Source organism: Podarcis filfolensis, assembly GCF_964270895.1.
Source record: "Podarcis filfolensis genome assembly, chromosome: 12".
In the NCBI taxonomy this organism is placed as follows: Eukaryota; Metazoa; Chordata; class Lepidosauria; order Squamata; family Lacertidae; genus Podarcis; species Podarcis filfolensis.
In genome coordinates this window covers 30285380-30429558 of record NC_139614.1, presented here as the reverse complement: position 1 = coordinate 30429558, position 144179 = coordinate 30285380, and the positions used below count along the sequence as shown (strand labels likewise).

At 45.7% G+C, this 144179-nt stretch overlaps 2 protein-coding genes and 1 long non-coding RNA gene across 5 annotated transcripts; 1 reads left to right on the top strand and 2 right to left on the bottom strand.

The window, feature by feature from the left end:
* Positions 1 to 31369: 31369 nt before the first annotated feature.
* On the bottom strand, positions 31370 to 101160 carry LOC310745844. Of its 3 annotated transcripts, none has more exons than XR_014540369.1 (3): positions 101036 to 101160; positions 42392 to 42608; positions 31370 to 32003 (listed from the first exon to the last, which is right to left on the bottom strand). It is a non-coding gene; the product is annotated as an uncharacterized lncRNA (long non-coding RNA). The 3 variants fall into 3 exon arrangements; XR_014540370.1 differs by lacking the exon at positions 101036 to 101160 and adding an exon at positions 97937 to 98134; XR_014540371.1 differs by lacking the exon at positions 101036 to 101160 and adding an exon at positions 88308 to 88520.
* Positions 90141 to 96277, top strand: DLX6 (distal-less homeobox 6). The gene is made up of 3 exons (XM_083578839.1): positions 90141 to 91230; positions 93169 to 93362; positions 95543 to 96277. The coding sequence occupies exons 1-3, from the start codon at positions 90642 to 90644 to the stop codon at positions 95792 to 95794; spliced, it is 1035 nt and encodes a 344-aa protein (XP_083434965.1). The 5' UTR covers positions 90141 to 90641; the 3' UTR covers positions 95795 to 96277.
* A 6807-nt stretch (positions 101161 to 107967) lies between the features above and the next one.
* DLX5 (distal-less homeobox 5) lies at positions 107968 to 113043 on the bottom strand. The gene is made up of 3 exons (XM_083578882.1): positions 112547 to 113043; positions 110535 to 110719; positions 107968 to 108865 (listed from the first exon to the last, which is right to left on the bottom strand). The coding sequence occupies exons 1-3, from the start codon at positions 112905 to 112907 to the stop codon at positions 108539 to 108541; spliced, it is 873 nt and encodes a 290-aa protein (XP_083435008.1). The 5' UTR covers positions 112908 to 113043; the 3' UTR covers positions 107968 to 108538.
* Between the last annotated feature and the right edge of the window lie 31136 nt (positions 113044 to 144179).

Sequence of the window (144179 nt, the reverse complement as noted above, 5' to 3'; positions counted from 1 at the left end):
ATTCTACATATGGTCAAGTGATGCTAGGCAGCCAGTATATTACCTTAGACCACCCAAAAAGTTGAAGACTACACAAAAATATGAAAATAGGGCCTACATCTAATCTGTCTAGTACAGTGGTTACCAAACTCTCTCCCTGCTCCAGGAACAACTTGCAAGTTGCTGAGGATCTTGTTAAACCACTTAATTGTTTATCTTACTGCAGCAGCAATTGTGCTGTGCTGTGCTAGATGCTGTCTGATTTTAATTGTGCTATAGGGAAGGAAAGAAGCAATAACATACAGCTAAAACCAATACGTATATTTAAAGCAATCAGTGTGCTGCTGTCTTCCGTCTTCAGCCCAAAATCCACAGGCCCACCATGGACCACTTGAAAGAAGCTTGTGGAACATTAGTGATCTGCAGACCACGGTTTGGAACCTCCGATCTAGCAAATGCCACTGTTTTCCAGCCCTTACTATGTATGCAAATAAAGGTTCTGCTAACTAACCTCAAGGTTTTCAATGCACAAAGCGAAAGCTTGTGGTAATTGTTTGGGTTACGCAAGTCATTTTATTAAGTGCTAGGGAAGTAAAAGACATGAATTACCCTGTTGTTTATGGAACATCTTGATATCAAAAATTAATGGTGTCTCCTCCGTTTCCCACAATGCCACCCTGACCCTATCTCAATCGCATTCCCATATATACATATGCGAACATTTTGCTTGGGAGGACGCTGCAAATAACTAAAACATTTGTAACCAGTATGTACATATATTCAAAGACAAAGAGCATTCGGTAATAGCAGCTCTCTCTTTTTCTTTTGTTTGAACCCCTTAATTATTTTAGGCCTAGGGCAAGATAATATAATAATTTATATCTCTTGGTGGCAGCTTTTTAAAAAATAAAATCAAACCAAGAACTTTCTTCCTCTCACCCATTTCCCTCCCCTCCAGTTTTCTATTCCTTTATTTTGAGCAGAGATATGAAATGTTAGCCTAGTTAATTTTTCCCCGTCTGATTGCCAGACCTCTCAAAGCCTTTGTTTTTCCCCAACATGTGTGCAATTTTCACTATTTTTGTCCAGCAGTGACCTTTGGAATTCCAGAATAATTTTCCCTCCCCTTCCTGGTGCCCTCACGTGACCCAGGAAAACAAACATCTGAGAGACCTCTGGGCATCTCCTCACATCTGCTGGGGGATATGATGAAGGCCATTGTGTGATGTGTTTTGAACAGCAGGTGTTGGGCTGGGGAAAGGGTGGGTTGGTTTTGGAGGGGTTGGGCTGGATCTGTACTTAATTCTTAGTTCCCAGGCTATTTAGGAAACGTCTTAAAACACACTTAATCTGTTTGTACAAATTTAACATGGCAAAACCCACAATCAGGAATGGCTGAGCGAATGCCCAGCCATATTCAGTTTCCAAGTGGCTAAATTTTGAATTGTTTGCTGTCCGCAAATAGAGTAAAAATGCAACTCCACATTTAAATCTGAACCTTGTCCCCAAGAAATAGCACTGACTGGTTAGTTTAAGACCCTTGATTTTCATTTTGGCATAGTTTTCAACCAGAACAAAAGCGGAATAGTTTTCTTACTTGCCTAGTGACACAATTGTAAACATGGTTGTTTGCAAGATGAACATTTATTATATAATTACTGTTTGTGAATTTACTTATACTTCTAACTTTCCAGGGACAGCTCTGATTTTCTGGTACCCATCCTTGATAAATCTCTATCTCCATTTTGTCTCTTGCAGAGATTTCTGAGATGCCTTTCAAACTGTTTATTATATATTGTGAATTCCTAGAGGTGCCATTCTTCAGCTTTCAGCCCTCCCTCTGCCCCCTCAATGTACCACATAGTTTGCCACTTATCTCCTGGGATGGAGGCTTGTTGGATGGAAGGGCCCTAGCTCATTGTAGAGCACTTGTTTTGCATGAAAAGGCCTGATTTTTTAAAGGATTATCTCCCAAACTTTTAGTTTGGTACTAAAAGACTTAGGCAGGAACACAGACATTTCCTGGACCATGTTATTACATCTGGGTTGTGGCTATGAATGTGAAAATGGTACAAGAATGGTTACTTCTGGAGGTGCTTCCGGTCAGCCATTGAATGTGCAGGGAGGCTGGTCCTCTTCTTTACCCGACCTTGTTGCAAGGTAGCTTTTCTCCTAGCACTTCCACTTCAGTTCGGGGAGGCCTCAGGGTAGAGGCTCCGCCAGGGAGGACTCCAAGAGGGAGGCCAATGTCTCAGAGTTGCAGTGCCTGGTGGCTGCCAAGCAGCAACAAGCCCGCCTCACCACCCATGGTCACAACTTCACGGAGTTCTGCTGGGAAAAACGTGTTGAGAAGCCAGGTTCCAAGCTGGACTCCAGAACAGAAACTTGTCTCACCAACTGCATCAACTGCTTCATAGACACAACACTGTCCATCACCACCAATTGCCTTGCACAGATAGTACAGAAAGGAGGCCATTGATTACCACATGGAGGAGGTCCACTTTGGTCAATGGACTGAACAATACTCAGGTCTTTCACTGGGCCCCTACTCTGTTGGTTGTTCTACCTCAGTGCAGAAATGCTTGAAGAGCCATTTGTGCAAGATTGTTTGGGCCTAAGTAGCATTAGCCTGGGTCATGCAGAATAGAATCTTGGCTGCTTATAAGCTTATAAGACAATCAAGACTTGTCTCAAGAAGTTGACTAAAAAAAAAAGAAAGGATGGTTACTTCTCTCTCTCTCTCTCCCTCGTGTGTGTGTGAAAAAGCATAATACTTTAGAATGGACCTTTATTTTATTTTGCACTAGTAGTAGGTATAAAGCTGCAGTGTTTTTCCATAAATATCATTGAAATCCTATTTCTATAGAATCTTTCTATTTCCTATCAAATTTTGTCAGGCAAGTACAGAGCGTTGCTGGGTGTTCACACTTATCTGCCAGACATAAATGCTATAAATGGATGATTACTTTAAATACATCTACTTTAAGAAGAGAGTTATGGGACTGCACAAAAGCATCATGCTGTGTCTACTTGCGGCGAAGCACCTGGAAATAAATAAGTTGATGTAATAGTTGTTAGCAAACCCACAAAATACTCATTACCTCTTTAGCCAGATATGTTACCTCTCCTTGAACTGAGTTCAAATTGCATTTCCTTTGGTTGTCACAAGAGGTGGGTCACACTTATGAGAGGCAGAAGGATGCATGAAATGGTGCATTTGGATTGTTGCCATGCGTATCTTTCCTCCAAAACCTCCTCTTGATACACATTTTCTGGAAAACATGGGGGGGAGGCACTGACAGTGAATCCCTCAAAAACCTCAGTGATCTCGCAGGGGTATAAGGGATTAGGTGGTCCTTGAGGTATCCTGGACCCAAACTGTTAAGGGCCTTGTAAATTGACTGTCAGTGACTCTCCAGGGTCTCAGATAGGGGACTCTCTTCCAGTTGTACCTGAAGTTGCTGAAGATTGAAGCTGAAGCAGATTCTATGGCCCTTCATTTAACAATTCCACCCAGTATAGATCTGATGGTTTCACACATATCTAAATTCTTTTGTTCCATAATGTTGTGCCTGCCGGCGTGGTTGCTCAAGAGCGAACAGACAAGATCCCCACTGGTCTTTTCAAAGGCTTTATTATTGGTGCAAAAACATTTACAGTGTGGAAAGTCCCAATTCCATGTCTTGCTCAGTCACTAGCAGCATCTGAGAGTGGGCGGTCCTTAAACTTTCCCCAGCAGAGTAGTCTCTTGGCCCCCATTCGACGCCTCCCCTCTCTGCACATAAACCTACAGCGCAGAGAGGGCGTGGCTAAAGGGGGACCTGCCTCCCCCCCGCTTTGCTCATGCACGGTGTCTTGGCTCTCTCTTGCATCCTCTGAGCCCTGTATACCTTCCCCATTAGAGGTGGGGCTTCCCTCCTCCATGGAGGAAGTGCTGCTTCTCACGATCTTGGGAGGCTCCCTGTAACCCAGCTGGCCTTCCACCTCTCGCCTCTGAGCTGATGGCAGTTCCCTGACACATAATGTGCCAGTTCTTCCACCTTAAAAGTAATACACACTTTGGGGAAAACGTTAATGCTTGCCAAAAAACAGCACTGGCTTTTTTGTGGGAGACGGAGAACAAAACAAATTTTTGCAGCAGCTGCTAGTTCCCTTCTTCTCGTCAGACAAAACTCCAGAGTGTTATTGTTGTGGTTTTCTCAGTACCCACTTGTGGAAAGTCGCAGAAGTGGATGGGCTAAATATTCCTACCCACCCATGGATTGTAAATAGAACAGCAGCTGCAAAGAACCTGTTAATAGGTTTCCTATTGCTGAATATTCCCGCTGTCACCTTGAAATGGAAAATTACAACCTGAAACTGGAACCGATGCTATGAAAAGACAAGCCAATCCTCTTATTTGCTTTGAACATTTTTGCCACTCTTTATTAGTATAATGAGATCCATTCGACACATTAACAATCATATGTCTCCTTAATAAAGACCGAGGAGTGTGGGCTCTCTCTTCTTGAGTATCACATTCATTTAAAATCAAGTAGGAAACTCAAAGGTTAAGAGGCTTAATAGTCCCGAACTCTACAATTGAAGCTCTGTATGGTCCACTTTATTGTTATTAATTATTCAGGAGGCTGATGGGCTCCATTAGAAACTTCACATAGTTGGAAGAAAATCCCAAACACCTTTTTTTTGCCTGCTTCGCAATGCAACTGTTTAATATTGATGCGTGCAACCCAGTCTCCCAAGGGGGAGAGATTTCAGGGAAGCCTGCACCTTTCAACAGCTCAGTTTCCTTGGAATGGAGTGTGTGGGTGTATGGTGGTTGGTTGGTTCTTAACACATACGGTATATACAACATGAGCACAGGATGAAGGGGCTCATAGCATTAACCCTCCAGCAGATCTTGCTTCCCCATTAGGTTTCCAGGGAAGCTCCAAGACACAACTTTGGGACAAGCACAGAGCAAGACAAGTCTCTGCATCTTCAGTTTCCAGCATCAGCCCCAACGCTCTCTCACACCAAACCCCCATTGAAGCATTGTTCTCCATCCTAGCATGACATGGCATCCAGCCAGGTGAGATAGTAAAAGATCCACCCATTTGTCTTTATGACGGCCCCACAGTTATTGCTCATTTGTTTCGTTTCTGTGCAAACCAATATTTTTAGTGTTGCGGCGCCAGTTCTTTGGAACACTGTTCCTTCTGAAATCAGCCAGTTGCCTACCATTTTGATGTTTCATCACCTAGTGATATTGTTTCTGTTTCACCAAGCATATTTAGAGAATTAATTTGACACAGTGTTGGTCATTTGTTCAGTATGTAATTATTTGCTCTTGCATCACCTTTTTATTTATTTTTTAATGAGTTGGCGGTTTAAAACTCTTCTTATAAGTAAATACAATAAATACAGTGGCACCTCTGGTTACGAACTTAATTCATTCCGGAGGTCCATTTCTAACCCAAAACCGCTCGTAACATGAGGCACACTTTCGCTAATGGGGTCTCCCGCTGCTGTCGCACTGCTGGCACGTGACTTCCACTTGCATCCTGGGGCAAGGTTTGCAACAAGGGGCATCTACTTCCAGGTTAGAGTCAGTGTGGTGTAGTGGTTAAGAGCGGTAGCCTTGTAATCTGGGGAACCGGATTCGCTTCCCTGCTCCTCCACATGCAGCTGCTGGGTGACCTTGGGCTAGTCACACTTCTCTGAAGTCTCTCAGCCCCACTCACCTCACAGAGTGCTTGTTGTGGGGGAGGAAAGGAAAGGAGAATGTTAGCCGCTTTGAGACTCCTTCGGGTAGTGATAAAGTGGGATATCAAATCCAAACTCTTCAAACTCTTCTTTGTAACCCACAGCATTCGCAAGGAGGACGGTACGTAACAGAAGGTTCCACTGTAAATCAGAAGCAAAGAAAATCAGTAGGTACAGACTTAGTCCCTGGAAGTCCTCCAAGGCAAAAAGAAAAAAGAAAAAGTGGGGGAGCTGTAGAAATAATGTGGTTGGTCAAGGGAGCCGTGGACTCAAAAAGGTTGAAAACCTCTGCTCTGACTACTCTGATTGAGATGAGGTCAACACCCACCAAAGAACTGCCAAGGGATGGCAAAGACCATTTTTAAGGATGTTGCTAATACAGACATTAAATACAAATATGCTGCAACTGAAAGCAGGTGCAGAGAATGGGGTAGTGATAATGATTTGGTGAGAAGGATGCTCACAACCCCTTACTATTGTTTTGAGTTATCAATGTTTTGTGGTATCTGATGTGCAGAGGATTTTGCCTCAGCTCATAGGTGGCTCTGAAAGAAGATGTTCAAGTCTCTCCAGTCCGCGACATTCTTATGTTTAGAAAGAAAGCCCCAATTAATTGTAGTTAATAATCTCAACTCTCCTGCTGCCACTATAGGACCTAATTGGCTCTTGTGCGTCTCTCTGTGTGTGCTGAGATTACTGCAGTAATTCATTTCAAAATGATTCATTAATTCATTATTACAACAGAATTAGTTGACACTCTGAGAATCTAATTAATTTCCAGTTTGAAAGTGCATTATGTGCTCATCTCTGCCTTATTATCTTCCCTTTCTTCCCTTCTCTCTCTCTCCCCCCCATCCCCCCAACTCCCCTTTCTTCCAGAAGTATTTTGTTTTACCTCTTCTGGACAGGATTTGAATGTTGCAAGAGGATGTTGGGGGCCAACATTTCAAAACTAAGGGGCACGGCAGAGACGTGGCCTCTTATCTTGTAGCACTCCATGAAGCTGTAATGTTTCCAAACATTACACCAGCCTTTGCCAACCTGGTGCCCACCAGATGTTTTGGACTGCAACTCCGGTTAGCTGCAGCCCAGAGCTGATGGAAGTGGTATTGCTAAACATCTAGAGGGTGCCAGGTTGTCCTAAGCTGCATTACTGCTTCATGATACATTGGAGTAAGAATCAGTGCGATGTATTTTCCCTCCTGGCTGCATAACCTTCCCACTTGCTGGTTTCAACTTCTCAATAACACCTCAAGTAGCATGCCAAAGACAGCCCTTTCCCCCTGCTGCACCTTCTTCTTAGGCTGTGGCAGCAGCAGTGGCAGCAGTGGCAGCAAGGATGCTCTCCTCCCTTTCATGCCTTCATCCTCCAGGGATGAATTAATGATGCTGCTCCTGCCCTGGAAAGGGAGGCAGATGTGCGATGCTGAAGGAGAAAGGGTCAAAGTGGAGCCATGACTCCCTGTTGAGGGCTGGCTGAAGAGAAGGACAAAGGAGCAGAAAAATTGGCCCAGCACCAGTCTCCTCCTATACAGTCTCGCTGCCTAGCCATACAATATACACGCTGACCTAGGGTGCTTTGCAGTGACTTCCAGAAGGTCCAAGATGGTTGCTTAATCCAGTCTTAGGAGAACTTCTCTCCTTCTGCATGAAGAAAACAAACCACTTTGTGTTTCTCCAAGGTTTCCCATTCCCATTGTCAGTGAAAAGTACCACAAAGAGGCTACCCAGAGGACACATAGCAATAACATTTTATGCAAAACAGTTTGAGAGAAGCAAGCTGCTGATTGTAATTCGAAATTGAAAGTCAGAAGGGGTGTAGCCTTGTTCATGAGCTCATTAGAGAGGCCTGAAAGACCACATTCAGGTCCCAGGCCTGAGGTTCCACACCCCTGGCTTTTCTTATCTTCCTATATACATAAAAAGGTAAGGTTGTCATCGCTCAGACCCCACTGGAGGATTTGTAGTGCCACGTCACTGGATTTGCATGATGTCTGTGGGGGAGGGGAGCATAAGAGAAGGAAAAGGAGGCTCTACAATAGGAGTGAGAATCAGACATGGAAATGGAGGGTGGTCTGTTTGCAAGGGAGAGATGAGAAAAGTAAAGAGGAGGGTGGAGAGGGAAAGGGAGTGAAGGTGAAAATTGGAGAGCCAGTGTGGTGTAGTGGTTAAGAGCGGTAGTCTTGTAATCTGGGGAACCGGGTTCGCGTCTCCGCTCCTCCACATGCAGCTGCTGGGTGACCTTGGGCCAGTCACACTTCTCTGAAGTCTCTCAGCCCCACTCACCTCACAGAGTGTTTGTTGTGGGGAAGGAAGGGAAAGGAGAATGTTAGCCGCTTTGAGACTCCTGAAGGGGAGTGAAAGGCGGGATATCAAATCCAAACTCTTCTTCTTCTTGGAGTGCAAAGGGGGTTGCAAAAAAGGAGGGAGTAGGAGGCATGGGATTTTGACCAAATTGCGGAAGGCAGTGGAAGACAGAAGTGCCTGGCGTGCTCTGGTCCATGGGGTCACGAAGAGTCAGACATGACTAAACGACTAAACAACAACAAGGAGGCATGGGATTGGGTTTGAAGATGAAAGCAGAGGAATGAAAGGATTTGAAGAATTGGAGGGGAAAGTGGCTTTGTTACTGGGCAGAAGATGAAAAGGGTGCTTAGTAGAGCCAACGTTGGGGGAGGGGCAAGATTCAGGAAGTTTGTGTGCATGGGGGCATTCCACCGAAGGAGTGAGAGAGGCAAGGCCATGGGAGTGAAGGTGAAAACAGGGGTCTAAAGACTCTAGTGCCATAATATTTGCATTAGTCTTGAAGGTGCTACTAGCCTCTTCCTTGCTTCTACAAAGCAACAAGAGTTGGCTGGAAATTATCACAGATGACGAGATCCTAAAGCAGGAATACTGGTTTGCTTAAAGCCACCCTGGTATTCAAAAAGTGCAAATATGTAGTTTGTTCTTCAAAAGCAAAATAAAATTTCTCCTCCATCCCTACCAATAGATTGTGCCTTTTAGCTACTATCTAATGCAGGCTTCACCTCTGTACTGTTTTTCTGTGAAACCAGCGACCGTTCAGCAAAGGGTTAATTATATGCTCCCACTTTTACTTTCTTCTCCTCCATTTCTTACAGTGCCTGGCAACAACCTTCTGCAAAGGCGGTGGCTGTGAAAGCCCCACCCATCATCTTCCTAGTCCTTTCCCTTTTCTCAGAAGCACAGCCGCACCAGAGTGTCTCCAGAGAGACTGCTGTGCATAACATTGTGCCCCAGAGGAGTAATTTATATAAAGCTCTAAATGATATTTAGTCAAGTTCCCACAACGTTTTAAGAGCAATTTGGCCTTCATAGATGGTGGCACAGAAGAGGTTAGACTCAAGTCCAAAACACACCAACCTAACCACTTGGTGAGGCACTCAAAGCAAATGATCATGAGATTAAAATTCTGCTGTGAAATGGTGGGAAGTCACCAGGATGGTCAAAAGTATAGTGCCAATAGCTAGAAAATGTGTACTAGGTACGCCTGTTGGATGCTGTCACCCCCCTGGTTTAAAGACCAGCCTTGACTCCTGCTGTTACTTCAGGCAACCTATTTACTGAGCATTCATTCTGATCTGCTTGCACAACGCTTATGTGGAGATTACGGTATATTATGTCCTGTTTTTACTGAACATTTGTTTTAATTTGTTTTCAGGGTGGTTATACAACAACAAGCATTCAACCTACACTCATCCTGATTTGCTTGAAGGATGTTTATATCTCTTCCCATTAATCATTCATTAAGCCCACATTTTTCAATGCATTTCCCAGTCACTTTCCGAAGGTTGTTTTTTTTAAAAGGCCACCCCCATTTCTTCTTAGAATGGATTTGTTGTGCTAGGGTGGCAGAGTAGACAGCTTTAATCCACTTTGATTTAAAGTTCTGGTTTGCCCTTGAATCCCTCTTGCAAAACAGTCCGAAGGCTTCCCTGGCCTAACTCAGCCTTGGTGATAGTCAGTGGGTAATTTTATGCATGTCTATATGTTGACTGGTTCAGAAATGGGCAAGGGCTCTTTTCTGGGGGGGGGAGGGGGCGCAGCCCTCCTCCCATGAATGTAAACATTTAGGCTCTGTAGCCCAATGAGTTGCTTATTATATATAGTATGGGGGGGGGACAACGACATTGGGGGTGGGGAGTGGAATTGTGAATGTAAATAGATGTATGTATTCACTCCTAAGAAGCTACCTTGTGCCAGGCAATTTAGCCAGCTGACTTACCATTGCATACTCTGGCCACAAAGGACCTGATCAAAAGTCTTCTCCATCGCTAACTGCTTGGTCCTTTAAACTGGATCCACTAAGGGTTGGCCCTGAGGCCTTCTCTCTGCAGAGTTCTCCATCTCTCCTTTACCATCCCTTCGGGAGGAAAGACGAAATATGCATTTAATTAATAAATAACAGTGAGGATTTTTGTGAGCTAGTGACTTTTTGGAGCATTTTTAGAAGGCTGACTTAAACGCTTCATCCTTTAATTCTGCTGCACCAATGAAAAATTGAGTCCTATGTATCTGCATATGCACATATATATATATATATATATAGTCATCGATCTTGGGCAGCAGGTGGGCCCTAAGAGACAGATCGACAGATTGGGACATCCCTTGTTTGAATCTCACTCCCATCATAGTAAATGCAGGAAGTTCTCTCCTGTATAACACAATTGTCGATTGGGTATATAAAGGGTGAGTCTCCTTCTTTGGAGGTCTTTAAGCAGAAGCTTGACAACCATATGTCAGGAGTGCTCTGATGGTGTTTCCTGCTTGGCAGGGGGTTGGACTCGATGGCCCTTGTGGTCTCTTCCAACTCTATGATTCTATGAACAGTCTTTAATGAGCTATATACAAGCTAAATGTGCATTACACGCTAAGCATTGGATGGTGTTTGCTTGTTATTTACGGTAAGTTTCATTGTTTTCAGCATGCCTTATTCCCAGGTAAGTGTTCATAGGGTCTCTGTCATCCTGTTTCAAAAAAGCCATCATGATTCATCTTAGTTTAGTCCCTGGGTAAAATTCAGATGAGCCTACAATTAAATTTATGTACTGAGTTGTGTTGGATACTGATTACATTTATTTATATGTGGTATGTATAACAGATAATAGCATGCTATTATGTCTTTGCTGTATGTATGTTGTGGATTATGCACATTTCATCATGAAGAGAGACTCCAATTTATGTGTAAACAAATGGAGGAACAGTAAAGATTTATAGTTAATATACTTCATCACGCTTTTAACAAGTTACACATTGCTTAGTGCTGCAGCAGATGTGATATTGTGAGGCTTTCCGTCATATGCAGACTGGAGCCGTTTGGGGTTATTCGGCTTCAGTCACCAAAGTGTCTTGCCAAATGGTGAGGCAAATGTGACCTCATCCCTGCTCGCCCCACATTTCCGTTTGGTTGCAAAAGCGTGGTATGAATCGCTTTGCTGTAGGACTGGATGCTGCAGATTACCAGCTCTTTGAGTCATTACATCTGTCCCACAGTGAGTTTGTAAGCAGCTCCCTTCTGGTAAATTCCCCTTTTGTATGTGAGTCCTGGGGCAGCTGCTCCCCTTCTTTAAAAGTACTGAATCTTAGTCCATGCCCTTATGTAACTCCCGTCCCTTTCAATATGGCTCAAGTACGGTGAGTGCCTGCAAAACTGGGGCCAAGATGTCCACTGGCTTTGCTATCAACACAGACAAAGTTTTCTCCAAAACAAACGAAAGAAAATCCCCACAACACTGACAGGTTCACACAGTCCATGCTTAAAGCATGGAAGGGAAAAGCAGGCTAACTATCCCCATCTCCACTAACCCCCCAGGCCTATCACCCACTATTTCAACCCGCAGCACAAAACTTCCAGATAAAAATATGGCACGCCCAAGGCCTACAGTGTCGAAAAGACTTCTGCAAAAACAACAAACCCATACCAACACATGAAATCCAAGACAAACTAGGGGACACCCAAATACCTTGGCTAACATACCATCAACAACATGCCTTCTTAAACAATCCAGCAGTAAAATCAGCAGCCACTAGGCCCTTGACCACCTTCGAAAACCTTCTCCTGACAGCAGAGCAACATGGCAAAGGGATAATATCCACAACATACAAAATACTGCTCCAAAATCCCACAGAGCCCCTTGACGCAATCAAGGAACAATGGGAGCATGACATAGGCTATGAAATTAACCCCACCCAATGGACTAGAATGTGGTCTAAACCTCCCTTTAAGTCCATATCTTCCAAAAGAAGGGAACTCACACTGAAACTCACCTACAGGTGGTACTTAACACCACAGAAACTGGCACTGATATGCCCAGGAACCTCACCAAGATGTTGGAGAGGCTGCACCTTCACAGGCACATATCTCCACATGTGGTGGGAATGCCCTAAAATCCAACCCTTCTGGACAGCAGTCCTACAAGAGATAGGAAAAATAACTAAACAGGTATTAGAACTCATCCCAGAACTGGCCCTACTGAACATCTTCCAAGTTCATAATGACCACTCACATTATTCAGAGTTTATAACCCACCTACTCTCAGCAGCCAGAAGCTTCATAGCTAGACACTGGAGAGACCTGTCAGGAGTAGACATGGACCAATGGTATCCAATTGTATGGGAAACGGCCTTACTAGAAAAGCTAACCAATAAACTGAAACTGAAACGGGGACAATTAGAAGAGGACGCCTTCACCCCAGTATGGCGCCCCTTTATCACATACACAGCCCAACAGGACAACAACAAGAATCCACCGACAGCATACAAATCAATCTGGTTTACCTCACCCAACAAGCTCTCCCCACAACAAATGCAAACAAACCCCACTGCAGCCAACCAACCACACCCTGCCCTTCATTACCTCTCACTGCCAAGGCAATGTAATAAATGAATAGAAATGGTTGACCTACCCAGTCGACGCTGACACAAAACCCCACACAAAAGAATATAAGGCTCACCAGCCCAACCCTTCCTCTCCCCTCTCTTCTTTCCCCAACCATATACTATACTCAACACTAATGTCTCACAACAAATGCAACTGATTTGTAAGGAAGACTGTACAGCCTGAAAAAAGAGACATGGCATGTACTTTTGTAAACCAAGAAAATCTTTATTTTTATTTTTTTAAAAACCCATAGACCCAGTTTTGCTGAGCTCTGCATTCTGGCCGTGTTCTATCAAATGAGAATTTCCAGAACAGCTCTACCCATCCTGTTCCAACTCCCTTAGGGAATATTACATGCTTGAAGGATGTTCTTAGAGGAAACACCCTTCGAGATTTATAATTATAACATACATTAACTCTTTTTACAAGGCAGAAATATGCAGCAAAGCGGGGAGGGGGGAATAGAGGTGGAGGTATAGAAGTAACGCTGCAATCCATCCATGGAGATATTGTTCTGGATGTCATAAAGCTTAGTAGGAGAGAATAAAATTTACAAATGGCCAGGGTTGCTGATCCTTGCCTCAGCTGTCCTTGTTAAGGCCGCAAGCAGGTTGCAGCCTGCGAGAACACGTGGGTGCGAACTTCCAAAAAGCTTTAAACAAAGTACCTCACCAAAGACTTCCAAGTAGGCTTAAAAAGGTAAAGTTACCCCTGCCCGTACGGGCCAGTCATGTCCGACTCTAGGGTTGTGCGCCCATCTCACTTAAGAGGCCGGGGGCCAGCGCTGTCCGGAGACACTTCCAGGTCACGTGGCCAGCGTGACGAAGCTGCTCTGGCGAGCCAGCACCAGCGCAGCACACGGAAACCCCGTTTACCTTCCCGCTATAAAGCAGTACCTATTTATCTACTTGCACTTAGGCGTGCTTTTGAACTGCTAGGTGGGCAGGAGCTGGGACCGAAAGACGGGAGCTCACCCCACCGCGGGGATTTGAACCGCTGACCATGCGACCAGCAAGTCCTAGGCACTGAGGTTTTACCCACAGCGCCACCCGCGTCCCCCAAGTAGGAACTGGTTAAGTAACAGGAAGCAGAGAGCTGGAATAAATGGAACATTTTCCCAGTTGACAGATTTGTCCATCCCAGGTCTTGTCAAGAAGAATTCACAACAGTTTTCCACAGCAAGCATCCACAACATACATTTGGAGGGTATGGATACCATAGACATAGAAGGTCAAAAGGTAGTCAAATCTGATCTGTTGAGAACTTAAATGAGCATCAGATAATCGTTCTCCATGTGGTGGATGAAAACAACAGCGTCTTTTATAGGGTTTTATTTTTTATTTTTTACCAATTATGCGATCTCTAAGATATTAAGACTGGAATACTTCATCCTTGCCTCAGTAACAGGGACATGAAGACATTTTCACAGAACATTGTATCTTACAAATGCACATTGACAAGTAAGGCTAGACTATCCTCGGCCAGGAACAGCTGTAGCGGGTGACTCATATGCAGTGCAAACAACCAATCTATCATTTATTATATGGACATTGACCTGTTAACGCGATGCAACCCTTTCTCATTCATTCACCTGAGTCTTACTCAAGGGGACGGTGCCAATAACATAATATGCGCTATTACACATGCATGCAGATAAGATCTACTTTTCTATCATCTTGTGAGTTGTTTTAAACTGTTTTCAATATTGTAATATCTATAATTTCAATATTAAATATGTTTTAATATTGTTTTAATGTTTCATCCCACCCTGGGACCTTTGTGTGAAGGGCAAGCTATAACTAAATTAATAATACTCGTCTGTCTATGGGTGCAGCATTGCAAGTAGAGCTTCCTCGCCTTTCTTGAGAGTAGTTGGGTGCATTGTCCTTTTGACTCTAGGTAGGGCTGGGAAGGACTCCTGCCTGAACCCGTGCACAGCCACTGCCAGTCAGTGTAGACAATGCAGACCTAGATGGACCAATAGCCTGGTTCTGTTTAAGTCAGCTTCCTATTTTACTTTGGCTTAGTGGTGAAGAAGCTGAGGCCTATTTAGCACTTATGGCCCTCCAGGCCTCTCCATTGGGACTCTCCAAAGCTCCTTCTTCTCGCCACTGAGCCTTCCTCACTCAAGAGCTTTCGCCTTGTTGGAATGTGCCCTGGAACTGGGATAGTGTCTCTTGTATGCCTGGCATGAGGAGGGGGGCAAGGGTGTGTAAACCCCCCTGACTGAATTCTAGCCTCTTTACAAAAGTGAGAGGCACATCCATTGCTTCTCCCACTTTTTTTGCTTCTGGTCCACCATCAGAATGCGCCACACACACACTGGAAAAGTTGTCGATGTGGGAATGTGGTTGGCAAAGGTTTCCCTGCTCCTGCTATAGCTGGAACAAGAGGAGCGAGTGAACATGTGATTTGTGCATCCACATACAGTCATGCAAAACGCTTGAAGATGCCCTGAGTCTTGCTTAGCATAATCAGCTGTGGTCAAAGAAAAGGCAACCTGAGTGGTAGTGACATATGAACAGTGGCGTAGCTAGGTGCTCGGGTGCCTGGTGCAGGGGCGTGTCCTGCAGCCGGGGGTGGAGCGATCTGCCCATGGGGGTGGGGCAAGTCTCTCCAATGTTTGGAGCTTTTCCACCGCCTCCCCCTCAGCTGTAGGGCGGCTGAGGGAGAGGCAGTAGGCAGACGCAAGTCCCATGCTGCCATTTTAGGCAGCGCAGAACCTGCAGGTGCCTAAGCCACCACGTCACCCCTAAAAAGTTTTGTGAGCCCCTTTTATTAAAGAAAATAAAACTCATTTTGCCAACCCCCCCCCCAGTTATGACACCCAGGGCGGTATCCCCCTTCCTCCATCACTGCATACGCAGAAGTTCTCAGCCATGCTCTTGGACTGAGGGCAGCAACAAACATTTTGCTGAAAGACCACGAACCAGCCCACCTTTTGCATCAGTTCCATTCAGCAGACAAAAGGGAGAGAGGCAAGCAAGGAACTGTGATACCAGCCACGCACAAAATGTTCTAGACTTTTAACTGTGCAGTTGGCGCACAAAACAGGCTTGCAACATTTTCACTGCCTGAGTGACTAGAATAGGATTGGCTTGGCTGGGTATCTTGCCTTTGAAGTGCAGTGAAATCCTACGGCTTTTATTTTCTTGGCGAACACATGTAAGGACTCTCCTATTTTTGACCCCATATGGAGTCCTATAATCTAGTCTCGCCTGGGGCACCAGAACCTTTTAGGCCATCACTGCTGAAATTGGTCCTGGAAGGGAAAATAACATCTCTTGGAAGAGTCAGAAGAGACTACGAGGAAATTCTCCGAGGGGAATGTTATAAAAGAAAAGGGGAGGCTAGTTTCCTCTCTTTTTTATTCCCTTTCTGAGTTTAACTCTTTCCCATTTATAGTAATGCAATCAGTTTAGTTTTGACTACAATTTTGCCTAAATTGAATCGCTGTCGGTGCTGCATACAGCTACGCGTTCACCGGAAAATAAATTCTAAGTCACTTTTAGAGTGCCTGAAATAGAAACGAGCTTTTGTACAAAAGTCTGATAGAACTAGGAGAGGCAATTGGTTGGTTTGGGGTGACCTGGAAACTGATGTTCTTCTTCTGTGATCGTTTAAGCGATTTAGTTTTAATTCATTTCTGCATTTAGAGCCTTTAATGAATTTGGCACTGATGGTGCAAGGAATGGCAAGGAGATAGAACAGTGACTTTCATTTATGTACCTCTACTCAATTATCTCTTTACTCCATTCAGATTCTGCTGATAGGAATGGAGGCTTCATTCATTCATGCTGATAGAAATGGTGGCTTCATCAGGGTTTGGGCAATCTTACCTGAAATGGGGATTAACCTGTGATTTCTAACTTACTTTTGTGTTTGCTTTTAGACAAGAGCATTCATGGGCATACTTTCCCTAAAATCAGAAAAGCATGCCCTAGTTTTATTTCATGTTTAGCATTACACTCTTGCAACATCTGATCTTGCAACGGTAATGTGGGAGTTGACCTTTCTGGGGAAGAGTAATATTTCTGCAATGGGAAATCCATGCTTCGGCTTGCAATTTTTTCTTTCTTTCTTTTCAACTAAATATAGGACATGGTGAGTTCTCTTTGTTGATTTTGCAGTTATGGAAGATAAGTTACAGAAACCTAGCATTCTTATAGGGTTTTGTGTACTTATCTCTGAGTTGTTACCAAACCTGTAAAGTAGAACAGCATTGTTATTATTCCCATATTGCAGATGGGGAAGTTGAGGCTGAAAGAGAGAGTGACTTGCATAAGGATTTCTGGTAAGTTCAACTCTGAGGAGGTGGCGTTTGGACCTCTGGGTTCCTAGCTAACATTCTTAGCCATTCACTGGGTTCAGAGTTATGGATAGGAGGCTTTCAACAATAGAATGGAATACCTCATAAAGTGGTTGACTTCACTGGAGGTTTTTAAACAGACGTTGGATGACCATCTCTCAGGGATTCTTTAGCTGTGATTCCTACATTGTAGGGGGTTGGACTAGGTGAACCTTGGAGTTCCTTACAACTCTGTGATTCTATGACTCAAAAGGTGTAAATTGTCGTATCTATAGCTGTATCTGGAGATTTGTTTGCCCTGTGAAAGAGAAAAATAATGATTGCATCTCAGTTTCTCAGTTCTTGTATTTTTAATAATTATGCAAGTCTGCATGCATGCAACACTACCTAAGATACTGTCCCCCAGGAATTTATTCTGCCCAAGAAAAGTGTTTTTTCATGCAAATGTAGCTGGTATATTACAATGATTGTTAGGGAAGATTTCAGTTCTAGCCATTGTTGCTCTGATAGTCCAAATCCTGTGTAAAACTATGCATGAATTTTAGCAAGAAGACAGAGAGGCAGAAAAGTGGCTTCCTTCAGCATTTTGCTATTTATTCTGGGCCTTTACTGCTTCAAAAAAAGGGGTCAGAGTGACCTTTTACTCATCAAAAAGGCATGTACAGTGCTCTCTGAATTTTTTTTTTCAAAGCCACTGCCTCATTTGACCCAACAGTGTGGTCTGTGAGGGACATACAGAGGCGATCCTGTAGTCTCTGCTATGCTGATCACATTCCCCAAGCTTAGGAGAAGAGACTGAAATTCCACAACTGGATGCTCTTCTTTCAAAGAATCACAGTTATCACACACACACACACACACACACACACCATGCTGAATACATGTACCCCGTGATTGAAATTAAGAGTTATCTCAGCTTGTTCACACATTTCCAATATAGCAAAAAATTAGACTTAAGATTGGGGTGCAGTGATATCATCCAGTCCAGCTTCTGCCAATATGACACTTTACAAAACTACAGTAGAACCTCTGATAAACCAGACATCACTTTAAGTCTCCCTCCCCACTCTGGAACTAGTACCATTGTCTGGTAGACAAAAGCAATGGCAAAGGGTTCCGTCATCATGATCCAGCAATAATCATGGATGATGGGATGTTGTGTGTGATGATCATCACATGAGGAACAGCTACTTGCAGTGACATTAGTCAAAGTTTATAGGCACATTCTCTCAGCTGTGGGATAAACTCACTAACATCTGTGTCACTGTATTGTACTTGTTGGGTGTACATGAAAATGGCCATGTGCATGGTAATCTGCATGCGTATTTACGCCAGTGGATAGGCACCCACATCAATGCACAGGTGTCTGTTGTCCTATCCTCATATAGCAGCAATCAAGGCTCTCCTACACACATGTAAGGTGGGTCTTTGAATGTGACTTCACTCTGTCTAACGGTAGGGCTGGCCTTGCTTTCATTGTATTGGCTTGCTTAAGAATGCTTTCTAAAATAAATCGGTGTTTCAATATGGAGTTAAATGCCCAGTATAATATAGTAGTACAAATAATCAGAAGCAAAATATAAGTGGACAGCCATCTGTAATGGAAGGTTTAAAATTAAGAGCATTGGAACATAAGAGCTCTTACAGATCAGACCAGTCCAGCATCCCATTCTCACAGAGGCAAGCAGGAGTGCTTCCAAACGCACTGTTTTGAGGGTGAGATTCAGTCACATGCCAGCAAATTAAGTTATTTTTCATTCGGCTAAAAAAAAATGATAGTTTTTCCAGATAACTGAAGATTGTTGGATCCCTTGTGTTAAGTATATTTTCCACTTTCATCTCTGCTAAGCAAATTTTGCAGACTTTCATGTTTCAAAAACTTACAAAGCCTACTTGACCTAAACAGCAAGGTAAATAAAAATGTTAGACTATACAGTACACCGTTAGGTGTGGCTTCTGTCCAAAATATTCACCTCTTAAAAAGCAATTGCCTGTCTCTAACCTTCATCTTTGGCACAAATCCACTATCCTGAGGGACTAGTAGCTTGCTTTTGTGAAAGCTGGGAAAGTGAAAGTTGGAATTGTTAGGGCACTGCTAAGTGACTGGGAGTCGCACAGAAGCGGCTCAATACCTTGCCTACCTCAGGACTTCTAAATCACTGCCTCTCTCATTTAGTTCAGTGAGCATTTTGTCTCTGCGAAGGACCGAGTGCCAGTTCCTATATAAGCCCTTAGTAGTCATTTATGTGCAGATTCCCACCAGGAGTACTCAAAAGCCTAAGGGTTTGTGAGAGCGAGCCAGAAAAAAGACTTGCAAGATTTAGCCTTCCTGTCGTTTTTCCAATAAAAATATATGTAGAGAAATCTAGAATTATATGTAAGTCCATTTACTTTTTGATATTACCACATCATTTCCACTTCTGGCAAAGGGGACTTTGCTGAGGTTAGTTTTGGGCACGGCCTCCCCGAGCACATTGGCACCCTTCTGCAATTTCGATAGAGGCCTCATTCACGGGAATCGCCATGGCGACCTCACTGCCCTCCCGTTCTTCTCACAGAGTTATTTGTTGAGTCTCTCACGCCGCTGTCTGAGGACATAAACATGTTACACAGGCGGCGCATTAGATGGAGGTGAAATACAGATGATGATATTTAAGGGCTTACAATAGTCATTAAGAGCTCTTTAACCACAGGGCCAGGCTGGGCAGAAGCCAGGGCCCTGACTGCATGTTTTGGCTACTTTCTTCTTCAGATTTATCTGCTTCTTTCTACCACTGAAACCTGGCCAATTATGTCAGCCCGGTGGCAACGAGAGCAGGGAGGTGCAGAGGAGGACCCAACGAAAACATCCAACCCCTGTTAATAGGATTATAAGATTTGAGGACTATAATATTGTTGCAGCTGATTTATTTTGAAAGTTGGTTTTGTTTTAGCGAAAAACAAGCCCTGACTGACACCCATGGGAGTTAGAGCCACGTTGCCAAATACAATCATTTCTGGTTTGAAAGATGTGATTGCTTTTTAATGTGGAAATTTCACAAGGTTACGTTGGGGTGGGGGGAAGGTGAGACTAAACGCCTTTTTTATAACAAAGTCACTTTGAGATATGCACTACAACACCCTGACAGTGTCCAGATACTGCATGGCAACTTTTTTCCTTTCCTTTCCTTTTTTTTTTTTTGGTATCAAAACAGATGGGAAGCACAAACTTCACTACTTCTGAAATGCAACTTCTGTTATGGTTCTTTTTTAAAGGGAGGGAGGGAGAAAGGAGGTGTGTGAAAGGAGGGGGATTAAGCGCGTGATTTAAAAAGAAAGAAGGAAAGAAAAATAAATAAAAAGAGACTTCAACTGCAAGCCACACACACAAATACACCCAAAGGGGCAGCGAAAAGGGGATATAGGAGAGAAGAATGCAGTCAATCCAATCAAGCAATCGGGACAAAATAATCTCGCTCATTCTCTTTGATAGCTCCGGCAGCCAAACTTGACAGCCCACAATTTGGCATATTCAAAAGGAGTTTGGTTTTTGAGGCTACAAGACATCCTTCTTCAAATTGGTCAGGAAAATAAGCGATATTAATAATAACCATAATAAAGAGGCCTGTCATTTTAAAAAGCAATCTTCCTAAGGACATAAAGAGGATGCAAGAAAGGGTAGAGAAGCCCTCTTTCATTCTCCTTTTAACAAATGTCTGCTCCCGGCTCTGGGGGGAAAAACCCTCCACAGTAGACCTAACTATTATTGGCAGAGAGGGAAAGTTCAGCATTTGTCAGATTTCTTCATCTTCTTCTTTAGCACGGACCTATTTTTCATGGATGAAATCCGGTACAGTCACAAAACGCTCGTTGCTTAATATGACCTCAAGAGATTGAGTTTTTAAATTTCATTTCTACAAGGGTAAGAGGGACTCACAACTTCCATGGTAATTTTCTCGCCCCCAATATTGCTTGCTTACAGAGGACACCCCCCTGTGTATTATATATATCTGAACTTTTATCTAAGTCTGTAGGAAGCTGTCTCGTATCAGGTCAAAACCATTCACCCATCTACAGCTCCTCAGGTAGATGTCTTTCCCATCCTAACCAGAGACCAAAACTTCTTTGTGCATAGTTCTGCCGCCGACGCACTGTATCCACTAAAGAAGCTCCAGTTGGGGCCTTGGGCAAGGATAGGACAGGTTATCACATACTCTTGGCAGGGTCAGGGTGCCAGGAAGTCTTTGCAGATAGTTAAGAAGTGCATTCTGGCATGACTGCATCTTTGGTATTTCTTCTTGAAAGGAAAAATGGGGTGGACTCAGTGCTGGATTTACGAATAAGCTAAACAAGCTGTAGCTTAGGGCCCCACTCTCTTGGGGCCCCCAAAAAAATTTAAAGGAAAAAACCTGGATGTACATTTCCAAAATATAAGTTAAAAAAGCAAATAAAATAAAACCTACATACAGCAACAGTGTTTTATGTTGTGTAGGCTCCTATGATGTAAGTGATGGCCCCCGCCTGCTAGCCTGCTCCCTAAAATATCACATATAAAGGGCCCCATTACCTTCAGTAGCTTGGGGCCTCATCAAACCTAAATCCGGCCCTGGGTGGACTAGTTAGGCCACTGGGCTGGAGGTTCCCCACCACTGCACAGAAAGCAAGGCTGGGGAGAAGTCATAGGGTGGCTCTGCAATAGCTAGCCTAGGTGTGTCAAGATGCCGGGCTTGTGTCAAGTATGGGAGTTCCCCTCTCCCTTCAGGTGGCTCACCGATAAGGATTAATGCGCATCTGGCAGATTTACAGTCCTTTTATTCCAGCATTATGTTACAAGCACACACACACAGGCAACTCTCCACAAGGATATCAGTTGCCTACTCTGACACCTCCCCACTTCCGTAGCCAAGAAGTGCACCAACAGGAAGTTTCTCCCCCCTGCATCTCCTTTGTTTCCTGACATGCCCCCCCCCCGAATTATGTATCACCCAGCTGCTCCCTCCCTTCTGGTTGCCTAGCTACTATCTCATAGCTGAGTAGCTCCTCTCTCAACTGTGCATCTTCTGTGTCTGCCCATCTCTCTGCTTCTGGAAACGCTGGACTGGAGGGGGGCGCACAAATATTCCCCCTCCTCTTCTGTTAGGAGCTGATCTCCCTGCGACTGCATTCCCCAATCGTCCAATCCGGACCAGCCCCTGACAGCTGGAGGCAGCCTGGAAACAAAACTGGGTCAACATCAGAGGTTGGCCTCACCGGGCATTTGCCAAAGTCCACACCTCAGCAGGGGACCCACAATTGCCCACAAGTTGCTGATTCTGCTCCTCATGCTCACCCCCTCTTGCCCTTACCAACTGTTTGCCATTACTGACTGCTTGATGCTGACCTCAGGTCCTTTTATGGTGCATTCATGTCGATTTGTGCTCATGATGGTATTGGCTTGGTAAACATAATTCCACTTTCATGACTGTTTGCTCCTGCAGAAATTTCAGGGCTGGCATACTGCTTCGTTTCCAATCAGTGCATGTCCCAACCCTTCTTGCTGTAACTTTTTATACCAGGGCATTCTGGTTTATTTATTGTCCCTCTTTTATTGTGCTACAGTGTATGAGCACTCATCAAGATGGCAATAATGTGGTAGCACTGGGGAAGCATCCCAGAATAAAGGGGAATGATATACAGACAGCCCAGTATAAATCCACCACAAATGCACTATTATTGTATCAATGGTTTGTGGTGGAATGCACACACACACACACACACACACACACACACACCCTCACACCAGTCCAGAGGGGTTGCTTGCTTCTCTTTTATCCCTAGTGGCTATTTTCTGGGGCAGAGCACAAGTAGGTGAGCCTGGGGAAGAATGAATGGGCCCTGAGTGGGGACCCACCATGGACATCTGGCTTGAGGCCTCACAGAACTGGCACTGTAGGTAGAGAACAGAAGGTACAAAGTCCCTGGGACCACGACCAGAGAGGCAGGCAGGGAAAGATGCACCAGGGATAACAGACCCAAGCAAGCTCAAGGCTAACAGTTGCTAATGCAAAGTTCATTCCTGAGCTGGAATCTTTTATAGTCCTTCCAGGTCAAGGGAAACCAGGATGGTAGGTAGATTCATCCTGGAGGCTGGGCTGAGAGAGGCCATCATACTCCTACAAGCTTTTCCATCCACAGCTGCCCATAATCACTCCCTACGAGCAGCATCAGAGTTCAGTTCCACACGGTTCCTGATTCTCACTGTGCTGGTTCCTGACAACAAAACAGTAGCGCACAAGGAATGTTTGCCAAAGTTGCAAATGCTTTTGATTCCTGGTTTTGTTTTGCCTCTCTATTTTGTTGTGAGATGTTTTATTGCATTGTGATTTTTTTTAATGTACATTGTCCTGCAACCCTTGGTCATCTTAATAATTAAATAAATAACATTGTGTGGACTAGATTTTTATTGTTTATTTACAAATGGGACTGAGAGGGTTTCTTACCTCTCACTAATTCAGCTACTTGGACTGAAGAATAAGGATGAAACAAAAAATACTGAACCGTCAGGCTTTTACACTGAATGATGGCTCCCCAGACACAGTCCCAGGTTTGAAACCCTGGCAATAACTATATTGTACTTAAAAACCATCTGTGTGTGTGTGTGTTTTAAAAATTATTTATATAGTGGGAAGTGTCTTAAAGGTTTGTTTAAAATAATTTGATTGGTAGCATACCTGAATTCCAGGTTCTGCCTTTCATCAGTATACAAACTTAAAGGAATCACACTGTAAAATAATATTTAGAGGGGTTACCTAATACTCTGAGGATTAAAGAGGAAATCCTACATTTACTCAGATGTATGTCCCTTTATGTTCAACGGAGCTTATTCTCAAGCAGGTGTGCATGGGATTGCAGCCTAAGTACCACTCTGGGGAATTGTTGAGGAATACATGGTCAGCTTCGTACATTGATGCATACATGATGGAAGGGATGCCTTAAAATCAAGTCTTGATGAAAAGGTGTGTTGAAAATAAAATATATAACCATCCATCAGCCTTATAAAGCTCCCACTGTTTTACACCTAGAGAATGTTAGGTTAACTGTAAAGAAAAGGAGTGAATATATTGTTTACTAATTGCAATCTTGTTTCACTATTTTTACTGTATGCCTAGATCCTTGCCTTCAGTTACTTTTTGGATCAGTAGTGTCAGATTTCTGTAGAACTGATTTCAAACTTTTATCAAACACTGAAAGCATACCGCAAAAGATTAGCTTTTAAAAAATATGGGTGTCTTTTAGTAGATAGTTCAACAACAACAACAACAACAAAAACAACAACAGGATTTGTGTTGCCCATTGTGGATATGCTTTTGGAGAAATGGCTTGCCATTCTGTCCATTATTGCAAAAATGAAGGAAATGATGGTGACTATTCCTCCCCCCCCCCAATTTAAATAAAGCCTAGTGGCTGTGTCAATGAATATGAGTTTATTTAAAACACACACAGAGAGGACCTTTTGCTTTTTTTGTGTAAGTCAAAAGTGGTCCAATTCCAAATGTGTTTAGGGTTCTTTGCAATTTATGCCATGCCTCGGGCATCTGACTTGCATCCATAGGAGCTACAAATAGGGTTGGAGGTGATGGCATCACTTATAGTGCGGGGTTTCTGTGGCTCATCCTGTGTGACCTATAGCATATACTATTATACTACTGTATCTGTAGCTAACAGCCCACAGGGGAGACACAATCTTATGACCTACCATATTTGCTCATAGGCATCAGGGTGGAGCTGGATTCACATCTAGGATGAGCATGAGAACTGCTCTTGAATGACTTCAGAACTGGAAACTCTGGCTTTCAGAAATGTCCCTTCAGTTAGTGGTTGGCAAGCATCCTCTGCATCTAGCACAGCGTCTCTGCACCACGTGATGCTGCTTGCCAAGAATTTCATGAAAGATCAGCATGTATGTTGCATACTTTCCAATATCTGGCAGCCCCAAACTGGGATGCTTACTTTTGGGTCTGGGGCTCTGCACAAGCCAGCTGATTCCCACCAGAGCACTGGACCAAAAGATGGGACATTCCAGGATCCAATCAGAAGCTGGGATGGCTTCTTTAATTCCAGAATATCCAACTTAAATTGGGGCAGTTGATATTGGTGAAGGGCCCTGAGGCTCCTGCCACCTGTTAGGAGCAGATTAAATAAGTTTGCCCCAATACAGAGTGACAAAATGACACATTGCATGGTCAGGAAGAAGAGAAGGACAGAGGAATTTGAACCCGTAGAATCATAAGAGACCCCAAGGGCCATACACATGTGGTCTCCCATCCAATTTGAAACCATCCCAGACCCTGCTTAGCTTTGCAAATGTGCTAGCAGTTTTATTGCTGCACCACTAGGAATGGTTCCGAAAGCTATCCATACTTCTCGCATTCACTCTTAATCTGGTAGAAAATAATATTAGCCCTGTGGGTGAAATGTGCATACACAGAATAATTGCACCTGGTACCTGCTTTTCATGTCCTTCCATCAGAGGTTCTCCTACCGACCTGCTGTGCCAAACTGGTCATCTCAAAGGGAGGCACAAGAGGAACACAAATGATGCCGCTCAAACGCTTCCTTGTCTGAGTGGATTGAAATAACACGGATGCCATGGAACCTTTTACTTTCCCATGTAATCATTGCTATCATTACACTGGTATGGTGCATTCGGAATGCATGTCAGCCTGTTCTCTTTTTAACTCAGAGGAGAGGAGAAGGTGCTGTTATTGCAGGGTGCCTTGTGAAAAGCTCAGCAGACGGTGTTATTATTATATCTGCTGGGCGCAGCACAGAGAGCACACAATAATGCATGCTTATTAAGAGGCAGAGGAAGCATGGAGGAAATGCATTCGGCTGTTGTCAGGGAAGCCGGGGGCCTGGAGGCACCGGAGGAGAGTTTAGTACTGTAAAAAAAGAAAGAGGAAAGAGAGGATGGATTCACTTTTTCCAGCTAACACCACCCAGTGGTACCATTGGAAATGGTGCAGTGGAAGGCAGGGAGGCCGGCAGTACATAGAGACAGTGCCAATAGCAGCTGGAGCCAACTAATTCTAGTCTTGTTCCCATCGACCTCCCTGCTGAGTTTGACAAGGGGCAACACTGAGACTAAGAAGAAGGAAGGTGACAGGCAGAGCTACCTCCTGCAATGGATGTAAGGTAAAGTAAAAAGGTAAAGGACCCCTGGACTGTTAAGTCCAGTCAAAGGCAACCATGGAGTTGTGGCATTCATCTCACTTTCAGGCCGAGGGAGCCGGTGTTTGTCCAGAGACAGCTTTCTGGGTCATGTGGCCAGCATGACTAAACCGCTTCAGGTGCAATGGAACACCGTGACGGAAACCAGAGCGCACGGGAACGCCGTTTACCTTCCCGCCACAGTGGTACCTATTTATCTACTTGCACTGTTGTGCTTTTGAACTGCTAGGTTGACAGGAGCTGGGACAGAGCAATGGGAGCTCACCCCATCATGGGGATTCAAACCACCAACCTTCTGATCAGCAAGCCCAAGAGGTTCAGTGGTTTAGACCACAGCGCCACCTGCTCCCTCTAATGGATGTAAGACGGCAGGCAGGCAGGGGCTGTCTCAGGGTGGACTGAGGTTCGTGAGGCAGTGCCCCATTCATCCTAATGGGTGAGTCTCTACTATTAAAATCCAAGATGTATACCCTGCTCCCTATACATTGTGGAGGATACTATGAGTACCAGGCGCTTGCCGACTGACATCGGTAAGAACGAAGAAGCCTCACTATCAAAACTTGGTATGATGGCCTCAGGGGGTAGGCACCTATAATCAGGGAGGAAATGTGGACGTAAGAGGTAGAGTTTTATAACTAATTCAAATCAGACTTCCGCAAATTCTTTCAAAGAGCTTAAAGGCACATTGGAGCAAGTAGCGGCTTCCTAAGGAGCTTTAACATGTCAGAAATGGTGCTCTGGTGGGTTCTGGTAGCTAGGGGAGAGGAAGGCCACTTTTGGCCTCTGGGTCTGCAGTTCCCTACCCCAGTATAGACACACTGCTGAAGGCCCAAATGGTCTGGCTTGGTACAAGCTAGCAGCTTATGCTCCAATTCCCCTCCCAAGCCCAGGCCAGCTAGGACAGAGTTTGGAAAGGGAGGGCAGAATTTGCTGCTCTGTGGTTTGTCATGTTATCCTGAAAGAAAAGTGTGTGTGTGTGTGCGCGCGCGCGCGCGCGTGTGTGTGTGTGTATTCTTCTGCTCTCCTTCTCTTCTCTCTCCCCTCCTTCCACCCCCTCTCACTTGCTTCTGTGCAGAAGCCTAACTAGCCTAATGAAAAACGCAGCCTGGAAGGGAGACCGCAGCTCACACAGGTCTCTCTTGGCATGACAGACTATCTCGGAGGCCTAATGTCAGCAAGGGGCTGGACGAGAAGCAGCCTTTCATTGGGTTTGTCTTACTGAGAGGAAAAACAGCTTTGTGTAATAACTTTATGGCAACTGTTGGCAGAGGATTTTGCGCTGCATACTGAAAAGGGAGACATTTCTGACCGCAACCCGACGAACCGCACTTGTTTACTCTGGCTCCCGGCCATTAGTTGTTCATAGGCTTTCTGTCTCTGCTCAACATGTTCCAGTCTTGGGGGCTAAAAGTTATTGCCAGCAGTTTCCAGGACATTCCGCTAGGCTAAGCAAAATTGCCCTGAGCAATAGTCAGAAACCACGGGGGTAGTACTTTTTAAACATAGGCCGTTTTCGGAAGAAGGAAGGAAGGGGGGAGAGCAGCAAAATGAAAGATACTGAACATCCTCCCTGCCTGGCTTGTGGTCTCTCTCTGTGTGCTTTAGAATACCACGTAGGAGGAGAGATTAACACCCTCCATCCGAACAATATGCAGATATGTCTATGTCACACAGAGTGGCATCCACTCATGCCACTGCGGAAGCCTTGTGGGCCGAGGCAACAAGGTAGAAGATTGTTCGGTTACTTTCAGCTCCATCCCAGCAGATGAGTGCCACATGTCTGGCAGGCTTGCCTGTGCGGGGAGAGATGGCTTCATGTGGTGCCTGAAATGCTGTGTATGTACGTGACTCATCCCTGTATTGGTTGCAGTCGGCTATTTCATCACAGTAGGCCTGTGTTGCCCTTAGGAACTTTATGCCAGAGATGGGGAAGCCTGAGGCCCTTCTAGATGTTGCTAGGCAACAACTGCCATCATCCCTGACTGCTGCGGGCATCTGATGGGAGTTGGAGTCCAACAACTTCTGGAGGACCTGTACACCTCAGAATACCTGTGAGGATGTTGCCTAGTGGAACTTGGGTGGAGTATTCATGGAGGAGAAAGCTATTGGTGGCTACTAGCCACGATGGCTGTGCTCTGTCTTCGCTGTTGGGGGCTTTAAGCCTTGGAGTACCGGATGCCTGGAATTGCAAAGAGGCAGAGTACTGTTGCACTCAGACCCAGATTGCAGGGTTCCCATTGGCATTTGGTTAGTCCCTGTGAGAACAGGGTGCTGGATTAGATGGGCCTTTGGTTGATCCAGCAGGTCTCTCCTTATGCTCTTATGACCTGAGGTTCCTTACTTTATGATTCAGCTCCCACCTAAATTAGCATAAGTTGTCACAGAAAGGGCAGGGGGCGTGTCAGGGATGTACTATAGCTCTAAGGGCTTTTTTGCACAATCACAGGAACATGGGGCCTTAGACCAAGTCGGAATGTTATGTTAATAAAATATATGCAGATCTGAAAAGAATGACTAAGGACCCCTCCAGACATCTTTTTTTTTTCATACATTTATTAGGATCTGTACTCATGACACTTTTGGGGGGCAGTTATGTGCAATCCAATTTTCAATACTGTTTGTGTCTGCAAATATTTTGGGGCGGTCACACTGCTTCCTGTCTAATTGGTGCATATCCCATAACTTCCTGCTGAAACCCCATCCCTTTTTATACCGCAGATGTTCAAGTTTCTTTCAGCCCTGCTTTTGTTGTGCTTTAGCCTCTCCGGACAGCAGTCCTGTGGTAGCACTGGGGACTCATCAATGAACTATTATGCACTATTATTGTATCCAGAAAATGTTACAGAATGCACCCTCAATAAAACTCCACCCTGGAAGGGCCCTGTAATCGAAACAGTAGTGTAAAACACTGTGGAAGAGAATACAGTGGTACCTTGGGTTAAGTACTTAATTCGTTCCGGAGGTCTGTTCTTAACCTGAAACTGTTCTTAACCTGAAGCACCACTTTAGCTAATGGGGCCTCCTGCTGCCCCCACGCCGCCAGAGCCTGATTTCTGTTCTCATCCTGAAGCAAAGTTCTTAACCCGAGGTACTATTTCTGGGTTAGCGGAGTCTGTATCCTGAAGCGTATGTAACCTGAAGTGTATGTAACCTGAGGTACCACTGTACTGAAGTAATCTGTGTGCTTTCTCAGTCTGCTGACTGTTGGCAGGCAACTTCAAGAGCCCTCCTGCTCTCCCTCAATATGGTTCTTCATCTTCAAACTGGACTTTGGCTGGGCAGCCCTTCAAATAGAGTACTGTCCACTGCATGGTAGGACACTCTAATAGGCAACACAGGACCAGGTGAATAAATGATCTGATTTGGTGTGCTGATAGCTTTTCAGTGGCACCCAGCTGAGGTCTCTCCCCCAAGTGTTAAGAGTGAACAGGCCCCAAGTATGTCTTGTTTATGCCTGAACCTCTATGTCAAGGGTCAGCAAACTTTTTCAGCAGCAGACCTTGTGGGGGGGGCAGAACTATATTTTGGGGGGAAATAATGAACAAATTCCTATGCCCCACAAATAACCCAGAGATGCATTTTAAATAAAAGGACACATTCTACTCATGTAAAAACACGCTGATTCCCGGACCATCAGCGGGCTGGATTTAGAAGGCGATTGGGCTTCATCCAGCCCCCAGGCCTTAGTTTGCCTACCCATGCTCTATGTCTTTCAAAACCCACCCCAGCCCTATTCATTTACTGGTCTCAACCACATTGGTTGCCATCTGCTTAATGCAGCTGTCTTTTGAAGTAAGGAAAAGAGACTTCTCTGGGAATGGAAAGCCAAGACAGGCGAAATTCACCAGAAGTTTATACCTTTTTGTGGGCTTCAGAGAAAACTGTGGAGTCTAAGTCAGGTTTCTGCAATCCGGTGCCCTCCAGATTTTGTATGACTACAACTTCCATCACCCCTGACCATTCGGACTGGGGCTGGTGGGGGGGGAGATCAAAACATCTGGATCACCAGACCGGAGAAAGCTGACATTTCATTTATTCCATTCCTTGAATGTACTGCAATCAACTGATAATACACACCAATTAAAATGTGTGTGCACCCCCCCCCACTGTCCCTCCTGCAATTTTTATTGATGTTGGGCATTTTAGCTTTCAAAAGTAGACAGCAGCCAAGGAGGAAAGGTAGACAGGTGGGGGGGTGAGGGAAAGCAAGTGGCCACATCAAACTGGAGGCGAGGAGAAACATTTGACACCTCCTCCAGCTCTGCTCTCTGTTTTTCATTTCCCTAAATCACTCCCGGCTGGGGATTGTATATTTTCAGTGGCCTCTCCCAGAGATGTGGAGATGGCAGGGCTCCTAGCACCAGCTAAACCTATCTGAGGAGCTGCTACATATTTATAGGACGTCGGTCCATACCAAGCTTTGGGGGACTCAGATCTGGAAACTCAAGGTCGCCGTCCCCTGTTCCACCTCCCACCTCCCCGATATCCTTTGTATTTGTGATGATTTGTGCTCAATATTTTTTTATTTATTATGTTCATGTCCCACCTTTTTCTTCAGAGAGCTCAATGTGGCATACATTGTTCTCCCCCTCCTCATTTAATCCCTACAACAACCCTGTGAGGTAGGTTAGGCTGAGAGGCACCCAGTGAGCTTCATGACCTTTGGGGGAATTTGAACCCTGGTCTCCCAGGACCTGGCTCTCATAACAAGGTGGTTATATGCTTTCAATTCTCTTTTCACCTGCAAAAGTTTCCGAGTGGACATGTTGCTTCCTATTGCTCTGTGTGCATGCCCCATAGGTAAAGGTAAAGGGACCCCTGACCATTAGGTCCAGTCGTGGCCGACTCTGGGTTTGCGGCGCTCATCTCGCTTTATTGGCCGAGGGAGCCGGCGTGCAGCTTCCGGGTCATGTGGCCAGCATGCCCCATAGCTTCCTGCTAAAATCCTGGGATATTTCATACCACAAATGCTCCACTGGAAGTGTGTGTGTTTTTCCTGCTTTTGTTGTGCTATAATGCAATAATATCCCTCTTTGCTATCTGTTTATTTGTTGTGTGTGTGTTGTTTATTAATTGAGGTTTCTTTTATTTTGTTTGGTGGTAATTGTTTTTGTTTGTTTGTTGCAAGCCGCTTTCAGAAGCCCAAACTGTAAAAGTGAGATGTAATCAATTTTAATAATAATAATAATAATAATAATAATAATAATAATAATAATAATAATAATATCCCCCTCCCTGTTCACATTTGAAGGATTTTAGTTCATACTATGAATTTATGAATGCACATTGTTAATCTGGTTTTACAGTAGCTATAATCCAGCACTAATTGCAGTGGCTTCAGTCACAGAATACAACAACTGAGAGCTTGAATGGTGCAACCAAATCTGTCCTTCATTTGCACAAACTGGTGTCTGGATTCCATTTCTCTCTGCTCTGTGTGGGCTTCCCTCTTATTGGAAGAATTATGAATGGGTGTACAACTGTTTGCAGTTACATAAATAAAGCAGACACTGTTCATTACCATTGCTGTCATCCATTTGTTGCCACATTCTCAGCAGATGTCGGTGGGTAGCATGTTTACTTTCAAATAAGCAAATAAACAAAGTTCCATGTTTTAGCTGGTGAAAATAATTTATTTATTATGAATCGTGACTATTAATTAGCATGGTGCCAATGATGAAGTCCGGGTAGATTAGCAGGCACCCCACAAGAAAGAGACATATTTACACAGAAGCCTGCTGATTGATATCATGTCATAGAGTATCAGAAGGTTACAGTTGTGATTCAGCATTTCTGCATGATTTATTGCATGTTAATACATACATATTTTTGCATCTCCAACTTGCTTTCAGTCGGCATGAACTTCCCTCATGGCTCTGCCTTGGGAAGAGAGAAGAAGAAAACATGGATTTTTGTACAAAATGCTGGTACACATTGGACCTCAGGATTTCCCTGAAGTGACCCTGCTCTTCTTATGCCCAATTCTGTGTCCTGTTCTATATATGAAGCCTTTCACTTTGTGGAGCGAAAAGGGGGGAATTATTTGGTGCATGGCTGTTGCAGTTTAGGGCAGCAGCTGCCAACCTGGTGCTCAGGGTCCCACAGAGGTCTTACTTGGCACCCACAAAGTCTTCTCCAACTGCTGAAATTAGGCTTGAATGAAGGATTGCATCGCAGGCAACAGAACAGGCTGTGGTGTGTGCCTGACTGTTGCATGTGTGTGGTGATCACAGCACACACAGACAGACAGACAGACAGACAGACACACACACACACACACACACACACACACACACTACACAATGTGGCAGCCAGACTGGTGACTGGGAGTGGCCACTGAGACCAAATAACACTGGTCCTGAAAGACCTACATTGGTTCCCAGTATGTTTCCAAGCACAATTCAAAGTGTTGATGCTGCCCTTTAAAGCCCCAAACAACCTTGACCCTGTATACCTGAAGGAGCGTCTCCAACCCCATTGTTCAGCCCGGACACTGAGGTCCAGCTCTGAGGGCCTTCTGGCAGTTCCCTCACTGCAAGAAGTGAGGTTACAGGGAACCAGGCAGAGGGCCTTCTCGGTAGTGGTGCCCGCCCTGTGGAACACCCTTCCATCAGATATTAAGGAAATAAACAGCTATCTGACTTTTAGAAGACATCTGAAGGCAGTCCTGTTTAGGGAAGTTTTTAATATTTGATGTTTTGTCATGTTTTTAATATTCTATTGGGAGCCACCCAGAGTGGCTAGGGAAACCCAGATAGATGGGCGGGGTATAAATAAGAAATTAGTGTGTGTGTGTGTGTGTGTGTGTGTGTGTGTAGTATGTATATGTAAATGTAAATCTAGCCCAGTTTTGATTACTCTGGCTGGCTGGGAGTGACTCTCCAAAGATACCTGAGAACCATTGGCAATATTAGTAATGATGGACCAGTGATTTTACTCCAATATAACACAGCCACATCTATTTAATTCCCATATATATTTTCTGAGGACAGTGTCATAGACACAGCCTAGTAGGAATGCAAACTCTTATTCTAAAAGGTCCATTTTGAGGCAAAGTATATGTATAACCAGTTAGAATACCATTCTCTCTCCCCCCCCCATGTATGTATTCTGGGATCATCTCCAAATGTCATCCCTAGGAGCCAAGCATTACAGCAGCGTTAATTCTCCCTGCGGTTCTATCACTGTGGGATATGGGATTCAGAAGCATTGGGGATTGGGAATGTTACAGATTTTGGCTACCCACAGATTATTTGGTGTCCAGTGCAGTGTTAGCGGACAGAAGAAAATTTCTGGCATTCAAGCATTAAGACCTTCATCTTGAAAGGACTTAGTGGGGGACATGATGACAGTATATGATGCAGAAAGGTGGTGGAAGGAGAAAAAGGCATATTTGTGGTGAAGAAGACAGGGGAAGCTATCAAGAACATGATTATACTCCCGCCATAGCGTAGTCTAGAATGTTGATCGTATAACAGAAAAAGTTTGCCCACCTCTGGTCTAGACATGTCACTGTGATACAATGATTGAAGCATTGAACTAGGGCCTGGGGAACCAGGTTTCAAATCCCCACTGGATGGCCTTGGGCCAATCACTATCTTTCAGCCTAACCTACTTCACAGTATGCAGACAAATAAATGGGGATATAAGTGTCCTTTGAGTATAAGAGGTCCTGACTTCTGTGGGGTGTGAAACACAGAGCAGTCAAATACAACATTCCTAGAGTGGACATGTTTAGACATGAAGAGGGATGTTTGTCCAGCCAGTAGATAAACTTCCTGTTTCCTCCTGTGCTGGGACAAATTTCCTCTACATGTGACCAGAGGTGGGTGTGACTTTACCTGTGCAGGTAACAAAAGCACAGGACTGGCCACTACATCTCTCTCTTCTCCATTTTGCTTTCATCGAAGAAGCATCAGCCTGAGATGCTCTCTTGGCCAAAGAGGACAAAGGAACTATCTCCTTATGGGATAGATTCCAAGTGTATCTATTTTGTAACTTAAGCCTGCCTTCAGGGATCCTTTTGTGAACTGAATGAAACTGTGAATTACTGGGAGCAGTTGGAGGAAAGTAGAATAAATACATCATGTCTCTGCAATTATTAAGTTGGAACATTCATGGACTTAACTCCCCGGAGAAGAGGAGGAAAGTTTTTCATTTATTGAAAAAGGAACAATTGGACTTAATTTGTTTACAGGAAACACATGTGATAAGGCTACACAGGAAAGTATTGATTAATAAAAGATTGGGACAAGAGTTTATTTCATCGGATAAGGTTAAAAAGAGAGGAGTTGTAATTTACGCCAAAGAGAGCCTGTCACCGAAATTTATTTTTAATGATAATCAAGGAAGATTTGTGGCAATCGAAATTCAATCACAAGGAGAAAAATTTTTAATAGTAGGAGTTTATGCACCAAATGAGGGGAAATCTGAATTTTTTAAGAAATTGCACGAGACATTGTTAGATTATATGGATCACAACATCATCATGATGGGAGATATGAATGGAGTGGTATCTACAAATATGGAAAAGTCGCAGAGACAGATTGTAACTAAAGATGGCAGACTACCAAAAACCTTTTTTGAACTGACTGACAATATGGACTTGATTGACATTTGGAGAATTAAGAACCCCCTAGGAAGAGAGGGAACATTCTTCTCTGAAGCCAAAATGACATGGACAAGAATTGACCAAATATGGATAACTAGAGGACTGGCACCTAAGACTCGAAAAGTGGAAATTTGCCCAAAAGCTTGCTCCGACCATAATGCTGTGAAAATGGAGATGAAACTAACACCAAGCGGTTCCTTCAGATGGAGGATGAATGACACCTTATTTAGAGATCAAGAGGTTATCAAGAAGGCCCAAAAAACCCTGAGAGACTATTTTGAGATAAATTTGAATACTACTACTGAAAAAAGAATAATCTGGGACGCAAGCAAAGCAGTTATGAGGGGGTTTCTGATTCAACAGAATACAATAAAGAAGAGAGCCCAAAATGGAAAAACAGATAAAATTTTAGAAAAAATAAAGGAGGGTGAGAAGAGACTAAGAGCGAAACCAAAGTCACAAGAGATTCTGAGAGATATAAAGTTATATCAAGTGCAATATATGAAGATGATGAACCAGGAAATTGAATGGAAAATCAAACAAATGAGACAAAAGACATTTGAATCGGCTAATAAATGTGGAAAATTGTTAGCTTGGCAAATGAAAAAAAGACAAAAGCTTAATACTATCACTAATTTGGAAGTGGAAGGAAAGAACATTCAGAATCCAGTGGAAATTAGAAAATGCTTCCAGAGGTATTTTAAAGAGTTATATACACAAGGGCCACAGAAAGAGTTTGATATAGACCAATTTTTAAAAACAAATGGATTACAAAAAATCTCTCAAGAAAATAAGACAATGCTGAATTACAAAATTACAGAACAGGAGGTAGAAGGTGCCATTCAGAATATGCAGTTGGGTAAATCTCCAGGGCCGGATGGCTTAACCTCAAAATACTATAGATCTTTGAAAGATTGGTTAATTCAGCCAATGAAGGAGGTTTGTAATGAAATTGTGGAGGGGGGAAAAGCGCCAGAGTCATGGAAGGAAGCCTACATTACACTTATACCGAAAACGGAGTCTGAAAAGACACAACTTAAGAACTACCGCCCCATATCCCTGCTTAATGTGGATTACAAATTTTTTGCTGATATTTTGGCTAATAGATTAAAAAAAGTATTAGTGGAAGAGATACATAAGGACCAAGCTGGCTTTCTCCCAGGTAGACACTTGTCTGACAACACGAGGAACATAATTAACATATTGGAGAAGTTGCAAGTGAACATTAATACTAAAGCAGTTTTAATTTTTATAGATGCAGAGAAAGCCTTTGACAATATTTCTTGGAATTTTATGAAGAAAAACCTTCGGGGGATGGGGGTGGGTCAAGGGTTTGAAAATGGTATAAGTGCAATTTATTCAGAACAAAAGGCTAAGCTAATAGTCAATAATGTGATGACAGAGGAATTTAAGATAGAGAAAGGGACACGACAAGGCTGCCCAATTTCCCCATTGCTTTTTATTTCAGTCCTGGAGGTTTTGTTAAATATGATCAGAAGGGACCGTCTGATTCAAGGTATTCAGGTTGGAGCCAAACAATATAAATTGAAAGCTTTTGCAGATGACCTAGTTTTGACGTTACAGGAGCCAGAATCTAGTACGAAAAGAGTATTAGAACTGATTCAAGAATTTGGTCATGTGGCAGGATTTAAACTGAACAAGTAAAAAACTAAAGTTCTTGAGAAAAATTTAACACCGATTGAGAAAGAGAGGTTTCAGAAGGAGACTGGTTTAACATTAGCTAAGAAAGTAAAATATTTGGGGGTTAACATGACTGCTAAGAACTTAAACTTATTTAAAGATAACTATGAGAAATGTTGGACAGAAGTGAAAAAAGATTTAGAAATATGGTCAAATTTGAAGCTTTCCTTGTTGGGTTGAATTGCAGCTATAAAGATGAATGTATTGCCAAAAATGTTATTTTTATTTCAATCATTGCAAATTCTGGACAAGATGGACTGTTTCAAGAAGTGGCAGAGAGATATTTCTAGATTTGTCTGGCAGGGCAAGAAGCCCAGAATAAAATTTAAAATATTAACTGATGCAAAGGAAAGAGGCGGATTTGCCCTGCCAGACCTTAAACTTTACTATGAATCAGCAGCATTCTGCTGGTTGAAAGATTGGCTGCTTCTTGAGAACACGGACATTTTGGACTTAGAAGATTTTAACAATGTTTTTGGGTGGCATGCATATTTGTGGTACGACAAGGTTAAAGCACATAAAGCATTTAAAAACCATATTGTCAGGAAAGCATTGTTCAGTGTCTGGATAAGATACAAAGACTTATTGGAAAATAAAACTCCAAGGTGGTTGTCACCAATGGAAGTGAAGGCTCAGAAAAAGCTCAATATGGAGGCCAAATGGCCGAAATATTGGGAAATATTGGAACAAGGAGATAAATTGAAATTGCAGAGTTTTGAGAAATTAAAAGATAAAGTGCGAGACTGGCTCCATTATTATCAAATAAGAGAGGCCTATAATTTGGACAAAAAAATTGGCTTCCAGGTGGAAAAATCAAAATTGGAAACAGAATTGTTAGATCCCAAAACTAAGATACTTTCAAGAATGTATAACTTGCTGTTGAAATGGAATACGCAGGATGAAACGGTTAAATCTGCTATGATTAAATGGGCACAAGATATTGGTCATAACATTATGTTTGCGGACTGGGAACAGTTGTGGACCACCGGTATGAAATTTACGGCATGTAATGCCTTAAGAGAGAATATTATGAAAATGATATACAGGTGGTACATGACACCAGTCAAGCTTGCAAAAATATATCACTTGCCCGATAACAAATGTTGGAAATGTAAAGAAAATGAAGGTACATTCTTTCACCTTTGGTGGACGTGCCCAAAGATTAAGGCTTTCTGGGAGATGATCTATAATGAAATGAAAAAGGTATTTAAATATACCTTCCTGAAGAAACCAGAGGCCTTTCTCCTGGGCATAGTCGGCCAATTGGTGCTAAAGAAGGATAGAACTTTCTTCATGTATGCAACAACAGCAGCAAGAATACTCATCGCAAAGTATTGGAAGACACAAGATTTACCCACCCTGGAAGAGTGGCAGATGAAGGTGATGGACTATATGGAATTAGCGGAAATGACTGGCAGAATCCGAGACCTGGGAGAAGAGTTGGTGGAAGAAGATTGGAAGAAATTTAAAGACTATCTTCAGAAACACTGTAAAATTAATGAATGTTAAAAATGATGTTGGATTGAAAATAAGAGGCATTAGCAACAAAGTTAATGAGAATATGCAAAAATGAGTTGATAATGGATGAAAATATAGAGTTATAATATGTTAAGATATAGAGTTAAGATAAACAAAAGAGGGTAAGGATTTGCTGATTTGATTATTTAAATGGGAATACAAAAAGGGGAGGTGTGAGGAAGTCAAGGAAACAAGCTAATGAGTTTAAAGTTACAAAAAATGGATTTGTTTTTAACTCTTTTGTATCTATTCGTTTTTTGTACTTTGTATTTTTATTCTTTTTTCCCCTTTTTTATGTATTTTTGTATGTTTTCTTTTTTTATCTTTTTCTTTTCTTATTTCTTTTATGTTTTTGCAAAATTTCAATAAATATTATACAAAAAAAGAAAAAGAAACTGTGAGTAAACTATTTTATACAAGACTGTGTTGCGTCTATCTTTTTAGGAGGGAATAAAAGGGGAATTACCAGGAAACTTATTTTAGTGGCTTAAACAAGCCTGGCAAAAACGTTATCCACTGTGTAAGTTTAAAAGGGGGAATGTTACTCTGCTAAATTGTAGAACTTGTTAACACAAATTGGGAAGGATATAATTAAACAATATATCCTCTCCTGCCTCCCTGAACATTCCCACAACTTCAAATTCAGTTAGGGGGGTAGAGTGGCTGTATTTTTGTAGTCAGGGCCCAGAGCTGTGTGGCAGAGCACAAATCATGGCAACGTTCAATCCCTTGGCAAGGAGCAGGAGGTAAGAATGACTTCTACTCTACCCGAGTCTCTGAGGAGACTCTGGATGATAGACAATACAGGGCTAGATGGACCTGTTGCTCAGTTTAGCAGATTCTTATGTCCACTCTGAACTGAGAACTCCTGGTTGATATGTGACTGAGATAACTCTATCTCATAACCTACATGAATGTGAGTGTCCTGACTCTCCCTACCATCCCAAGAATCCTGTGATCTGTAGTTTGGCAACTCCCTGCTCTTTCATAACTCTAGGGAGAGGTAATGGATATTAAACCAGTCTGGACTGTAGTGTGGTCTCACCACCCAAACCAATCCCAGGTCAAAGTCAAACACTCTGCCTGTTAATAAATGCTGGCTCTGAATCAGCTCCCTGTCACATCTGGGAAAAACTTGGTCCTTTCACAGCTGCTGACAGATGGTTTTGTCCAAAAGAGTTAAACCATAGCAAAGAAGAAGAAGAAACTTCTTCAGCCAGTTAGCTGGGCCCAAGAGTAGAGTTAAACAGGCCCAACTCCGAGAACACACAAGATATATAAAGGAATCGCCAGCAGGGAAGGAATGTGTGCACATTCTCTGCCAAAACCAATCCCACCATGGGAAGGAGAACAAACCGATGGCTTCTTTTGCAAAGGCAGATTCTAGAACCTTCTAGACCACAGTGGTCTCTTCAGGCATGGACTTGTGTCAACCCAGCTATGCTGACAGAATGAAAGAGCTCAGTTCCCCTGCTGAAGGGGAGCATGGGGGATGGTGTTGTCATCATGCAAACATTTTTCCAGGGGTGTTCTCCACATAGATTCATTTATGGTCTGAGTCACTGGAATTGCTTCACATGGATCTCCATTGCCTCATCCAGTGACCCAGTTTAAACATGGACTATATAATAATAATAATAATAATTTTTTATTTATACCCCGCCCTCCCCAGCCAAGGCCGGGCTCAGAGCGGCTTACAAGCAATAATAAAAACAAGATGAATGATTACAACTTAAAAACAAAAATAAAAAACAACATTAAAATAATGGAACATTAAAATATTAAAATGTAGCCTCATCGCAGGAGGAGTAAGGAAAAGAAAAAAGAAAGAGAGGGAGGGAATCAAATTGGCTCCAAGCCAAAGGCCAGGTGGAACAACTCTGTCTTACAGGCCCTGCGGAAAGAAATCAGATCCTGCAGGGCCCTGGTCTCATGAGGCAGAGCGTTCCACCAGGCCGGAGCCAGAGTTGAAAAGGCCCTGGCTCTGGTTGAAGCCAATCTAACTTCCTTAGGGGCTGGGACCACAAGGGTGTTGTTATTTATGGACCTTGAGGCTCTCCGTGGGGCATACCAGGAGAGGCGGTCCCGTAGGTACGAGGGTCCTAGGCCATGAAGGGCTTTAAAGGTCAAAAGCAGCACCTTAAATCTGACCCTGTACTCCACCGGGAGCCAGTGCAGCTTGAAAAGCACTGGGTGAATATGCTCCCATGGCAGAGACCCCGTGAGGAGCCTCGCTGCAGCATTCTGTACCCGCTGGAGTTTCTGGGACAGCTTCAAGGGCAGCCCCGCGTAGAGCGAATTACAGTAGTCAAGCCTGGAGATGACCGTTGCATGGATCACTGTGGCCAGGTCGGGGCAGGAAAGGTAAGGGACCAACTGCTTGATGCAGCGAAGGTGGAAAAATGTCGCCTTGGCTGTTGCTGTAACTTGCGCCTCCATGGAAAGGGAGGCGTCAAGGATTACACCCAAACTCTTAACGGAAGGCAATGGCACTAATTGGGCCCCCGCAAGAGAAGGGAGTTGGTCCCTCATCCCCATGCCGTCCCGACCTAGCCATAGGACCTCTGTCTTCGAAGGATTTAGTTTCAATCTGCTCCCACGAAACCATCCAGCCACAGCTTCCAAGCATCTGGTCAGTGTGTTCGGGGCCGAGTCGGTGTGGCCATCCATCAGCAGATAGAGCTGAGTGTCATCAGCATATTGGTGACAGCCCAGCCCAAAGCTCCAGATAATCTGGGCAAGGGGGCGCATAAAGATGTTAAAAAGCATCGGGGAGAGAATTGCGCCCTGCGGCACGCCACACACCAAGGAGTGGCGCAACGACATTTCCCTCCCTAGTGCCACCCTCTGTCCCCGACCAGAGATAAAAGAGCACAACCAGTTACGGGCTATGCCCTGTATCCCCACGTCTGCGAGGCAGTGGTCCAGAAGATCATGATCGACCATGTCAAAGGCTGCTGACAAATCTAAAAGGATCAGCAGTCCTGACCCGCCTCGATCCAGTTGTCTACGGAGATCATCTGTTAGGGCAACCAGAGCCGTCTCCGTCCCAAAACCAGGACGGAAACCGGACTGAAATGGATCTAATGCTGATGTTTCCTCCAGAAACCTACCAAGCTGTTTAGCAACCGCTCTCTCAATTACCTTACCCAGGTATGGAAGATTTGAAACTAGGCGGTAATTGGATAGGTCTAAGGGATCTGATGAAGTTTTCTTTAAGAGTGGACACACCACTGCTTCCTTCAGTTCCCCTGGGAATGTCCCCGTGTCAAGGGACAAATTGATAATTTCAACCAGGGGGGTCCGCGCAACATCTGGACACTCCCTAATCAGCCAAGACGGGCATGGATCAAGGAGGCAGGTGGTGGGCCTACCAACTTGGAGGAATCTATCCACATCAGTAGGGAGTATCCGATCGAAATGGTCCAACACTGGACCTGAAGTCAATCGAGGGGCCTCCAGTTCAGTCACTGTATCTAAATTGGCAGGGAGGTCACGGCGGAGCAACAGGACTTTCTCTGCAAAAAAGCTTGCGAATGCCTCACAGCTGTGGGTCGAATTTGTGCTTAAATTTGGTTGTCCTCCTAAGGACGTTATTGACCTAATTATTCTAAAAAGTTGTGCCGGGCGAGAGCTAGCGGATGCAATGGAAGCTGCAAAGTAAGATTTCTTAGCAGCTTTCATAGCCATCTCATAGGCTTTCATAAGCGTCCTATAAGATGTTCTTGAGGCTCCATCACGAGTCCGTCGCCATACTCGCTCTAGCCGTCTGAGATCCCGCTTCATTTTCCGGAGCTCCTCAGTAAACCAAGGTGCCTGGTTTCGACGGGGTCGCAGAGTACACACAGTACGCTTAAAATACAGTCAAAGCTTGTGGATTTCCCCCCAAGAACCCTGGGAACTGTAGTTTACCCCTCACACCACTACAGTTCTACAGAGCTATGTGCTTTAACTGTGTTTTAAATATATGGTGTGTACACAGCTTAAATGCTGTTATACAAAAAGCAGTTATCTGTATTGGCATCTAATGTAGCCACACCAGGGCCATTGCTAGAAGTGCTTAAAAGGTTTGGGGCACAGGCCCATGATACAAATTTGCATAATATTTGCATATGTTTATGTCCCCTTGAGGCTCCCCTTAACAATGCCCCTGACCCACACCATGGGTAAAAGGCACTTCTCACATGAAGCAGCCCATGTTATGCAGCATTATTTGCACTTCAAAGATCCGTGGCCCAAAGGAATGCACTGACTGCGCACAAATCCTTCCCATGTATATGATACTCCAGCTACCCTGATAAGTGATGTCGGCAAGGCAGCATCAATCATGTCTGAATCAGGACGTAAGATATATTGACATTTCAAATTGCATGGCCCATTTCATTTCAGGTGACTTGCGCAAGCATCAAGGTGGGTATTTTGAAATCAATGCAGTTACCTTGGCCGACACATTAGATGCACAATGAATGAATGCAGCTTTGCTGAAAGAAATGGGAGTCCAACACACTCCTCATTACTTAGAGGACTTTAAAATATCCAAGGAATTGACTTTCCTCTGCTGAGACACTGGGAGCAGCAGAAAAAGAACATGACGGAAGGATGCTTGAAGATTAAGGGTGTGCTGTCCAGGAATGCCAATTTCTTCTCCAGCAGCTCTAAAATAAAATAATAATATTAATAAAACAAATCTGAGATGAATCTGTTATTGGTGAGTGCAATTCAGAGAGCTTGATACATTTGCAAGCTAATTCACCCATTGTGTTAAATTGTTTTTTTAATTCTTGCTCTGCCCTGATGTGATTGTTTGAAACCCATTGGTTATTACAGGTAGATCAAAATACTTGGTCCAATCAGATTGCCTTTCAAACAAAAATTAATGCTCTTTAATGGATCTTCTGTTTTTCTGTCTTCTGACTTGTAGATTTTTAATGGTGCAAGTACAGTGTAATGGTTAGAGCAAGGTTGAAGGAACCATAACTCTCCAGGTGCTATCATAGTACAGCTCCAATCATCCCTGGCCCCTGCTCTCATTCAGTTCCCAGTCATCTGAAGCAACTTCTGCTGAAGATGGTACCTTTGGTCTGTTGCTTTTGCACACAAGAAGCATATATCCCTCCCTGGTGGATACGCCAATAATGCCAGCAAAAGGAGCACTGTGGATGACATGGCCTGTCACTCATAGAAGGCATATCATGGGGAAGCAGAAGATCAGAGGAGGCTGATACCAGATGACGTGCTATATAAGTGCATTGGTTACTCAAAGTAACTCCGATATAGGCTTCCCCTACAAGGTGCTATCAGCACTTCCAGGTGTATTTCTCAGTCCCCATCCCACTTTACAGGCGCCATGTTTGGTACAGGATTTACCATCCAGAGAATCATTTGCCTGGTCTGCATGAGCAGAAGACGAGATGTCAAAAGAGTTTGTGGACATTCCTGGGCTAGAATGCATTTCTACATAATATAAAACTACCTGCATGTACAAAACTAGGTGTCAGGGACAAAGATTCTGATATAGATTTCTCCTGGAGAAGCTAATTTTCTGGCCTGTGTGTGATTTTTCGAAAATGAGACTCTACTCCCACCCCACCATGACATGATGTGATAAAAGACTTAAGCTGTCATAATTTGTCCTCCTACACGCTGTTTACATAGACCAGGTATAATGAGCCTGAGTTTGTTTGACAAGGCTACTGCCATTTTTCTTGTGATGGGCACTCTGAAACCCTGGAGAGCTATGCCCAACATTTTCAGACAATGCTGTCTTTGAAGGACCAGTGACATGACTCTGTGTCAAGCTGTACCCTGTCATTCTAAATCTCAGAAGTTAGGGTACAGGAGAAGTTGTTTGGCCTATAGCAAAGGCTCCCTCTGTCAATTAAAATCATTTCTGCAAACCAAGATAACACACACACACACACTTGCTTTTTTTGCAGAATGTATACAGGTTACAGAATTCATCGTGGCATGGGGATCTTTTGTAAGCACAAAGTTTCCATTGGTCTGGTTATAGCTGAAATGGGAGGAATATATGAAGCTACCAACCACCAAGTCAGAGTTTTGGTCCATCTAGCTGAGCATTGACAACTCTTGGCTGACAGAGGCTCTCCAGAGTTCCAAACAGAAGTCTTCCCCAACTTCAACCAGAGATAAGAAGAGCCTGTTCAATTTGATGCCTGTGGGAAACACACAAGCAGGACCTGAGAACAAGAGCATTTTCTCCTTCTGTGGCTTCCAGTAACTGGTATTCAAAAGCATTACTGCCGCGGATCATAGAGGCAGAGCATAGCTGTCATGACTAGTAGCCATTGACAACCTTTTCCTCCATGAATTTGTCCAATCCCTTTTAAAGCCATCAGTTTAACCATGTGCTGTGTGAAGATGCCAGGGACCTGATCTGGGACCTTCTACCTGTGCAGAAAGTGCTCTCCCATTGAGCGAGGACCTGTTCCCTGAATGCCTGTGTTATGTGGACCAGCCCTTTGTCAATAGGGGCTACAGCACAAGGGCACAAGTGTCTTGTGGTGCTGTCTCCATAACTGACCCTAACTGCAGTGTGTGGTTCAAGAGCACAGCAGGAACCTTGTAGTATCTGAGACTTGCTGCTGCTGTAGATGCAGCACCAAATGAAGGAGTTTCTTGCTCTTCTTTTTTTTGCAAAAGCAGCCTCTCTCTGCTTGGTCTTTTGAAGAATATCCCCTGTCTCACAAATAAAGGAGCACATTACATTGTTGATGTCAACACTGATTGGTGAAGACACCAATAAGAAGGGTGCTGCTAAGGAAAGAGAAATATTAACTGACACAGACTCTGAATCGATGGCATCTCTGTTCCTGCTGGAGGGATTTCACCTCATTTAAAAGCAGCAGGCTTTGATGAAATAATGTATTCCTCCTCACCTCTTCCTCAGCTGTGCACCCAAATGAGAAGCTATCAGCTGCATGATCTTTTCGAAACAACTCTTAAGTCAAATCACATTCAACTGGCAAAACCTTTCACTCACAAAGATCCTTCAGATGGCTGATGTCTTCTGACCTCCCCAAGACAATGTAGGAGCCACTGTGTACATGGTACATCCTTTAAGAGCTAGCAAGGGGTGGAAGTCTCAGGCATCTTGGCTATCATGTCAGAGTTGCATGTGGGCAAGGAAGGCACCATAACTTATGAATATATTTATTTAGCAAGTTTTCCATACTGCCTGACAGCATTTCAGACACAACTGCCTGTGAGTCACTGAGGATTGAACATTTAACAACTGATGGCTGAGACATGTGCATGTGTGAATCAGTCAGTGGGTTTTTAAAAGACAGTAAAGTTATTGCTGTAAGCCCCGATAATTTGGCTTAGAAAGAGTAAGTCTCAGGGGAAACTCCACAAGAGCACATTGAAGTAGTCATATCAGGAAGATTCCCAATGCATGAGTTACAGTGGCCAAGGTATCCATGTCCTGGAAAGGTCAGAGGCAGAGTATCAGCCTATGTTGATCATAGTTGGAGGATGGATGGCGGCTAACAGATTGAGGTTGAATCCTGACAAGACAGAAGTACTGTTTTTGGGGGACAGGGAGCGGGTGGGTGTGGGGAATTCTCTGGTCCTGAATGGGGTAACTGTGCCCCTGAAGGACCAGGTGCGCAGCCTGGGAGTCATTTTGGACTCACAGCTGTCCATGGAGGCGCAGGTTAACTCTGTGTCCAGGGCAGCTGTCTACTAGCTCCACCTGGTACGCAGGCTAAGACCCTACCTGCCCGCGAACTGTCTCGCCAGAGTGGTGCATGCTCGAATTATCTCCCGCTTGGACTACTGCAACGCGCTCTACGTGGGGCTACCTTTGAAGGTGACCCGGAAACTGCAATTAATCCAGAATGCGGCAGCTAGACTGGTGACTGGGAGTAGCTGCCGGGACCACATAACACCGGTTCTGAGAGATCTGCATTGGCTCCCAGTACGTTTCCGAGCACGATTCAAAGTGTTGGTGCTGACCTTTAAAGCCCCAAAATGGCCTCGGTCCAGTATACCTGAAGGAGCGTCTCCACCCCCATCATTCTGCCCGGACGCTGAGGTCCAGCGCCGAGGGCCTTCTGGCGGTTCCCTCATTGCGAGAAGTGAGGCTACAGGGAACCAGACGGAGGGCCTTCTCGGTAGTGGCGCCCGCCCTGTGGAACGCCCTGCCATCAGATGTCAAAGAGATAAACAACTACCTGACATTCAGAAGACATCTTAAGGCCCTGTTCAGGGAAGTTTTTAATATGTAACGCTGTACTGTTTTTAACACTTGATTGGGAGCTGCCCAGAGTGGCTGGGGAAACTCAGCCAGATGGGCGGGGTATAAATAACAAATTATTATTATTATTATTATTATTATTATTATTATTATTATTATTATTATTATTGGCATTCTTCACCACAGAGGCTTCTTAACCCTCCAGTGAAGAGAAGGTTCTAGGTAGAAACTTCCCAAAATCATATATCTGATATGCCTGGAGGAGCACAATGATTTTGAGCATTTTGAGTCTGGATTCAGGTCCTGTCTAGGGACAGAACTGGCCTTGGTCACTCCTTTTTCTGGAGAAGGATGGAAGTGCAACCTTGTTGCTCTTGCTTGATCTCTCAGTAGCTTTCAATACAATGGACCACTATAACCTCCTAGGACTGTTGCCATGAGGGCACTGTTTTACAGTGGTCCTATTCCTCCTTCTAGGGCTATATCCAGTAATAGCTGCAAAGCATTATGTGTCTGGTTTCCAGATCCAGGAGCTGAGGAGTTTAGCAGTTCTGGAAAGAGCTGCACTGAGGAGTGACCAAGGCCAGTTCTGTCCTTAGACAGGACCTGAATCCAGACTTAAAATGCTCAGTCATTGTGCTCCTCCAGGCATGTCTGCAACTAAACCGTCACTGCTCTCTTTAACACCTTACCCAGAAAATGGAAATATTTGTGTTCAGGTGCCAGCTGTCAAATATCTCAGGGTCTAGGAAGGCTTATTTTAGGAGTGTCTGTATTATTGCCTCCTTCAATGTGGCAGCACTGCTCCCTCATGCAGAGATGTGTTGACCGCTCCCTGGACCCACCCAGCCAGCCCCATCAGCTAGCTTGAAGAAGCCATGATGGGCAAAAGACAAGAGAGCATGTCATAAATTCAGCTGCTATAAGCACCTCATCCACATCCTCAGACCTCATCAGCTGAAACTGGTCCCTCAAAATCAGGTTAGATGTTATACAAGACATCTCACCTGACTCCCTAATAGCAGCAGCATTCAAGTCAGCATGGAGAAAAGCAATTTTGCCCTCAAATAAGGCATCCACTTACACCAAAAAAAGTGGGCACATATATGCGTACACTTTGCAGAATTTCTATATACAGGTGCAAATTTAGAAGTAATTAATATAAATAGAAATGCAGTATGTCTCATCATAGTGGAGAAAACTGGGATTACTGGGATCAGGTGACCCATGCCTGCTCAATCCAGCTTCTAATTGTTGGTGGTCAACTTCAAACTCTCCTGCTCTCCCTTCTTGCAATTTTTATTATTATCTTAAACCAAACTTGAACCACACCTTTCTTCAAATAGAGGACTGTATTCTGACAATCCCTTGAAAGAGAGAAGTGTTCTTTGTAAAATAAGAAACATGGCCACCCTATCCTCAAACTGCCTGGCAAATTATTTCCAGCAAAGCTGTAATAGTTCCAACCCTCTGTTGTTCTGTCTGCCTAGATATATGCTGTCAGAGAAGATCATGTGCAGCTGGCATTGCTGCATTGTAGATGACCTGGAAGCACATGCAGTACCTTGGCACCTGAGATAAACAAGCTGTTTCGTGTGGACTCAAACCCTACTCACATGTAGGTTCTGCCTTTAAGGTGTGTGTGACACAACCTCTGCCCCTAGACCCTACCTAGGTACCAAGATTTTCATTCCAAGATGTTATTTATTGAGTTGAATAGGATCCAAAAGGCAGCAGTCTGATTGGTCCTAGAACAATAGGGTCCAGAATGCAGCAGTCTGATTGGTCCACAGGAGCCACCCAATCCAGCTCCAGGTGGAAGTGAATCCGCAACCTGATTGGCCTACAGGTGAATCCCAGAATTAGCCAGTCACGTGGGGCCCACTGTGTAAATAATGTATATAAAGCAGACATTCTGGGGGAACTTCCATTCCTCCTCACCACTATGAGCTGAATAAAGAGCATGAAATCCACTCTCGACTTGGAGTATATTTCACAAGAGTTGGCAACGTTTCCACATCACCACATGAACCCCTTGCCTTTCATTCTTTGCTTAACACCAGAGAGAGGAGCCTAATGTTTTTGGACTCCTACTTCCCATCAGTCCCAGCTGGCATGACCAATTGTCAGGACTGATAGGGGTTGTAGTTTAGCAACAGTTGGAGGGTCACAGGAAGTGCTGCCTGAGGCAAAGGACAAAATGGTGCCCACCTTCCATGTCCAGAAGGTGGTTGGATTGAGAGCTGACTCAAACTTCAAAGCTGGCAACAGAATAGCAGAATCCCCCAGCACACCTGAGGGCTGTGGTTGAGTTTAGGAGGCGCAGGACACTCCTGCTTCTGCCCTCCAACATAGGGGAACAGCCAAGGAAGTAGTGCTGCAGCCACTCCTCAGCTTCTGCCACCTGAGGCAGTTGCCTCCCTTTGCCCAATAGTTGCACCAACCCTAGTCAAAGGTTTGCCCCCCCTGCTTAACAATATGGAACAGGAATGGCCAAATGTCCAGCATGAAGATGTCAGAGTACCAGATACGTTCTACTACATGAAGCCACTATAAATGTCTACAAATGTGAGGTCGCTGTCAGTCCCTCATGCCATCATTTCTTCACTGTCTGCTCTCTTTCAAAGTAGTAACCAAAACTATTGTATCCGATCAGTGGTAGGTAATCACTGCTAAATTATAGTCTGTTAATAGAGATTCTTCACATTACAAGAATGCGTAACAAGTACTTAAAAGAATAATTTAATCTTAGAAATGATTAATGATAAGATATTTTCCTCTCTTGTCAAAACAAATGACTTGCTGAAAGTGAGATGGTGGTTCATCAACTTTTTTCGCAGGATAGTCGCAGATTTAGCCTACACATTTGGTTCTACACAATCACTCACTCAAATCTGCTTTCAAGAGGGAGGAGGGTTTTCTCAGTATAATCTCACCCGGAGGGGGTCAGTGGAAATAAGCAGGTTTTTCAGGCGCTTAAAAATATGTTTAAAAAGGCAACAACGGTATACAGTATAAAAGAGCGAGAAGCGTCTAATTCATTTTTGTCTTCAAAACTATAGATATATAATTTAAGTGGAAGGAATCAATATTAATTTAGAAAATAATGAATATGCTCTCTTTCTAGCCTGTTCCACCCCCTCCTCCTCCGCTTTTTTCTGGCTGTGTGTCTGTTGCCATGGGAATGGGGTTTGCTCACTAAGGGGAACAGCACTGGGGTTAATTCTGCCAGTACTTGCCACTTGTCTTTGCTTACCCTGGTTTGCTTCTCTTGTGTTTTGGCTGGGTCCACCAAGGTCAGTGGTGGTTGGGTAATTTAAGACTCTGAGCCTTGCATTCTCAAAGAGAGCAGTACCTCTTCAGATGGCATTGTGCATTCTGCATGACATTCTCCAGGCAAATGCATCTCTGGGGATGATCAGAAAGCTCCCTGCATGCAATGGTGGCTGGTGCCCATTGGAAATGGTGATACCAGTGGTAGACTTTGGGGGCTCAAATTTCAGCAGTGCTCAAGTTCAGCACCACCCCCACTGCTCATGCTCCATTCTACAGCATTGATTGATTGATTGATTGATTGATTGATTGATTGATTGATTTTATATACTGCCCTAAAGCCACCTGGACTGGATGTAAGAAGACAGACAGGTGGAACTGACTGAGGACAGATGGAAGTTAAGAACATAAGAATAGCCCATCTAGTCCAGCATCCAGTTCTCACTGGCTAACCAGATGCCTATGGGAAGCCGGCGAGCAGAACATTAGCCCAAGGGCCCTCTCTCCTCCTCTGGTTTCCAGCAACTGGTATTCAGAAGCATGGCTTCTTCTTTTTAATCATTTTTATTAAGTTTTCCATATTCGGAAGCATTGCTGTGGAGGTAGAGCATAGCCATCAGAGTTAGTCGCCATTGAATAGGGCAGTGTCCCTTTCATCTCAATGAATGATCCTCCACTACACCTCAGATAAATTCAGAACATAAACTAGGCCTTGAAGGCCTACCTTAGAACATCATAGCTCTGGACGATCAGTGATGATGACCTTAAAACTCAGCAATGCGTTGGGTACAACCAGTGCTTTTTCCTAGGGAGATGCAGGGGTACGCATACCCCTAAACATTTTGTGACTCTTTGTACTTTTGTCCATTTGCTGTATTTATTTTCCCCGATTTGAACTACAAAATGGTAGTTTTTCTTGAGTCAAAACTTTTTTTTGAGGAAAAAAGCACTGGGTACAACACCAGGCCAGCCTAGAGGGCCAAGGGGGTCTGTGTGGTGCTATTGTCCATGCTGCTACCATCTCCGTTTCCAGGAAGCCTCTTAATTTAGGATGGGCTTAGAGGGTTTGCATCTGGTATTGGGCCACAGGGACAGATTGGGGACACTGCTGGACAGGCACAGGATTGGGCATATCTATATGTGCTTCTGCATGCACCTTTTTAAAACAAAAAGACAGTACAACTGTACAATAGAAAGATTAAAATATCACACCCAAATTCCATGGCCATTTCTCTCGCAATCCTTGCACATTGCCTCTGTTGCTGAAATTCTATATCAAGGTATTGCCAGCTGTACTCTATTCAACAATAACGCCTATCTGTTTGAGTCTTCATAGGGCATTTACATGGCTGGTGAAAGCAATTATTCACCTCTCTTTTGTAGTTTGGGGGGTTCTGTTTACTTCCAAACAGATAGCTGCAATTTTCCTCTTGGTCATACTGGCTGGTGACTGAGAGAGGGTTAAGAGGAGTCAGTCTACCACTGAGAAGTAAGTTGTATACTGTAGATATCGAGGTTCCCCCATAATCCTTCCAGAAAAAACATTTCAGATTTCACTCGGAGAGTATGGAAACTCACATAGATTCATTGAAGCCCTAAGGCCCACTATGGAAACATTTGAGACTGCAAAAGCAAAGTATTCTTAGAACAATTATTGTGGTTGTTTCTTGTTGGTTTTAACATAGGGCATATATGCTACCTTTTATTCTTCTTCTTCTTTTATTAAAGGAATTGGGTTTATATCTTTGAAAATCATACTATAAACACAAACTCCTTAAATCTGTGCACCAGCCAGATCTATAGCATGCCTGCGGCAGAAACCCACTTCTAAATCTCCAGCTTGCTATGGGAGAGGAAGACCTCTATGATGTGACTTTGCTGAACATAGAGATCTCCCCAAGCTAGATAACTTCTACATTCCATTCTGGAACTACAGCCTTGAATGGACACAACATACATTTGATGACTGTCCTCCAGAAGCAAACGGGTGCTATGAGTGAGAATAAACTTGGGGCCGTAAGCACACTTGCTAGGGAGGAAGCCCTGTTGAACAAAGTGGGAATTACTTCTGAGTAAACATGCACAATTGTGCTGTAACTCAGTGCCCTGGTTATACCTCAGTCTATCAGCAAATCAAGAGATGTGTTCAGGGAAGAATTGAATCACTAACAATCCAGGAAGTTTGCTTTTATCTCACAGCATCTTAGGCCTAGAACACATATGGCAACATTATTTTGAGATAATGAAATTAAATAGTAGTATCTGATCTTCTTGGGCTGCCGCAATTTAAGCTCCCAGAGTTTCCCCTTCCTTTTGCCTTTGTCGATTGCATATGAAAGGAGGCGTTTAGTCTCCTTCAAACGTACAGCCGCAGAATTGTGTGATCTCCTCTTCCCTTGGAAATACAAAAGGGTGGGCATCTTGACGTGACATTTAAAAACCTGTCTGTGGCTCTTAGCATGTTACGTTCCCTCTCCCAAGTCAAGCTTGTCACAGAGAATGTAGAACAGCAGCTAAATGATAATGATTATTTTGAAGTGTCAGATTCTGATCTTTCCCACATTGTGCCCCATGTAGGATAAGATTTTCCTAATGCATAAACAATAACTATGATTATGATTTTTGACAATGAAGGTGTTGGGGAAATGCTATTCTTGTGTAAAACCTGCCATTTTGGGGAGGGAGAGAGAAAGAGAGTAACACCCAGGACTATATGTTTTTCATCCCCCCCCCCATAGATGTCTGTGGCATCTCTAGCATCAAATGAAAAGACTTATAGTATATTTTAATAGTCCAACACTGCATTATGATTATGATGATGACTAGCAAACCTAGATCCCACTGGAGGGGGGGGCGAGTTGCCCATAGTGGTCTCCCCCAGCAGCATGCTGCCCCCCTTGCCAGATTCTAATTGGTAGGGTGGGCTACATTACCAAGTGGCATTTCAGGCTCACTTTACATGTGTATAGACAGACCCTCCAAGTGTCCCTATTTTCCAAGGACAGCCCCGGATTTACAGAAATCATCTCACTTTCTGATTTGATCACAGAATGTCCCACTTTTCCTTCGGACATCCCTATTTTCATCAGAGAAATGTTGGAGGGTGTGGAGTTATCTTACCCCCTGATCCAAGGAGATAAGTGACTATGCAACCTTTGCAAGACATCTGAAGGCAGCCCTTTATAGGGAAGTTTTAAAATGTCTAATGTTTTGTTACGTTTTTATGTGTTGGAAGCCGCCCAGAATGGCTGGGGCAACGCAGCCTTCTGGTGGTTCCCTCACTGCGAGAAGTGAAGTTACAGAGAACATAGGCACAGGGCCTTCTTGATAGTGGCGCCCACCCTGTAGAACACCCTCCCATCAAATGCCAAGGAGATAAAGAGCTACACAACTTTTAGAAGACATCTGAAGGCAGCCCTGTATCGGGAAGGTTTTAAGGTTTGATGTTTTATTATGTTTTTATACATGCTGGAAGCCGCCCAGAGTGACTGGGGCAATCCAGCCACATGGGTGGGGTATAAATAGTAAAATTATTATTATTATAACCCAGTCAGATGGGCAGGGAGTAGTAGTAGTAGTAGTAGTAGTAGTAGAATAGGATGTCCCTATTTTCATCAGAGAAATGTTGGAGGGTATGTATGTGGGCAAGTACACCCCAGTAATGGTTCAGACCCTGACCTAGGTATGCATTATGTTGTAGTGAAGTTGGCATTCTCCAAAGGGTAGCATCTGCCAGAGCACATGCATTGGGATGGGATCTCCAGAGCCAGTGTGGTGTAGTGGTTAAGAGCGATAGACTCGTAATCTGGGGAACCGGGTTCGATTCCCCGCTCCTCCACATGCAGCTGCTGGGTGACCTTGGGCTAGTCACACTTCCCTGAAGTCTCTCAGCCTTACTCACCTCACAGAGTGTTTGTTGTGGGGGAGGAAGGGAAAGGAGAATGTTAGCCACTTTGAGACTCCTTCAGGTAGTGATAAAGCGGGATATCAAATCCAAACTCTTCTTCTTCTTCTTGGAAAACATTTAATGGCCAGCACCACCTTGTTCATGATGCTGTCCCTGCCCCCAATGTATGCATGTTGGGGGCAGGACTGGCATTATTAACAGGTTGATGCTCATCACTCCACACATGCCAAGTGGGCTTTGAGCTCCATGCAGTGCAGCTGCCACTCAGCTGAGCCACATCAGCTGCAGTGGCAGCCTTGGCAGTGGGGACATGGGGTCCTGCCGGGGACTTGGCATTTGCCCGACCCTGCAGGGTGCTGGCACCACGTCTAATTGCTGTATATGCTTTTCAGGGATCAGATAACCGGACTGAATTCAACTGCTCCCCTCATACTAATAATTCCTCTGCTGTTGTGTCCTGGGACTCTGTATCCTAAGCTACATCACATAATTTACATGTTATTTTATTGGGGATTTAACCATGATAAGGAACACAGATAGACAGGGTATATCTTGATTTCCATCTGAAGGTAACAGGCAATTCTGATTGCTGTATCATCTCACCCAGGATGTCTGGAACACAGTGGAGAGAACTCATTGGGTGCCAGGGAATTTGTAGCTTAGAGTTCTTCTGATACTGCATAAGCTCTTGACTGCTATAAAATTACATGGAAAATGAAAATCAGGTGCACTGAGAAATAAAGGGGAAAATGAGCAAGGGTTGTGTCACATTAAGGAGCATCCTCGCCAGCAAAGATGGTCCGCTTGTGGCAGGACATCAATTTCACAAGCCAAGATCCTTTGTCCTTCCCTGCAGGCACAGTACAAATAAATGAGTTTCCTTTTCTTCCTGGAATGTTGGTGCTAAGCAATACATAGCTTTTATTACCGCACCACTCTAGTGCTTTGAAAAGAGGGCAGGGGCTCATTGAAGAAATATAAAAATGAAATAGTGGAGCAATGGGATCTAAAAGTTAAGGAAATTGCTTTCTGCAAGCTGTGTAAACTTCAATTAGGAGACAAAGAGCTCTGTTCTCTTCTCAAAGCTGTGCATGCTTAGCTTGCAATGCAGGAACAAGGGAAGGGCCAGAACTCAGAGGTATAGCATCTGCTTTGCATGCAGAAGAACATGGATCCAATCCCTGGCATCCTCTAGGTAGGACAGAGAAAGAGAGGGAGACTCAAAACCCTGGAAAGCCATTGAGTGTCAGCATACATCATGGGTAGCCAACTGCATGCTCTGCCAGTGTCGTTAGACTCCAACTCCCATCAGCCCCAGTCAGCATGGCTAATGGTCAGGAGTGATGGGAGTTGGAGTCCAGAGACATATGACGTGTTGCCTGCTCCTGCTGTAAACAATACAAAGCTGGATGAATCAAATGGTCTGACTTGGTATAAGGCATCTTACTATGTGTTTAACCACCTATTAGGGATGTGCACAGCCCCCCACCCACCGATGATGATGATGATGATGATCTTATTTGTAGCCTGTGTCTCTGACTGGTTTGCCCCAGCCACTCTGGGCAGCTTCCAACAGATATAAAAGCAAAATGAAACATCAAACATTTAAAACTTCCCAATACAGGGCTGCCTTCAGATGTCTTCTGAAAGTTGTATAGTTATTAATCTCACTGACAGCTGATGGGAGGGTGTTCCACAGGGCGGGTGCCATGACTAAGAAGGCCCTGTGACTGGTTCCCTGTAACTTCACTTTTCGCCTTTAGGGAACCGCCAGAAGGCCCTCAGAACTGGATCTTAGCATCTGGGCTGCACAACGGGGGTGAAGACCCTCCTTCAGGTATACTGAGCCGAGGCCATTTAGGGCTTTAAAGGTCAGCACCAATACTTTGAATTGTGCTTGGCATTTGGTTTTATGATAACATGTTATTGTTTCGTTGCCCTCCTTTCTTTGGATTGTTTTTATGTATGTGAATAATCAACAGTATGGAAATGTCTTGAATCACATTAAAATAAACAAAGTAAACACCAGGAACAAAGGATGCAGAGACTAGGTGGGACTGACAAATGAATCTGAAATTAAATCCAGTGACTTTGCATAGGCCCCTTTGGTAGGTTTGCACTCTAATTACTGGTTCAGACAATGCCTGTAGTTGTACAACTCTGTTTATAACAAGGCATGGTGGCAACCTGGCTAGGATCCTGTTCCCTCTTGAATCCTTGGATTTCCCCAAGCTCAGCACAGTCAAATTCCCCTCTTCTACTCATGAAATCTGTCACTAAAAATTAAGCTCAGCAGTTTTGCCAGTCTAAGGAGGGGAATATTAGTTGGTCATCAAGTGAGCTTCATTCTCTTCTCTAAGAATGATAAAATGGATCATCCAGGCAGTGGCGGAAGAAGGGGGTGGGGGATGCGGTCTGCCCCAGGTGTCATCACTGAGCGGGGGTTGACAAAATGAGTTTTTTAAAAAAAAATTGGGCTCACAAAACTTTTTAGGAGTGACGTGGTGGCTTAGGCGCCTGCAGGTTCTGTGCTGCCTGAAACAGCAGCGTGGGACTTGTGTCTGCCTGCTGCTTCTCCCTCAGCCGCCCTACAGCTGAGGGGGAGGCGGCAGAGAGGCTCCAAGCATTGGAGAGGCTCCCCATGGGCAGATCGCCCCGCCCCCAGCTGCAGGACACGCCCCCACACTAGGCACCTGAGCGGCTAGCTGCGTCGCTGCATCCAGGTGTGGTGCATAAATATCAGCTCCAAGCAAGCCTCAAGATTTTTATAGAGAACTTGACTGGGGGACAACTGATTAGTCCAAGGGAACTGCCAAAAGAACCCATAATGAATCCGTTCCCATGAAGCAAACTCTGTCAACTGGAGCATTCATCAAAGTGTGTTTTAGGTTATATCATTGCCTTGAAATGTATGCTCATAATGGAAATGCCATTTGATCTTTCCAAGTAAAACATGACTATTAAAGTCAGCGCCCAACTCTTGCCACATGATTAAACTCGAGGTTCCATAAAACCCACCTTCTCCTACTCCCTGTTTTAGATGGTATGGGGTTGTATTTCATGACCGTTTCTCTCTGGAGTCCATGTTGGTTCCGAGTATTGACTACACAGAAAACAATAGCAGCAAACCTACCTCTTTCTTCACAATTCCACAATAAATTATTTGAGATTGTGTAACAGACTTCACTGACTGTCCCTATCACCATTGCGCTGAAATTTAAATTGTGCACCTGTTAATAATATTTGGGGAAAGTGCGTGCATTATTTTCAGAAATAAAAGCAAACTGTGCTTAATAAAAAATAATGCATGTGACAGATATTATCTGGCTTTATTGAATGTCTAAATAATTTGCCCTCTGGTGGCTACTGGAAATGGAGGGGGAGATATAGTGGGTCCATCTCTACTTCATTGCATACAGGTATTAACTGGAAGTGATATGTTACAATGCTTCACAGGAGTAAATATGTCACTATTATACGTCCCTATTAAAATGACAAGTATCCTATCCGACCCTTTCCCATTACATACTGCTAAATGTTCTACTCCACCTGCTGTGTGCTGCATTCATTTACACTGTGGTAACCTGTGCAACACTGTATTTTAAAACAAAACAAAAAACAAATAGTTGCTTATCTTCAAGTTAAAGCAGGGATGGGGAACCTGTGGCTCCAAGTGTTATTAGACTACAGTTCCCATCATCCCTGACCACTGGCCATGCTGGCTGGAGCTGATGGGAACTAGAGTCCAGAAGACCACAGATTTCCCATCCCTGGGCTGAAGATATGCTGCTGAAAGACAACCGTCCTGCAGTTTGTTATTAACTGCTAAAAATGAGCTTGGCTGGTGTGTGAATTGGCAGGCTGTGCGTTACATGGTGCATTAGTAGTCATTCATCTGCATTTTGCATGTACCATAACTAAAGAATGGGACGTGGGTGGCACTGTGGTGTAAACCTCAGAGCCTAGGGCTTGCCAATCAGAAGGTCAGCGGTTTGAATCCCCGCGATGGGGTGAGCTCCCGTTGCTCGGTCCCTGCTCCTGCCAACCTAGCAGTTCAAAAGCACAACAGTGCAAGTAGATAAATAGGTATGGCTGTGGTGGGAAGGTAAACGGCGTTTCTGTGCGCTGCTCTGGTTCGCCAGAAGCGGCTTAGTCATGCTGGTCACATGACCTGGAAGCTGTACACTGGCTCCCTCGGCCTATAGAGTGAGATGAGCGCTACAACCCCAGAGTCATCCGCGACTGGACCTAATGGTCAGGGGTCCCTTTACCTTTACCTAGATAAAGAATATTTCTCTCCCCTCCCCCACAGCTTTAACTTCTGTAAAACTAGGTAAGGGTAAAACTAGGTAACCTGAAGGATGGTAAATCTAGCAACAAAATAAAAGCAAGCCTTTCTCAATGGCCAAAACAGGGAGAGTTTAGAGTATTGATAATGAGAATTTATTTCTAGTCCTGTTTTTTCACCTTCTGGACACTTCACCTCAGTTCTGTATACCTGAAGGAGCTTCTCCATGCCCACCGTTCAGCCCAGACACTGAGATCCAGCACCGAGGGCCTTCTGACAGTTCCCTCACCAGTCGCAAAGGAAGGGGGTGCTGTGGGTGTGGGCCACCCCAGGTGTCACCAAGGGGTGTGTGTGACAAAATGCAGAGAATATTTACAATAAAAAACATAGAATTGTAGAGTTGGAAGGGACCCAAGGGTCATCTAGTCCAACCCTCTGCAATGCAGGAATCTCGGCTGAAGCATCCATGACAGATGGCCATCCATGAAGGGAGAAACTTCCATAAACAGCCCAGTGGGAACTGAGCATGTTCAGTGATGACAGAATGCTGACTGTCACCAGGAGAGATAAGAACAGAAAGAGGAGAAAATGAAGCAAATAGCAACCCCACACTGCAACATTTTATTGCAGCTCCCCCTGCTTTGTCCTAATTTCTATGCAATTCCACATCAGTTTGCCAGTTTTGTGCATTGCCTCATGGGCAGTTTATAAAACAAAACTTGTTATGTTAATATTTCTGTTGTTTGTTTGTTTCATTGATGAATCACTTCCCAGGAGGCATTCTGAAGTGATTTACAGTGTAATAACATATATATTCAAGAGTTACTTATATAAAAACAGACCTACGGTTCCCAGAGTGGATTAACAATCAATCCCACAGGGAACTCAGGGAACTGTAGCTCTGGGAGGAGACTAGGGGTCTTTTAATTACTCTCAGAACCCTTAACAAGCTACAGCTATAGCTCCCAGAATTTTGGTAGCAAGCCATGACTGTTTTAAATGGCATCACAGTGCTTTTAGTGAATGTGGTCTACATTTCTAATATATTATAGAGTATATTAAGGAGGGGTGCATTTTAAAATGTCTTGAGGAGCCCATGCACAAATGTAGGATGCTAACATCACATTTATTGTGTAGATACACACATGCGCATGCACACACACACACACACACACACACACAGAGGGGGAGGTAGTAAACCTATTTCATGTTGGGTGAGTGCAAGAAGAGTTTGGATTTAATATCCTGCCTTTCACTCCCTTTAAGGAGTCTCAAAGCGGCTAACATTCCCCTTTCCCTTCCTCCCCCACAACAAACACTCTGTGAGGTGAGTGGGGCTGAGCGACTTCAAAGAGGTGTGACTGGCCCAAGGTCACCCAGCAGCTGCATGTGGAGGAGCGAAGACGCGAACCTGGTTCCCCAGATTACGAGACTACCGCTCTTAACCACTACACCACACTGGTTCACCACACTGGCAAGGTGCAGTCACAATGCCCTTCATCCATAGGCTAATAGTCTATGCTTTGACCATGGTCCGCTTTAATCTCTCATTGCAAATGACCAGTTATTCCTCTATGCTGACATTTCCCCAGTTACCACCTGGCAATGGAGGCCCCAGAAACCAAGGGTTAGAGCTCACCAAAAGCTTATTTCCCTGCAGTGTGGTGACCGGATTACTGCTGTGATCACCCTTTACAGATCAAAGAAGGACTGGGGTAATTTGTGTGTGTGTTTCCCTGGTGCATTGCAAACCTCTAGAAATAGAATGGAAATGAAGAGCAGCACACACACACACACACACACACACACACACACACACACACAAAAATACATCTCTGGGAGCCTTTGCTGAGAACAGACAAAGAATACATGTTGAAATATATCTCCCATCAGCAGAATAATTCCCAGCGATGTTTAGAAATGCATATAGCTTAATTTGTTTTAGACAAACTGACTAACAAAGCAATATTCCCGAAGCCAATTTGGGGTGGGTGATATGTTCAAATAGCCTTAAGCTTGTTGTCCAGCTGCCAGGACTGGGATAATATGGCACAACTTGCTTCTAGTGACTCTTTGCCTAACGTGCCACCTAAAATTATTTTCCAGGATTGCTAATGAAAAGACTCTCATCCTTTCCATCACTTCGACTCTCCAGCTTATGGAAGAGCAGCATTTCAATGAGCCCTGAAGATGGATCTTAAATAATGGCTTTTATATTTTCAAAGGGAGAGCAGGCATTGCTTCCTTGACCGACTTTGGAGATCTTCTTGCACCAGCACAAACTAGGTAGCAATCTCATGCATACTAAGCCCCACTGAATACAGTGAGGCTTACTTCTGAGTAAACATGCATAGAGTCCTGCTGTTTGGCTGAAATCCTATGTACATTTACCTGGGAGGAAGCCCTACTTACTTCCAAGCAAATTTGTGTGTAGCAAGTCTAAGTGACATTTCTCCTTCACTCCATATGGATAACTCAGCTGGTTAGAGCAGGAGGCTGATAAAGCCAAGGTTTCAGGTTTGATCCCCAAAAGGGACAGCTGCATATTCCTACATTGCAGGGGGTTGGACTAGAGCCAGCAGTTCACAACTTGTGGGTCCCCAGATGTTGTTGGACTACAACTCTCATCATCCCTGAGCTCTGGCCCTGCTAGCTAGGGGTGATGGGAATTGTAGTTCAACATCTGGGGACCCACAGGTTGAGAAAGGCTGAACTAGATGATCGTCAGGGTCCCTTCCAACTGTATGATTCTATGACCATGACATGTAGCAGTTTAGTTTAGTGGAACTTTTTAAACATGCCACCTTTCCCAATAGGGGAGACTACATTTCCAACAAGTGTGTGCCCTGTAGCTACCTGAATAAATCTTTTTACGTCACAAATGTTCTGTTTGGGGGGCTTTTTTGTCCCACTTGTGTTTTGCTCTAATGTGAGAGTGTCCCTTCAAAGAAAAACAATCCTCTTTGTTCTTCTGGTGCCACATTGCACCCCACTAACTAACTCCTTGTGCCCTGGTGTCATAGGGAAATGCCTTATAGTATTTCTAACACCAGCCTATCCCATGGCAAGAAAGGGGAGGAGATTACTTGAACAGTCATAAGAGGGGGAGGCAAAATCTCCCATTAAAACCCCCCAAATCCAATGGTTGGGGTTTTCCAGTCTCCCGCATAAGAGACCTCAAGCAAATGTCAACAGTGCAACTTTTGCTTTTCTTCCAGCAAAAGGAGAACAGCTGTTTGTTTTACCAAGGTGGAAGACTTTCATGCTGCAGCTCCCATACCAATTTACTGGGGAAGATGAGGAGTAAGGCCCATTGACACTGATGAACTTCTGGCACCAACTGAAAACAATTCTATTAGGCCTTTGAATGGGGGGCGGGGAGACAAGGGGCGTGGCTGACCTGGCCTGGAGATGGTGGAAGGAGGGAGGCATGCGTCTGTTCCAAAATGGAACCAAACAAAAGACAGCTTCCTTCTTCTAAGTGCAATGAAAAAGATGTTCATTCCAAAACCGTGTGTGTGTGTGTGAAGTGCTTTTCCCCTTTTCATCTCTCCACTGCAGTAAGAGGAGCTGGGGGGAAATTATTATGGGATGCGCTCCACCTAAAGCTGTGGTTGCTGTAGTCAGTTTCACTGAGCTGTGGGTGCAAACTGCATCCTGCTGCAATCCATGGCTCATCTCCCACTGAGGTTGGAAGCTTCTGCAGCTTTATCACCTCGTTGTGATATTTCAAGATGGGCCACCTCTAACCTAAGAGAGAGATGATGGGGATGCATAGTATTATGCATGGTTTGGAGGAGGTGGACAGAGGGAAGTTGTTATACCTCTCTTATAACCCTAGAATGCAAGGATATCCAAGTTGAATATTTGAAAATTCAGGACAGGTAAAAGAACATACTACTTTACATAGGGCTCGTCCATACTTCCTTTTGTACTAAGTTTCTAGACACAGGTCTTGCTCCGATTCAAATGCGGGTTTTCCTGGGGAAAGCAACAGGACAAAACAAGAAAACGAAAACCCAACCAGATCTGGAAAGCCTAGAGCAGGCATGTCCAACAGGTAGATCAACAGGTCCTGGTCCAACAGGTCCTGGTTGACCTCTGGCCCCTCAGCGATCTCCTTACAAATAAGCAAAAAAAGCACACACACAAAAAAACAAGTCAACGTTGGCTTCCTTAAAAAAGCTCCACAACCTTGGGTAGATCACTGCCAGTCTTTTTACGACAATGAGTAGATCCCTGCCAGTTTTTTTTATACTGTGAGTAGATCACAGTCTATTGAGAGTTGGACCTGGCCTAGAGGAAAAGTGTGACTGAGCCCTTAGTTTAGCTATAGAACAGGCATGTCGAACTCCCAAGAGACTGCGGTCTACTCCCACTATAAAAAAAAAAACTGGCAGTGATCTACCCACTGGATTGGATTGACCAAACTCTTGTTGAGCTTTTTGGGGGGAGCCAAAGTTCTTGAGCCTTTTTTTGGAGCGCTCAATCAGGATCACGCAATTGACAAGGGAGGCATCATTCTAGGAATAGCAGCTGCTGGGAATCACAGGTGGGCAGAGTGCTTTTGTGCTCAGGTTCAGCTTGCAGGCTTCCCACAGGCATCTGGTTGGCCACTGTGAGAACAGGATGCTGGACTGGATGGGCCATTGGTCTGATCCAGCAAGCTCATCTTATATTCTTATGTTCAATTCTAGCAGGGGCAAACAGCATCGGCAGTGGAGTAGCCTGTAACCACCTGGACGCCATCATGATCACAAACCACCACAAATGCACAATTTAAAAGGATGTCAGAGGGAGGGTCTTACAGTTAGTAATTGGTCCTTATGTTTCTTATACAAGATAAGAGCCTCAAGAGCAGCACAAGCCGCTGTACCTCTGCATCCTAAGGTAAACTTCGAATCACCCCAAATCCTACATCCCCATGACCAGGAGTCTAACCCCCTAGAGATGCCCCAGCACTGACTCTGGTTGAAAACATTGGTTTCATGCAACACACTTTAATATATTATTCCTACAGCCACATAGGAATAAAGACCTGGTGTTTGCACCCGCAAATAAGCTTTCGGCTACCCTAGATCATACACCCCTCCCCACTACTCCAAAATTTGCCCCATATTAGATAACCTAAATTGGCATCTTAAAAAGTATTGGTGGGCACACAAGTGCATTTCTTGGGTGGAAGAGTTCCATCATGTCAAATTTCTGAAAAAGAAAAAATTATATACTCCTCTAGAATGCTCCTATCCAAAACTTGTCTTCCTTAAAAAGAATTCCTCTTGATTTTGACTTTGAGCTAACTTTCAAGAGACTATGTTTAGGACTGCTGCTGTCTTTTACTTTCCTTTTCATTATTCAGTTCTAATTTCCAGGAGCTGACAGGTGTGGGTGGTTGTTGTTGATGTTCTGGTTAGGATTTGCAAATCCCCTGTTCCTCATTCCCACTATTACACACAGGTGCATTCAGCACCCAGAACATGCTCAGAGTCATTTTGGCCTCATGGCACAAATTCCAAATCCCCTTGCAGGTTCTTTGAGCCCAAGCTCTTGCCATAGTGCATGCACTTTTGGAAAAATGTCTTTGGTTATTTAAATATTGTACTACTTCTCCATTTCCCTGCCAATTGCTCGAAACAGGTAACAAAAACCCTAAATCAAAAAAGCAGCAATGAAGTATCAATAGAGAACTCCTTGGGTATTTTTTTGTAATACTCAAATAAACCAGAATAAAAATGAATAAATCTATAGCAAGATGTTCCAGCTTTAAAGGAAGGGCCTCGGATTAAAGGGTCCAGCTCAGTTCATGAACTGATGAACAGAAGGGGTCCCCAAAATACAGTAGGACTGGCTTATCACATTTTGAAATAAGTTAGCCCCCCCATAAAGACTAGAGTCTACAATTGCCTACTGGGGAAGGACCTGTGCAAAAAAATGGGCCAAGCCACGCCTCTGCCTTTCTGCTCCCTCTTCTCTCTCTCGCTCTCTCTCTCTCTCTCACACACACACTTTACTAGGGGACATGGTTCCAACTTGAAAAAAAATATGGGGGGGACAGGTAAGCCCCGCCCTGCAGAATCGATCACATGACACTGTGCATGAACACCATTTGAATGGCAATGCCCATCAACTTAGGGGGGGGGCTCTCAAATATGTTATTGGGGGGAGAAGACACACACACCCCGCTGCCCGTGAGTAAACATGCATAGAACTGCGATCTAAGGCTGAGATTTTGTGCAGGCTTACTTTCTTGGACTCTAAACGTGCAGTCGATGAAGCTTACCTCCAAGCAAAGCTGCCTTGATTGGGTCAGAGCCATTCACACGTTATGCTCAGAACGCGCGGCTGGGGGCGGGGAGGCGAGTTTCACAATTACCAACCGACAGGAAAGATTCCACCCTTTTGGGGTGCGGGGTGCGCTTTGTGAGTTGCTGGAAGCCTAGAGCCCCGTGCTAATGTGGAGATTGTGAGAAGGCAATATTTGGTCCATTTTCCTTCCGTGCCACAGACTGAAAACAACCTCCCTTATGTGTTTATCGGGGTTTACTCTTGGGCGGTGCTTTTTTCTGGGGGGACGCGTACCCCTAAATATTTTGTGAATCTTTGTACTTTTGTCCATTTACTGCATTTATTTTCCCCGATGTGAACTGTAAAATGGTGATTTTCTTGAGTCAAAATGAGAGTACCCCTAAACATTTTTTTGGGGGGGAGCGCTGCTCTTGGGTAAGTGCGCGTAGAATTGCAGCCTTCTGCAGGCATCCACAACCCACGTAAGCCGGGAGGCTTCAGAGCTGCTGATTCACATGTCGATCTATGGGGATCACTGGGTCAATTAGCTTTTGGAAGCCCTTTAGGCTACAGAGCCAGAATCTCTTCTGCAAGCTTAGTTGCGCCCGAATTTCCAACACGATCCACACAGCTCAGTTAAGGCTAAACAACGTTAAAGAGACCCTCTCCGCACACGAACACAAGCATCGTTTTCAAACCCCTGTGTATGCAAGAACCTGTTTCCTCGGAAGAAAATCCCACTGATTTTTAGGGGACTGGAGAACAGGTAAGGCTGCAATCCTAACCCACATGGGGGGACCTGACTCAAACCAAAAGGGTCTTTATTCTCACCATTTCAAAAAACCAAAACGGTGGGCCAAGCAGTCCACAACTTAAATTTAACTGGATTGCAGATATTTCCAACATCGACAAGAAAGTGTTCGGAGCAATTGATTTATAAACCAGGTATACTTCCCCTTCCTTCGGTCACAACGCGTGTTAAACTGATTTCTACAATGAAACTGACTAAAGAAAGAAGGACCGTAGCCTGAATATGGTATTACTGTATACGTGTATGGAACAAACAGGGGAAAACTGAGTGTCTGCACAAGCATACCCCAATCGTGTATTTTTATTTTATTTGTTAAGCTTGGAAGCCCCTCCTCCTTGAAGAATTTCACCCCTGATGTATATGGGATATCCTCCTATTTTTCCAACGCGGGTGACAAAAACCCTCTACGTGCATAAGGAAACAATGCAAACCGCCGCTCCCATAAGACACACACACGTAGGGTGGGGGAACCAAATTTAAAAATGGAAGTGGAGAGAGGGAGAAAGGAGAGGGGACCTCGATTTTTCTCCTCCTCTCATTTGTTTATCTCTGGATTTCCAAACCAGCGACCCCCCTTTCTTCTTCTTCTTCTTTTTCTTTTCCTAGGAATTCATTTGAATAGCTTTCAAGCTGCAAAATGGAAATGTAGCGCCTGCCCTCTATTTCAGCAGCAGCAGCAGCGTCCTGGCAACAGAGCAATTTTCTATCATCAAGGATAAATGGCATCGAACAGAACATTCTGATAAAAAAAAGAGAGGGGGGAGAGGAGGGGAGAGCGAGCGGGGAGGAGGGGGAGCTTTAGCCCGAGAAGACCATGATTGCTGCCCTTCCTGTCCGTCATCCCTTTACAAAACCCTCTCCTCCAAACCTGAGCCGCATGCTGTCAGAGCTAATAATGTCTTCGAAAGAAGGGGGGCGGTGGGGGAGAGCGAGAGAGAAATAGCATTCAGGCACATTGTTCCCATTTATGACATAGAGCTCCTTCCCACCCCCCCCTCTACCCCTCCCCAGCTCCCTTCGCCTTTCAAAAGAAAGGGACACAAATTTTGCAAATATATATACTGTATACAGCATAGCCTTCTTTGGTTGGCTTGGAAATTTAAAAAGAAACAACGGAGGAAGTTGCAAGATGCGCCCACCCACAGCAAAACATCAAGCCCTCCACAACGGACTTTCAAGCTCAGGCTGTAAAAAAAAATATTTAAAAAATCTATAGGATAATAATAATAATAATAATAATAATAATAATAATAATAATAATAATAGTGGCTGTTTAAATGCATCAGGGAAATGCATGGAGAAATAAATGTAGAGAGAAAAGGTTGCGATTGCCTTTAGGATAAGATGATCCTCTGCTGCCCCGGTTTTTGCTGGTGCGCAATTGGTCGGGGCCTCTCACAGCGCGCAAGGTGTGCGTCCATAAGGATAGTCCAGGATTCCATACTAATTCGGTAAGGGACTGTTTCAATGCCCCTAAAGCAGATTCTCCGCAGTTCCTGGGCCCTAAACCCCGTTGGACTGGTGTATATACTTAGATAGTCGTGCTGGAGACCCATTCGCCAAGCGTTTAATCCGGAATGCGTTCCGGAATGAAACATACCGGTAACTCGATTGTGTGGAGTGCAAGTGGAAAGGCGGAAACCGGTCTTAGTTGGATTCTTGCTACCGAGTAAAGTGTAGGATTCCAGGCAAGCGCCTCCAGGCAAGTTATTGGCACGTTCCAGAGGAATCAGTCGAGCTTAGCACTTCCTCGCTGGATGGGACCCGGGTATTAATGAAAAAGGGTCGGTCCAACTAACAGTTCTGTAGACCAGGCTGCTAGTCTCATTCATTTCACGTGGCTCTAACTACATTCCCCCATGGATGGGATGCTAATGTTTTTCCCAATGGGACTCATTGTCAAAAATGCATACTAAGGCAGTTCAGGGTTGTTATGCGAGTTCCACTGAAATTAATGTTCGCTGGTTATGTTATGCTGGGGAGGGCGTCTCCATCCAACTGGACTTCAAATTTAAACAATAAAGAGGTCTTTAAAAAATAAAAGTTGGTCCATAAATGGGGGAGTGAGGGGACATAGGGACCCATCAAAATGACACAAAAGTGTGTCCAGCTGCCAAGTTATCAACACAAAAAGTTGTGGCTGGAGCACAAATTTGGTGAAGAGTAGTCTACAGATCTTTGAGATAAAATATGTCACAGGTTATGCTGCATTGGCTCTCCAGCCCAAATAATGGCAAGATGCAAGGAGAATCTAGGACTGCATTCTTAATAACCCATAGAAGTGAATGGAGAGAGGAGGGATTCCCAGTGTCTTCACACAAGCCAGGACTAAGCATGTTACAAATTAAGCATGTTGCAACTTAGAATAAAAGATCCAACTTGTTTAACTTCACTGGCCTCAATGACTTTCATTAAAGAGGAGAAGCGGTATTAGCCTATTGCAGAAGAAAAAACAACAATGCACACACGCACACACCATGTGTGGCCAGATGAGCATGAAATGCCACTGAATTTTCTTTTCAGAGCTCCTATGTATACAAAGCAAGCACAGACTCCTTGGCAGACAACACATTCTCCCCAGCTTTGCTATGCTAATGTAACACCTAGGGTGCAAGAGTTTAAGTTGCATGGAATCCTTTTGTTTCCATTTGTTTAGGGCGCCTGCTGTAGCTGACATAAGAGCAACCTTCTGGAGTTAAGGTTTCCAAGAGAGGTGGCTGAGTTAGTCTCTTGCAAGGAGAACAATAGAGAGTCTTGTGGAACCTTAAGCTAAAGTCCACTTCATCCAATGCAGTTGGCACTGGAGACATGAGCAAGTTGGAGTTCAATGGCAGTGAAATGCAAATCCTACCATCTGTGGCAATTCAATTAGTGCTTAAATGCATGCAGAACAATCAATTCAACTAGAGCTTCAGTGAATGCAAAATAAGGACAGTGGCCTCTCACAAAAGCCGTGGTTGACACAGTCGCCTTAGCATTGCCTCTGTCTGGGCCTCAAATAATAATTTATTAAATTTCTATATCACCCTTCATCCAAAGATCACAGCATAAAACTACAAGATCAAAACACAAAATACTTAATACAGTGGTACCTCAGGTTACATACACTTCAGGTTACAGACTCTGCTAACCCAGAAATAGTGCTTCAGGTTAAGAACTTTGCTTCAGGATGAGAACAGAAATCGTGCTCCGGTGGTGCGGCAGCAGCAGGAGGCCCCATTAGCTAAAGTGGTGCTTCAGGTTAAGAACAGTTTCAGGTTAAGTACGGACCTCCGGAGCGAATTAAGTACTTAACCCGAGGTACCACTGTATAGCAAGAACAAGAACAAACCAATAACACACCCCAACACATTTAAAGGGATATAGGGTGCTAATCAGGCACAGGCCTGGTTGGAGAGAAACTTTTTTTTCCCGCCTGGTGCCTAAAGATATTTAATGAAGGTGCCTCTGGGGAGAGCATTCCACAAACAGGGAGCCACTGCAGAAAAGGCCTGTTTTGGTGTTGCCACCCTCTGGACCTCTCATGGATGAGGCACATGAAGAAGGGCCTCCAGTGATGACCACAAGTTCCAGCTCAGTTCATATGGGGAAATAAATGAACTAAACTTATTGATAAGGAGCTTTGTTCAGCTGTTGGAATGGAAGGTGGTTTGTTGGTTTGTTGGGGGGGCTGTTCTTGTTTTTATTATGTATTTTGTGCTTTTTAATATTGTATTTTTGTGTTGTGAACAGCCCCGAGGTCTACAGATGAAGGGAGGTGTACAAATTTAATAAATAACCAAAATTTTAAAACGATGCTTTTGACTATGAAACCTGAATACTTAGTCTTGGCTCTCAATTCAGTTCACTTGGTAAACCAGAAATACAGTTGACTGTCTTAATGCCTCTAACTCTTGAAAAGTAAAACAATTGTTTTCTGGGACTGGATTATTACCTAATATAGCTAATTAGGACCTCCAGTTCTATGCAAAACACATATATATGTATACATTTATTTCACACCCTTTTCCCTAAGAAGGAATCAAGGTAGATTACACACACAAAAATAACACATAATAAACAATCAGCAAGCCAGCAACTGAATAAAACAACAATTATGCAGTAAACAAACACTGCGATAATCCAATCATTATTTCAACTGCTCAAATGCAAGTTCAGTTTATTTCAGCAGGACTCCCAAGTAAGTAGGAATTGTGTAGTCCCATCACATCTATGTGTGAGCAAACGCCAATGAAATCAATGGAATCTACTTTTGAGATAACACATTCAATCTAGCTGCTAGTCCCTTTGAAGTCAATAGGACACGGTTCAGCTTCAACCAAATCTACAGAATTTGTGACCTGTCAATTCAAACACACCCTCCTAGAGACTCAATAAGTAGGGTATGTGTTTTCGATACCTGCTTGGAATTGCAGGGGGGAAAGGGAGAACGACAAGTGCCCATCAGGCCAGGATGCATGGCTAGTGAGCTGTGTGGAACAAGTTATGCAAGCCTCAGTTGCAGACCATGTCTGTGAACTGGAAGATTTCTAGTCCTTACATTTCACCCTGCTCTTCTGCAAAGGAGCTTGGGACATCCATGTCTCCCCCTTTGTGCTCATAACAGCTCTGTGAAGTAGGATAGGTGGACAGCTAGTGACTGGCCCAATAGCACATAGGAACAGCTGGGCACGAATAGGGATTTGAAACTAGGTTTTCCCAGACACTCTGGAAGCTATACCACACTGGCTCTCAGAGGCTTGCTGTGAGGACCAGTGAAGTGGGAGTTACAGGGCATTTTAATAATAATAATAATAATAATAATAATAATAATAATAATAATAATAATAATTTATTATTTATACCCCACCCATCTGGCTGAGTTTCCCCAGCCACTCTAGGCAGCTGCCTCCATTAAAATTCACCAAAAATCAAAACACCAGCATCTGAAGCACATTTTCTAGGACAGAGTTCTAGTGAGATCTTAGTGAGAATTTGCTTTGCCAGTTTTCCAAGTGAGAAAAGCTGCATAGGCACAAGGGCCTATTGTTTTTTAATGTGTATATGATTGCTCCAACTTTTATGATTTATTAGAATGAGGAAATCTATATATGAAGTATGGTAATTCTTCACACTTCATGGGAGGAAGCCCACCAAAAGTGTGCAATATTTCAGCACGCATATTCTTAAATGCCATTTGCCAAGATTCCAAGACTATAGAAGTGATGGGAGGTTTCATTTTATATTATTCCCCCAGAGAATGCACAGAAGTCACGTGACATACTTATGTTACTCAAGCTAAGCAAGGGTAGCCTTGGTTATTCCTGAATGGGGAGACTACCAGGGAACCACACACATACACAATGCTCTGAGCTCCTTGGATGATGAAGAATATGGTACCAATGTAGTAACAAGAAGTACTGTTCTTTATTAAATTTATATACCGCCCTTTGTCCAAGGATCGCAGGGCAGTTCACCATATAAAAACAGAAAAATGCACAACATTGTTGTGGTTTTAAAGGCATTTTTGAAGTCCACCCAGATCTTACCACCACCAAGAAACCCAGAGGCCAATTAACAGTGTGATCCTATGCATGTGTCCCATAGAGTTTATTCCCAAGTCTCAGTGCTCCCCAGGATGGAGGCTGCAGGGACTTAGGGACTAGCTGTGAAGGAGGTCTGCTGGTGGGACGACACATGGAAAACTATTGGGGGAAGCTAGGCATGAAGCGAAGGGCTCAGTGACAGAGCACATGCTTTGCATGCAAAAGGTCCATGTTCAATTCCTGGTATCCTCAGGTGGGTCTGGGAGAGACTCATGCCTGAAACCCTGGAGAGCTACTGCCAGTCTGTATTGGCAATGGTGGGCTATAGATGGGCCAAAGGTCTCTCTCGGTATATGGTAACTTCCTATGTCAACGGTGAATTGGAAGCATGTCAGGGTGTAGGCATGGTTCCACCAGGTTCAAAGCTCCCCCCACCCCCATACATTCCCTGGACATGCCCAATGGATCAGCAGAACGGTATGACAAAATGGCAGGGCAATGGATACAGCAATAAAAAAATAAGGTTGGGTTGCTCTCCCCTAGCACTATTGCCTATTGCTGTAAGCAGAATTACTTGCCTGGTCTATCTTTGGTAGTGGCTCAGCAGCGACAATGCTGAGTGATTTGCTCCGACAGAATAGATGCTTTTTCAAAGAGCCACCAATCTGGACATTTGTAGTCACACTGCATTCCCTCTCCGTTTGTTCATGGAGCTCTACCTATTTCTCTTTCTTTAACCTAACCCTTATGCTTGAGAAACGAAGACCACCCTGTTATGCTATTCTATATTAAAGGTGAAAAGATACTCCCACTTCCAAAATAATGTACAACCCTGAGCCCTGGGTTTAACAGCAGAGCACATGCAGAATGTACCAAATTCAGTTCCTGGCATCTCCAGGAAAGGCTGAGAAATATTACCTGTTTGGAAGAGCCACGGTCTGTCAGTGTAGACCACCTTTTCAGACTCAGGACCCACTTTCCATGCAAACATGCACCCTTTTCTCAACCTTTTACCATATATTTGCATGGTGGTAGAGCTCCTGTTGCAACCCACCTTGGATCAGGCTGAGACCCACCAGTTGAAGACCAGTGATGTGGACAGTACGGAGCTTAGATGGATTGATGGTCTGAATCAGCATAAGGCCTATATTTCTGGGTGTCATCTGGGTCCAGGGATCAAATGAATGACACGATGCCATCCACAAAGTGTTCAGGGAAATTCTTGATGGGTTGCAACCCTAACCTATTTTCAAGTAAGGGCTTAGCATCACAGCTTTAATTTATTGACAGTTTTGGCTAGGCAGCTGCTGTTCTTCAAAAGAACAAAGACGATTGCTTTGGATTCTTTTGTTTTGTTTCCTAAAACAAAGTGACCTCTTGAATGTTCAAGTGCTACTGCCCAGGTCTACGCATTTGTAGCAGAACGAGATGGCACCATGCTGGGGTGGTAGAATGGAGAGCTTAACATAAGGAAGTATGCAGAAACCTGACCCCCCCCCCGCCACACAAACACACCTGCAGTCTGAAATAGTAGTGCAGCCCACTCTACCATCTCAGCATTATCCCCCCTGTTCTCCTGCATGTTACCGCACTGAGTTAAACATTGCCTCCTGTGATGAGCTCACCCATAGGGTCAAAGAATTGTAGAGTTAGGATGGACCACGAGGGTCATCTTAGTCCAACCCTCTGCAGCACAGAAATGTTTTGCCCAATGTTGGGCTAAAACCCATGGCCCTGAGATTCAAAGTCTCATGCTCTACTGACTGAGCTATAGATCTTAGGGAATTGTCCATGAATGCCTCACCAAACACACACACAAACATAAACACAAAACCACAATCAGTCAGTGAGGAACATATTGCTACTAACCTGACAGGAAATAATTCCTAATTCAGGGATGGCGAACCTTGGACTCAGAGGCCAGATGTGGCCCTCCAGTTCTTTCTCTCTGGCCCTTGGGACATTTCCCATGCTTTCACCTGGCTGAAATATATCTTTAAACTGTCTTGTCTGGATGGAGCCTAGTGAGAGCTGTGTGAGTGTCTACCGCGCAGACAACTTTGCATTTATTACTCCTTCTGCTTTTGCCTATGGCGCCATCATAGGAGCCAACTCCTAGGGGGTGGAGCCGAGAGATCTTCACACACACCCATAAAATATTTGAGGGGTCTCTCCCCACCCCCAGTTGATGGGCAGTGCCGTTCAAATGGTGTCTGTGCACTGTGTCGTGTGATTGATTACGTAGGGCAGGGCTTACTTGGGCCCACCCCAATATTCTATTCAAGTTGGTACCTCTGGGTGCCATCCACTACTGGCACATGGACCCCAGAAGAGGAAGTGTCCCCACTCTGGTCCTCTTTGCCTGCCTTGACCCACCCCAGGACTCATCTGCTCCCTTTTCTCACTTTCTCAGCTGCTGCAGCAGGCAGGTACTAACGTGTGGAAGCTATGGCTGCTTCTAGAGATGAAGTGGTTGCTGTTTTGGTCCCTGCTGCTTTTTAAATGCATTTTTTTTTAGTAGTTAAAGTATATCTAGGCCCGAGAGGGGTTCCCCCTGAAATTACTGATTGTACTGCTGAGATCAGGGGTCAGCAAACTTTTTCAGCATGGGGCCGGTCCGCTGTCCCTCAGACCTTGTGGGGGGCCGGACTATATTTGGGGGGGGGGGGAATAATGAATGAATTCCTATGTCCCACAAACAACCCAGAAATGCGTTTTAAATAAAAGCACACATTCTACTCATGTAAAAATATGCTGATTCCCGGACCGTCCACGGGCCAGATTTAGAAGGCGATTGGGCCGGATCCAGCCCCCAGGCCTTAGTTTGCCTACTCATGGCTGAGATGTTCAAACTGTGGGGTGCTCTCACATGGTAAGGATGCTGGCCAACTGCAGGAGGACTGGGGAGGGTCAAGAGTATTGGGATTCTACGAGAAGCGACCCTGTGCTAGTGGGAGACAAATAGGAAAGGGGTGGAAGGAATACTCCTGGGAGCATCTCTGTCTCTCTTGCATAACTTTGCAATGTATCATTTGGAGCAGTGCCTGCAGAAGCCAGGCTCTTGCCTCTTTCTCAATGGGGGAAGCACCATAAGGTCAGTGGCAGAGCATCTGCTATGCATGCAGAAGTTCCCAGGCTCAATCCCAAGCATCTCTTGATAGGACAGAAAGAGAGTCCCTTGCCTGAGGCGCTGGAGAGTCACCACCAGTCAGTTTACTGTAGACAATACTAAGCCAGATTGGCCAATGATCTTAGTTGGAAAAAGGCAACTTCCTATGCACCTGTGTTCTCACCTTGCCCTCCTCCTCCTCCTCTTCCTCCTCCTTCTTCCAGCCCTGCCATTTTGCTCTTAGCTGGCTGGACTTGAGGAACTCTTAACTTTCCACACAGCAGTCCCTCTTGAACAACAGGCATTGCTAAGTGACTCCATACATATCCCCTGATTCCCCTTCCTATTTTCAATGGTTATCACAAGTTGTTCTAAGGAATGACACCTTGCTAGCCACTTTATAAGGCTTGTCTTCTAGTATCTGAAGGGTCCTCATGCAAAAGATGGAGCTGGTTTGCTCCTTGCTGCTTCGGAGGGCAGGAACAGAATCAGTGGGTGAGGAAGTGCAGGGAGGCAGATTTTGCCTAAACATTAGGAGAAACTTCCCTAAGGTTAGGTTAGAGCTATTCGACCGTAGAACAGGCTGTGGAGGAGACTCTCCTTTGCTGGGGACATTTAAGCACCTGCCAGGGATGCTGTCGTGCCAACCCTAGATCACTGCTTGAGTTACGGGAAAGGGGATCAGAACCTTGATCCATCCAACTCCATGTTTTCTGCACTGACGGGTAGCGTCTCTCCAGAGCCTGAGACCAAAATGAACCTGGGGTCTTTACATGCTGAGCTACAAGTCGTTCCCCAAAGGCACAGCTTGGGAGAGCAATTTTGCTATTCTCTGTTGTTATTGACTTATTTGCCTGGTTGGAAATCCCTCGCCAAGTTCGCTCGCTCGCTGGTCTTCTCTCCTCCAACCTCTGTGCTTGGAAGATTGATAGGCCTTTTCCAGCGTGGCTTCTCTCTCTCTCTCTCTCTCTCTCTCTCTCTCTCTCTCTCTCTCTCTCTCTCTCTCTCCCCTGAAGCTGTCGACATCGGCAAATTAATACTACTAATTACCCCTCAGTGGAGACTAACCAGATCCTTCTTGATTGGATTTTGACTGCTGTAATTTGGAGCTGCGGCGGTAAGGACGGGACCCGGCCGGCGTCTGCGCAACATAAACCCGCTGGTGGTGACGACTGCCTGCTTTTCACGCTTCTTAAAAGAATAGGGTGTGGAGAAGGAGATTTATCAATTTTCGTGCAACCTCGCTCGAGCAGCGCTGCTGGGTTAGGGCGGTTTGCGGAAATCAGGCGAAAGGCGGCTTAAACCCACGATCACCGTCGCTCTTTCTAGCCCACGCAAAGGCTTGGAAGATGCTTTCTACACAACTCGACGGGGGTGGGGTGAACCCGACAGAAGGAGGAAGAGATGAAGATACAGGACTTGGGGCTGTGGTTCTTGCATTCTCCTGAGTGCTGTCCTAGGACTAAACCCCATAGGGGCCAGTGGGGTGGACTTAATTCCGGAGTAGCCAACGTGGTATAGGAGCCAACTCCTAGGGCCCCAGGTCCCTTCTGTCCCCCCAATAAAATATTTTAGGGGTCCAGCCCCCCCTACGTTGATGGGCATTGTCATTCAAATGTGGTGTGTGCCATGTCTTGTGATAGATTTTGAGGCGCGGGGCTTAACCCCCCCATATTTTATTCAAGTTGGCACCCTTGCAACGTGGTGCCCTCCATATGCTGTTGGATTAAAACTCCCAGAACTACTGCTGGGAATCGTAGTTCAACAACAACATGACTATCTCCACTTTCATGACGCATAAGATCGGGACACAAGAGGATGCTTTAGATTAGAAAAGGCAGGTCATTGGTCTGCCTAGTTCTGAATTGTGGGTCCTGGCTGGAAAATGGCTCTTAATTAAGAGTTTCAGGCAGGAGCCTGGCGGTTGAACCCAGGGACCCTTTTGGCACTCAGAGCACGTGCTCTGCCCCCTTTCCCTTGGACTTCGTCACGGTCACGTGGGCTTGCGTGCTAAGGCCATGCTTGGCTATGCATTTCTATCTGGTGGCAAGGGTTCCAACTTGAATAAAATATTGGGGGAGGGGCAGATAAGCCCCACCCCGCATAATCGATCGCACGACGCGGTGCATGCATACCATGTAAATAGCAATGCCAATCAAGTTTGGGGTGGTTCGGCCCCCACAAATATTTTATGGAGTTGGCTCCTATGTCTGATGGCAAGTCCCAACGGGGAATATTACGTAGGATCACTCTGCACAAATGCGCGGTAGAATTGAGCGGCTCCCTTTCCAGAGAATCGCAAGGAAACAGTGCCATAAATTCGCATCGAAATGGGACCGATCACAGCCTTGCGCTAGATTTCCTCTATTGCCATTTAAAGCACAAACTTCCGCCCCAAACCAATCCCTTGGCAGGTTCGTCAATCCTCGATTATAGTCTTTCTTTCTTTCTTTCTTTCTTTCTTATTTGAGGGGAGAACCGCACTGACACAGGAATGTCACATAAAACAGACCTCCCCACTCCCCACCTAAGGAGCTCCTGAGTCGGATTTACAAAACTAGCTTAGATTATAACTTCGACAGATCAGCCATTTCTAAATGCTTGCGTCCAGTCAGATGTGGATGCATTTGGGTCTTGAGAAGACACAGGGAGCCTCGACTAAGGAATAAAATAATTAAGACTGCAACCCCAACCCCTCTTGCCTGGGAGTAAGCCCCATTGACTTTAGTAGGACTGATTTCCGAGTAGACATGGAACTGACGCGGGGATAGAATATGAGATCTTGAACAGGGTCCGCCACGACTTCTGCGGTTTGGGAAGAAGAGTGCTGTGTAAGTCGCAAGTCTACGCAGTTGCATATATTTACACCAACCCCTACCTGGCCCAAAGGATAATTCTCAGTTGTCGTCTACATTTATCCGGCAGATCCATGTCGTATTATTATTATTATTATTATTATTATTATTATTATTAAGAAATGATGGAGCACAGATCAATGACTGAACAACATTGACCAGGCACTTTCTTAAGTTCATTACACCCTTCCTTACCTCCCAGGAACTCGAGCTGACTTACACAGACTTCTAGGGCGGCCTCCCACCCCGCGCTGACCAGACCCAAGCTCAGAATTCCTCCAGGAAGTGACCGGAAGTTCGAAACAAGTCGCTCTCAGAGTGGCTGCAAAAGGGCCGGCAGGCAGATCTGCGGAGGGAAACGGGGCGCAGGGGCAGACCTTGACTGTCGCCGTCCGTAACGTGTGGCTTTAATTACATGCCTTCCGGCTTAGCACAGTTACAGAAGAGGACGTAGCGCAAAATGTATTCCCGCGTGGTATACATGGAAAGCTACTTCTTTCTTCTTTGCATTTGTGGGGGCAAAGAGGGGTACGATTTCATCACCATCGACCGCTGTATGTGTCACCCCAATTCTGCGATTGGCTTCATGGGGTCTAGGGGTGGGGTTGGAGCTATTCATTAACAATACATAAAACGATAACCCCTCGCTCATTGCACGTGTCAGACACGACTGTCTATGTGACCTTGGAGGCGTTACTACGCTTGGGCCTCAGTTTCCTATTCATTTGCCATAAAAGAAGAATGAATAGATGGACGGACGGACAATCAGACCAGGAATAAATTATTCTGGCATCAAAATGAAAGTTACCTAGAAGAGGAATTAAACCCATCAGTGTAACTAAAGCCAACGCGATAGGTTGAGTCCTGTTGAAGTCATTGGAGACGGAATGGTCCTTCATTGAATTATGGAGCGGCTCTATTAATTTGCAATTTTTAAATTAAATGTGCGTGGCAGAAAGATGCTACTTTCAACATAGTGGTAGGCCTCCCTCCTGCCTCCCTCCCTCTCTCTGTGTCTGTCTGTGTCTTACGTCTCTCCCCAGAGTTACCGGTAATAGATAATGGATCTCTCAATGGATCGCTTATACGTAATTAATTTTCACTTATGTTTCGTTGTCTACCGAGAACTTGATGAAGAAGCCGCTCAGTTTTTAGGGACGGAAGCCGCCAGGGAGGAGAAAGCCAGCGAGTTTTGTCCAGTATAGTTAGATAATTAGAATTTCCTGGTTAAAGAAATGCAGGGGCGAAAGTGGGGGGAGAAGCCAGGGCAACTTCATTAATTAAATCAACTCCAACAGAAACATGAAAACTTCTGCCTCTGTCTCTGTCTCGTGTGTTTACTACCAGCCCATGCCACGCTTGGTAAATGTATTCTTTGAAGGTAAGAGTAAATAATTGCCTTCAGCGCAACAAGGGGAAGCGACGCGGAGGCTTTTTGAAGCTCGCTAAAAATAAGCTACAAGAGAAAGCGAAAAAGCTGAAGGTGGAGGAGAAAGAGGGAAGGAGGCCATCGCGATAATTTGATGCAATTAAAGTGTCTGCCTTCATTTGCCTAGGCGATCCTCGCTTTCTCTGGCTCTCGGCGATGCTCTTGGAGATGTAACGAGAGAGAGAGAGAGAGAGAGAGAGAGAGAGAGAGAGAGAGAGAAGATCCGGCCGGTGGGTCGGTTCCTTGCAACGAGAAGGAGTTCGCTGCTGGACCGTCTGAAATATTGATGGACTCGTCTGAAATATTGATGGACTCGATCGGAGATGCAGGCAGGAGAGCGCCGCGTCTCTGCTTAAGGAGCCAGCTCTGAGAAATTGCAGCCTTCGCTCGCCGCCCCGCTTTAGAAGGGATTAGAAAACGAAATACGGGAGTAAAGTACATGGATGCTGGTTGTTGCGCTTTTGCGCGCGGACGCAATTCTCTGGCTAGGGCCGGGGCGCTCGTTCCGAAGTCTTTTTCCCCCCTCAGAAGTAAACCCCACAGGTTCCGATGGGGTTGTAGGTTGAATCGACCCCGCCGCCCCCACTCCACTTCCTCCTCTCCTCTTTCCCTTTCTCATTTCAGCAAAGCCAAAGCAAACTTGTGGGCAGACAGGAATCCACCCAAGCGCCTGATCCCCCTGGCACATTCCGAACTTGGAAACGGGCCGACCTTCTCCCATATAAAATAAGAGGAATAAGACAAGATTTGTAAAAGCACATCAAGAAGGGAGAATAGTACGACACAGCCAGAATAATGGGGCCAATAAATCATCGTGGAAAACGTCTCGTTGGTGAATTGGCCTCTGAATTGCTGCTGCGGTCCTGATTTTAATTTCCACGCAGTCCTGAGTTCCAACGTGGGCTCAGAGGGAGACTTTGGTCCAGACGCTCCCTCTGGATTCCAACCCACCTCACAGGGTTGTTGTGAGGGCATAATGGAGGAATGCCAGGCACACAATCCCAGCGGTTAAAGACAGGATTAAAATATAAATACAGTTGGTGATAGTGATTTATTAGTAGCATTATTTAATGTTTAGTAGCAGGATTTAATATTATCAACAGAAGAGCAGCAGCAGCAGCCATCACCCTTGGAGCGATCCGTAACTTGGAGAAGCTAAAATGTTTGGAATGAAACTGATGTGGAGGAGAGCAGCAGCCGAAAAACTGATCCGTGGAGGGAGAAGGGGTGCTGGATTTGAACCACATCCTGAGCATGCTCCTAGAAAGTCAGCCCTCATAAGTAGGAAGAGGAGAAGGAGGAGTTGTGGATCCCGGCCAGAGACTATTGAGGTTTGGAGTAAAGGTTGGAAGGTACCAAACAGTCCCCAGTTAAGGAATCGCTCGGCTTTTAAGGCGTTTGCCCCTGAAGTCAGAAGAAACCGTTCTGAAACAGTATCTAGAATTAAGACAAGGTGGTGGTGGTTTAAATAGAAGCAAGGAAAGCGAGGATCTTAGCAGGCTGTTATCCTAAGCAGCACTGCCACGGGGCGAATAAGGCCAATTGATTTCTTAGTAAGTATGCTGAGGACTGGGGGCAGCCTTAGGTGTCTTCAGGATCCAGATGAAGGGCAGCAGCACCGTGCTTGGCAGATGCTGTGAGGACAGGACGCGTTCACACGGGGAAGCTGCTGCCTCGGATTCCACCAGAACATGCGCATCAAAACAATGCACCACCTACTGCTAAACTCCTGAGACTCTGCACCCTGATCATCCCACATCCCCAGTTTAGTTCCTCACCCACCGCCTTTAACACCGCCACCCCAGGGAAATTCATTGTTCCTAACCCCGCCCCCCTCTCCCGCAGGGCTTTGAAAGCGCTCGATCGCCTCCCCAGCAGCACACATTGAACCCATCTGGAAGAAGGATCCGGTTTAAATTACAGGACAAATCTGTACAAGAGACAGTGGCTGGGTCTCTGTGGATCGTTCCCGTCTGCCTTCCATTATTTTGACCCAGGGTGCTGTGCAGCAAACGCTGCGTGTGTGATCCATCTGTGTAGGCTTTCCTCCCTCCCCCCCTCCCTTCTCCGTTTGCTCGCCCCCCCCCCCCGCACGCTCTCCGCCACTTCCTTCACACTAGCGGTATGGAAAGCCCTTGACGCCTGCCAGTCTGTTATAATGCTCGTGGGTTTACAATCCAGAAAGCGAGGAAGGAGGAGGAGGGGGAGGAGGAGGAGGAGGAGAAAAGAAAGTGTGTGTGCCGCGGGGGTGCGGGGGGGGTGCGCGCGGTGGAGAGCGTCTTCTCCCCTCCATCCATTCTCGGACTGGCAGCGTTTAACTCCCTGGCTTCTCCTTAAAATAGCTCGCTTTCATCTAGAGGAGGTGACCTCTTTTTGTGGGATCCTTTGCTTCCCACTCGCTCGCTATTAAGGAGATGACAATATGACATCCCGGCAGAAGACGAAGAGCAAATGTGTTTGGGGGTAAACAGGGTTGGGGGAAGCGCTGGAAATGTGATCAGCAGATGGAGAGGGGGGTTTGGGGGGCGGGAGGTTAGCCTGAGAGGGAGGGAGGGAGGGAGGGAGGGAGGGAAGGAAGGAAGGAAGGAAGGAAGGAAGGAAGGAAGAAGAAAAACTTTTAAGCAAATGCTTATATTTGAGAATAGTGTCAAATTTTAGGAGGTAGGTATAATAATAATAATAATAATAATAATAATAATAATAATAATAACGATTATGACGGCGACGAAGGATTTAGGCAGGTGCCTTTTCATTCAGCTCGCACTTCTCATTCACTCCTAATTAGCTTTCTCCTACTGATGTCAAGAAAGTGGCTTGCTCGGGTGGATATTAAAGGATGGTAGCGGGAGCGCTGCCTTTCTAGACCATCGCGCCAGAAGGACTCGCGATTCCAGCGCTTTTTCTCCGCAGGACAGAGAGACGTCACTGAGGCATCTCAGAAGCTGGGCACGAGTTTAGAAAGACACACACGTTTCAGGGATCTTGCTCCTAACAAGTGAGCTGTACACGTGCACTGCGATCCTATAGAGGTCTGCTGAGACGGAAGTCCCGTTGGGATCAATGGGGCTTATTCCCATGGATGAGATGGCGCAAGTTTTGCTATATAATCCCAAGCACTGAGAAGTGTGTATCCTGGTAAAGCACTCTTACTATGAAGTAAGCTCCACTGAGTACTGTACTACAGGAATTACTTCTGAGTGAACGTCCTTAGGATGGCGGAGCAAATACACAATGCATACGTTAATACCCCCAGAAGTATCCATCCATCCATCCATTCTTATCTCTCTATCAACCTGCCTACAGAGTGGGCTATGTCCCAGGAATCGCGTCTTCGTGTGTGGATGGACTTATATTATCCGTTCCCCACAAACCTGTCTCCAGCTCAGACTGGGACTCTTCCAGATTCAGTGGATTCTGAAGAGAATTTAGGTGATACCCATTTCGTTATTTTCCTGCGTTTGAGGTCTGACTCTTTAGGGGATTTTTCCTTGAGAACAAGACATTGTGTCACAATCTTATCTGCTCTGAGCCTGTGGCACAGGGCGAGCTGTAAATCAAACGAAGGAAGGGAGAAAACAGATATCAGTTATCTGTGTACACACAAGCCAAACTTTAGGGGTCAGCTTAAAGGGATCAGTTTCATGTATTCGCGCGCGCGCGCTCTCGCTCTCTCTCACGCATATAAGGGATTACATCAGAATAAGATCCGAAAGCAGAGAGTTCCTCACTCCCCCTCTCATTATTTTAAAGGAAAACAAAAGAAACATTTTCTCTTTTTGAGCCCATTTTAACATGGTGTGCGTGTGTGTGTGCTGTGTATATTCTATATCCCTAAATACAAATATATATATATTAACAATCCTGCACATGTCTTAATCAGAAGTAAGTTCCAGTGAGTTCATAGAGGACAGCAGTTTAAGCCTCTTTTCTCTCTTTCTTCCAGACACTGGGGCTGCCAGCCTGTTACCTGGAAGTAACCTCAGGGGACTTACATATGAGTAAGAATGCACAGGACTGCGGTCTCACAGGCCAATCCTATCCGTGTTTATTGCGGGTCCCGTTCAACATAAGCCATGTTTAATTCTGATCAAATACGGCCGGGCTCAGTTTACAAAGCGCTCAAATACTCAAGTAAACTGTTTGCTTGTTCAAGTCGAGATTTTTTGGGGGCGTGGGGGCTGTCACGAGGGGCTGGATAGATCCACTGTAGACAGTGCCAGTTGTTCTAGAAATTCGTGAACAAGACTTTGGTAGCAGCCCTGCAACCCTACTTTCCCGGTGCGCATATATATATATTATACACACACACACACACAACCTTGAAATGTTTTCAAACATATTTTGCTTGGTTTTAAATTGACACACACACACACACACACACACACCCAGAACTAAAAAGTTAAATACAGAACTAAATTGCACACATGGGTTCCTGAAAAGCCACCACCATCACCAGGAATCTGGTGGAACCGTTAAGGAGGAACAAATGATTTCTATATTGAAAACGCTTTTTCTAACCCGCCTCTCAGGGCGCATTGCCTTGCAAGGCGGTGTACAAAACTGTGTTAACAAACCAGAACGCTGACGCAGTAAAACCATATCACAGGCCCTCAGAAAATAGGCAGTAGCAATTAATCCATAGAAGCCAACAACAATGTGGGGGCCACACATATTTTTTTGCGGGAGTGAATCTGCCAGATGTGAGGCCATGACTGAAAAATCCCTATCCCATGTATCTCTTGGTAGGACCTACTTTGTAAGCTTCCGTGAACCAATGTCCACATCAGCATTATTCTAGCCCATGAAGCTTTTATCATAATACAATTTGGGATATTTGAAGCCTCTCAAGACTCCATTGTTTCTGCAGTACCCTGTTACCTTTTAAAGAATATATGTATAGATGCTCTCAAAGAATGCAGAGCGCCATCCGCGCTGCGGGGATTTATTTATTTGCTTATTTCACTTTACACCCCGCCTTTCCACAATGGGTCCCCAGGGCGGCTAACAACAATTCAATATAAAATAATGCGATCAAGTTGCATGCAAAGGGAGCTGCTTCCATTCATTTCAGGACGAACGTTTTGGTGGGTTTCTCATCCTCCACCTCCCCATGCCCCAAAAAGCCTTATATGAGATAAGCTCAAGCGTCCCCCTCCTCCCAAACTCTGGTCTATAAACCCTTTAAGCAAAGGAATAAAATACATTGTGTAAGATGTCGCGTTTGACAGTGGGATGAATTATATGAGCGACCCAGTGGATGCTACCAGGCGTTTTGGAAGTGTGTCTGATTGACTTTCTACCGACTCCGCATAAATCACTCTAAAAATAGGACCCCTGTTTCCTGTTGTTCTCGGAATGTATCTATTAATAAAAACTCGGGAAGGGGAGGAGGCGGAGAAAAGGGAACACAGACCGTCCCTACTACTGAGTGTTCACACGCGACAGTATGTGCGCAAGTGGTTTCGGTGCTGCGCCTACTTTTCCTAAGTACAAAGCGGTCTCTCCGGGGTTAGGAAAATGCGTTCGGGTCCGAGTTGCATCAGGAGCTAGGCTGGTTTGGAAAGGTCCTTCCATTGGCATCAGTGGGACCCATTAAATAGAGCTTTGTGGTCGGCGGCTGCCAGGCAGATTCTGTTCAAAGACACTCTCATTTCCCTGGGTTGCAGATCGGGACATCTATTTACTTCCAAATTTCGCGGCCATCGAGGTCGATTTCTTCGTCATCAAATACTTCCAACCCTCTCTCTTTCTCAGATTCAGGATCCACCGGGTCTTAAGCTCCCGGTATGAAATATGCTATGCGCAGGAGAAATAAATAACTTAAAAGACCCACTGATTGCATCTGTCAATATCCTGCGTGCATCTGGCGGGAGATGAGGGGACGGGCGGAAATATATTGTTTCTCTTCCAACAAATTCACTCTTAGGAGTTTGGGAAGAAGCCTTTTCTCGGTAGCTCCTTGCAGTATCAGGAGCGAGCGGGATATGTGCGCGAGAGTGTCTCTCTGAGTGTGCTTTAATACACCCTTGGTGAAAAATTCATGGCGAACGTTTGCGTGGAAGGGAGGCTCATCACTGGTTTCAAAGCGCGCAGTGTGCGTGGATCACAACAGCTTTACACCCTCGATCTGACGCACATCATGTAGACCTTTCCCATTTTTCACTGGGGTGTGTGCAGTCCCATTCTTTGAAACCGACTGTTGCTCCCAAGATAAATGCGTTCGCGATGTACTGGACCCGCTGCGAAAGTTCCATCGGGACCCACGAGGAGAGCCGCGCAGCGCGATCTTAACCACTTTTCATCCAAAATAAGTCCTAAGAGAGTTACTTACGCCCGAGGAGAGAAAGCGTGCTTTGGATTGCGGCCCTAAGAAGCCCCTTGCTGCATCCAGCACCGGGCTGCTTAAATATAAGGGAGCCAGAGGATTTGGCTGCACTAGGAGGTCCGTAACCCAAAGCAAACACCGTTCGGCCTTGATTCCGGGTTTTCTGCAAGGGAAAGGGGGACAACTCTCTTAGTTACAGAGAGACGAGAGGAAGAAACCACGGCTGTCTTTGTGTGCATGTGTTTTAGGCGGGGTTCTACTGGTTTGGAGACTACTCCTACGAAACGGCCTCTCCCGCTTCATTATCTTAATTCTAGAGGAATCTCATTTGAAGGACTGCGAAGCAATTTGGGGGGGGGGGAGCCACCGAGATGTTGAATCAATTTCCACAAAACAAGAAAGGCCTGTAGAAGTAACTTTGCCACACCATTTTATTAGATGGTTTCGGTAGAGCCTGCCAGCTTAGACTATGCGGAGCTCAATGGACTAATAGCCTCTCTCCAACTTAAGGAATATTCTTGCGTCCTTAAAGCCAGAAAGACCTTCCAAGCAAACGTGCAAAGGGGGGGGGGATTTGTGTGTGTGTGTGTGTGTGTGTCTGTGTGTGTAGATCTTCTATTTGACAGGTTTGAGGGCCTCGCTTTTGACAGTTTATGTTCAGTTCCTTACAGCCACTACACCTCAAAAAAAAATTAAAAATAAAATAAAAAATCCACGGGAGAGAAAGTTGCCGGCTTTCTCACGCGGTGCGATTTATTTCGAGACCCGTGTAAACGAACACCAAGTTATTCCTGCGGATTCAAAGGCTACTTATACAGGTCTAATTTCCTTAGAATGAACCTTGTAACTGAGCTCGTCTTAGCAACCAAACACCCTCCCCAAGTCAGGCTTTTCCTTGCAATGAGGCCTGAGGAAAGCCGCTGAGGAAACCAAGGCCATGAGCTTTTCGTAGTGATGGGATGAGCGGAGAAGGAAAGGAAATGGTTTAGAATAGTATCTCTGTGCTTATTCTGTGTGCAGTTTTGCTTAATGGCTTTATCTCTACAACTTCGTTGAACTAAGGAGTGGTTCGCAACTTAAGTTTTACTCAGCGTAGACCCAGCGAGATGAGTGAACATGCCTAAGCTGTGTCCAGGAAATTCTGTAGGTCTACTCTGAAGTAAAAACTTACTTGAATGCCATCCAGCGGGTCTGAATGTAACAGAACCACAGGCCAATCTCACCCAGTGAAAGTGCAGTGCTTGTGGGCGCCATATCCTGAACGAGTACAGGATCTGAAATAAGTCCCCGCCGCGGTGGGGGCTCTCCCCCAGTAACCGGACTTTAAAGGGTCATAGCCTCGATTGGGAAACAAACCCTTATTTATTTAGGAAGAGCTTACTTCCCATGAAGCTTGAGTATCTCATACTAAATCCTTGATTTCAGGTGGGGAAGACAGAGAACCTCTTGGCTTCGGATTATCCTTCTGGGCCCTTTACATTCTGGCCTGCTAAACCGAAACGTTTCCCTACGGATCTGACTAGAACAGAAAGACGGAAATTAAGGAACGGGAGGGTGAGATGAGAAGTAGTAGCAGGGAAACGTTGCTTTCTGTATAGGCCATAAATGCACAGCGTGCGTCTTTTGTGGAAACATCGCGGTTTTCCATGTGGGTGAAGAAGGAGGGGAGGGGGAAACCACCCACCCACCCCCCGCTGTCACTACTTCACCCCCCCCTCCACGGCTAGGCCCGGGGTTCCTCAACTTCGGGACCAGCGAGGACAGCTCCACCTACCGCCACTTCTCCCCGAGAACGACCTCGCTTTCAGATTCCCCAGGGGCTTCCTCCGCACCCTCCCTGGAAGGTAACGAGAAGTTGAACCAGGTATCCCTCCGGGATAGGCCTCGCCCTTCCTTCTCCGCGGGAGAACTGGCACCCTGTGGGAAGCGGGGACTAAGGGATCGATCCGAGGGTGGCTGGGGAGATCAGCAGCAGGAGATCTCCCACACAGGCTAGGGGAATTGAGGTTCGAAACGGGCAGGAGGCACATTTTAGCTGCGTCCCCCCCAAGCGCCGCTCCCTAAGGGTGTGAGAGGCTCTTTCCCAACAGGATCCTGAAAACAATAAATATTTACGAGCAGCAGCGAGGCTCCTCGAAGTCAAGAGCCATTCACACCAGCCAATGGGAGCCTCAGAAAGTTACCGCCAGCCTGGTGGATTTGGATAATGGAGCAATTGCCAGGATGAGACCCGGGGAGTTCAACCAGTTAGGGGTGGCGAGAGGAAAACCCCGGTGAGAAAAATCGTTCGGGGAGTTTGTCGCTCTATCATTTATCCATCCATCCTAGACACATTAAAGAGAGGTCGGCGCCACCTGTGCGGATGTATTAAAAATCGCCATGCAGATTTTGCCATGTCTATAGGTAGAGCTGCGTATGTTTAACACGAGAACCGAAAGCATCAACCGAGCCAAAATAATAGCAACCGGTCCGCTTTGAGGTAAGAGATTCGTGATCACAACCATGCTAGGGTATGCCTCGACACCTTGATGCTGTAGTGGGGGTGCCAAAGAAGCTCAGAACAGGGATGGCAACATAGGTAGAATGTTATCTTGCATTTGGGGCAATTCCACCGCAGGTGGGTGGGTATGCAAGCTTTCGAGCTGCACCGAGTTCTTCCGCCTGGTGTGTAGCTTAGAAGTTGGCGTATTTCTATATCAACAGAGTTGGACCAATAAAAGAGATCACCTTACTATGTGTATGTGTGTGCATAGCGCGTGTATGTGTCTATTACGTCAGTGATGGAACAGAACAGATAAAGGATATACATCTTGCCGAGCATTTTAGAACAAATACAGAAAGGTGCCCATTCAAAAGAGGCGAATGAATAGATTGATACAAACGATAATTCTATACACATTTCTATATAGGGATTCGTTCCCTTGGATATCACAAACTCTCAAAGAAAGGGGGGCAGTTTACCCACCAACATATTTGCCTGGTGAGCTGCTTATGGATCTCGCAGCCTCTTCCCCCGCCTCGCTCCACGCGCACGCGTTTCTCTCCTGATTTTATTTCCTTGAAAATAAAACCGCTTGACGATTTCACTCTCATATCATCTGCTTTAACAGAGGTTCGTGTGGCAGGACACAAACACATATATAGGCACAGACGGATCCTGTGCGAGTTCACTCCGAATTCATTGCCAGTGAGTTCAAATGCGGACTTACCCTCAGGTAAGCGTGCATAGGAATTGCAATCCTAGAAACGCACCGGGCAGAGCTTTTCAGAGAGATAGAGAAAGAAAAATAAATAACACCGACAACAGAAACTCTCCCTAACCTAGTCCTCTCTCCACTCCCCAGTGTTTTCCGAAAAGCAAAAGAGAAGCGCGACTGTTCTTGGCACCTGCAGAAAACCGCTTCCCCGACGGTTGTTAACAAGAAGCTGGAGGGTATAAAGCAATAAACCTGCCAAATTTACCTGCGCCTTAGTTACACCCTAGGAAGAAAGTCTCTCAGGAAACTGGCAGCAGAACGCTAGTTGGACCTTCGCTCAGCTCTCTTAAATATTAAAAATCGCGCCACTCCATAACCACCTCTCTCCCCACCACCACCCCAGTTCTTCCATAGGACTAGGAACATTTTTTATTTTTTTAAAAAAGGGCATTGGAGATTTGTAAATGCCCGTCTCGGGTTACCCTATTCGAGTGTCGGAGTATGACTCTTGTTAAGAACTCCGCGAACAAGGCAAGACACTTAGAGCTGCATTCAGAGTTACTGAACCGACTCCAGAGGCTCCAGGAGTTAAACGCCGAGAAAGAGGGGGGGAGGGGGAAAACAGCCCATCATCTCTGAAAGAGGCACGCACTCCCCCCCCCCCCGCACACACTCCCTGTCCCGTGAACAAGTTACCCAACAACAGAGCGGTGATCTCTCTGCCTTACCCATCTCAAAGCGCAACCAAACCTTTTGAACGCAAAGCGCAACGCGCAAAATGGCAAGATCCGTGGGATTCTTAAGAGCCAACTATTTGCTTAAGGTTTGTCATGACCTGGCGAGAAGGAGGGCGGGGGGGGGAGAGAGAGAGAGAGAGAGAGAACCTCTTCTTGATCCTTCTCAATGCCAGGCCTTATTTTAAAAAAATAAATACTTGCCAGATCCGTAACAAACAAATCTCGTAGCACTGTCATATCACGCGGCCCCTTGGTCTGGATAAATCCCCCCCCCCACCTCCAGGAGAAAAGTTGCCGATGTAGGGAAAGCCGGCAGGTTTATCAGCCTCTCCAACTTTCTCTAGCTTCTTCTCTCCCCCACCCTTGAAAGCGGTCTGGTTTTTCCCCCCTACCTGACTCCTCTTCCGTAAATCTCCAAAGATCCTAATGTTTCCCTGCTCAGTGGACGACAGATTTTTTTTTTGTCTAAAAAAAGGAAAGCACAGGCTGACTTGTCCTCCAGAACGAGAACGAGATAGATCCGCTGGCGTGTTGGTTCCAACTTAATGTCTTTCCCCAGTCCATCTTTGCGAGAGATGTGGCGATACCACCTGGATGTTCTGTTATAAATCCCCTAGCAAATAATAAATGGATTAATAATAACAAGGTATGAGGTTCTTTTTATAGAAAAAAATGGGAGAGAATTGAAACTAAATGCGGCAGTTAGACAACCATTTTGATAAGAGGATAATTGAGGCGACACTGGTGTATAATTAGAGGATAATTTATGCTATATCCACTTTTATTCCACCTCCCAAAATAAACCCAGTCCATAATCATTACAGGCAAATTGTTCTGAATTTTATAGCTGCAATTTGAACAAAGTAGTGCAGTTAATCATGGGAGATTTTTCTCTCTCTCCTTTTTGTGTATTCCTGATTAGAAGTCTAATTGCCTCCTTTCGGAAAGTAAAAATAACTGCGAAGCGACTCTATTTTTATCATTAACAATGTTGACAATAAAATAAAATCAACTGGAATTGTAATCGAAAGGCAAATTTAGGGTGAAGGCACTTTTCCTCGGGTAGTTTATATTGCAATCAAGATTTGCCAAACCACTAACCGCATGTCTCATTTGCATATATTTGAAAGCATTACAGGAGCTTCTGTTTTCAATAGGGGGGGGAAATGTATTACTGACAGATCTCTGAGGATTCGCCCTCGGAGCAGGATGCTGAAAAAGCAGACACTATTGTACTGATCCAAGGACAGCGCTCCGAAAAACGAGTTCGCGCGCGCGCGCGTAGTGAGTGTTTGTGTGTTTTAAATGAATCCTTCCCCTAGGCACATTGCATCACCAGGAAAATACCTCAGGAAGGAACCCTGCTAATTTTGTCCAGAAGAACGCTGAGTTACCATCCAGGATTCTAGACCATAATTTACAGTTCTTTACTGGGCACCGCTTTGGCTCTGAACGCCAAGGCTGGACAGTGTTGTTGTGAATCCTAACGGACACGTGCGAGGCAGCGATAGCCTGCGATGCAACGACAGTAAGGAAAATAAATGCACATTCTTCTTTTTTATTGGAAAAAAAACCCCATAGCTCATTGGAAGGGTGCTTGGCTTTGTAAAAGCGAGGGTGCTACTTCGGAGCGCAGCTTTGTTGTGGTTGTGTGCGGCGCAAAACGCGCGCGCGCGCGCCCGCGCACACACACACATGCACCCCAAGCGCCTGCCTAGCTAGCTGGCTGGCTGGCTGCTTCTCGCTCGCTGCGAGCTCTGAAGTTGTACAGAAGGTGGGCTCGCGCTGACGCCAGTAGAAGTGCCCGGGCTGGGTGACGTCACGGGCGGAGTGACCAATGGGGAGGCGCTGCCCTTTGGAGACCAACCATTCGACTTGTGGCGTTTTCTCTCTTTCCACCTCGCCCCCCCCTCTTCCCGCTCCCGCTGTTGTTGTGTGTTGTCGTGCGCCTTCCCCTCCCCCTGCTGCCTCAAGTCGAAAAGCAGAAGCACAACTTTATGAAAGAGAATCCACCTTAAAGAGAAAGGGGGTTCTCTCTCTCTCTCTCTCTCTGCTTTTGCCTTAAACTCCCTCAAGGTTCCCCCCCCCCTTAATGAGGGGGAAAGAAATTACCAAACCAAAAACCTAATAACAAACCCCAACCCGAGAGAGAGAGAGAGAGAAGGGGAGGGTGCGAGAGAGAAAGAGGGAACGTGTGTGTCTGAGGTATAAAAAAAAAGCAAAAGCCTCCAAATGGAGGGAAAGAAGAAGCGCGAGGGAAAAAGCCCCGGGAAGGACTAAGTCTGCCGTTCTCTTTCTCTCTCTCTTTCTGGCCCCCCTCCTCCTCCTTCCTTTTCCCTCTCTCTCTCTCTCTCTCCCTCCCCAGAGCCTCTCACACTCCTCCCCTCCACCCCTCCCTCAGTTAACAAGGCCCCTCTCCCCCTATTGCTCCCTCTCTCTCTCTCTTTCTCTCTCTCTCTCTCTCTTTCTCCCCCTCTCTCTTTTCCCCCTCTCCCACCTCTCTCTCTTTCTCTCCCCCCCCCTCAGCTTTCGCTAAAGAAGAAGAAGAAGAAAAAGCGCGCCCGGGGGGGGGGGGGAATAGCGCGCGAGCCCCGGCGCTAATTCCCGCCCGGCGCAGGCTAATAGGCTCCCTCGAAGGTGGCGGGAGCGCGAGGGGGGCGACGACGACGACGACGACGACGCCGAGTAGCCGGGCTGAGGCGCTCGTCGCTGGCTGCCCAACTTGGATGATGACCATGACTACGATGGCTGACGGGCTGGAGGCGCCGGACTCGTCCAAATCCGCCTTCATGGAGTTCGGGCAGCAGCAGCAGCAGCCGCCTCCGCCGCCGGCGCCTCAGCAGCCGCCTCAGCCGCCGCCGCCTCAGCCGCCGCCTCCTCCAGGGGCTCAGGCGCCCGGCGGCGGCGGCGGCGGCGGCTCTTCGCACTCGGCGCAGCAGCAGCAACAGCAGCAGCAGCAGCAGCAGCAGAGCTCGCCGGCGGCGGCCATGGCAGGCGCGCACTACCCGCTGCACTGCCTGCACTCGGCGGCGCCCGCCTCGCACTCGCACCCGCACCACCAGCACCCGCACCACCATCACCACCACCACCACCACCACGCCGCGCCCTACCCGGCCGGCCCCGCCGCCGCCGCCGCCAACTCGTACAGCCACCGCTCGCTGGCCGCCGCCGCTGCCGCCGCCGCCGCCTACCCCTACGTGAGCCACGCGCAGCACAGCCCCTACCTGCAGCCCTACCACGCCGGCGGCGGCGGAGGAGGAGGAGGAGGCGGAGGCGGAGGAGGCGCGGGCGGGACGGCGAGGCCGGACGACGCAGGTGGGTGACACGGGAGGCAACGCGTGACGGAGCGTTCCCACGAGACGGGCGCGGAGATGCCCGGGCCGAGCCCCCGCGGCCGGCCCGCTGGCTCCCGGCTTCCTTTGTCTCTCTTTCCCGCATGCCCTTCCTCTCCCTTTGTCTCCTTTTCCTGCTGCACTTCCCTCGCTTTTCCTCCATCGCCTGCCTCTTCTTCCTCCTTCTCTCACCACTTTTAACCTTCCCTCGGAAGTAAGTTTACAAATCAATACGCAGGATTTCTTGGGCGGGGGGGGGGGGTGTTGCTACTTTGCTTGGGGATCCCTTGGCTCTCTCCCGCTCAGATCTCTGTTTGAAATGACATCTCCTCACCCCGATCCCGTGCAGGTTTCATTGGGATGGTAACCCCCCCCCAAAAAAAATAATAATAACAGCAACAATTCGATTCCAGAGGACTTGCTTTTCTGTAAGCGTGGCTCGGATTTCGGCAACTCTTTCCTGCCTTCCCTTTGCGTGCTCCGGATCCTGAGTTTCCCTCTGGGATCCATCCACACGCGTGCCTGGACGCAGGCCGCCGGCCGACGCGCGTGGGGATGCTCAGGCACGTGTGTCGTGTTTCGGGGACTCCGAGGCGCTGCCCTCCAATTGGAAGCTGCCCATGGACTGTGTGGATTGAAAACCTTAAGCAAAGACCGTGCTGGCTTTCTTCTGCGATAATGTAGCCGTCCAGAGGAACAGGAGTGATTTTGCTTCTTCCTAGGATGTTGTTTGCCTAGCCCGCGGATGCCCTCTCCACGACGGTGGTCTGTGCAGGACGAAGAAATGCGCTTAGAAAGAGCGCCCAGACCGTAGCCCATCTCCTGCTACGGCGGGCTACTGCCATAGCACTGCAGGCTTCTTTGGGGAAGGAATCGCTCTGCCACGATTATTCCCTCTTTGTTGCTTTTGACGCAGGGTGATCAGAGAGAGAAAAAAGAGAGTCTAAAGCAGGGATAGCGCCCGAGAGAGCCAGGTCAGACGCTGGTGACTCCTGTGTCTTGTTGTGTTGGGCATATACTACAGAGGAGAGGTGTGTGGTGTGGTTTGTTTTTTGTTTTTTTTTTGCCTGCGCGATTTTATCACATCTTTAGCCCCCAGCCACTTTGCCTAGAAAATGACATTATAAATCCCGTCCGTGCACCCATCGGATGGCTAATCTGCAGTAAACGTCTCGAGAAACAAATGGCAAAGTCGCCGAGGGAAGACGCAGCTCCGCGTCCCTTCGTAAAATCATTTGCACCTGCACGTTGGCTGTGGAGATACGTCTACAGATCCGAAGCAGAAATGCTACCCTGCTTGTTTGCTTATTCCTTGAGAAAATGCTGAGATTGGAGATAGATTCATATTTAGGAGATACAAATTGTGTGTGCAGTTCGAACACATTCCAATATTAAATGAGACGCTCAGGTAGCATGAACTCTGCGCGCGTCTTTGTGTGTAAAAAAACGACGACAGGTTTTGGTAAGAGAGATCAATGCAGTAGCCACAAACTAGGCAACAGGGTGCATTTCAGGTTCTCGGTTAAAACGAAGCAGTTTTGCCATGGGCCAGGGATTTCTGGAAATAGCAGTAGTTTTTGTTTGAGCGAAGTACTGCTTGTATTAAGAGAGCGTCATGAATTTCCTAGCACGCCTGGGTAGCAAAACTGTCAGGAAAGCGGGTAGATCTTGCAGGTCAAAGTGAATCATCCGCCACAGAAGGTTGCCTGGAGGATTTGTCGGTGGCCTGACCTTCTTATGTATCACCCCGTGCATTTTCTACTCTGTTAGTAATGGCATGGAAATGGCTTTGTCTCTGATTTCCCACCCCACCCCCACCTCCCCAACATGAAAAGCACACAAAACAAAATCCGGGGTGTCTCACAGAAGCGCTCCGCTGTGCTGGACATCCCCCTTCAAATGTGCTTTCTTTTTATTGCAGATCAACAGAAAACCACAGTTATCGAAAACGGGGAGATAAGATTTAATGGGAAAGGGAAGAAGATCCGGAAGCCCCGAACCATTTACTCGAGTCTCCAGCTGCAGGCTTTAAACCACCGCTTCCAACAGACCCAGTACCTGGCGCTTCCCGAGAGAGCAGAGCTGGCGGCATCATTAGGACTAACTCAGACACAGGTAATTCCCGGGGAAGTCCAGAGAGATCCCTGAGATCCTGGGCTCCGAGAGAAGGCCAGGCCAGGCCAAAATCAAGCAGACAAATCACTATTTCCATTGGCCAAAGGCTAGGAATAAAAGCGAAGCTCAGCTACCCAGGTCGGTGGACTGCAAAAACATGGCCAAGTATGCGTTGGTGAAATATCATTCTCTCTATTATTATTATTTTTCAAATTCAGTCTGTTTTGATGGTGCATTGAGAAAGGTTTGAGTTCACCACTCCAGAATCTGGGCATGCATCTACTTAGTTACAGCCCAAATCTGAAGGGGATAATAAGCACTGAGGTGGAAATAAATTTATACATAAAACAAAAAAGGTTGTTGGGGGCCCAGAGAAACCTCCTCCCCATCCTTTGCTGATAGAAATGGAAATCTATTTCATACGGTGCACAGCCTCTAGGCCCGAAGAAAGCACACCTTCCCTAGTAATATTCAATAGTAAATTATCCTGGATGAGTAACTGAAATTCAGTGCTTGCCCTTAGGCGAAATGTACAAAAGGTGATGATAGAGCTGACGATCAAAGGGAAGCGTGTACAAAATTAGAGCGAGTTAAGCCACAGTTAAATGTGGTTGGTGCGTTCTGGCTTTCCCTGCAGATTTAAACCTGAATGACACACGAGGTTAGAAGGAAAACGATTAATTTGAATTCATGAATGCAGAAAGGAATAATAATTTAAAAAACCAAACATATTTTGTGGCAGTTTGTAATCTTCCGGACAGAAAAAAACAAAAACAACAGGGATAAACCATGTTCATTGGATCCGCTGGTGGTTGCCAGGAATGTAGGCAAAGAGGGGTATTTTGGATTTGGTGCCTTATTGTGATAAAGGGGCGACCTTGAAGGCAAAAGAAGACAGGAGGTGTCTTTAAAGAGCAGCATATCACCACCACCACCACCACCACCACACATATTTAATGGCAATCCTAGCTTTTAGAGCACCTAAAGTGTGGTACAGAGAAAGGACACTGTCACCTTCCCAGCTGGGATCTTTGCAAAACGCTCTTATTTGAGTGACACCTAGCTCTCTTACATTGCTGCAGAAGGCTTGTTGTTCTTGTTCTTGTTGCTGCTACTGCTGCTTCTTTTTTTTGTTTTGTTCTTTTAAACTTTCATCTACTGTTTTTGTTTTATTAAATTTTCAATGTATGTAAGGCTCAGTTTTGTTGGTTTTACGCCACTGGGATGATTTCCGCGATAAGCTACAGATCACCATCTTGCTCAGGGAAATAGATCTACTCTACTGGCCCTCTCCTCTCCCCCCCACCCCCACCCTCACTCTACGAATTGGGCTGCTCTCTCTCTCTCCCTTTTTCTTTTGACTCACGTATTACTTCTTTGTAGGCCAAGCTGGAATCCAACAAAACTGACGCGTTTTGGGATTTAAGCCAATTTAGACCCCCCTTGAAGGTGCAGCTGCAGACGGTTTTAGAGCCTGATCTTAAAACTCGTAAAAGTGGAAGTGGCACCCCTTCCTAAGCACATTTACTTGGAAGTAAGTCCAACTGATTTCGGTGAAAAACTTCTGAGTATGTGTGGTTAGGATCTCGCCTCGGTCCCATCGAGATCAATGGCGCCGGTGATGGCTCAGGGCTTTAGCTTTGTGGCCCTCTCCAAAAGGACGGGGGGGTGGAGGGGGGTCTCATAATACAGAGGGAGGCTATGGGTAGGATAGATTGCCTCCTCTGCCCTGGTTCCCCTCCCCGCTCGGGGTCCTAAAACGGTAGCCGCCTCTTGACAATTATGCAGTAATACATTATATAGGCCGACGATGGGTATCATATCCATACACGCACGCAGGTTCTCAGTCTGCGTAGGTTGCCTTCAATGGACGCGTGAAGAAGGAAAAATGAACGCATTGTAACTGTCCCCCCAGAAGGAAATAGCCTTTCCAAACAGCCTCAGCGCAGTTTACTTAAGCAAGTCCTAATTGTGGGTGATTCAAACAATGGCCATGGAAGCGGGGAGGGGAGATCATGAAGTTCATGCCACGGAGGGAGAAGAAGGAAGGAAGATTGGATAGACAGACAGATATAGATACATGGATGGATTTGAAACTGTCTATTTGCCTTAAGTCCCCCACCTCACCCCACCCCTCCTCCCCCAGCAGACCTCTCATGCCTTCTGCCTTTCGGTTGCAGGTGAAGATCTGGTTCCAGAACAAGCGCTCCAAGTTCAAGAAACTGCTCAAGCAAGGCGGCAACCCTCACGAGAGCGACCCCCTGCCGGGCTCTGCCACCCTGTCTCCGCGGTCTCCAGGTTTGCCTCCTGTCTGGGACGTTTCAGCCTCTGCCAAAGGAGTCAACATGCCTCCCAATAGCTACATGCCTGGTTATTCTCACTGGTACTCTTCTCCACATCAAGACACAATGCAGAGACCACAAATGATGTGAACGGGGCCAAGAGAAACAGCTCGCCGGAGGAGCCGCTGTCTCCAGCGCGGCCTTGCCAAGCTGGGCGGGGGTGGGGGGAGCAGCGCAGCTCGCGGGGCTCTGGGTGAATCTGGAGTGTGTGGCAAAGGAAGACAGACTCGGGGCGGCTTCGCCTTCGCCTTCTCTTTAAACCTCAGCGATTGATCTTGAGCAGAAAGAGACCATTTGCGTCCTGGCCCACGTCAGATGCTCCTCTTTGGGATATTTCCTTTGGGACTCGGAGGCACCAAACCTCTCTGGGAGTACAAGTCGAAAAGCAAAAATTTTTACAGACTTTTCCCACCAAGGCCACGCAGCAACTTTAAAACAACAGCACACGACAAAAATAACAAAACTTATTCAATGAAAAAGAAGCGATCCTATTTTTATTCACTAAACCGAGATTGACAACAACAACAAAAAGATTGGAAAGGGAGGGGCGGAGAAAGGGATTTGATTTTTTTTTTAAGATAATACCGTTTGGGGCGGGGGCGGGCGGGCGGAAAAACTTTTTTTCTAGTTTAATTAGCACACTTCCACGAAGTAAAATCTGCATGCTTTCTCGGAGTGGAACCGGCAGCTGTGAGGGCGAATCCACTATATTCTCTCCCACATCCATAAGTCACTTGAAACTAAGAAAGCACCTGAAAACTGACCAGAAGTTCTCCTGCGCATGCCCCGCTGTAATGAATTGGAGATGTGCCCTCATTCATTTCGGTGGAGCTTGCAGAAGAAAACTCCCCACCCCCTATGTATTATTGCCGCAGCAGAAAGAGAATTTGAGGGGGGGGAGTAACATACATACAAAAACCCCCAAACAAACCCCCAAACCGCACCCCATCCTAAGGCTTAAATCTCTTTCACCCACCTGCCCTCCCTCCCTGGCTGGCAGCTCTCTCTTTCTCTCTCTCGGTCTCTCAGCTGCCTACCCAGCAACCTTGTTGTACATATTGTTGAATTTTAGTTGTATATATACTTTGTATGTTTTGTCTCCTTTCATATATAGAGTAAAAGCCACAAAATGTCAAAAGAGTCCTGCGTTACTCTACAGCTTTGGAAAGGTTATCTTCCCCCGCCTTCCCAGGAACCACCCATGTTTTAAATCCTAAATGCAGTCATGTGAGATTTATTACTCGGCGGAACTGTCCTCCCCAGTAATCGTGCTTAGGATGGCAAGCCTCGTATAGTTCACGTACAGAGTACCACTGACTTTAGCAGGGCTGCTCTAGAGTAGACGTGTTCTGCATGGCCTGCCTGCCTAAGATTTCTACAGACATAATATAATATAATATAGTAATGGTCAGAGATGTATGCCCATGTAGTTATCTATGCCATAGATGCATCACGTCAGTAGCTAGATAGATGCTTATGACATAACACACGCGCGTGCACCAGTCGTAACATCGCATCTGTTTTGCGACCTACCTATCTGCCCGGCTAACCAGTAAAAATTATATTGTGCAAATGAGACTTGATTTGGATCTGCAAGCCAATTTGCACCCTCTGAAACCAACAGCATCAAACTGGCTTCCTCTTAATCGACTTGGGTCCCCTCCGGATTCTCTGCCTCGCAGAGAGAATTCGTTGATTTCCAGAATCCCGCGGAATTTTCTTTTCCGTTTTCAACCCTGGCGGCGTGAAAGCTGCCCTCGAACTGCCTTTTGGCAGATTTGGCAAAAGTCAAGAGGTTGCCTACTTTTGTAGGTGGCAGAGGGTGATGGTCTCTCACCCCCCCCCCCGCAACCCCACCAGCTCTCTCACACACTCCTCCGCCAAACAGACTACCTAACGCTGCGTAATAATGTTCCCCAGGTCTCTCTCTCTCTCAGCGCTCCCTGGTCCCCATTGCCGAGTCCAGGACGAATCATATCCTTCTTAGGGTGGTGCAAAGGCGAGAAATCATGCACCACGAAAAGCCCCTTTCGTCACACAAGCAGGATGCCCCATACTGCGAGAATTAATGGCTAGAGCCCTGGGCATCCTTCAAATTATGAACCTTGAAACCACTGAGCCATTTATCAGAAGTCAATGGAGATCCTCAGAGTGCTCCGTATAATGACAGCTACATACAGTCGTGCAAAAGGACAGTCACTATAATTAGACACAAAAGCCAAGACTACTTACCAATATACCAGCGCCGGTTTTTTGTTGAGCAACTTCCACGCTCAGTCAGTCTTCAGAATGGCTTAAAACCGATCAAGTCTTGTCATTTTCTACCATTCGCATTGTTACATTAGGAGGAAAAAATGTTTTCTTTTCTTCCCCCCCCCTCCTCGTTCCCACTGTGAAACTTTGGGTTCAGCTCTCCCCAGGATCAATTGTGAACAAAGCCCCCAGCTGCAGTGCCATCCAATTTGAGGCAGACATTGGGGACAATTTAAGGTTTTTATCCATAAGAAGGTTTTTCCCCCCATTCTCTTAAATGCAGCCATAATTAGAGTAATTTTTCATGTAGCCCGCTGATTACAGCGTTTTTACCGTCAAAGATAATTACCTGTAATTTTCTTCCACTTTTAATACTAAAAAGCCATCTTTATTTAGATTCAGGAACAGGAAAGGCGAAACAAAAGAGGGAAATTATTCTGTTATTCATACACAAATTGCAGAGACGTAGGACCTAAAATTGAAAATTAACCAAAATTATAATGCTATGAAGAATGGAAGAGGCTTCTGAGGTACAGCTGGTTGTGGGGTTCACTGAATTATTCAGATTCGTGTTAGGGAGTGAGAAAGCTATCATACATTTAAACCGAGGGGTAGCCCCTTCCCTTTGCAGGAAGAGACCCCAAGACTTTCTGATGAAGGATAACCCTCCCCAAACCAGTGGAACCACAGGAAAAATGGGGATGCTGCGAGCGAAGCCACAAAGCCCGTCAGATAGGATTCAGATCCCAGTTCTCAGCAACGCTTCCTGGGAAGTGAGTACCATTGAGATGAATGCGGCCTTCAGTGCCAAGGGAGTAAATATGTTCAGGATCAGGGCAGAGTTAGAGGATGGCAGGGCTCACGCTGATGAAACCAGGGACAGAGCTGTCGTGATTTTGAGTATCTTGGACGGCAGATTGAAATCCGCTGAATTTCTAGTATGTTGGCTTAACTGGAGGGGCTTGTTTTATTTATCCGGCCTTACGCATTACCTCTACCCCTGCACAACACACATACATATCTCAAACTCCCCCCATACACACGAGCAGTGCATCCAGGATGACATGTTAACCTTTCACGGGTTAGTTCCTCCCATTTCACTAGATCTCGAGGGCTTGGTCCACTTTTAGTCTACCATCAAAATCCGGTTCTTGGTGGGAGTTGATGAGAAGGGTTCTCGTCTCCCCCCTCCCCATTCTTCTGTCTGTTGTGTAGCAGCGCAATCCTCTAGCGGGCTCTACTCAGAAGTCAGTTCCACCGCTTTCAAATGGGACTGACTTTCAGGATTGGGACAATGGGTTCTCTCCGACTTCCTCTGAGCAGTGTATAAGGAATCGCGCGCGCCCTGTCTGTGCTAAGAGCCGGAAGGACGATTTGCTCGTTTTCCAAGGGACGTTTAGATGAAGCAGGGATCGTGGAAGGTGCTTGCAGGAAGGGCCTCCGTGGCGGCGAGCTGGGGAGCCAGAAAGTTTTACCTGTCTGCTGCTGAGGGTGAGGGACGCCGACGCCGAGGCGCTCGAGAAACAGCGTCATCTATAGATAAGAGTGGGACAATTGTGCCAGAATTGAGAAGGCTTCTCAAAAAGGGGTTCCTTTTAGGGCTTCACCAGAAAACTCTTTGCAGCTAAACAGAAGACACCCCCACACCCGTAAAGTCCCTTAAATTCCTCACATTTCTAATAGTACTGATCCCACTTCCAGATAAACAGGAAGGGGTACCTGGGGAGGTAATATGGGGCGCGCGCACTGGCTTGTGCGTGTGGATAATCCTTCTTCCATTGAAATCCAAGCCAAAAGGCCCATGTAGATCCGGATTGCTCCTGAGGAAGCGGAGCCTCAAAAGCAATAAACAACCCACGCAGAACTGGAGTGTTTGTTTGTTTGTGTGTGTGTAAATGTTCTGAAGCAGAACAGGGAAAGGAACTGGCGGAACTCGGCCAGGCCACATTTACAGCCCCTTAAACCGAGAAGAGGTTCTCCAGTCTGTTCAAGCAACCTGGATTTTAACCCCCTCACTCCCCCCCCCCCGCAACACACATCCGATTCTCAGCTCCATTAGAATGAACGGGTTGCTTTCTGCGAGATGAGACCGTGAAAAGGCTCGCAGAGGAGGCCAAAGTAGAAGCAGGGCGGTGCGCCATTGAAATACATGGGATTTCTTTCCCAGTTTGGTGTGTCTGGGATAAAGTAGGAGCGGAAAGTAGAATCGGTATTTCGGCAGCCTGATTGCTGGGCTGGGTTTCTAGCTGAGCTGTAATCGACATACCCCTCTTAAAAACAAAAGGGGAAAAAAAACACACACTTGCTTTTAAGAACATTTACCTAGGGGAAATCCCGAAGGGGGTTTCACAGCCCTGTTCTTTACTTGTCTACTCCGAAACGTCCCACGAATGGGATTTACTTGTAAGTAAGCGTGCAATATCCTTTCAGACTTAGGGAAGATGAAGCACACACACACATACGCACACCAGCTAACACAGTGGATCCGACCACTTTCAAGCAATGGGACGACTCTGCATTAAACATGGAAACCCGGATTTCGAAGGGAAAACACCGTGGAGTTTTTCTTTGTCATTCTCAACCGGGAGTTCCCAAATGGCACTTCACTGATGTTGACAACATAGCGAGTCCAAACCCCCCCCCCCGCCTCGCAACACACATTCACCGGTTCGTTTTCGAGACAACACCCCCTTCCAATATACACCCCCCCCTTATTTCTGAACCTCTAGGTGAGTCACTGAAAATGTGGGAATCCTGAGCCGCCCACCCAAACCGCAGAGCGCCCCCCCAATAAAAGCTACAATAAAAGCAGGCAAACAAACAAACAAACAAACAAACAAACAAGTAAATAAATAAATGTGCGTCCGTGTAACTCGCTTATCGAAAGGTCTAAGTAAGGAAAATTGAGAAATTAGAATGATCAGGGTTTCCTTTTTCTTTCCTTTTTCTTTCTTTCTTTTTTGCAAGAATAAAAATAATAATAATAAAAGTAACCATCATTAAAACGTGAAGAGGTACAGCTGATGGGATATGCGGCAGCAGTCGAGGAGGTTTAAAACCGAACAAAAAAAAACTTACCCCCGTGCAAAACCTGTTAAGCAGAGATGAGGGTCTAAGGAAATCTATAGTGGAGAGAAGCAGAGGAGAATATTTTTCTGAGTCTCAGGGCAGAAGCGCTTTCTCTATATTCTTGGTTGACTGAGCATATCCAGGTGTGAAATTGTTTGCACACCCCAGCACCTCTTATATTGCCAGCAAAATTAGCTGTTATTACTGTCACTGTTTAGTGATGGTTAGCTTGATAAAAAAAAAACACCGCTGTAATCAAGACCTGGCGCATCTTTGCAAATTACAGATAATTGTAAACGTCCAGATTATGATAATAGCATCCTAATCCAGCCTGCAATATAATTATTACAGAGTGTTACATCTGAAACTGTCCAGTAGGGCTAATTCGGCCATTATTTAGACCTCTCTCTCTCTTTTTTCTCTCTCCTCCTTCTCTCCTCCACTACAAATGGGTTGCTGAGCTGAAAATGTACGATTGTAATTTCACGGGGCACTCAATGAGTAATGATAGAGGAAGAGGGGGGGAGAAATACAAAAGTGAAATGTGAACGGGAGCGATCAAATCAAAATCGGGAGGGGGAGGGGGGAAGAGCGAGAAAGAGAGAGAGAGAGAGAGAGAGAGAGAGAGAGAGAGAGAGAGAGAGAGAGAGCGAGCCGGGGTTGATTCTGGTGGAGGGAGGGAAGAGGGGGGGAAAGGAGGAATAAGAAGAGCGGGAATTAAGAACAGAGCAAATCAGGAGACTGAGGCGAGCCAGAGGAGGCTTCGTTGTGTATTCAAGGGCTGCTGGTCCACCCCCCCCCCCCGTTTGTGTGTTTGTGTGTAAGCGCGCGCGCGTGTGCGTGAAATCCTCCTCCCCACACCCTCTCATCTCTCTCTATTTCGCTGCACCGTCCCCCCCCTTTCTCTCCCCCGGACCCTAAGCCCGTTAGCGAGAAGGAAAGGGAAGAGGGCGTACAAGTCCCATGCTGGAAGTGGCACAGACTGAACCATACGTGGAGCCAAATGTCACTGGTTCCGTTTTTTGTTTAAAGAGAGAAAGATCCCTGCAGGATCAGACCAAGCGCTCATCAAGGCCACTATCCTGTTTCCAACAGCGGACGGCCAGACATGCCTCCGGGAAGCGCAGGAGCAGGCCATGGAAGTATTCGCTTACCACGGCTGTTTGGCCTTCAAGACCTTGATTTCCAGAGGTATAGCTCTCTTTTTCCGGTTAGGCATCAGGGTTTGCTACAGACCACAAGGGAATTCCCTCATCCCACTGATTTTTATTTATTTATAACCAGATCCCAAGCACACTGGATTGTGGACCCATTTATCTGAAAAGGGACCTTTGCTTCCAAGAGAATATCCCTACGGAGATCGTAGGTTTACTCCGAGGGAAAGTGGCTAGGATCCGGCTGTGAACCTCTGAGTTTATGCTCTTTGTTTAAAAATAAAAGAGAGCAGTAGTAGCCGTTGTTGTTGTTCTTAGAAGACCAAATTCGATTTCATTGCGCGCTGTCTCCACATAGTGAATGAATATTCCTTTATTTTCCTCCTTCGCATTTACTCATTGGACAAGCCCTTGGGAACCCCAAAGGCAATTAGCCGGGCAGGTTTTTAATTGCAATTAATTAAACCAAGCAGCCTGTAGCAGATTAATGCTCTCGTCTATTGTCTCTGGTGTCTGATAAATGCACAATGCAAGCAGAGTTTGCTTTGGCTGTCCCGTATTGGAAGCATCAAAGGAGGTACTTGATACACGCGCTCTTATGTATATTCACACATACACAGCGATCCTAAGCCACTTAGACGTGGAAGCGGTAGGAGAGAAATAAAGTGGGTGGGGGGAGGCATTATTTAGAAATTTCTAATCGGGGCTGTAGACTCGCTTAGTGTTGCTGAACAGTTTCCTAGCAAGTAAACGCATTTCGTATCTTATCTACTAAGGAAGCGAAACACGGCTGAAATCAATAGGCCCCTTTCCAAGCAAAGTTACCATCTTATCTATGCTCATTTCCCTGGGAGTAAGCCCCACTGAATGCAACGGGGCCTACTCTGAGTAGACATGAGTGGGATTGCACGGCAGTTATAAGCTGATGGCGATAGACGCAGGCGTGGCAGTAAAACGGGCAGAAGAAAGTGGATATATCACAGCATCGTGAGTCGTGGAACTGATTTGTGGAAAGGTCAAAAGGCTAGGTTTGGGGGAACGGGCAGAGGGTTCTGCCGAAGAATCGGTATCCCTCCCCGCAAAACTAGTTTTTGGGTTTGAACGTGGGCGATCGGTAGCCCGGGAGGTGAGGACAAAACTGGCAATGACTACTAGGCCCTCCTTTGTGCTTCGTGGACTCCCAATTCCCGGATCCGAGGAGTTTGCTTGTGTCCTTTCCCCCCAACTGGCCCGCTGCCTTCATTCTCGGATGTCGGAGAGGAGGTTCCTCGGGATGCTGGAGTGTTTGGGGTAGAGAGAAGCGGGCCCGCAATGCTGTGGAAGAAGGAAGACGCGTTGCAGTTGCGGGAGATGGAGAAGCAGGAGCCAACCTGCGCCTGTCTCCTCAGGAGGAAGACCCGCTGAGTTCAGCCAGGACTTGCTCCCCAACAAAGCGAGCGTGTACAGGATCACAGCCGCAGAGAAGTCCCGGGGAGGCCAGAAAAATGAAACGCGCTTCTACTGCATTGATTTTTAAGAATGCCAGAGCTGGTGTTTTTCTTCTCCTCCCGCCATTAAAAGAAACCACACCACCCAGTGATGTCCCCCCTAGAGCACAATTTTGTCTCGCTTTTCCACCCCTCCCACTCTTCCTGCGATCAGGTTCGGGAGAATGAAGGGTTAAAAAGAAAACCCACCGCCCGCCAGAGAACCCACATATATTGCAGACCACGAAAGCTGGAGGAAGCTGGCAAGGGGTTGTGTGTGTGTAGAATGAGCCTCTCAGCACAGCAAAAGCATTAAAAGGCTCCGAGCTTGTTAAAGGTGTTTTCATTTGGTTAAAGGTCGTAATATCTGGCATTTGGCGGCTGGCAATAAAAAACGCGCCTCGGGATTGGGGATTGGACCCCCGAAGGCTTGCAGAGCTGGGAAAGATGTTTTAGGCCCCAATAAACAAGCAAATAAATGCGAAATGATGATGATTCGCGGCGACAGTGGATTTTTCAAAATACGCGCGAGCGCACGATACATCCATCTCTCCAGGAATGACCTATAAAAGCAGGTTGTTGCATTCATACGGGTTGGCTCTTTTTACACACGCACACGTGTACTGCTGCTCTGTGGAAATGTACCTTCGTGCTCTAATAGCACTCCCTCCATTTAACGCACCACCACTGCAACGTGATAGAGGGTTGTGCCAGATATTTACTTCTATATTGAGGGGCCCAATTGCCCACGCCAGAAAAAAAGAAGCAGAAGTGAAGCAGTGTGCGGGTCTATTCCAAAGACACAGAGCTCCGCGTTAGAGGTGAAGAAGGCAGGAGGAAGTTCCCGAGTGAAGCATCGCATCCAAACCGCAATTAAAAAGCTCTCACTTGAAGCTGAACCGATTTTAAATCTCCCAACCGAAGCAAATCCAGGGGTAACTCAACTGCTGACAGCTTTCACCCGAAAACTTTTGCTTCAGTTGCGCTCCTGGGAGGAAACGGCTCGCGTTCGTCTGGCTGGGCTCTGCGCGGAGCTCTTTGGTTTAAATTAAAAGCAATGTTCGACGGAGACTACGCTTTCGCTGCGGGGTTATAGATGGGGTTTAATTAAGGTCTCCCGCGGAGGAGGTGGAGGGGAAAAGAAACAAACTGTGCAACAACAACAGCAACAACAAACCAAAAAAGAGTTTCTAAAGGAGAGTCACAGGTCAGGAAACTCATCCCCGCCATGCCAGCCTGAAAGCGCGCTAGGTTGGGAGACGTGACCGAGGGCGGAGGGTGGCAGAGAGAAATCGCAAAGCAAGCGCGCGCCCGCGTCTCAGAGGAAGAGGCAGAAGGACAAACAGCTTCTGCAGACCCGAAGGGGGAAAATTCTGTGTCTTGAGCTCCAAAGAGGTTCTCAAACTCCCATCGCCTCGGTCTTGTCCAGCTGCGCGGTGGGTCGCGCTGGTGGATCGCGCCTGACCTTCCCTTGCCCAGAGAAAGGGAGGGAGAAAGCGTGCGAGGGTGGGTGCTCCTGTGGGTGGTTTGGTGGGTGAACCCCTGGGTGGAGCTGGAGCCCAGAGGAACCAGATCAAGGCAGGCGAAGTTTGCGGGCTGCTCTCTCTCTCCGGTCTGTGTCCCTCTCGTAGGCCCTTGCGGCGGAGCCCTGGAGCCATCCGGCACCCACAGGAATGCGTCTCCTTCTCGGCTCTCTCTCCCTCTCCGCCCGCCCCGCTGTGGCTCCCCAGCTCCACTTGGAAGCGAGGGCGAGGAAGGAGAAGGGAAGAAAAACTTCTTCAAAGGTTACAAACTACCGAGGACACTTGATTATATCCTTGCCTTAGGGTGGGAAGGCACGACGGAGCGATTCCTACTCTCCCAAAAAGTATATGTGGATATAGTGTGTGCACACACACACGTATATACAAGCCCACATATGCACGCCTGAGTGCAGTGCCGTACATGATTACGTTTGTGCCCACAGCAACAATAGATTATGGGGAGTCGACTTCCCCAGAGCTTGACCTCGGGGACTGGGAAGAGTTCAGTTTGTTCTAGATAGTCTCCACATCATGACACCACTGTCTGCCCCAAGGAAAGAGGGGGAGAGAGTTCATGAGGACTAGCGCCATTTTTAGACGGGAGGTGGTAATGAAATCCCAGCTGTGGATACTATTGAAACCGAGCGGCGTTATGTCCACGAGCATCAAAGGCAAGATGGACCGGACCATAAAGAAAGAGAAAAGGGTGGGGGGGTGTCTGTTATATCACACTGTAAAAACCTCACCCCCCCAAAAAAAAACCCCCAGGAGACACAGCCAGATTTGTCTATAAAAATCCTTCCATCCACAACCAGCGCTTAACGCGTAGCAGATTAATGAGCCAGGCACGTTGAGAGCAAAGGCAAACTCTGAGAGGAGAAGGTGATATTTGCAAGGGGGTGGTTCTGTTGCAAAGGAAAGAAAAAGACTGCCGAGCCGTAGGAAGGGTTATTTTAATGGAAAGTAGGCCACAGAACAGGCCAGAGTTGAACAGTAGTAGAAACAGGGAAATCCCACACTGAATGCTGAACAGATCAAACGGTGCAGGAGATGTATATATATATACCTGTTCTGCTAAAATAATACTCATGAAAAGCACTGCAAGAAGAGTGCGTGAGTGCATATTGAAAGAGATCTTTTTATGGGGGAGGGGAGGGTGATCTGGAACAAGCTCTCTTCTTCTCTCCCCTCCCCCCCCATCAAGAAAGGAAAGGTTCGGCCCCTGAGGGGGGAGAACAATGGGGCAAGGCGCGTGTGGCTTGAAGCTCCGTTTACACGCGCACACACACCGAGTCGCGCGCGTTCCAAACGAACAAATATCTTATTCTAATATATATGTGCACAAGATAATGTTCCACAAAACCTGTTACTGCCCCCCCTCCAAAAAAACCCGGCTTAGCTCTCTCTCTCTCTTTCTCTGTCTCCAAATTAAATTAGAAGGGGAGACCAAAACCGAAAGAGGAGAAAGAAACGTGGGGGATGGGAGAGAACGGCAGAGACTACCAGAGACAGGTAAATTCGCCCGAGGCTACAAAGCGTGCCTTTTCAGGTTTTTGTCTCCAAACCCTGGAACATCTCTTACTGAAATCAGCAGATGACAGGATGTAATTTTTATGGTGGTGTTTTGTTTTTTTTAAAGTTCTAACCCTCTTTCTTTTTTAACAACAACAACATTAAAAAAATATACAACCCAACTGTTATTCTTCGGTGCTGTATCTCCTGATGTATTACTTCCTACTTACAGACGGGGTCAGGGTTCCCAATGCATTTTAAAATATTTTTGAAAACCAAAAGGTGCTTTTTCCAAGCCTGCTCTGAACCCTTTTCTCAATTTGCTCCTGGGCCAAGCGGAGATCCGGAAAGACAAAATAATTTTTGGGTGGGGAAACAGGGGGTTCGTTTTGTTTTCCAGTCCGTACGGGGGTTGGGGAGAGAAGCCAGCTATCTGGTCTCTCCCTTCGAGCATTTTGCTTCCATCCCGCAACGCCGGGACACAGAGGGCTGCGATGCCACGTGTGGATGGCCACACGGGGTCCCTCTTCCTTTCCCTCCCCATTCTCCGGTCGCCCTCGGGTGGCTCGCCCGGAATTTAATTTCGGGATTGGGTTGGAGGAGGGTGCGGAGTTTCGGCGAAGAGGAGGAGGACGTCGGGAGCGAAGGAAAAGATAATGATCGCCTTCGCCTTTGAAAAGGCTCCTCGGCTAACAACCACCCAGGCCCCGTTTTGCAGATCGCCTTTGTGTTCCCAACCCGGGGAAAAAGAGAGAAGGAATCGAGATGGGAGGGGATGGTCCACATTTTAGTCTTCTGCCTTGTTTAGCAGCTTTAAAAAAAAAAAAAAGCAAATGTAATTTGTATAATTAGACGATGGGATGCTGGCTTTCTCCCAGATAATTGCTTTTATAGTAGAGAGAAGCACACAGAGCGATTTGCAACCCCCCCCCGCCACTTCCCAGCGCTTCTTTTCATCTCCAGATCATTTTCGTTCGAGGGTTAGTCGCTTTTTGTATAGCTGGGGTGGGGGAAGGGGAGGTTATGATGGAGGCTTTAAAATAGGGATGTTATGGGGGGAGTTATTTTTTACGTGCGGGGTTCTATAAGCCCAGTCCAGCATGTTAAACGACTACCCAGCCTTACAGGTAAATTGGTGAGCCGAGGATCGGGCCATACGGGGCAATCTTCCCCCCTCCCCACAAATAAAATGAATCTAAAAGATGCAGCAAGGAGTCTGAGATAACACACAACCTGCCCCCCCCCCCCAGCTAGTCCCTTTGACAAACGGAAAGAGGGGAAACGCGTTATATTTTTCCTCTTTCTCTTCTCCTGTTGTCATGGTGGAAATAATTTTATTTATTCAGAATATACAGTTTAATTCCTTCTATCTACACTTATGTACAGGGTTAAAATGACATTGTTGGGAGGGGAAAATGAAAGTCTCTGGGGAGAAAAGGTTGAGGTCATCAGATTTCTCAAGGCACCTTTGAAAGTGTCCACAGTTGATGAAGTAAAAAATAAGCCACCATTCATTTCCCCCTCCCTCCCCCAAAAAACAACCCCAAAGTCCGTCTGTGTCTTTTTTTTTTTTTGGTTAAAAAATAAAAATCAAAAAGAGGGCGGGAGAAAATTTCCTTTGAAATGCAATAAGTTACATGCAGGAGCTGTACACATTTCATCCTGTATAGTGTTTTTTTCCCCCTTTCCCTGAAAAAAAAAGGAAAACCCGAAACAAAAAACAAAACAAAAAAGAGAGTCAACCATATGCATTTTTTTCCTTTTATCAACAAAACGCCAAGCGTCCAAAAAAAAGTAAAGAGTTTTAAAACGAGGAAAGAGGGTTTTGTTTTTTTTGTTTTAAAAAAGAATCCTATTCTAGTAGATTGTCCCAGAAGCGAGAGCTAAGGGGTGCTGTAGAGAGCCGTGGGGCTGCAGGTGACCACTGAGAGCGTTACCGCTGGAATACCAGGACGAGGAATTCTCCAGGTAAGTGGCGGCGGGCGACGGGTTGGAGTTGGCCCCGTGGGCGTGGGGATGGTGGCTCAGAGACCTGGCGCTGCCCTGCGGTTCCCACACGGCGGGAGACTGCGGGGAGTTGCAAGCCATGGGGTCGCTGGCGCTAGGGCTGTGCTCCGGGGGCATCTCGCCATTCTTCATGATCTTTTTTATCTTCGATCTTTTGTTCTGAAACCAGATTTTCACCTGAAGGAAGAGGGAGGGGGGGAAGAAGAGGGAAGTGAAGGAAAGAAAGAAAAAGAGGGGAAAGAAAATAAATAAATGGGTGACAAGAAAGAAGGAAATAAACCCATTTTTTTTAAAAAAAAACAACCCACGGACGTTTATTTGGACGCCTTGATTTCATTCTCGTTTTTGCTTCAAAAGCACAAGGAGGTCTCACTCTAAATCTATGCGTGCCCTGTGCGCGCAGGTCAGTCCGGGGGGCTGCGATGTGTTGGACTCCCAAGGAAACGATTTCCATGGAAACGGCAGGGACGGTGAAACAGGCCCCGAGGATTCAAATGGCACTTGCAAGGCGATCCTAGAGAGGAGCCGCCAGCAATGGAATCAAGGAAGATCCCAGAGTCTAGTTGCCCCATCTACTTTAATATTTACAGTAGGAATCATCATGCGCTCACGTGCTAGATCGGGCCTCTCTCGGGCCATCAGAAAAGCAGGATCTGGACTCTGAGGATGCTAAAACCCAGACACTCCTTGGCCTCTGATTTTTTGGACATCAGGCCTGCCTCCCTCCCCCCCCCCCCAATCCTGCGGCAGCTGCCTAAGGGATTTCTTTTTTAAAAATGAATATTATTCTCAATTAAAGAAAAGCAAAAGGAACAAAGGCTAAAGCGGGGCGGGGAGCCTAGAAGACACGATGGCTGTCTTGATTATGGTCTGCCAAGGACCAGCAGCAGATCCTAACTCCTACATTACTCAGTGGGTGAGTGCGCGCACGAGTGCTTTTGTTCTCGCTGCAGTCGGTTTTGTGTTCCCAACGCAACAGCCTCCCCACACCCGCCCCAGCGCAACAATACCAACCCAATCCCGAGATAACCTGCTTTCACACAAAAGACTCTTTCCCCCCTTTGCACCGAAATGGTCTGACAAGCAGCCCCTCCCGGGTCCAGCTGCACTTTGCAAGCTCCTAACGCAGGAGATCCACCCACGTGCGGTCCCCCACCCTCCGCTCCAATCTTTTGTGCGGCAAGATCGAGAGAGAGAGAGAGCGAAAGCCTCCAGCTACAGTTAAACGAGACACAAAACAAAAATACTGCGCGTCGTCAACAGGGCGAGATGCAAGGCAGGCTCACGGTCTTCTCCGCCGCAAGTCGGTGCGCTTTCGCAATCCGCGAGGCTGGTGCTCACTTGAAGATCTCTCTCCCCCCGATCCTCACCAAAACAACTGACCCCCGCCACCCCACCCCGCCCAACTCGGCCCCATCGGATTCAATCTCATTAACTTTTCTAAAAAGTAAGCAAATGCTTGCGTGGAAGTTAAAGGCCATTGCAATCTTGCAAGCAAGATTTGGGGAGAGAGCTGAAGAGAAAGGCACCGCAGAGCAAAAAAGGAAGGAATTAGCAGCGAAAAACTCCTGCGCGGTGCGCCCTCTTGGCCTTACCCCAAGGTACAAAAGGAGAAATAACCCGAATTTGAGTGTGTATATCTATACATTCTGTATACATGACCAGGGAAATAAGGCCCCTCAGAAACATACTTTAGACTCTTCTTCCAGCAGGAATTCTTGCAAAGAATTTACATAGTATTTATGTCCAGTGAACGGGTGGATCCCGCTCAAGTAGGAATTATTACGAAGGATCTGGATAGTTTTTTTATGTTCAGGGTCGCCCTTCCTTCCCACCGTGGCCTTACCTGTGTCTGCGTCAGGCCTAAAGACGCGGCCAGCTCGGCTCTTTCCGGCAGGGCTAAGTACTGGGTTTTCTGGAACCTCCTCTGCAAGGCCGCCAGCTGAAAACTGGAGTAAATAGTCCTTGGTTTGCGCACTTTCTTTGGTTTGCCGTTCACCATCCTCACCTCCGGCTCAGCCACCTCTTTTTCTAAACAATCGGAGCGGGGAGGAAATCAGAAAGGAAGCTTAGAGCTGGGGCAGAGGACGCCAGCGGCAGAATACAGGAAGGAGCCCGCACCTAGGTGGACAGGCCAGGACGTGGCGGCCGCGAAGCTGACAAACAAGTGCGAGAGACCCCTGGAAAATTGGGACGTGGGAGGGCGGGGGGAGAGGGAAACTGACATGGTAGGAACAGCCGTCGTGACTATTTCTTGCAAAGGGAAGACTGTATGTGTTTGGGAGTGAGTGAGTTTGAGAGAGGATATAAGCAGCACCCAGGTTTCCACCGAAATATTATTTTATATTTTATTTCCCCAAGGGGTATTTGGCTCCTCGGTTTTCGTAAAAGAGAGAAGAAGGGACCCAGGTTAGATTTTACCATTTTGTCTTCCCGTAATTAAAAAACCTAACAAGCAGCAAAGTTCCCGGGCGTTTTTAGGTCACAATCCAGTGTCTATTGATTTTTCATGCATGGAAACAAGCAGACAGTCTCCCTCTTCCTCTCTCCATTTGAATGGAAGCCTCATGAATTCAGCCCAGCCCAAGCTCTGCAGACTAGGGACACGCAATTTTGAGGTTTAGGGAGTTCAAAGGCCGCATCACCACAAGAAAACGGTTCTCCTCCGTTTCAGCCGAAAGTAGCCAAATCCGGCCCAGACAGAGAGCCGATTATTCAGAATAATCTCGCCGCCGATCGGGGGTTGGTGGGAGAGAGAGAGAGAAGCGGCACAGATGCGTCTGGTTCCTTTTACAAATACTTAACGCGCCACTGGCATTTCCCCTCGCCTTTGATGGGAGCGACAAACAACGTATCTCAAGAAATGTACACTCACGCGCAAGAAGGAGAGGCAATAGGGCGAGGGGGTGGAAGCAAAAAACATTTCTCATTCATATATATTCAGACTATATATATATAGTCTGAAAAATTAGAGAGTTTGAAACACAGCAAAACATGAATTTGAGAGGCTTCATGCATTCAGCTGAAATTGTTCCGGGATCGCATTGGATAAGCGTGTTCCACAACGGTGTTTTTGTTTTGTTTTTTAAATGAAGGGGGGCATGGAGGAGAGACGAGGATTTGAGCTGTTCCTGCCTAGCCCTGGATTTCCCTGAGTTTGCTTCTTGTGGAACCCACACGGAAACAGTTTAACCGCGCGTCTCCGTGTGTGGGATTAATCCCTCATTCCATTTTGGAAGCTAATATTAGCAAGACTCTTCGAGGGCTGTTTTGGTGGGGGAGGGGGTGGGGAGAAAGAAAGAAGGCACGAGATCAGATCCTTCCCCTTCCCTCTCCCCACAAGTTTGCTGTGTGTCCCCCCCAAAACTCGGCCTGTCTTCGCGGGGTGCCGCCGACGTCGCCCAGTCCTTTGCAATAAAACCTTGTGTGCAGGAGGGTAGAAATCTTGCCAGTACCTACCCCCTTCCCGCCACAGCTACTTACCGTGGCTTTCTATTACACACACACACAATGTCGGAGCCCCTGTTCCCATTCCCCTCAATGTACTGCCTCCCAAACCGGAGTTGGAGACAACAAAGAATCCAGATTGAATGGTTTCTCTTTCCGCCTCTCTCTGGCTTTTCAACCGGGAACGAGGCAATTTTTTTGCACGGCGGTGGAAGGAGAGGCTGTGAACCTCCTTCGTCGCCCCCCAGCCCAGATTGGGGAGAAAAAAACCGGGTGGGCTGGGGGTCAAACTGTCCGAGTAACCAAAAGGGTCCTCGGTGACCCCCAGATCGCGAGGAGGAGACCCCTCCTCGGGCATCTTCCTAGTCCCCCGCCCCCGCCTCCAGCCCTCTCCCCGTCGGCGCCTCTCACCTGGCTGGCTGGCTGCGCTCTGCGCCCGGTTGTACGCGCCGCCGTACTGGTGGTAAGGACTGGCGTAGCTGTAGTCTGCATAGGCTTTGGCTGGGTAGCTGGCGGCGGTTCCGTTCATGCCCTGGTACTGGTACTGGTAAGGATGGAGCGCTTTGCCGTAGGAAGCCGACGAAGGCGAGCAATAGCCGTGCGGGGCTCCTCCGGGGGAATTGTAATAGTCGGGGTCCGTGGCGGACGACTCGGGCAAAGTGGGCGACTCCTGCGGCGGGTGCCCGTGCATGGTGGCTGCAGCCGTCTGAAAAGGACCTTGGAAGTCTCCGGATCGGATGGCTGGCACTCTTCTGTCAAACACTCCGGTCATAGTAGTTGGCGAGGCAGCAAGCAGGCGGGCGGGCGGGCGGCTGGGTCTTCTAGGCAGCCATGGCGGGGGGGAGGGACCGAGGGAGGAGGCGGAGGAGGCGGCGGCGGCGGCTGGGAGCTCTCTGGGGCTGGCTCTGGCTCTGGCAGACTGCTCGCAGGGAGCGGAGAGGCTTGGTTAAATCCTTAATTGCGCTCTTACGCACAGCGGGGTGGATTGGGTTCCATTGGCCAGAGCACTCCGGAGCAGCAGCGACACCCTAACTCGTCCAACTAGTTTAGCACAACAAAGCGCTCTGCTTTTTTCATTCTTTCCCTTTTTTTAAGTTCCATTCAAGCTCCTTAAAAAAAAAAAAAAAAGCAATACGAGCAGCACCATTATCTCGGGGTTCTCTTCTCCTAGCCAGCAAGGATGGGAATTTTGGGCGTTAGGGAAAAAGAAAAGAACCGTCGAAGTTTGTGCAATAGGAAGACGGTGGTGCACCAAGCGTCTATATGTGTGAACGCGTGACACTCGTGTTTCAAGATGCAGATGCAGAGGAAGGCTGACAAAAGGTGGCTTAGTCCAGGGGTGGAAAGATGTCGGATGTTCTAGGAAAGTCCCAAACTTCTCAGACAACCAGCGTCCCCTGATCAGGAAATTTATGGGCAATTGTTAAATAGGAAGGTTGCAGCTTTTCAATAACGCATGTGCCAGGATATAATGGCTGTAGAATGCAAATAGGACTGAATCCTGGTTTGTACTCAGCCATGGATAACACTGGTGAAAGCTTTTGAACCTGTCCCTCAGTTTTCCCGTCTGCAAAATGGGGATAAGAAACCTTGCATATCTCTTCCAGATCAAGGAGCTCTGTAACCTACAAATGCTCAACAGACGACAGTTTGTGACAAATAATCATGACAACATACTGGGGATGCAGACCCCACTGTCTTTGGGACGAGTGCTCCGGATTTCCACTCCTTAATCCGGAGTGATCTTCGTAAATACAGGGAAACTTCTGAAATAAAATCAAGGCTAGATGGAGACCGTGTTCTGAACAGAATGCTCTGCTATACTAGTCTGTGCCTTAGAATGCAACATGCGCGTTGTCTTGGAAGTAAGCACCATTTACTTAGGTGGGACTTATTTCTGAAGGAAGCACGCATGGAACCTAGCAATATGTGATGTAACGTACTTCGGGATCCCTCCTCAGAATATACAAGCCCCGAATAGCTTACAGTGCTGGAAAAAAGTGTGTGTATTGGCAGGCCAACTGATAACATGGGGCCCGTGAGGAAGTGGCTAAAAGCGACCCATATATGAAATACCCCCTACAGTCCTTGAATCGCCCACTTTGACACAGTAATCGAACACCGGGAGAGGAAGGGAACCATTCAGGACCTTCTCAACCCTCTTCCAACAAGTGAAATGCACAAGACGACCCACAACATAACCATCCCTTCGCTATGGTTTAAGCAAGACTGCTGAACTAAGAGGTGTGTCCCCCAGGAAACCTATGCGAGTGCGCCTGCGCATTCAGTGGGAACGTTCCTTTGAGAAATATGTTGAACCGGGACTTCGGGCTAATTATCCCAATATTCTTTCTCTCCTCCAGCCCACCCCCCTCAGATTCATATTTTTTTTTACTGCCTCCCGCACACCACACCGTGAACTGAATATCCCAGCAGGGCTGGATGTATCTCTGAAGAATACGTGTTAAACCCAGTGATGGGGAAATTGTGACCTTCTAAACGTCGGTGGACTCCAACTCCCATCAGCCCCAGCCAGTACGGCCAATGGTCAGGGACGATGGGAGTTGGAGTCCATCAAGATCTGGAGGGCCTCGGGATCCCCCACCTCCAATTCATGTTCATAGTCTCATTCATTCGTTTAGAACAGGGATGGCACGCTCAGGCCATTTGTTCGGCTCCGAGGGCCACATTCTCTCCTGGGCAACCCTTTGGGGGGCCGGATTCCAGTGTGACCAAGGTGGGCATGGCCAAACACACAACACTCTCCACCTGCCATCTAGGCTAGCTAGAGGGATCGTCATAATATAAGGACATAGGCCAGCCAGGTAGGGTGCAGAGCAGATCCAGTGAGGCTGAGTCCCAGGGTCGGATGGTGAGGACTGGAGGGCCGCATCATGCTTCTCCCCGGGTTTCTCATCTCTGGAGGGGACAAACCCAAGGAGCATCTCTTCCCCCCAGAAATAACCCCGAACGCCTTTCAGAGTCTCTTGCGGAGGGGTGGGAGACAGGAGGGAGGAAGGTAGGAAGGGATGAGGGTTTTTCTTTTTTTTCACTAGGCATCAGGCGGGCAGACAAATCCAAGGCTGTTTTTCAGTGGCCTGGAGTTGTCGCTTTTCCTCCAGGCTGTTTACCCTCCAGATTTAGACTGTTTGCTCACTCAAGATCTCGTAGCCAGCTGGGTAACTCTTGCGACTCTACCGTGTGTGTGTGAGTGTGTTGGCTTCCAGCGTGTCTGTTTGCTTTGGAAATGGCCGCAGCTCTTATAAAATCACATTAAGCAAATCCCTTACAGTTTAATTATAGGAATCACTTTACCCAAATCAATGGCAAATAACTTTTTTTTAATAACACACACACACAGAGATGGGTGGAAGCGGGGTCCATTCACGACTGGTTTGGTGGCGACGGTGTTGTATGAAAATGCCCACTTGAGTAGGAAGGATGGTCTTTTGAAAGGGTGCGTGTAGGCAGGAGAAGGGTCAGGGAAATCGCCAAGGCCATAAATCAAGGCCGAGGAGGCCCCTTGCTAGACTCCAGCTTCCGCCATTCCTGTCACCTCTCCAAGTGACGTGTATTTGAAGAGGCCTGCAGGAGACAGCTGCCAAGGGAAGGCTGAGACAAGAGACAGATTGAAGAGACACCCACCCCAAGAATCTACAGTTCCCAGGGCCCTTAACAAACTATAATTCCCAGGATCATTGGGGTGGGATTGGACGTGCATTAAATGCATAGTGCGAGATAACAGCCTACATAGACCTGGGAAAAGTTACTGTTCTACCCGAGCTATAGGGCGTCTGCTGCGTTCGCCGTCTTTGCAAGATGTGCCTCGTTCAATCCAATCGATTCAAAGCACAGCATCTCTGGCTACTTCACTCCCAAGGACTGGAGCTTCAGTCCTGTCGATCGTTTCAATGCACCCCACCTTCAGACACATCTGCTTGGAGATAAGCCCCACCGATTTATGGTTTTAGCATGCCAGTCCCAAATCAATTTCAGATTAAACCTGTAACCTTACTGGAGCAGTAAACCCCAGTTGATAAAAGAGGACTTCCTCCCACGTAAAACGTTGTATTGAATCGTGCACCGATTCAGAATAGCGTGGTGCTTTGGTCACGCCGTAGAAGTAGGCTGCAACCCTGCACACACTTTCTTGGAAAGTAAACCCAGTTGAACTCGGTGGGGCTGAATTTTCGGCGAGAAGGAGCAGGGTCTGGGAGTTTCATTAGGAGCTACTCCGGATTAAGTGCAGTCAGTTGCAATAAATTACTTGGACGGGGATTCCTGTGTAAGGATTAGAAGTTTGATTTGGTTTTTAGATTGAATGAAAGCGGGGAGCCCATCAAGAGATGACGATGAGATGCTTGATTTGACACGTGTAAGCCACCCTTCCCTGTCCCAGTCTCTCTCCATCCTCCCCACCCGATTTCTGGACTCTCTCCTTCGCTGGTTTATATTTGGCACATCCGGAGCGGAGAGTCCAGGGAGCGTTCAGCAAGAAAGCCGGAGCCGGTTTGGTCCGTGCACAATCTGCTCATTGTTTAGGGCTGGGGGATCCGGGACCAGGGAGGTGGGGGTGGGGGCGGTCGGCTGGCTGGCTGAAGTGGTCACGGCAGGAGCCTGTGGCGGCGGCACTCGGGTTGGAAAAAGCCTTCAGCTCAACCCCAACCTCAACCTCGTGTTCTGCTGAGTTTGGAGTTTCTTGCAGCAGCCGCCTCTCCTTGCTACAAATAAGGATGCCGCGCGGGGCAGGAAGGAACCTCGGTGCCATCCCAGCGGCATGACACGTAGGAAGAATGGGAGTCGTTCTTTTCCTTGGTCTTCTTTTTTTTGGAGAACTTCTGATTTCCAGCATCACCAAAGGCAGCGAGGAGCGGCTGAAGTCTTTACTAGGAGTGCCATCTTGTGGCTGAGAGGCGCGCTGCTCCGCGAAGGAGTCTGGAGAAGGGGCCGGAAGTTGGGGACTCAATCCGGGCGCAGGTTTAAAGTAGCCCAAGGAGACCCTCGCAGCCGTGCTCTGCGCGCAAGTGTTGCAGGTCGGATCCGCAGGACCTGCTGACGGCCTGGTCAGGTTAAACAGAACCTCGCGCAATTGCATGGACCAGCAGAGCCATAGGAAAGGCCGCTTCAGCTTATCCTTCTTCCCCAGAAAGGCAGGACGCAAACCATCAACTCCCAGGAACAGCAACAACAATATATGGGACACCAGAGAAGATGCTGTAACGTGGAGTGAGGTTTCAGCCACTCCATTATGACCCCTCTCTGTGCAGCTGCCTCCTCCCAGCTCTCACCCACCTGCACCAGTCAGTCAGTCAGCTTTCTGTAGTCTCTGAGCCTGCTCATTCTGCACACACACACACACACACACCTGCAAACCATGGGCATTTCCAAGGCTGCTGCTGTCTGCCCGCAGTTGTGGGCGGGTGGTGGTATTTTGGTTACAGAAGCAACATCAGGGGTGCCAGCAGGGCCGGATTTAGGTCTGATGAGGCCTTAAGCTACTGAAGGTAATGGGGTCCTTTATATGTCCAGCTGTCCTTTGTCAACAACAAATTGACACTGTTTTTTGTGTTGAATATGTGCTATATGGTAATTTATGGACCAAACAGATATCTAAAGCCATTTGCACATAACAAAATATGTATTTTATCAAAGTAATTGTTGAGCTGAAATACAATTAAGAAGAAGTATATTAATAAAGGTAAAGGGACCCCTGACCATTAGGTCCAGTCGTGACTGACTCTGGGGTTGCGGCGCTCATCTCGCTTTATTGGCTGAGGGAGCCAGCGTACAGCTTCCGGGTCACGTGGCCAGCATGACTAAGCCGCTTCTGGCGAACCAGAGCAGCGCACGGAAACGCCGTTTACCTTCCCGCCAGAGCGGTATCTATTTATCTACTTGCACTTTGAGGTGCTTTCGAACTGCTAGGTGGGCAGGAGCAGGAGCTGGGACCGAGCAACGGGAGCTTACCCCGTCGTGGGGATTTGAACCGCCGACTTTCTGATCAGCAAGCCCTAGGCTCTGTGGTTTAACCCACAGTGCCACCCGCGTCCCATCTAGTATATTAATAGTGAAATACAATAAAGAAGTATATTAATAGTGAAATAATTATTAAGCTCTAACTGTATGTAGGTTTTATTTTGTTTTTTATCTTATATTTTGGAAATGTACACCCAGTTTTTCCCCCTTTATTTTTTTTGAGGGGACCCCCAAGAAAGTGGGGCCCTAAGCTATAGCTTGTTTAGCTTATACGTAAATCCAGCACTGGGTGCCAGCTTGAATAAAATATGGGGGGGGGAAGTAGGTAAGCTCCACCCCACATTATCACATGACATGGCACATTCACCCTATTTGAATGGCAATGCCCATCAACTTTGTGAAGCCCTGGGCCCCTCAAATATTTTATTTGGGGGAGGCCAAAGGGACCTCGTCCCCTCAGAGTTGGCTCCTATGGCAACGGCACTCACTGGGTCGGCTGGACATGGCACTTTTCCGGCACCCATCCTGTTGGCAGACCAACTCTGCATGTCAAAGATGTCTGTAACCATGACGTTAAGGCTGGCAGCATCAACCCTGTCATGTGGGAATCCCTTGCAGATGACCGCAGTGCTTGGAGACAGGATCCATATCAGCGACCAGAGGAGGAATGACTGCTGGGAGGAGGGCAGAGAGAAGAAACTGCTGCCACAAAACATGTCTCTACCGTATCAGTCTCTATAGCCACAGCAGGCATGTGGCAATCACACAGGGTCCCCGGACGTTTAACTGTCTATTGATCCCTGTGCCACCACTGTGCTCGCTTCCCCGCTGCCACCAAACCGTTACTCTCAGGTATAACACTGAGTCCAGACAGTTGTTAAAAGTGAACCAAATAAACAAGTTTATTTTATAAACATTAACAAGTTTATGGTTTCTCAGATAATATTCATGTCAGTATCTTAACTTTAGTTTCTTTGCCGGCCAATACCTTCCTAACACCTTCTGACTGATTATCTCAACTGTTTGACTCCTCTTAACAAATTCTCTCACTCTCTCACATCAGACTAGCCCAGTCCACAGACTTATCCTGTCTCTTCTAACTCCAGACTGTCTTCTCAACCACCCTAACTCTAACTCTAACTCCTCCCCTTGGGTTCCCATTGGTTAGTCATTTGACAATTAGTTAACCCTCTCCTTATGAACCCAGTATGATGTCAAACACCACAAGGCACTGTAACCTTCCAACAGTTTGACTTCACCCCCAAAGGCGTACTCCTCCATTTTCTCCCAAGGCACAGAGATGCCAACAGACCAAGTTACATACTGGCCAAAAGTGGGTAGGTCCCTGCCTCCAAGGAGCTTACCATTTAAACTAGACAATGGGAGGGGGAAATGAGGCAAGGCAGGGAGGGGATACTGAGAAAGTTACATATGTACAGTTAAAGCACACTGTTGCCCTACTGCAACAAATCTGCAACAAAAGTGCCTTTCTGTGGCAGGAAATGCATTGAAAAGTGTGGGAGGAATGGATGATGAATGCGAAGATGTATAAGCACCCTGCCAGCAAAATCAGGCTGTGAATGCTCACCTAACCTCTCCACAAATGAACTGAAACACATGCTCAATAACGACCAGACCTAGAGGGCCTTCTCAGTGGTGGCGCCCACCCTGTGGAACGCCCTCCCATCAGATGTCAAGGAAATAAACAACTATCTGACTTTTATAAAACATCTGAAGGCAGCCCTGTTTGGGGAAGTTTTTAATGTTTGATGCTTTATCGCTTTGTTATTATTATTATGTTGGGAGCTACCCAGAGTGGCTGGGAAAACACAGCCAGATGGGCAGAGTATAAATAAATTATTATTATTATTATTTCTTACATTGGTTTGAGACACCCAAATTAGGCATTTTCTTGTTAAAATTCAAGCAGAATCTCTCTCCCATCCCCAGGAGCCAGTGAAGGTATAAACCAAAGGGAAGAGAGGAGAGCCTGGTCACTGAGCAACAGGCTTCTGATGAGAGCTGGAGATACTGAGGCAAAGCAGGTGCTGTAGTGGAGACAAGCATAAAAACAGTAAAAGGCAAATGACCCTTAAAGGAGCCCTCCCTTTGCTCAGCAATATTTAATTGGTAAAGAATGGGCACCCCTGGAAGTCACTTCTTTTTGAATTTGGTAGCCCTCCACACTCTAATGTGACAGATTATGGCTTTTAGGACAAGGATGGGCAGAAAAGGTGGAAACGGACCTCCTGGTTGATCTCTGGGTGATTTGCACTAGATCCACAAGGATTTCTGACTCCTGGTAGTTTTAACAATTGCAAAAACGATTCCCCCTTTCTCACTAACTTACCTTGCTGAAATGATGAAAACTTAGCAGTGGTTTGCCAGGTGACAGAACAAAGAGCTTCGTTCAATTTTGGTAAGGTAAAGGTAAAGGTGGACGACTCTGGGGTTGCGGCGCTCATCTCGCTCTATAGGACGAGGGAGCCGGTGTTTGTCCGCAGACAGCTTCCAGGTCATGTGGCCAGCAGGACTAAGCCACTTTTGGCGAACCAGAGCAGCACACGGAAATGCCGTTTACCTTCCCACTGGAAGGTAACTACTTGCACTTCGACGTGCTTTCAAACTGCTAGGTGGGCAGGAGCTGGGACCGAGCAACGGGAGCTCACCCTGTCGCAGGGATTCGAATTGCCGACCTTCTAAATTCCTAGGCTCACAATTCTCTAATTCTAAGCCTATGTACTTCACACCCGGCTCCAGTTGGTAGATCTTGGAGATGTAGGGGGGGAACCCAACGCAGATCCTGCAAACCTGATGTATGCCCACCTCTTTTTAAAGGATAGTATCAGGTTCTGGGGTAAATCCTTAGTGCAAATTAAGGAACTCCCCCAGTCAGTGAGCTATGTGTTGTCCTCTTGCGTCTTTTGATTTGTGGGGATTTCCTATTCTGTTAGAGGGCGATATTTTTAAAGAAAAAAAACACACAAAAGGGGGAAAAGCTGAATAAAAGCAAAATAAAAAAACTCACATTTACAATACAGTACCCAATTTACACGTATAGTTGGATATATGCAATTCAAATGTCCAGATAGGATCCAAACTTAATTGATGGTGAGTACCTTTCCAGGCTCGAAGTGTAAGTCTCTTAGTGACCACAAGTAAAACCCATTTTTGTTGCCCAGCTGTTAGTCCCCACGCTACTGTACATCAACACTCCCAAATACCAAAGATTCTACCAAATCAAGATTAACACATACAACAACTTCAGACCAAAAAGGAGATACCAATAGATTCAAATGATATACAAGGTGGAGAATTACCCCAAATAAACTTCTGAAAATAACACATGAATCTTTTGAAAATATGCTCAGGGAACGTGTAGTCAAATACGATTCAGTACATATATTACTTCTGGCAGTTCATTAATCTTAAGTGTGTTGACCTTAATACTAAGCTTAAGGAGGACACACCTTTCCACATTAATGGAGATTCCTTTTATTAACTTATTTACTGTGTATCTAATTTAATCATATGAGAAGTATTTGTAAATCTGTGAGTAAGTCCTTCATAGCCTGTGAACCTTCCACCCCATCGTAAATTAATACAGTGGCACCTCAGGTTAAAATTTTAAAAGAGGATGCTGTTAAGGTGCTACATTCAATATGCCAGCTAGTTTGGAAAACTCAGCAGTGGCCAGAGGATTGGAGAAGATCAGTCTACATGCCAATTCCAAAGAAGGGCAGTGCCAAAGAATGCTCCAACTACTGCACAATTGCACTCATTTCACACGCTAGCAAGGTTATGCTTAAAATTCTACAAGGCAGGCTTAAGCAGTATGTGGACAGAGAACTCCCAGAAGTGCAAGCTGGATTTAGAAGAGGCAGAGGAACCAGAGACCAAATTGCAAACATGCGCTGGATTATGGAGAAAGCTAGAGAGTTCCAGAAAGACATCTACTTCTGCTTCATTGACTATGCTAAAGCCTTTGACTGTGTTGACCACAGCAAACTATGGCAAGTTCTTAAAGAAATGAGAGTGCCTGATCACCTCATCTGTCTCCTGAGAAATCTCTATGTGGGACAAGAAGCTACAGTTAGAACTGGATATGGAACAACTGATTGGTTCAAAATTGGGAAAGGAGTACGACAAGGCTGTATATTGTCTCCCTGCTTATTTAACTTATATGCAGAATTCATCATGTGAAAGGCTGGGCTGGATGAATCACTAGCCAGAATTAAGATTGCCGGAAGAAATATCAACAACCTCAGATATGCAGATGACACAACCTTGATGGCAGAAAGTGAGGAGGAGTTAAAGAACCTTTTATTGAGGGTGAAAGAGGAGAGTGCAAAATATGGTCTGAAGCTCAACATCAAAAAAACGAAGATCATGGCCACTGGTCCCATCACCTCATGGCAGATAGAAGGGGAAGAAATGGAGGCAGTGACAGATTTTACTTTCTTGGGCTCCATGATCACTGCAGATGGTGACAGCAGCCACGAAATTAAAAGACACCTGCTTCTTGGGAGAAAAGCAATGACAAACCTAGACAGCATCTTAAAAAGTAGAGACATCACCTTGCCAACAAAGGTCCGTATAATAAAAGCTATGGTTTTCCCAGTAGTGATGTATGGAAGTGAGAGCTGGACCATAAAGAAGGCTGATCGTCAAAGAATTGATGCTTTTGAATTATGGTGCTGGAGGAGACTCTTGAGAGTCCTATGTACTGCAAGAAGGTCAAACCTATCGATTCTTAAGGAAATCAGCCCTGAGTGCTCACTGGAAGGACAGATCCTGAAGCTGAGGCTCCAATACTTTGGCCACCTCATGAGAAGAGAAGACTCCCTGGAAAAGATCCTGATGTTGGGAAAGATGGAGGGCACAAGGAAAAGGGGACGACAGAGGACGAGATGGTTGGATAGTGTTCGCGAAGCTACCAGCATGAGTTTGACCAAACTGTGGGAGGCAGTGGAAGACAGAAGTGCCTGGCGTGCTCTGGTCCATGGGGTCACGAAGAGTCGGACACGACTAAATGACTAAACAACAACACCTCAGGTTAAGTATTTAATTTGTTCCGGAGGGTCGTTCTTAACCTGAAACTGTTCTTAACTTGAAGCACCACTTTAGCTAATGGGGCCTCCTGCTGCCGCGCCGCCGCTGGAGCACGATTTCTGTTCTCATCCTGAAGCAAAGTTCTTAACCCGAGGTAGTATTTCTGGGTTAGCAGAGTCTGTAACCTGAAGCGTATGTAACCCGAGGTACCACTGTAATGCTACCTCTGGACTTTCGGTCAGCTTTAACCCAGTGATTTCTGTTATCTCCTTAATTACCCTTTGCCAGAAAAATTGAACATATTTACACCCCCAGCACATGTGAACATAATTTCTGGTTTCCTGGCATCCCCTCCAACATAACACCAAATATTCCTTCTTTATTTGATTTAATCTGACTGGTGTTAAATACCATCTCCAAACTAATTTATAATAATTTTCTTTTATTCTTATAGAGGTTTTGAACTTTTTAATGTTCTCCGCCAGACTGCTTCCTTCTCGGTCTCTATCACAGCACCCTTTTTATTTTCCTGACCTCATTCCTACATGGTATTTAGACTTCATTAGAATACCATAAGGCTCCATGAGGGCTCTGGGAAGCTTAACTATTTGGCTAAAAGAGTACCGGCACATTTTTATTCATGCCTACTCTGAAACCAGTCCTTAGATTCCAATAGAACTTGTAGAGGATTACAGGCCTACATTTGACTATTGGAGGTTGCTCTGTGTGTCTAGAAATGATCAGACCCTGTCTGGCTTGTGAAAAGAATAGGGAACATTCAATATGAATACAACAGCAGCCTTATTTGGGTGTTCTTTTTCTTCACACGAAGGAGAGTGGGGCATGCTGGAGAGCCCCAACACTTTGGGTACATTGCTTTCCCCTTGTTTACATCACTCCACGAGTTGAAGGACCAGCTCCTTCAGTTCAGAGCCTTCGGTACTCATGGCAGCTCTCCAGGCAATTTGAAATCCTAATTTTCCAGGATTCTATATCCATAGCTGTCAACCGTCCCTTATTTGGGGGGAAACTCCCTTATCCCAGCGCCGTGTCTCGCTGCTGTCCCTTATTGATGATGTCCCTTAAATTTCCCGGGTTTCAAAGGAAGCAGCTCCTCTCCCTCCCTTCCTCCCTGCCGGCCAGGGAGGAAGAAGGCTCCAACTGTTTTGCTTGGCTGCGTTGCTCACCCAATAAGGAGTCTAAGAATGACTGGGGGGTGGAGCTTGCATGCTTTGTGCCGATCAAATCGGCAGCGTTGCCTGGGGACTCGCCTTTGCTCAGCGCTTCCAAGCAGAGAAGTGACGGTGGTTTTCCTTGCTGGGTTGCTGCGCTCTGGGAACCACTGCTTGAGGCTTCGTTTGGCTGCTGGCTGGGCTTTCTGCCTTTGGCTCGGAGGGGCTCAGAAGTTGAACATACCTGTGCTCGGAAGTGGATGGATACGTCATCGATGGCCCACTCACCCTTGCTGGGGAAATGTCTGTCTGGAGCGGGGGTACATGGTGGGAGAAAAGGAAAGGAGCTGATTGAGTACAATGGCGGGCGGCGATCTCATGGGAGTGGGGGCTTTTGGATTTGTTTTGGAGGCTCCTTCCATTGACTGTTATGGGGGAAAGGAAAGGAGCTGGTTGACTAAAATCCCTTATTTTGGCTGCTGATCCCTTATTTTCAAATCTGTAAGTTGACAGCTATGTCTATATCACCCACAGAAGCTATATGAGTAGGCCGGGCTTTCTGCTTCAGAAGCTATCCTCCAACTCATGGAGGGCTTTTGGGACAGGGGAGGAGAGCTAGTATGCTCATCCTCACTTTTCCTCATCACATAATGGGGAACCTCAGGGCTGGGACCAAATGTGTCCTTTGGGATTTTCCACAGGCCCCAGCCCTCACTGGCCCATATTTGGCCCCTTGAATGTTTTTGGTCTGCGATGCATCACTGAGCAATGCTTCTTGCTTGCTCTGTTGGACGGAGGACACAGAGGGGTGTGTACAACCAGCCAACTGTACAATTTTCATTCAGTTACAGATAGGTAGCCGTGTTGGTCTGCCATAGTCAAAACAAAAAAAAAATTTTTCTTTCCAGTAGCACCTTAAAGACCAACTAAGTTAGTTCTTGGTATGAGCTTTCGTGTGCATGCACACTTCGTCAGATACACATGTATCTGACGAAGTGTGCATGCACACGAAAGCTCATACCAAGAACTAACTTAGTTGGTCTTTAAGGTGCTACTGGAAAGAATTTTTTTTTTTTAAAAAATTTTCATTCATTCATTCATCTGCTCACTTTTGTCTCCGACCAAGACCACCGCTGGCCTGTCTGTGTGTCCCTCAGAAGATAGCCCAGAAAGGAATTTGTCCCTCAGCCTGTAAATGGTTCCACACTCTTGATGTAAGGGATTTGGAACACCTGAGTAGGGCTGTAGAGTCTTCAGAATAGAAGGAAATATAAACATGAAGTGCAACATCATAATTATAAGAGAGCTCTTTCCATATTTTCTTTTACATTTTTGTTACATTATATAATTTGTTAAAGTGTGTGTGTGTGAGTGTGTGTGGTTTATTTTGACAAATCATCTTCCTCATTTTATGATGTGGCCTTTGCATAACTTACATGAGTTTGCCAGGCTTGATAGAGCATATTAGAATTTATTTGCAGTTTACTTTGCTTTCAAAAAAGCATTTGGGCTGAGAATGTGATTTCTTTTCTCCTTAAAGTGACTTTATTTTTAATATTATTATTTATTATTATTATTATTATTAATATGGATTATAACAAGTTCTTTTTGGGGGAGGAGAGAATAGATCATATTTTGTTTTAAAAATAATAGTGCAGAGAATAATTTGTCAGTTAAATCAATCACTGTGTGTTGCGAAAGATGTTCTCCCAGAATGAAATAGAGGAACAAATGCTGTCAAAAGAACAAGGGGATTGTTTAGCAGGTAGGATATATAATCTGAAATTAAATAAAAAGAATCTCTCTCTTCTCTCTCTTTTACACACACACACACACACACACACACACACACACACACACACGAGTCTGGCAGCAGCACACTGCAATATGTACTGTGGCCAGAAACTGAGGCTATAGTCATTTTACATCAAGTTTAAAACATCCACAAAGAGAGTGCAAAGAGAGTGACAGTGAGCTCAGCCACTCAGGTGCCATTTACCCCTTCTCCATGAAGGCATGCTCATTGGCGCCACAAACTGAAAGCCTGCATCTGAGTGGCTAAGCTTGCTGCCACTCTCATTACGCAACCCCTGCCCACAATCAGATTGGTACAGTGGTGGCTGATGCCCATTGGGGCAGGTAGGGTGCAGAGCAGGGAGCCCAACAGTAGGTGGAGCCAGAGACAATGTCGGACACAGCCAACTAATTCTAGTTCTGTCCCTGTCCTCAGTTTTATAAGGGCAACACTAAGACTAAGGAGAAGAAAGCTGACAGCTAGGGTCACCCCCAGGCTTGACATAGTAAGAAGACAGCCAGATGGGGTTGACTGAAGTTGGTGGGGCAGCACCCCATTTGCTCTAGTAGACCCAGCCTCCACTCAGCTGGTACATTCCTCATCCTGGTTGCCTTGCCTCAATCTGAAGTTGGCCAGGTACAAAAGAAAGCCATTAATAGTTGTGTGTGAAGAGGAAATTCCAGCCGGCATAGCTTGGCATGCAAATCCTCTCTGCTAAAAAAGGTAAAAGGTAAAGGACCCCTGGATGGTTAAGTCCAGTCAAAGGCGACTATGGGGTTGCGGTGCTCATCTCACTTTCAGGCTGAGGGAGCCGGCATTTGTCCACAGACAGCTTTCCAGGTCATGTGGCAAGTATGACTAAACCACTTCTGGCGCAACGGGACAGAAAGCACGGAAACACTGTTTACCTCCCCGCCACAGCGGTACCTATTTATCTACTTGCACTGGTGTGCTTTCGAACTGCTAGGTTGGCAGGAGCTGGGACAGAGCAACAGGAGCTCACTCCATTGTGGGGATTCGAACCTCCCTGCTATACAACTATTAAAGGTACAGGAGTGCCTACTTCTGAGGAGACATGTGTGGACTACAATGGCAGAATCCTACGCAGAGGTCAGTCCCACTGACCAGCATAGAATTGCAGCCATTAAAAAAAAAAAAGCAATTTCAACTTCTGAATTGGCTGCTAAAACAAGTGGGGAATATGCGACTCTCCAGATGTTGTTGGACTCCAGCGCTCATTAGCCTCACCTAGGGTGGCCAACAGTTAGGGATGATGGGAGTTGTAGTCAAACAAGACCCTGAAAGGCCACATGTTCCCCAAATCTGTTAGATGGGACTTACTGGGTGATATCCATCTATTGCCATACTTAGACTAAACCCTTTGAAATTAATAGATGCAAGTTACTTAAGTCCACTGATTTCGTTGGACCCACTCTGAGTGTGACTACTATTGGATATCAGCTTTTGTCAGAGTCTATATATTGGAATGTGTTTTGCATCTAGGGAATCTTCCCCAGCCCTATTTCTGCATTTGTATTATTTTTGGAGCATGGAAATGAAATGACAACAACAAATTCTTCTGCAGCTGTGTTTACTACCTTACATGTGCCTGTTTCTGAGCAGGGCAACCAGACTTTGATAAGAGGCATCCCTGCTGTGTAACACAGAATAATCAGTTGCGCAGGCAGGAATCACCTGGTGTATTCTTAAGCCCTGCAGAACGCAGAAGCAGCAGAATGGAAAAGTCAATAGTTTTTCCAAGAAGGGCCAACTAACAGGGCGACAGACACGCTTGTTTCTTTAAAGATATAAATGCACGAAAGACCTTGAAGTGTCAGTTTTCTGTGGGAGTCTTGATTATACAGGAAATAAAGAAATGGGTGATCAACTCTTTAAAGAAATCACATCTGTTTCTTAATACATCTGTGACCTGAATAATAACGTCAGGCTTTGTTGTTACTTTGTATGAGAATTTGGCATTTGCAGAGTGGATGACTCAAGGCACCATATAATTCAACTTGGGAAATATGTTGTCATAACATTGACATTTTGAATATTTTGTGTTTTTTAAACATACCTTTTCTGTGCACAAGAAAAATCCTCAGCTACTTTTCTTGATGGAGGAGGGAGGGGGAAAATAAGATTTTTTAAAAAACCAGTTTCAAGAAATACAGAGGCTAATGAACTAGTTTTAATGAGTTCCACACTGTGGACCTTTTTGACATTACTGATGTTTGGATCGTAAGGTGAAAGCAGAACACATTCCTGGAAAGGGACCCCCCCCCATTTTATTTTATTTTAAATCCTGGTCTTTAACTCTCTCCTTTTGGTCCAAAAATCCTTCTTCCCAGCTTGTTTTTATTCCTTAGTGGTTCAGGCTAAAATTTTCAGAAGCCTCTAACAAACTCATCCTTCAAAGAAATTCTAGATGGGTTAGAAGCAAAACTAACTTAAATTATTTCTTTCTTTCTTTCTTTCTTTCTTTCTTTCTTTCTTTCTTTCAACCCTACCAGCATAAATAATATTTCTTCATGATTTAAAGCTGACCCCTTTGGAAGAGAAATGGCTTGGAGCACAATAAGGAATTGCTTGTTCCAGAAAGCAGAAGTTCCAGAGATGAGCTTGGGAGTTGCAGGATCTGCTCTTGAGATGACAAAAGTGATGAAAGGTGGGATATAAACCTAAATAATAATAAAAAGCCTGATGGGCTTCAGATGAACAAGCCGCAATCTTACATTCACGTTTCTGGAACTCAGTCCCATTGAACTTAATTGCCCTTACTTCTGAGTAGGGAGGGGATAGAAGGTCAATCCTGTTCACATTAGAAGTGAACATCGCCAACCTTCAAAATTCTCAACTCTCTGAATTTTGCAATGCAGTTCTCCAGGCATGTTATATGGTTATTTAAATTAAGGTTTGAGTTCATTGGGAAGGGAAGTTGGGAAAAGACTCTGTTGTGTTAGCTTGTTAGTGCCAGCTTCTGTGTTGTACCCATCTCTGCTATTTCTCCTTGTTTTTTTATCTATAAATATTTTTATTAAGCAATTTCATCATAACAAATTATCAAACCATATAATCACATACATTATTCTTCTCCCCTTCCCCCCCTTCCATCCCCCCCCCACAAGGGTCTTCCCTCAGCTCCTCTCTCTGATTTCTCTACACATATTATTCTCTGCATGTTATAGTTATACATATCTTTAGCTTATCTATCTATCTATCTATCTATCTATCTATCTATCTATCATCATCATCTATATCTATCTATCTATCTATCTATCATCTATCATCTATCTATCATCTATCTATCTATCTATCTATCTATCTATCTATCTATATCTATCTATCTATCATCTATCTATCTAATCATCTATCTATCTATCTATCTATCTATCATCTATCTATCATCTATCATCTATCTATATCCTTATCTATCATCTATCTATCATCTATCTATATCTATCATCTATCTATCTATCTATCTATCTATCTATCTATCTATCATCTATCATCTATATCTATCTATCTATCTATCTATCTATCTATCTATCTATCTATCTAATCAATCATCTATCATCTATCATCTATCATCTATCTATATCTCTATCTATCATCTATCTATCTATCTATCATCTATCTATCTATCTATCTATCTATCTATCATCTATCTATCTATCTATCTATCTATCTATCATTTATCTATCATCTATCATCTATCTATTTTACAGATAAATTGTAAACAGATAAAAACATTGGCAGGATTATTGTAATAACCTGCAGTTTCATAACAGTATATATTTAAGGAAGATGACTTGAATGAGCAAATTAAGTTAATTTGGATATGCAGAAGACATTAAAAATAGATTCAAGGAACAGTAGAAAGAGGGGGAAGGAAGTCAAGTTTCGAAATATCAAAATGATTGTAAAAGTAGTGAAAGGTATAAACTTGAAAAGTATATAAATATTTTAAAAAAATAATTATGCCCCCCCAATGAAAAAAAGAAATGGAGTTGGGAAGCAGAAAAATGAGCTCAGTTGGTGCATGGGGAAGGAGGGTTAAAGTGGGGGGAATGGTCGCGTGTTTGGCGAGCAGAGAGCAGAGGGGCTGCCCCTAGTATTAGAATACCCCCAGGTTTTTACAGTAGACATTGTCTGAATAAACTGCCTTATTTCTGGCTGACCTGGGTAATGTACTTCTTTGGTCAGCGTAACAAAACTAAATGAGCTCCCCTATTTCTCCCTTATCTGAATATAATTGAATATGGTTAGTCACAATTGACTAATTTGTAGAAAAGAGATTTAAATCACCCCCGAATCATTATATTACCTCCTAACGGGGAGACAATCTTTCTAACATGCTGTTCTCCATTCTCCTATGATGAGAACCCAGAAGGCTGAATTTCCAATTAGCAATGAAAGGGTCAACTCACGCTATTGTATATATAATGGCTGGAAATGGAAATAATCCAAGTGTGAAGTGAAGAGTCATATTTCAACAGAAAGTATATTTCATCTGCAATCCACTCTCCCATTTCCTCCAGAGCAGCTTGTCTCTTCAACGGCTTTAATAAAACTATTCAGCAACAAATGGGTTGTGAATTGCAGATCAGTTAGTGAAACACATTGCTAATCAATGTAAGAGAGTCTCAGCAAGTTGGACTGTTTGAACTGATCTCCTTGAGTGACACCAGGGGAGGCTGGTCCATTAGGGCAAATGGGGCACTGCTCTGCCAGCCTCAGTCTGACCTCAGCCAGCTCCATCTGCTTGCCTTCTGAAGGGTCCCAGGGGTGATGTTGCCTGGCAACTTCCTCCTCCTCAGCCTCAATGTCGCCCTTGTAGAACTCAACAGGAGGGAGAAGGGGACAGAACTCGAATTACCTGGCATTTCCTGTCATTGGCCTCTGGCGCCACCTACTGTCGGGCTCCCTGCCTTCTATCCTACCAGCACGGAGTAACATTCTAGGTGACCCCGCAGTCAGAACCTTTTTTGTTTCTCAGTCCTTTGATCATAGGTCTGATTCTGAGTGGAACTGCTGGGTGGGGAATGTGGGAATGGGATGCAGACAGTCTATAGCAGGGGTCAGCAAACTTTTTCAGCAGGGGGCCGGTCCACTGTCCCTCAGACCTTGTGGGGGGCCAGACTATATTTTGAAAAATAATAATGAACAAATTCCTATGCCCCACAAATAACCCAGAGATGCATTTTAAATAAAAGCACACATTCTACTCATGTAAAAACACCAGGCAGGCCCCACAAATAACCCAGAGATGCATTTTAAATAAAAGCACACATTCTACTCATGTAAAAACATGCTGATTCCTGGACCGTCCATGGGCTGGATTTAGAAGGCGATTGGGCCAGATCCGGCCCCTGGGCCTTAGTTTGCCTACCCAAGGCCTATAGCTTAGGAACAAAACACTGCATACTGTACATATAGAAGTCATGCTGTACATATAGAACTGTTAATAATAATAATAATAATAATAATAATAATAATAATATGCTGCCCAGCTGGCTGAGTTGCCCCAGTGTCAGGTGGCAGAGGAAACAAGCCCCATGGCATGTTACCAAGAACAGATAAGCACTGGCGGAGGAAGGGGGTGCAGTGGGTGCGGTCTGCCCTGGGTGTCATCCCTAAGGGGGGTGACATTGCCGCCCCACCCCCTGGGACGCTAGCCCTGCCCTGTGGGTGGCTAGCCCCGCCCCCAGGTGCAAAGCATGCGCGCCACTCCGGGTGCCGGAGCGGCTAGCTCCACCTCTGTGGATAAGTCAAGGAAAAGTCCTTACCACTTGCTTTTTATTTAGAGAGAGTGGCTTGGAATGTAACCTCTTGGAATAATGGCATTGTCCTGAGTGACTCTCCACCCCCTCCCACTTTCTCATTCGTCACCTTCTCCCCTACGGATGGCGCTGAGGGCCCTTTGCTTCTGAGCCCTTTGTTCTCCTACTTTCAAGGCTCACCAGGTTCTGGGGGGGGATCTTGAATGCTTTCTAAAGACACTGTGTCCATCAGCTGTCGTCCTCCTGGTGCTTCTTCTTCCTCCGCCTCCTCTCCCATTATTTCCCAGCTTTCCCCCCTCATCTGCCTCTGAGCTGTGACCTCCCTCAAACCCCTGTTGTAATTCTGAACTGTCGTCCTCTTCTCCAGAAGGGTCAGGTTGGGGAGACAGTCTCCACCATTCCTCCTCTGACATCCAACCACTCTGGGAGGCTTCCAACAGGGTATACAAAAACACAACAGCAATAAGAGGAAAATAGAAAAAAATTAAGGATAAGATAATAATAATAATAATAATAATAATAATAATAATAATAATAATAATTTATTTATACCCCACCCATCTGGCTGAGTTGCCTCAGCCACTCTGGGCAGCTCCCAATCAAGTGTTAAAAACAATACAGCATTAAATATTAAAACTTCCCTAACCATGCTGAAATATGTTAAGTTTTTTTTTTAATGTACGGTAATTTGGAAATGTGTGTAATATTGAGCTGCAAATAAGGCTGGGTAGTAAAGCATTATGGCAGTAGGGTGGGAGGTCAACTGTTAAATTTGTACTAAATTTGAATTAATTTGATGTTAATTTGTTTTATAAAAATGGAAAAAGCAATAAAAAATAATTGGCAAAACAACACAACAGCATGTATTAGGTACAACCTCCTCAACTTCCTTTGCATCTGATCACCCCAGGACTGCCTTCCAGATGTCAGACTACAACTCCCATCATCCTTAGCCAAGCTGGCTGGTGGTAATGGGGTTTGTAGTCCAGCAGCCCCAAAAGGCACCACGTTGGCTACCCTTGGTTTAGTGGAACATCTGGATGTGGCCAGTGTAATCCAAGGGTAGCCACCTGGTACCCTCCAAATGATGTTGAACTTCAACAACCCACCATCCCTGATCACCAGCAGTTATGGATGAGGATGAAGAGAGCTGCAAATCCACCTGGAGGACCTGGAGGAACACACCTGAAGGTCCTCAGCCTTGCTTTAGTGGGGATTGAACCCTTTCCAGAACAGATTGGACACGTCCTCTTGACCTTATCCCTCCATCTTGCTGGAATTGAGCTTCAGTGTTTTGGGCCTTCACCCACCTCTCCTAGATGCAGACATATAAGCAACACGTCGTACTTAAACAACATTTTGTAAATGTTCATACTTTATAAAGGGAGTCAGCAGAATCGCATACGTGCGGCAAATAAAGTTGAACGATCCTATTGATTCTGATCTATTCAGCATGGTTTGGGAAACTTCTTGAAAGCAGATTGTTCTTCAAAAACTGAAGGCTACAACCCAACCCACCCCCCTTTAAACGATTTTGCAAGAGACACGTAATTTTTATTCATTTTAGCATTTTTCCAAGGAGTTAGACCATTTAAATACACTGGGGAGGTTGAGGCCTCCATATTTATAAATCATCCTGTCAGAATTCTTTTCTGCCGCTGAACAATACTGATCATCCATGATGTTCGGTATTGTGCTGAAATCTATAATTGGGTGATTGAAGCACACTGAGATTCCCCACCCCCCACCCCTCTGAGGGTGTCAGTTTTTCTAAGTATTTGTGAACACTGGTAAGGAGAACACTAGAGGAATGACAGGCGGAGATTGATCCTGCCAACAATGCCAATATCGTCTTTCGCTAAGGATAGAGTGTCATTTTATCTCTGTGAAAGGCAACTTCCGCGCCTTTCACAGAAGAAACTGAATGTGGTGGGGCTTTGGCTTTATGCATCTTTTCATCTAGCCCCAAAGGAGAGGTGACCATTATCTTTAAAATGAATCACAGACCTTAAAAGGACATCTTGAGGAAGAAACAAAAAGGCACGAACAGGCTGAAAATGGGGTGAGATATTCTTTAAGAAAATTTAAAAATGCACTCTACTGTCCTGTGCCAAAAAGTATATCCATTTGAGATATGATTTTTTTTTTGATGGATCTATTTGCAAGGGGTGGGAAAGAGAACTATTTGGCTGCTGGAAAATGGCATTCTCTCTCTCTCTCTCTCTTTAAAGATGTTTGAGCATGTCTGTCATAACAAAGCAGTGCCCTAAATTGTGGAGCCTTTCCTATTTTTACAATTTGTTGAGTGGCTGTACAACACACATTGATATAATTCCCTTTCATTTCTGACACCCTTATGTCATCTTTATAGCTAGGCACTGACAGCGTTTCATCTTGACATCATTATATTACCTCGATGAGGTTTTTTGTGTGCACTGAGAATCCCAGGAGTGTGTTGTGATAGTAATACAGAAAGCACCAGTTGAAAAACATGGGCAATCATGATTACAGAACAAAATCTTGCAGAAATTAATGGTTCCCACATACTCAGTTTTCTGGAGTAGTTCAGGCATTCAGGCATTTCAATTTTTTTTTTCTTTTACAACTCCTGAAACAACAACAAAAACAACAATTACTATTGACCACTGGCAGTCAGGGTCACACTGGAAACATAACGTTGCATGCTACCCCAATCTCTGAGCGGTGCAAGATTTTGGAGGTTTGTGTTTCCTTTGGGAATGGGGCAGTGGAGACTGTGGTGTCTTTATAATATATAGTTTATTTACACATATATACAACCTGAGCCTATGATGGAGGGGTTCACAGCATTAACACACCAAGAGGTGTTATGCTTCCCCCATAGCAGCAGCCTTGGAATCAAACAGAAATTAAACATCTCTCTCTCTCTCTCTCTCTCTCTCCCCCCCCTCTCTCTCTTCCTAGCTTGCTGCTTTGCTTCTAGCCGTAGGAGCCAGAAAGTTGAATCATTTTGTAAAACTTAAATCTGGGATTACTGCCAGGTGTTTGCTCCTGAGTCATCATACATTTCGACCTTCACCGAAATGGGTTAGATATATTATAAATACAATTATATACTGTATATTGGGAAAGCTATAACATTCTTTGAGATATGATCACGGGGAAAAATAATAATAAGAAACCCCTTCGACTTTCAAGCGTTCAGTTAAATTGCTTTAAAAACACACTTTAAATCATAACTTCTCAATAATCTTGATTAAAATGATGGCCATAAATTATTTTTCAAGGAAGTCTCATGGCAGTTCTATGACAGAGAGCTTTCCCCTTGACATTTCTTTTGGTTGTAATTGTTACTAATGGCAGTTTCTGGGCCATTATATTATATGATAGGTGGCTCAGTATTTGTTAAATTGAAGGACCATTTCAATTATTTGCGTCACTCTCATATGAGTCACTTGGGACGTTTCCTGGTGACTAGGAAAAACCTCCACATGCTCTATTTTGACTAAAGGGTGCCTCTGCCAGTATTTTGAGAGGAGGCTCAAGAGCATACCAGAACTGTGTCACCCTAGCACAACAAATCTACTAAAAAACAAAAGCTTGGCCTTGTTACGGTTTGCAAACTGACAGAAAAACGCATCAATGTCCAAATGACTAATGGGAAGGTCTGTGGTGTAATGGCCAGCCTCAGCCTCTTAGTCTGATCTACCTCACGAGGTTGTTGTGGAGATTAAATAAGGAATGGGGAAACCATGTAGCGTTTTGGAGAAAAAGATGGGATATAAATGCAATTATTAATAAGAATAAGGAGGAGGAGAAAGAATTGCTGAATGGCTGCCCTGTGAACAAATCGGAGCGGATGCACAACAAATACCAGATATTATCTAACCACTGCATAAGCGTCATGCAAACAATGAGTGTTGTCTAAACAGGTCATCTGGCAGAGCTGTAAGAGTACTCCTGAGACTGGGTCCCCCCCATTGGATTTTGTGAAACAGAAAATCCTAGATATGCTAAGAGAAGCATACAGAAGATTTCTGGCAGAAATCTTTATAGCAGGGGCTGAGTGTGCATCTGACAGTACTCGTACATTTACTAACAGTAGCTGCAATCCATGCTGGGGTGGAATCCATCACCCCAACTCATTTCTTTTCAATCCATTGGCATTGAAATATATTTCCAAGGGTCTACGTGGCCTTTGGAATTGCTGCCTATACGTGGAGGAGCCAGCATCAGGGGCATAGGAAGGGGTGGGGTGGGGGTGCGGTCTGCCCCAGGTGTCATCCCTGAGGGGGTGACAAAATGGCACACTGCTGGGGCGGCACTTACCATGGGGCCTGGCCTGCAGCATTCCTGAGCCACGCGTCTCTCCTGGGAGTGACGCGGTGGCTCGGGGCCCCGCGCTGCCAGAAATGACAGCGTGGGGCTTGCATCTGCCAGGCAGATTCTGTTGGCAGCTCGCCGCAGCACCACCCCCCGGGCGGATCACCGCAGTGCCCCCATGGGTGGCTCACCCTGCCCCTGCCGCTCCAGGTGCCGGAGCAGCTAGCTACGCCCCTTGGCAGCCATGTTTTACCCTTTTGTCTGACGTGTACAGAAATGGTAGGGCAGCAGGACAAAAGAAATGTACTGCGTAATGTTTCTCTCATAAGGCAACATGATTTTACTGTACAAAACCGTAAATACCAAACAGAAGAAGAAGAGTTTGGATTTGATATCCCGCCTTTCACTCCCTTTAAGGAATCTCAAAGCGGCTAACAATCTCCTTTCCCTTCCTCCCCCACAACAAACATTCTGAGGTGAGTGAGGCTGAGAGACTTCAGAGAAGTGTGACTAGCCCAAGGTCACCCAGCAGCTGCATGTGGAGGAGCGAGGAAGCGAACCCGGTTCACCAGATTACAAGACTGCCGCTCTGAACCACTACACCACACATAAGCAACATGGTGGCCTCTGCTGGGCCAAGTGGTAACATAACCCGTCTCCTTCTGGTTCATAGTTTTATGTAAATGGTAGGTTTGTCATAGGGCAGGGATGTGGCCCTCTTGATGCAGACCCTCCCTCTATGGCATATAACCCCCACCCAAGAGCAACACTACACAGGATAAAACCCATTAGGATCAGCTGACAGCTATAGGAACATAGGAAGCTGCCTTATACAGAGTCAGACCATTGGTCCAGCTAGCTCAGTATTGTCCACATGGACTGGAAGTACCTCTCCATACTTTCAGGTGGCAGGGGGCATTCCCAGCCTTACCTGGAGATGCCGGGGATTGAACCTGAGACCTTCTGCATTCAAAGCAGATGCTCTATCACTGAGCAATAACCCCTGCCCAGCGTAGTATAAGGAGTTAGCAAAGGATGGTGCAAATATATTCCCTATGCCTGGCCCTGCATGTGAGGGTCCCTTCAGCCTCAGGCTTGGAACAGAACAGGAAACCCTGTTTGCAGTTGCAACAGCACAAACAGCTGGGAAAATGTGAATCCCTTCAAAGACGCTGAACACTCTGTTTCCTTTACCAACTGCCTTCTGAAAGCTGCAGGAATGTGTGCATGCATGTATTCATTTGTGGGGGAGGGGAGAGGAACATGGCCTCTTGATATTTTAGTGTTGAATGGCTGTATTGTATGTCAGAGGATTGAATAAGCCTTTGCGGCCTGTCATATTCCAGAAATGTGGAAGGTTTTTTGGAAAGAACAAAAGTTAGGGGATAGGAATTCTCTCATGAAATACATGGCAGGCATGCCATGCGTTCAAAGACATCTGAAAGGATGAATGGTTTTTCCTTCCCCAACGTTCTGCAAAGAGCAGCACCAGGCAGGCAGCTGCTCATAGCCATTGTCCGGGAAACACAGAGCGGTACCAGAACAGAGGCAGATACACACTTGGACTCACACCATCACAAATTTTTCAGCAACTCTGGGGAAAAAGGATGGAAACAGATGCAGTCGTACCTTGGAAGTCGAACAGCTTACAGTAAGTTCCCTAACGTTTTGGCTCCTGAATGCCGAGGGCCTTCTGGCGGTTCCCTCATTGCGAGAAGCAAAGCTACAGGGAACCAGGCAGAGGGCCTTCTCGGTAGTGGCGCCTGCCCTGTGGAACGCCCTCCCATCGGATGTCAAAGCGATAAATAACTACCTGACATTCAGAAGACATCTTAAGGCAGCCCTGTTCAGGGAAGTTTTTAATCTGTGATATTTTAGTGTATTTTTGGTTTTCTATGGAAGCCGCCCAGAGTGGCTGGGGAAACCCAGCCAGATGGGCGGGGTACAAATAATAAATTATTATTATTATTATTATTATTGTAAAGTGACTGTTCCAGTTTGCGAACTATTTTTGGAAGCTGAACATCCAGCGGGGCTTCTGCGGCTTCTGATTGGCTGCAGGAGCTTCCTGCAGCCAATCAGAAGCCCCGCTTTGGTTTTCAAACATTTTGGAAGTTGAATGGACTTCCAGAATGGATTCCGTTTGACTTCTAAGGTACGAATGTATTACAAATGATATGTGGCTGACTGAGGCCCAAATGAGATGCATGAAGTCACAGTACTCAAGAGTTCCCCCAGCACCTAAAAAATGGCAGCCGATGAACTCGAGCAAGGGGTGGGGCAACTCTGGAGGACAATGATATCATGCATCTGACGTGTTATGTACTGAGTTGAATAGGATCCAAAAGGCAGCAGTCTGATTGGTCCTAGAACAATAGGATTCAGAATGCAGCAGTCTGATTGGTCCACAGGAGCCACCCAATCCAGCTCCAGGTGGAAGTGAATCCGCAACCTGATTGGCCTATAGGAGATTAGCCAATCACGTGGGGCCTATTGTGTAACTAAGGTTTATAAAGCAGACATTCTGGGGGAACTTCCATTCCTCACTACTATGAGCTGAATAAAGAGCATGAAATCCACACTCGACTCCGAGTGTATTTTATGATGTGATGTACTGTGACAGGACATGGGCCATTCAGTGTGGAATGTGGAAGACTCAAGGCTAAGTCCCCTTTCAGCCATGAAACTCACTGGATGGCCCTGGAAAAATCCATTGCCTGACCTATCAGATGGCGACAGCCGATGTAGTGGAGAAAGAAATAATCTCTTTCTGATGTTCTGGCTTTGAGTGCCGTTCTTCTATGGCACCACCACGGTACGACCCACTCAGAGAAGGGAGGCTTGGGTGGGTAGGGCCTCTGATGTTTGCAGAAGTACAAAAATAGCATTGGGGGGTAACCGTAAAGGGAGAGGCGAAGAAAACAACACAGCACAATAACGGCGGAGTGTGTGCAGTGGCCACAGAATGGTGTGTGTGAATGGGATGGAGTCTTGGGCAGGGATCACTCCTCACTGTAATATTTTGTTGCAGGTTCCAATGGTAAAATCCGAAGGGCCACTCCGTGCATTGAGGAATGCAAAAGAAACATGGCAGAATTATAGCAGAACTGCAGAATCCACAGCTGGGAAATACCTTTATTAATTCCGCGAGGTCACTTCGTAGATTGCAGGCTGACGGAGGACCTCCCAAATGCTGTGGATATCAGGCCACACATTTAAGGATTCTAGGACAAAGAAACAGCGGGTGCTCTCCATCTCTGTGAAATTAAAGCCTAGTTTGTAAACCAGATTTGTCTCAAACTTTAAAAGCAAACAGACATGCTCCAGAGAGATGAAGCAAAGACAAACATGACAGTCTTTAATTTAGCGAAGGACCCTGAGTGAGAGGCAGGGAAGCAAAGATCTCCCAGGGTGAAGGACAGGAAGAAAAAAGGAAAGAGCCCAGGTGAGATCTGGGAGGGTCTGCCATTTTCTGTGGGTGGCCAGGATAGCCAGCTACCTTTGAGAGAAGATAGAGTGGTACCTCAGGTTACATACGCTTCAGGTTACAGACTCCGCTAACCCATAAATAGTGCTTCAGGTTAAGAACTTTGCTTCAGGATAAGAACAGAAATTGTGCTCCTGCAGCGCGGCGGCAGCAGGTGGCCCCATTAGCTAAAGTGGTGCTTCAGGTTAAGAACAGTTTCAGGTTAAGAACGGACCTCCGGAACGAATTAAGTACTTAACCCCAGGTACCACTGTACTGTATTTGTGTGCTGTCTTTTGATACCAGGTTTCTGATTTTTGTTTTTATTTTGACTGCGTATTTTGTGTTTTCATGCTGTGATTTTATCCCGTGAACTGCCCTCAGACCTGCGGGTATAGGGCAGTAAACAAATTTAATAAACAAAAACAACAATTTTCTCTTCTTTTTATGCTGCTGCTGTTACAAGAATTTCTATTTTATTATGTATTCCTTATTATATTTATATACTAGTTTTGATTCCTATGATGTAGAGGTATTATGACATTTGTGTTGTTTGTTGTAAACTGCCCCGTGACCTTCTGATGAAGAGCAATATCTATTTAATCGATGATGACAACAACAATTTCCTCTTAAAAGTACTAAACCTTCCATCTGGAGGCCAAGCAAGCAAAGTTTCCTTGGCTTTTCTAGGAAATGTGTTTCTAAAGGTCTGGATTCAGAAGCCAGTGAACATCCTCTTATTCAATGGTGGTGTTCAAGCTATTTTTGAACGTTTCAGCATGGTTTTGCTTTGATTCTCCTGAGGTTATATGGGCGGTTACAATACTGGCAGAATTACACAAATACCGTGTTCACAGCTCAGCAATCTTTGGATCCACATTTGGAGTTCAAGGTGGGTGGCATGTCAGTAAATGCCAATAAAGAGGCTACAGCGAGGTTGTTGCAGAGACTTGGTGACTCAGAGCAGACCCTATGCAAACTTTGAATTAAAGGGCCAGAAGTCTTTTTCTAATTACTTTTTAAAAAAGCAAAGAAGCAGCAGCAGCAGCATTAAGCAAATCTCAGTCAAAATGAAATTATTTTCTCAATGGTTAGCCTTGATAGCTATGCTCTCCTTCTTGGCTGGAGGCAGAAAGGCTTCTGAATACCAGTTGCTGGAAAACCACAAGAGGAGACGGTGTTCCTGTGCTCACATTCTGCTTGCGGGTTTCCTAGTGGCATTTGGTTGGCCAGCATGAGAACAGGATGCTGGGTTAGATGGGCCTGATCCAGCAAACTCTGTTGCCGGCAGGGTGGTAGGGGTTACTGAGAGGCGTAAAGAGAGGCCGCAGAGGGCTCAGTGCAGTTGCAGACAAGCCCCTCTTGCTGTAAGATGTGATCTCTGCATGTGTTATAACGCAGGTGTGGGTGGCGCTGTGGTCTAAACCACTGAGCCTCTTGGGCTTGCCGATGAGAAGGTCAGTGGTTCGAATCCCCTTGACGATGTGAGCTCCCGTTGCTCTGTCCCAGCTTCTGCCAACCTAGCAGTTTGAAAGCCTACCAGCGTGAGTAGATAAATAGGTACCACTGCGGTAAGAAGGTAAACGGCGTTTCCATGCGCTCTGGCTTCCATCATAGTGTTCCGTTGCGCTAGAAGTGGTTTAGTCATGCTGGCCACATGACCCGGAAAGCTGTCTGTGGACAAACGCCGGCTCCTTCGGCCTGAAACCAAGATGAGCACCACAACCTGATAGTCGCCTTTGACTGGACTTAACCATCCAGGGGTATTTTACCTTTTTATTTTTACAGTGCAGATATGTTACAATCTGCATTGTCTTTCGTGCAGACTTTTAAAACAAAATAATGGAGACATCTTAAAGTTAACCACCCTACCTGACAGTATGTATATCTTTGTAACTTCCTTGCCTGTATCCTGAGAAATTTCCCTTTTATTGTAGTAATCGTGATAAATGAGTGCAATATTCTACAGTTCTAGTGCTACAAAGAACTTACAAGACCACACAAAAGAACTCTATGAAAATTTTGCTTTTATAAATTTCTATTTATTTCCGCCCCCCCGCCCCCACATAATGACCTACCATAAATGAATGGATACTGGAAGCATTCCTAGAGTAAAAGGGTAGGTATAAGCACCCCCCCCATTTATGCAGAAAACATGTCTGGCAGAATGTAATGGTATACAGTGGTACCTCGGGTTACATGCGCTTCAGGTTACATACACTTCAGGTTACAGACTCCGCTAACCCAAAAATAGTACCTCGGGTTAAGAACTTTGCTTCGGAATGAGAACAGAAATCATGTGGCAGTGGCACGGCGGCAGCAGGAGGCCCCATTAGCTAAAGTGGTGCTTCAGGTTAAGAACAGTTTCAGGTTAAGAAAGGACCTCCGGAACGAATTAAGTACTTAACCCAAGGTACCACTATATAATCCCAGTTTCAGGGACCTGTTTCTATAAGTAGTCTTGCATCTTTTAATTCTATCCATGTTTAATTGGTGTTTTTTCTTAAATGATGGCTTTTCCTATGTTTCTCTTATTTTTAATTAGTAAGCCACCTTGAGTCCCCGTCAGGGGGAAATGTGGGTTATAAATAAATAAACAAAATCTCCCTCCATGCAGACTGAAGGTGTAAATAAGGGAATAAACCATAGTTCTTCAAGTTATGACAGTCTCCATCGTGCCTCAATTCTCCAAAGGAACACGGATCCTGGGCGAGTGCCTGGATCTCCCTGAGATCTTGCTATTGCTCAGCAGTGAATGGGGGGGTGGCACCCAACTTTTGTAACACGATGTTACTCGCCTGGTAGGTGAAGGCATCAGCAGCAGTACAATAAGGCCTTGACGGTATTTATTTCAGTGGCTCTCACATTTGTGTGTGTTTCCTGGTTGCTAAAAGTTGAAGCATTATGACTTATCTGTGATTATATATATATATATATATATATATATATATATATAGTCCTGAACTTCTTCAACCCTCGTGTCATTTGTCTAGTTGCCAAAACTGAAGCAAGCCACACAGAGTGGTAAGGAAAATACAAAAATCTGGAAAGGAGGGGAAAGTAAACAAAATAATATTATGGTGTATTTACTCAGAGCAGCGACCATGCCAAGGAAACCACACAACTTGCACTTATGCATGTCTTATATGAGCACAAGTTTAATTAAAACGAGAAGCCGGGCAGCGAGCTTTCTCTTAATTTTACTTTAAATGCATGTAACTGTTTTGTTCAATTTCCCTCTGGCGTAACATAAAGTTGATCTTTCACCTTAAAGCTAGGGATGCAAGCTGTAATTGGTTGCATAGGGAGATTAACCAACCACAGCTGCAATTCTGAGGATGCTGAGCTGGGAGAAAGTCCCATTTAACACAGCGGGACTTACTTCTGAGTAAAAATGTACAGGACAATGCCGTAAGGCTGCATTCATAGGAACAGAGGAAGCTGCCTTATCCCAAGTCAGATCACTGATCCGTCTGGCTCAGGACTGTCAAATACTGACTAGCGGTGACTCTCCAATGTTTCAGGTCAGGAGTCTTTCCTAGAGACATGAGGAATTGAACCTGAGACCTTCTGCATGCCAAGCATATGCTCTCTTACTGAACTGGCCTTTCCTGCCTCCCCACCCCCAGTGCCAGATTTACATATAAGCTAAACAAGCCATAGCTTAGGATCCCACTTTCTTGAGCCCCCCCCAAAAAAAATGTAAAGAAAAAAACAACTGGATATACATTTCCAAAATATAAGATAAAAATCAAATAAAATAAAACCTACTTACAGCAAGAAGTGATCCGGGTGGTGCTGTGGGTTAAACCACAGAGCCTAGGACTTGCCGATCAGAAGGTCAGTGGTTCGAATCCCCGCAACGGGGTGAGCTCCTGTTGCTCGGTCCCTGCTCCTGCCAACCTAGCAGTTCGAAAGCATGCCAAAGTGCAAGTAGATAAATAGGTACCGCTCTGGTGGGAAGGTAAACGGCGTTTCCATGTGCTGCTCTGGTTCGCCAGAAGCGGCTTAGTCATACTGGCCACATGACCCGGAAGCTGTACGCCGGCTCCCTCGGCCAATAAAGCAAGATGAGCGCCGCAACCCCAGAATCAGCCACGTCCCTTTACCTTTACCTACAGCAACAGTGTTTTGTGTTGTGTAGGCTCCTATGATGTAAGTAATGGGCCCCGCCTGCTAGCCTGCTCCCTAAAATATCACTGGTTTGCTCATCTTTATATACAGTATAGAACGCCTGCATTCTGCATGTGCAAATGGCTTTAGATACCTATTAGGTCCATAAGTTACCATATAGCATATATTCAACACAAAAAAGTGACAATTTGTTGTTGACAAAGGACAGCTGGACATATAAAGGGCGCCACTACCTTCAGTAGTTTAGAGCAGGCTACCCAAACTCAGCCCTCCAGCTGTTTTGGGACTACAACTCCCATCATCCCTAGCTAACAGGACCAGTGGTCAGGGATGATGGGAATTGCAGTCCCAAAACAGCTGGAGG

Excerpts from the sequence above, each read along its gene's own strand:
- DLX6 (XM_083578839.1), top strand. The coding sequence starts at position 90,642 with ATGATGACCATGACTACGATGGCTGACGGGCTGGAGGCGCCGGACTCG. Across the intron at positions 91,231-93,168 it reads GGCGAGGCCGGACGACGCAG|ATCAACAGAAAACCACAGTT; the intron begins GTGGGTGACACG and ends TTTTTATTGCAG. Across the intron at positions 93,363-95,542 it reads TAGGACTAACTCAGACACAG|GTGAAGATCTGGTTCCAGAA; the intron begins GTAATTCCCGGG and ends TTTCGGTTGCAG.
- DLX5 (XM_083578882.1), bottom strand. The coding sequence starts at position 112,907 with ATGACCGGAGTGTTTGACAGAAGAGTGCCAGCCATCCGATCCGGAGAC. Across the intron at positions 110,720-112,546 it reads GAGCGCAGCCAGCCAGCCAG|AAAAAGAGGTGGCTGAGCCG; the intron begins GTGAGAGGCGCC and ends CCGATTGTTTAG. Across the intron at positions 108,866-110,534 it reads TAGGCCTGACGCAGACACAG|GTGAAAATCTGGTTTCAGAA; the intron begins GTAAGGCCACGG and ends CTCTTCCTTCAG.